At 45.1% G+C, this 144179-nt stretch overlaps 2 protein-coding genes across 2 annotated transcripts; one reads left to right on the forward strand and one right to left on the reverse strand.

Annotated features, from left to right (window-relative positions):
- Positions 1-587: 587 nt before the first annotated feature.
- LOC142784782 (glutamate receptor ionotropic, kainate 3-like) lies at positions 588-69615 on the reverse strand. Its single transcript, XM_075883282.1, has 4 exons — positions 69347-69615; positions 11290-11511; positions 3457-3668; positions 588-686 (listed from the first exon to the last, which is right to left on the reverse strand). Exons 1-4 carry the CDS (start codon positions 69495-69497, stop codon positions 588-590), a joined length of 684 nt encoding a protein of 227 aa, XP_075739397.1. The 5' UTR covers positions 69498-69615.
- A 12115-nt stretch (positions 69616-81730) lies between these two features.
- Positions 81731-82760, forward strand: LOC142784783 (uncharacterized). The gene is made up of 2 exons (XM_075883283.1): positions 81731-82072; positions 82161-82760. The coding sequence occupies exons 1-2, from the start codon at positions 81731-81733 to the stop codon at positions 82758-82760; spliced, it is 942 nt and encodes a 313-aa protein (XP_075739398.1).
- The last annotated feature ends 61419 nt before the right edge of the window (positions 82761-144179 follow it).

A 144179-nucleotide genomic window follows, 5' to 3' on the forward strand; every position in this document is an offset into this window, starting at 1 on the left:
GTCTGAACAGCTGCGTCGCGTGCAATGAAAGCTTTACAGTGCGTGCGCGGTGGGCACAGCAAGCGTAACGATGAAAAAAAAGATAAAGAAAGAGGAGAGAGCCACAGTGTGGGCTTGGCCTGGTATGGGTCGGCGCCAGCGCGGCGGAACTGCAGTGCTAGATAACGCCAGTGGCGATGCGCTCACGGATAGTTCGTAGCTTGCATGGTGCCATTTCTTTCCGTTGTGTGGTGACCAGCCTTTTTGAATTGCTATGCGGTGTCATGTGTTTGTGTTGGCAGCTTGACTGTGTTCACCACGCTTCAGCGGTGTCATATGTGTGTGTTGTGTTGGCAGCTAGACTGTAACCACCATCCTTCAGCCGTGTCACGTGTGTGTGCATTGTCTGCAGCCAGACTGTGTTCACCACGCTTCAGCGGTGTCGTGTGGGTGTGCTGTGTTGGCAGTTTGACTGGGTTCCCCACGCTGCAGTACGTGAACGATGCTTGGTGACGGCAACACAACACATTCCTTTCGTGATGTTTCTCAGGCCTCGAGCGGACCTGTCACCGCGACTACAAAATTAAGATGATGTGCACGCTGCATGCTCAGAAGTGCTGAGAACCCGAACGGTAAATAATGCTCTTGTTTTCAATGTCCTCGTCGTTGTTGTAACTCGGGTGCTTGCAGGTATTGTTCTTCACTCTCTGTTGCAAAAAAGAGAGATTTAAAAAGCAAAAAGAAAGAAAAGGACATTACGCGAACATAGCAACACTGGGCGGGACCCGATGCGCGTGTCAAGACTACTGCGAGGGCAGTACTTAATGCTTCATACGGCCACTCAATTGACACGCATGCGCACTTTCTCGAATATATTTTGTGCGATATGATTCCTTTCAGCAAACCACAATTGAAGCGAAGTTGTTTGTTGAAGTACTCAAGTGAAATACCTACTTTGTTGCGCCTACTTTGGTCACACGGCCTCTACACCGATTTTTCTTTTCATTTGACTCTCTATCAATAATTGATTGCCTTGTGTTCATTCTGTGTTGACTTGTGCTCGATATTACCGTGTTTCATGACCATGAGCCCGCGTTTCCCAGCGCTTACAGTTGATACAGAAATGAACTATTCTGGAAGTTCTTGCTCCGCCACGAACGATTTGTAGGAATCAATTGTTTTTGTAAGAAAAGAACCTATCATAAAACAATGATGAACAGTGTACGCTAGCCATCATACCTTGTTGTTTTACGCTGCGTTAGGAATTGGTGAAGAACATCAACTAGTGGACCTGAACAAATGTGCCTAGAATATAATGTACACGTGGCTATGTTATTACACACACGCATACCGTTCTTTGTATACTTATTCCGACAATGAACCATTGCGTGCGACGGCTTACGCACCTTTCGAGTTTGAATTCGCAGCTGCTGCTCAAAAGAAATCACATCTATAAAAAGCAGAGCAAATGCACGCTTCCCCAAATGCACGGGCTGCCCTGGGAAGTCTGCACTGGGTGAACATAAAGTTAAACAAGTTACCAGTGGTTATCCGGTCTACGTGCTGCGCGCCCGGCTCATGTTCATTTATCTTCCTTGATTTAAACTACACACACACACACACACACACACACACACACACATATATATATATATATATATATATATATATATATATATATATATATATATATATGTGTGTGTGTGCGTGTGTGTGTGTGTGTGTGTGTTTATATATACAATATTTTTATCCTCGGTTCTTTATTTGAATTAAAATCCCGGCTAAGCGCCGTGAAGTCTACATCGAAGGCCATTTAAAATAGGGCCGCAGTCTCTGGGCAACGAACTGATTCGAAACAGTCATAATTTGACTGGCTTTGCTGCTTGCAAGCGTGTGTTATAGCTAGCATATTGACCCGCTACGGTGATCTATAGGCTGAGGCAATCGGCTGCCGGTCTTCACGGGATTGAATTCCAACCACCACAGCCGCATTTTCAAGCGAGGCAAATATGCTTTAGGCTCATGTGCTTTGATTTAGGCGCACGTTTGTAACCTCTGGTAATCTAAATTTTGGGGGCCCTCTACTATCTATCAACATCATCATATCTAAGATATGATGGTGTTGGGCCGTTAAACCTCAACAATCGTTATTTTACCAGGATTTGACTAAGAATGTGCCTGACTTCTGAAACGTCCTGTGCAAGAAACATTTTTCTTTATTTGAAAATCGTGTGTGAAAGCGACATGTTTCAACCCTTCGTTATATTCATTAGCAACAGTGAGTGAAAATGAGCCTTCATAGATAAGCAATTCAGCTGCTCAGACGGAGTGTAATACCTATTTTTGTGACCGGCAGTGTCTCGTCGCACATGTTGACAGTCATTTATCCGGTTACATAAGGCCTAATCGTGGCGAATGCATGAGCGAGCCGATATATATAGTGAAACACAGAACTGCGTTTTCCCGATGAGAGACCGACGAACTATTACAACAAAGAAAATGAAGTATTCTGATTGCAAGCATACATTAGCTTGTTTCATTTAAAACAACGATGCCCTTTATTGTGGGCAATTTACGGTAAGCATATATGGCAGCATATTTGTTCACGGTGATCTGAAAGTGCTGAAATTTTTCGTGGAAACACGTAGGCAGGCTGCCGATGAGTATTCGCCAACAAAAAGAAAAGAAAATAAATTGGCCCCAATCAACACGTTACACTGTAAATGCCATCAAAAGACGATAGTCTTGCGTCTGGAGAGAGTGAACAAAACGTTTATTTGATGTTCTGCGCAAGAAAATCGGTGAAATGTATTCTGCAGGCACTGCGTTAGAGTGCCTCGAGCGTTTGGCGGAGGCGAACAAGCGCATCTAGGCACGCTGGGCACAAGTGCCATCTAGCAGTTATTTTCGAAAACGAAGGCGTGCGTGACCGCGGAGAAAGATGCGCTCCAGTCTCGGAGGTGATAAGGTGTAGAACTCAAAGCGACGGGCAGGTGCCACAACCGTGACGTCGTAGCAAAGCGTTGAAAACACCTTTCTGAGCATCGTGTTGCACTGTAAGCGCTGCGCGATAAACGCTACATTCCTTAGAGTTACTTGTGTATGCCTCTTCTAGTATAAAGGCAGAGATACAAAATGTCGAAGCGTTGTGGTGGCGCCTCAGGTATGCGCAATAATTGTTTTTAATTGACAATCGCGCAACTATGAACGCTAAACATTGAGCAATATTGGTGGGTGCTGCGGATGGGGTTGGCGGTTTGGTGCCGTTTAAAGTATCGTTAGATTGGACACACGGACAGACAGACAGACAGACAGACAGACAGACAGACAGACAGACAGACAGACAGACAGACAGATCAAAATTTTTCCGTCGAAGATCCCCAAGAAAGAATATCATCTTTAAAAATATGCGATGCTGCGCTCACCCTCTGGCTTTTCGTACACAATCGTGAAACGCTTCCAACGTTGAGCTTTCACCAAATCATGGAGTGCCCTGTCCAACTCGCTGTGAGGAGGAGCCATGCTAACAGACACCGACGTCATGTCGACGCCGGCATTGGGCTGAAATTCCCGAGACAAGAAGATATGTGGCACACGCTGTCCAGCGCAAGCGCTGCCGACCAGCGACGCCGCTTCTGGCTTCCGTGGTCCCAGCACTGCTACAACGCCTTTCTCCAGGAGACTGCACACTGCCCCGAGAAAACGAATAAACATAATTGGCAGCATGTAATTGTCGTATGAGACATTCCTAAACTCAGGTTAACATGTCGTACATTGGACTATAGAGATGTTGACGAGAGTCGTCTTACGAGATCGTTCCCCTAACCACACTGAGCTGGCATAAGACGGCTCCATGTGATTAAGCTTCGAACGATTGGCAGTTTAGCTGGCATTCACTTGAAGCGCAGCCTTGAAGAAATTGCCTCAATGCGAGTCGTTCGTCATTAGAGGGCGCGCCAAAACTAATCTACATCAAATTTCGCGTTAGCCCCCAAAAACCACGTTAATTCTTTCCCAAATATAGCGTCACATCCACTGTATTTCTTGTTCCACCGGAAGGGTTCACTCCTCAAACATATGGTGCTAAGACTTATTAGCAGCTATTGAGTCACCATTTGTATGGTCTTCTTTGGAAGCTTCTTTATCGGTAACATTCACCTTCTGTTTTGTTGTGTATTGCAATGTGTCAAAAATTTGAACATGACAATGTTCATGATTCATTCGAACGCAAGAATGAACAAATCACGACAATGTATGTATCTGTGTGTACATTACGGGAATCACTAATTCTACTGACACACTATGAGTAAACCTCTCTTCTCTACGAAGTCGTGGAGTGCTCAGAGAAGAAAAAAAATACTTTTTCCCCACTGAAATGAGGACCACACTATGAAAGTCTTTCATATAATTGGGCCACTTCTTTTTTTAATTTTTATAGACGTCATTGCCAAATATATTCCAGTTTCTATTGAAATATTTGCAGAAGATTGCATTCTTTATCAGGAAATACGTTGTGCAGACGACCAGGTTCTTTTAAACGCAGCGTTAAAAAAATATCTTCTTGGTGTGCAGTGTGGCAAATGAAGATTAATGAAAAGAAAACGGTAGCTATGACCGTTACGCGCAAGCTGCTTCCTTTGAAACACTTAGATTCCGTCAATGGTCAAAAACTATCGTTTGTTAAAACTTATAAATATTTAAGGGTTGTATTAAGTGCAGATTTTAGGTGGAATGAGCATGTTGCCTACATTGAAAAGAAAGCTTTACAGAAACTAGCATTTTTAAGACGTTCTTTGCGCAAATCTACCCCAAAATTAAAATCAATTGCGTATAAAACTTTTATCCGTCCAATCCTCGAGTATTCATCTGTGGTTTGGGACCCTCACAGCCAAGTAAATATTAAAACACTTGAAATGATTCTAAGAAAAGCAATTCGATTTGTATGTAATCGCTACAGCGCTCTGACGTCACCCAGTGAACTGTTAAAAAAAGCTGACTTGGATACATTGCAGGCAAGACGGCAACATAATCGATTGAGGTACATGTTTCTACTTTACCACGACAAGCTACGCATAGTCATGCACGCGTACATAAAAACGTTTCACCGCCGATCAACTCGTTCCAAGAATAAAAAAAAACTGAAGGAATATTCCTGTCAAACAAAAGCCTTTAAAAACACTTTTTTTCCGCGCGCTGTCACTAACTGGAATGCTCTTTCTGCGGATCTGGTGAACTGCGAAACTGTTCAGTCATTCATGGAAAAACCTAAACACCAGCAACCCACTTGACTTTGATCTTTTTTTGCGCTTCGCCCTCTATTTTTCCACTGCGCATCCTGAACATGCTTCATTTATGTTCTACTTTTATCAATTTTTCATATCAATGCGTTGTATTTTTGAAATGTTGCCGATTTTTGAACCATTATATAATATTTGTTTCTTAGTTCTGTATGAGCAGGTGTTTGTCGTCATAGTTTTTTTTGTACGTGTACGCGTAAACCACAACAATTGTGTAAGTACTGGCGTTTTACTTTGATGCACTAGTTCTTCATGGTGTAGTTCTACGTGACGTGTTTCTTTTCCTGTTGTATCTTCATATTTGTTTCCTTTCTTGTATCACCCACCCCTGCCTAAGGCCTCATATGTGAGGCTGGCAGAAATTCTGAAATAAATGGAAATAAATAAACCAGAAGCCAGGAATATTCTTTCAAAGTATAAAATATACCTTAATACGAGGCGCAAGAGGCTGCAAGATGTGCAACTTGTATTTGCTTAAAAATTTTTTTGCCTCAGCAAGTTGCTGCAAGATTTGGGAAGTTCATCAACACGAGACGGTACGAAAAAACAAAAGCAACGGGACTTTTTGCAGTAGTTCCTTCATCCCATCGTTTCTTCTGGTGAACTTCGCAGAAGCACAGTGGTAGTATTGATAGCCATCTAAACAAAATATCTCAGCACCGTCACGAATGACACGGCCATAATAAAGCTGCTTTGTGATGCCGCAGTAAATACTGTCGTAAATCTTTAGAAAATAACCGCTGAAGAGCGGCTATGGCAGCAAAATCAATAATACGATCATACGGCCTCCTGTTTCGCCAAACTTGCGAGACTCAACTGAGGAGCAATTGAAGTGCAGACACCCTTTTGTGGGGCAGGTCTCAATTACTGGGCCTAGCTCACACGTATCGCATTTGCAAGCGCCGACGTCAGCATTGGTCTTCAAAGTGCAATTTACTTGCCATAGACGTTGCCCCTTTTTATATTCTCTTCAATTTAACCACGTCTAGAGAACACCATGGCACTGGGGCCAGCTGTGTACACCGTAGAACCGTTTTATAGATTTAGCAGCGAAGATATGAAAGGTACTGCAAGAAAAACATTTATTAGAGCTGATGTAGAGGGCTTTCATAGGTTGCAGCAATCCACACTTTTTTTTACACGAAAAATTGTTTGCCAGGGTCCACCGTGACATATTTCCGTCACTAAAAACAGGGCCGGGAAACAAGCACACTATCCTATGGAAAAAAAGATTTGCCGATCTCACGTACAGTGGGAATCGATGATATGCGAAGCACGAATGAGGAATGTTGATATGGGACTTTAAAATCCGCACAACGCTTCGAGGCGGACGTAAACTATGCCATTCATAACTTTTATGCCATGATTATCATCTTTGCGCCTGGCATTTTTTTCTTGGTCCATTCGCGTCACATAATAATAATTTTGCATTATGTGAGGCTAGCGAAACAACTGCGAGCGCGCTAATAGTGTAGCTTGTAGCCATGCTTTCATTGATACGCATGTCGTTATTATCATGTTTGGGCATGTCATTTATTTTCATAGCCCATTCACGTCATGTATTGCAAAATTTAGTAATGGTTAAGCTAGCCAAACGGCCGCGAGCGCATGAATAGAGTTGTATGTAGTCATGCTTTTTAATGACACGCACGCGATGATTTTCATGTTTGCACCAGTCTTATTTCTTCGACATCCATTCAATTCCTGCAATACAAAATTTCGTGTATCTGAAACCAGCAAAAGGACCGCCAGCACATCATAAGCATGGCATGTAGTCATGTTCTTATATGACACGCATATCCTGAATATCATGTTTACACCAGTCATATACCTTCATCATCCATTTACGTCACGTAATACCGAATTTGGTGCATGCTAAATACTGAAACTATCACTAGCGCATCTTGAGCGTGACATGTAGTCATGTTCTTACATGACACGAATGTCATGTATATCATTTTTACACTAGTCATATTTATGTATCAATCATTCACATCACGTAATACCAAATTTGGTGTATGTGAAGCTATGGAAACAGCCACGAGCCCATCATGAGCGTAGTATCTAGTCATGCTCTTTCATGACACACATCACGATTATCATGCCTGCACCCGCTTTATACCTTCGACATCCATTCACTTCCCGCAATACCGAATTTGGAGTATGTTAAGCCAGCGAAAGGACCACGAGCGCATTATGAGCGAGGCATGTAGTCATGTTCTTACATGACACGCATGTCATGATTTCAACGTGAAGGCGTGTCATTTGTATTCGTCTTGGAGTCATGTCATACTATACCAGTTTTGCTACATATCATGTGAACAAAAGCACCGGAGGAGCAGCAAGACCATGACATGTAGATCATGACATTCATGATAAACATGTCCTGACGATTATGTTGTGACTAGCACTTATGCATTTTGTATCGTCATGTTATGCCATATCAATTTTGGTATATATCTCATTATCCAAACAGTCACGAGAGCTAAAAGTAGTATGCGGATAGATAGATAGATAGATAGATAGATAGATAGATAGATAGATAGATAGATACGGACAAACTCGCCGAATTTCGCTAAGAAATGCTTCGCATTTAAAACAAAATTTTGTCAATTTCTGTCGAACACATGACTTCGCGATCCATGACAATATATGCCTGGCACGCTATCCACTGGGCTACGGTAACAAACCTGTATTTTATGTTTCACATCCTCCTCTTGAAGTGCTCTTGGTCGCGGGCCCCGCCGCGGTGGTCTAGTGGCTAAGGAACTTGGCTGCAGACGTGCAACCTGCGGGAGCGAATCTCGTTGGCGGCTGCTGCAATATTGATGGAGGCGAAAACGCTGTGGGCCCGTGTGCTCAGATTTGGGTGCATAATTAGGAACCCCAGGTGGTCGAAATTTCCGAAGTCCTCCGCTACTGTGTCTGCCACAATCAGATGGTGGCTTTGGGGCGTTAAAACCTTCATATCAATCAATCAATCAATCAATTAACCAATCAATCAACTTTTAAATCTCTTCATTAAGGGGTGCTGTCGCCCTTTAGGAGCGATAACGTGAACTAGTTCATCATGTCCGGAGCTTCCTAGCTCATGCAACGTGTCTTATCTATGCGTCTTTCCCGTACGGCACATTTCTTAACGGGGAACAACTGCAATATTTTTCAATGCCTTAAGCAACCACGAGGTGGCGACCTTATACCAATCGTTGGCCTCGTTTTCACAAAACTGGTTGAGCATTTTTCCGTATTTTTTTCACACGAAAGGCGAAAGAATAATTGCAACAAATTGTAACGCCAAGCTCAAAACGGCAACTGGGTCGGAACTTCAAGTGTGCTCCTCTTCTTGGAGCTCCTTAAAGTGCTCCGAGACGCGAGACGTGAGTATGCAAAGAGGTGGTGTAGATGGCGCTGGCGACGCTAAACCGCAACATCGTGTCTCTAAATAATGCTCTTCATTAAATAAATGCGGGCGCTTTTCGTGTAGGCTATTTTAAGTGTCTGCTAGCTTCAAAGGGAAACCGAATGGAACGAGTGAACGAACGAACGATACGCTGCTAACCACGACTAAACCAACCCGCAGGCGACCTTGCGCTTAACGCCCTGTTTAAAAAACAGCATTTTCAGGTGGCACAGCCTGTTTAATCAGTATACCAATCTTTCGTTTTGCTCTGTTTCTAATGCCAGAGCGAAACTTTTTCACAAGTCGGCCCACGACAGCCTTTTTCAGTGTCCTTCGTTGTTACAAGATTCCTGATGCAGGGGCGTTCAGAACTACCACAAACCAACGCAAAAAAAAACACCAGCGATAATAAGCACTGATATAGTAGAAGCAAGTTATATGCTTCATTTCATCCCTGCACATTTTAGATAGGAAGTAGCTTAGGGTCGAGATCCATCCGGTGTGCTGCGTGACCACCCCACTTGCGCATGTGCGTCCCTCTCTCTTTCTCTGCTCTCCTACGTTTCTCCATCTTCCGCCTCACAATGCCGACGCATGGGAGCACCTGCTAACCAACGCTCACTGTCTTGTCTTCTCCTTTTGGCACTCTTCGCTGCGGCGATTATACGTCCTTGCGCCTGTGTGTCCCCTCCTCCCCCTCTCTATCCTCTCCTACGCGCCCCCTCTCTCGGGACGCAACGCCGACGCAGGCAGCGTCTACTAGCGAGTTCCTTGATCGAAAAAACTGACTGTTCGCGCTCCACAACAGTTCACGCATCACTCCGTATTTATAGGCACTGCATCTTGATCTCCAATGTACGGTGATAAATTTCTCGTGTGCTTTGCTAAACAATAAAAATTTGCAGCATGCGAGTTGGAAATAGCGGACAGCGGGTCTGTGTGACCAATCCGAGTCTTCTGTCTCTCATAGCACATTGTCAGCGATTGGAATATTTCAGTTGGAAACACTGGTTCATCAGTGCGTGTTTTACGCTTCCATAGGTTGCTCTCCTGCGCGACGCTTCAATGATCGTCCGCGTCAATGTCGCCACCAGTGTAATTCCACTGGTTCACATCTACTCATTGTTCTATTCAGTGGGAGATTGTGTAATCTTTTTTCTTTCATTTAACACCTGCCGGAAACAGCCCTTAGGCACTCGCACTGTCTCAGGTGTACGTCCTTCACTGCGCTGTTTTTTTTCCAGAGACCTAACAATGTTTGTAAACAGCGCTTTGCTCCAGCGACATACTGAGCAGCTTGTAACGTCGTGCTACAAATTCCTCAGAATGCCGCCAAGCTGCAAAGCTGGATCCGAGTTCAGAGGCAGCTTTGAAGCTACTGTGCCATGCAGTAGTCTCGTGATCATGGCGAGCATCGAGCTGGACGGACCTTACGCGTCCAGGCGTCACTACAAATGCCTCAATGTGTCGACGGTTCATACCACTGTTTACGAACATGGAATAGGTTTATATGAGGTCCCACTTGAATCTCTAAAAAGGAAGTCACAGAATCAGCCCGGTGCTCAGTAATCAATATGAAGGGGAAAGTGTGTCGATAAAGCAGGGGCGGTATTTTGTAAGCGTTCTGCCGCGGGTGGTATAAAACAGAGGGATGAAAGGGAGACACACGGAATTGGTTGAAGCCATCCTGATGGTCAGGGCTTGAGAATAGCCACAGAAAGCGCATAGAACGGGTCGAGGCCCCGTTTTATCGCTAGTACGGAGAAGAAACGGTCTCTTGGATTACGCCAATTCTATTGAAACGTATAAGCTCCAACGCAGATAATCAGTTTAGCTCTGTTTTGAGCCTGGCTAACTCCAATCTCGTGCTACCCATGTTGAAAAACACCGAACCAAATTGTGACATCAACGTGCGCACAAAACATCACAACAAGTAAATTCTTAAGGCCATCCCGCTCTGTAATCTCAAACTTTGAAAGAAATGCCTGTCAATATATATGTAGAACTGTATAATTTGTATATATCTTCATGCATTGAAAGCGTTTCTGCATTCTTTCGGCTCGCCTGTTGGCTGTTTGCGCTCACGTCATTTTGTTTGATCTCTCTCACTTTCTTCCTAAAACGCTTACAAAACAGTACCCCGGGGAGGTGGTCTTTTGCTGCCCTGAGAAGTGTAAACAAAGGATTCCTTACGTCGTGGTCGCCCTATAGGCTCTGATAGTGCGATGTTGCTTAAAGGGACACTAAAGTCAAATAACAATTTATGTCAGAGGGAAATCTCAATGCATGACAACAACTAAAATGACAATATTGTCAACAACAATGCCCTACTTACTAAGAAATTAGGTAAATTTAACAGTGCATAAATGGACGCACACAATCGATGCATCACGTGGCGTGCAGACATGAAGTGTGCGTACAAAGCTAATATTTATTCCGTCTTAGTGAAATGTATCTGCACGTAGACAACGTATATGCGACTGTGCTTTCACTTCTTTCATCGCTCTTGGTTCATTCGACACGCCTCTTTTGAGATTGCAATGTATGTTAAGAGTAGTGGCAGGCTGTTTAGCCTGTTATTGCAGTAAACTTAGTGATGCTACGGGCATTCACCTTTCTTTGCCGATTGGAAGGTGTCTTCCGGATCAAGTCTCTCAATGGCCAGGCTGAGGTGTGGTGCTCTGCTAGAAGAGTCAGCCAACTCGTGTGCGCCTGTGTTACCAGTCATTGAAGTTGACTTCTCTCCATCGTCGCTGGCGTTCAGGTTGACTCGGTCGAGCATTTGCCACAGGAGCTTCTCTTCTTCAGATGAGCCGGCGTGGTCGTACACGACACCTGTGCACAAAACAATCATAATGATTGTTGAGGCTTTGCGTTCAAAGATCACATTGTCATTATCAGGAACGCCGTGGTGAAGGAACTCTATGAATTCTGTCCATCTTGAATGTTTTACCATGCATATACATTGAAGTAAAAAGACCTCTACCACTCCGCTCTCAATCTAAACGTGGTTGCCATAACTGGCGTTTTATACCCCAACCTTTGCGTCAGCATTCGAACACCATAAACACAAGACCACCGAGGTGGATGTGAACTGATTGACATTGAAGTTCTTTTCACCGGAAAAAAAGAGGGAAGGAGGCCACAAATAGTTGGTTTAACAACAAATAATGCACATGATTCGCTTGGAATAAAAACTCGACTGCGTAAGCTGCTTCATAAAGTAGGCCATCGCATCTAATATATTAACAGCGCAGTGCAAAACTCATAAAAGGAAACGATTTTTTTTATTTGCATCATGTATTCTCCCGAGCCTTAGTAATTTTAATGAAAGCAGAAACGTTATTGCAATGGAAATATGCCAGTTGATTCTTACAATATATAGATAGAAATTAAAGGCAGGTTTTCGTCTTATTTGAGGTGTAAGGATAAATTGGTACATCTATTACGCGTAATAAATTCCAGTGTCTGCAACTCCTGGAGCGGTTTTTTAATAATGAAAACGGAAGTGACTTATATCAGCGCTCGCAAATTTCTTTAAAGTTCAGCTATTTCTTTGCTAATGTTGGACTCCTATCTGCGCACAGATGAACTACCTATTCTTTGCAATAATTTAAACTTTCAGTTATATATTTGCGAGCTAGTTGTGTGCTTCCCAGTGAATTTTTACGATGTGTCTCTTCTGTTTTTGTTGTATATACGTTCGAATTGAAGTAAATTATACTGCATGTGTATGTGTCGATATTGAGGTAATTCAGCCAATGACCTCGGAAAAGCCGTTACTTGTGTTAGCTGAACGGCCGTCATGCATTTCACTGCGTTGTACAAAGCTCGAGGCAGGCCACGCTGATTAATCGTAAATGTCCTCATGTAGTGGATAAAGCACATGCGTAAACAAGCAGTTGTGTGTTGATTCCGTCGTTTCGTCAAGGGGGCTTGTGCTCCTCAATGTTGCTCAAGCCTTGAGAAAAAATGGCAACTGGTAGAAACGTCCACACGAGAACACAAGCCCTGTTTACGGATTTTTCAACTATCATTCTTCATTCAAGTGAGAAACGTGGCAGACTGTATAATTAGCTACTAGTATTGCGCGAACTGGAATAAAAATTCAATCAACAAGCTTCAGTGGGTTACGGCTTCAATGCCCCAACCATAGTTGAAAAAGCAAAAAAAAACATATCTTTCAGAATTTCGCCGCAAAATTAGAATATGAATGCATATAAAACAGACGACACATGAATAAACATACCAGAAAGTCGTGTCCCATCGGTGAAAATATAGCAAAATATCCACAAGAAGACAGTGTTGTTCACGCCTCAAAATGAAGCGATGCAAAAGCGAGAGCAATTGACACCTTAAAAACTTTATCGTCATCTCTTTTACTGAAAAAGTGCATTTGACTACCGAAATACGAAGCTCCAAGTCAAAATGTTATAGGTGACTAAAGAGAACACGTTATGGCTGCTTTTTTCACGTCTCAAAAGGCCTGAATCATGGAAATGTTTCCATTAGAGGTATGCCCAAGAATGTGTTCTTTGAATGAGATTTTCATCAATACAGACGTTGAGAGATTATGGCATATTTAAACATTATCTTTTTTTTTTCGCGCCACAAGATTTTCTTTTTGTTTATGCGTTCAAGGAGCTCAAAAAAAGGTCATTCATTATAAAACGCACGCTTTCTAGGACAGTGTTTCAGTAAACTTTATTTATGTGTTGTTTCTTCGAGTGGCTTGCTAACGGGAAATATTTTTATGCCTACTTTGCGCTTATTTTACTCACTGTACAGTTTACTCTGTGTACGTGATCACATGGTCAGACTTTTCGAAATATGTTTCGCCCCTACCGGGATGCCCACGTTGGTCAAGGAGGGGCAGAACGGCTTCGCATAAGGGTCCACATTTCGCCTCCATTGAAATTTATGCCAAAACTACCATCTAGTGTAAGCATAAAAGGGATCTCCCCAAAAATGTTGAAAATAGACTTTCCCAGGCAGTGAACCGGCAAATGTAGTGACAATTTATTCTATCGACGTACCAATGTAAGACATTCTCCATCGGCTTGAATGTTTACATGCCTCAGAGAGCATCGAGGTGTGGGTAGTATATCCGTTTCTCAGTTATATTTCAACACTGGAAACAAGGAGTATTTACTACTTGTTTCCAGGACATTTGACGGCTGCCCAGTCTTCGCTTTAGCTTTCGGACACTCAGCCTAGCGGCAACAGATGCTGCAGACAGCTTGCTAGAGCAAATACACCGCCTTGCCTCAACTCGTTCTAGGAAAGCACACAGGGTAATATTGAAGTATGACAGCCATCGTCGTGTCTCACGTGTTTCGCTTGAAAGGAGTCAGAAAAAAAATGAACCCATCCGCTCGGATTTCGGACTGTCATTCGTTTGTTATGGCGTGCGTATTATGATTTACAATATGGTACTTTATTCAGTTTATTTTTCGTTTCAGTGTATCACTCAGGAAGCATTGGATAAATTTAGAACACGCTTCCTCCAAAAATACAGCAAATCACCACCAGCTGTCTACACGTAGACAAAAGAATACAGTCAATCGTGCATGTTTATGTTTCAACATTGCATCTTTTTTCTGAAAGCACCGTGAGTCAGAAAATTTGAGGTGCGTGGATTTATTATTAGTATCTATAGTAGGTCAACGTTAGTCATATCTCATTGAAAGTATGTTTTTGTTTGTTCCAGCTTCAAGCTATAAACGTGGCATGATCGAGTTTGTTGCTCTGTAGGCGATGAAAAAAGATTTTTTGTGTTTTTCTCCATAAAGAAGCATTCATCAAATAAAATTAGTTTAAAAAATGGTGTTCCCGATACCCCTTAAAATAAAATCGCTGTGTAAGTATTTAGAGATTAATTCGTTTTCAGCAAGAATAGCCTATACAATAGTTAGTCCTTTGAACAGAAAATCAAATATTGGAGAACGCCGCTGAAGTATTCATCGGTTAAAAAAATCTAGTTTCGCATTTAAAGCACAGAAGGCGGAGAAAAAACACCAGGATGCTTTTATAAGTCCAAAAGCAATTTTTCTCTTCTTTCACTTATCGGGATTTTGTCAGTATTATTTTTCCTGACTTCAGTATGTGATATCTTTTTTTTAAACCTTTCAGTTTTTATTCGACATATCTCTACATTTCGTATCTAATACGTGACTGTCTCTCCTTTGAATGTGGCCCTCTACATTGACCAATTAGTGTAATTCTTCCACCAAATTTCTTAGACATTTTACGAAACAGACATAGAGGGGTGTCCGTACGAGTCTGTTTCGTTGGTTTCAAGAAAGTTCGCTGCAAGTAGTTGATCATGGAGTACTGACTAGCTCGAACACCCACTTTGTTGGACTCTACAAAGAAAATGTTCAACTACCTAAAAACAACATTATTCTTTACCTATAATTTGTTTTACTGACATTACGGCATGCTAAACTTCAGTGTAGGCGAAAACTTGAGCGTAAATCTTCCCTATGGCTATTTTTGAATAAGAAAAGACTAGTCAATACAGTCAAGACAAAGAGACAATAGTTAAGACAAATATTAAAAAGTAGCCAGGCTACTTCTTTTCATTGGGTGAAGATGCGATACCGCGTACAAGTACCAATATCAGTGGTAGTGCAATTCTGAAATATCCCCAAATAGATATTTTGTAGCAATATTTCTCATAGTAAATAGTCGGCGCTCGGCTGCTGACCGGAACGTCGTGAGTTCTATGTTGGCCGCAAGTCTCGCGTTTTGATGGAAGTGGAATGATAGAGGACCGCATGCTCTGCGGTGTAGTGGACGTTAAAGAACACCAGATGGTCCAAATTTTCATATCCCTCCACTACGGCGTCTTTCAAATTGATATCATGGTTCTGGGGCGTGATTATACTACGTAATATTGTTGTGGGTCTCGTTTATGCCATGATTTTGCAGCTTCATTAGCCCTGAGTCCCCCCCCCCCCTCTTTTTCGTACATTCACATTTGAACTATAACTTTCGAATTATAAAATGGAGTTTGAAGTTTACAGCAGCGCAGCATGTTTTTAGTAGCTTGCAAAGATATGAAAACATGCACCTTTTGTGCCACAAAAATGTATAATGGTGTTTTACACCATTACACATTAGACATTCATCAAACACCTTAAAGGTGTTAAAATGAAATACCACTGCTACTTAACTAAAATAGAAAAAAGTAAAGTGTTTTAGAGAGAAAATAAAAAAACATGTGTAAGAAAAATAAAGACAGCAAAATAACCAAGTTCAGCTTAAGGTAAACTAGCCGCAACTAAAAGCAAAAGAAGCATATATTCTCGTGAGTGGCAGAAACGAATTGAGGATTCAAAACGTGATGACTGCATTGATATTAGATTGGTGCACTACTAGCCACTCTGAGGCAAAAAAATGGAAATAATAAAAAGACCGCGCTAATAACTTTGCACTCGTTGCCCTGGGCTGCCGGCATGAAATAAAGTAGCGATATCGTTGATCATCTCTCCCCCCCTTCCTCATTTCTTTGTCTATGCCTGGTGCTTCTCATTAGCTACGGTGTCGTTAAGGCACAGGAAATAGAGCGAAGAAAGTACAAAATATTGGCATTGGCATGAAAAACTACCAGGCCTGCGCAAAACGCGCAGGTTTATCAGTATATGCAAATGAACGTTTTTACTCTCCCAAGTATTGCCGTAATCCCTCATCAAGCAGGCTTAAGTGACGTATCAGTGATGCCAGCTCAAGATCAACGCCTATTTGTTTTTATTAGACAAGCGGTTGCGTGTTTGCTTTTCAGGGCTGAATAATAATGTCCTGTGATGACAATGTTCTAGTTATGGACAGACAAAATTATTTGTGGGTTTTGCATTTTTACAGGCACAAACCCTTCAACCTCATAAACGTAAAAAAAGCAAAGAGAGGGCTGTAATAATCCCTGCTTTAGGGTTTTCTACCTCGGCAAGAGCAAAGCAGCGTTAAAATTCACTTCTAAGCTGAAAACAGTAGAATTTTCTGTTCTTAAATCAGGAAACACCTGAGACTTCTGCGCATAGCCATGGGGGTTATTACCGTTAGCTTCAAATCATCAAGATGACGTCTTTGCACGTGTGGGATGTTGTTACAAGTCTTCGTGCTATCCCGATAAAAAGGTTGTGCAGAGGGACACCATAGATATACTGTGTTCTGTTTCAATCCGAAGCACATACTGTTGTTCTGAGGAATTCTGACTATCCGTGAGAAGACACAGTATGTATGTATGTATGTATGTATGTATGTATGTATGTATGTATGTATGTATGTATGTATGTATGTATGTATGTATGTATGTATGTATGTATGTGTATGTGTGTATGTATGTATGTATGTATGTATGTACATTCTTTATGACTTATATATCATAATGAACAGAAGTTTGTTTCACAGGCACAATAGGAACGAGTAAATGTTCAATTGTGGCAACATCAGAAAGTCGACAAAGTTGCATTTTTGAGATTATGTCTGGGCAGCGCGAAACCAGTGGCATTGATTCTGCAGATAAGGTGGCTCGCACATAACATGAAGAAATCCATGCCATCCCAATTCCATTTTTTAAGGACAGACGTTTCCTGTCATTTTCGATGGCTGGACGTCGCGTCTGCCTAACGCAGTTGAACACGCCACCCGTAAGATGACAAGACTGCATTCACTGCAACTCCAGCCTCCTTCTTGACTGCGTCGAGGAAATTCTTCTCCTCTTTCTTGAATTTGGTTATCGCTTTCTCTCACGAAGGCAGACTGTGCGGCGTGTGAAGTCTGTGGTGCTGCAGGAAATATCAACCATCTACTATGTAATAACCTTGAATAGAACATGATAGGCATCCCCTAGCCAGCAGGGTGTTCCCGCTACCTCACACCAAGCTGATTAAAGATGAAACCTCAGCATTTCGGAGACTTGAATGTAACACGTACACGCAAGATATCTAGCAAAATTGAACCTACCCGACTCTTCACGGATACAAGAGCCCGACGTACGACGTGCGATACGCACAGGCACACGAGGGCTCACGACGCCTCGAACATGGCGATCGCTATGCCGTAACGCCCACACACAGTGCCTCCTCTCCAAAACGTGGGAGGCCAAGATTTCTAATGGAGTCCTCTACAGGCTTTTAAATACCACTCGTCACCAGAAAAGTGAATACGCCCAGAGGATTCCTGTAATGAGGGACCCTCTCAGCTAGGGTGGCCCAGAACTCACGAGCTCGGAAGACTGTTTCGAGATATTAAACCTATATTTTAATAATTCATTTTCGCGTCTTTGAAATGCTCAGTCTCTAAGCAGTTGACTCTTTTGCCCACGGACACACCGAAAACAACTCAAACTTGTACGCATTTCAAGGGTCATGTTTCATTGCTGTCCTAGAGTTCCATCACAAAATCTTAAATAGTCTGTGGAAGTCCCAGCGAAGAGGCATTCGTTTGTTACTTGGTGGTATTCAGCAACAATCTACTGTGTGATGTAATAGGTGGTTGTGTTAATGTTGCTTGATATATCTGCCCTTTTCATTTAATGGAATTTCAGTCATAAACTCAATTAACTGCACTCTGAGCTTACCACATTTTGTCATTTTGTGTCCCGTGTACTCAGATTTGTGCGCACGTTAAACAACCGCAAGCTGTCTAAATTTCCGGAGTCCTCCACTACGGCGTCTCTCATAATCATGTGGTGGTTTTGGGACCTTAAACACAACATATCAATCAATCAATCAATCATATTTTGTGTGTACTGCAGACTGAATTGAACGATACGCAATACGACGCATCTCGCAAGGACTGTTTGTTGTCGAGTTTTTCTTGATTGGGGAACCGAGAACAAGCAAGCAGTACTTTACTGGCCAGCCTTTCTTTTCTTTGCTCTGGTAATCTTCGTTGTGCACCGTAAACATAACGGCCAATAAATACATGACAAAACACTTGTCTTTAACAGAACTGTTCTCAAAAAACATCAATCATGAACTGTCATTTACGCATGGGCACTTGACATCTTTTACGAGAAGAAAACTCTGACGTCGTAGTTTGTGAACACTCAAACAAAGCATCACAACGCATGAAAAACCATGAGCGTGCCATAAATTTTTACTCTACAAGGCAACTAAATAAAGTTCAGTTGAATTGAACTGGCGCCTAGACTTTTGCGCAGCACCTTGTTTTTGGTTCGATACCACACCCCTTATACCCAGTGCTGTACTTACGACGCTTTGCAATGTTTATAGATGCTAGAAAAGTTGAATGCATCCTGTATATTTCTTTAGTGTTTCTTTTCTTGGAATGCAAGTATTCTGTATAGGATGTCACTTTCAGTCCTCCTCAGTGACGCGAAATGTGGCAGACAGATATTTTATTTGCAGTTCTCGTTTCTCTTGAATGCGATGTTTTCTAAACACTGTTACGAAACGTTCGCTAAGGCCATACGGTGGGTACACCATCACCTTGAAATTGAAATGGATTTACCTTTAAGTGCAAGTTGCGGCCATAAAACACCTTTATTATTTCTAAAGTTCAGCAAGCTCTATAATTTCGCGGGTGTCTCAGGCTCTTAGAATTCCACGTTCTGCGCGCCTGCGCCTTGGTTCAGCCTCTCCAAATCTTGTTTTCCCAGCGCAGCAACGCCATAAAAAAAACAAGCGGAAGAAATCTGGTCGCTTCAGCTTAACAGCCAGCCTGCATTTTTAGTCCATAATGGAGTATCGTAGCAGCTGTTGTAGACATCGCGAAAACGCGGAAGCGTTTCATCGACCGTGTAAGACCCAGTACCGTGTCTGCGTAACAACACTGGTTCAGAACGAGAAAGCACTCGAACGATGCGCCATAGCGCCTTTTTTTGCACTCAGGAATAAACTTTCTATTCTGCAAGCTCTTCATGCACTTTCCATATTCTGAACTGCATACCTGTTGTGTAGGTGTCATGAATGAAATATGTAATCGCAGGAACGCAGACCGGCTGGAATTAGAGTGGATCGTGTCGAAATGTGTGCATTGAAAATAATGCCTTAGAACCTTAGTAGCGTTACTATTTGAGCTATTTGATGCATTAATATAGCAGCAAAACTTTATAACTTTATGGCAGAAACAGCGGGTGTACACGGGAACATATTTAACATCATTTTGCAATTGTATCTATTGTTACACGCTAAAAGCCTTGAAACAGTGAAATATTGTTCGCATTAAGAAAGCATATGCTTCCAGGTTCAGACCAGCAAAAGATCACGCACGCGAATACTTTTTTTCGGCGTACGCTGTAGCATACCAGGCTATGAATATTGCAGTACTTACTGACGTATCTATAAAGTTGCACAGCGAGCAGGTGTGATTTTTGTGTTGTTATTTACTATGATTATGATGTATGCATCTGAGGACAAACTATACCTGTACGTGAAAGCTACTTTGCCTTTGGCCGTTATCATGATCACTCTTTTCATCAAAACTACTTTTTTTTCAAGTGTAAGTGTGTGGCATTGTTCAAGGGTAATGGACTTTGAAATGGGGATCATTTTCATTCTATAAAACGCACGGCACACAGAGACTATGACAGCACTACTGGAAAACAATTTTCAAAGAAACAAACTCCGTGGACGTGATATGAGTTGTCTCCATACAAACATTTGCACACTTTTTACATCCTCAATTATATACTGTAAATAACGCATCACCTAATGTGTCAGGTTGCATGCGCCAGTTCAGTAAGCATACTTAATCTGTATTGGAAACAGTGATCAGCAAGCTATACTTTTGCTGAATCTGATGCAATTTCTGAACTGTTTTTAATTAGTACTGCTGCTGATCTTAGAGCACGTTTTAATATTACGGAAATAAGACTCTCGACGTACAGCTCCTCCCATTTTCGTGGCATTGACGTTCTTGGTGAAGATTGATTACCCGGAATTTCCAAAGGAAGTGAACTCCCTGTTCGCATAAAAGCTACATATGGTCAATACTGACTCGTATATACTTACGTTGAGCTAAGTCTTAGGCCAAGTAACAATTCGAATAATAATAAGAGAAGATGGTGAGCACTTGAAACAGATATTTTTACGTATTTGATGCTGCTCAGGAGAGCTTTTTCATTTTTTCTGTTTTTCTGCAGCAGTTGTAGGCTTAGTACGGGCTCGATAAAAATGATTGTTTAAATGCATGCCACGCACCAACCACTTTTTCTTGATAGAAGCAAGGCAAAACTTAGGTATCGTCCACTTGCTCCCTTTTTCTAAAATACGCTTATGAGTCTTGACAAATGCTGCATAACGTTTGCGCGCCTTCGATATGTTGCTGACAGCTGTCCATTTATCCTAATTTGTGAGGTTATTCAGCATTTAAAGCAAGGCGCACTCCACTGCTGTCAAAGCAGCCATTCCTTGAATAACAACATGAACCGACTCAATCGGCTGCAGTATAAGAGTGTTTGGGCAATGCGCCACAGGTCTGAATTACGTGCTTATAGGATATAGTCTGCAAATGACACTAACAATGCGAGGCATATGCAAAAAAATTACTAGCTAGACGGAAAGCAATGGCGGGTTTTCTGTAAAAACCTTAACCACAGAAAACCACTGCAAAGAGCACAGAGTATTTTTCTCAGCTCAAGGCCCCACCGACCCAACTTAATCCCGTCAGCTCAGTTGCTCTAACCTGTGAAAGCAATGACTTCGTCGTGGCGGTGGCGCTCCGCTGTCACGTAAGTACAGTAGTGCCACGGCCAATTGTGCTTCGTGCAGCACAAGAGGTTTCAGCGACGATGAAATCACTGAAGCGAACGAGCCATTTCTGATCGAGGAGCAACTTGATGCTGTGTAGTTGGTAAACAAGGCGTCAGCTCTTAGTCCTGACTTGTTTTTTATCTCGAAGGTGAAGGTATATATATATATATATATATATATATATATATATATATATATTGTGTGTGTGTGTGTTTGTGTGTGTGCTGAACACTACAATTTCATTTGACATGACTCACATGAAAAATAAACATGAAAATACTTAACGGCAAGAGCGCTAGTGTGACGTTACCTGTGCCGCACTCACAAAAAAAACCTCACTTCTGTGTGGTCGCAAATGATTGATCGATTTGTGGGGTTTAACGTCCCAAAACCACCATATGATTATGAAAGACGCCGTAGTGGAGGGCTCCGGAAATTTCGACCACCTGGAGTTCTTTAACGTGCACCCAAATCTGAGCACAAGGGCCTACAACATTTCCGCCTTCATCAGAAATGCAGCCGCCGCAGCCGGGAATCAATCCCGCGACCTGCGGGTCAGCAGCCGAGTACCTCAGTCACTAGACCACCGCGGCGGGGCGTGGTCGCAAATCACTAGCCTTCAATAAAAGGTAAATAATGAGTGAGATTGCTTAATCATGAGCATCAAGTACTCAACAAATCAGAGAGTTGGCTTCTCAGCTTTTTTGCTGTTTAAAAATGAAATTTAACTAACCAACCTAAATCTTCCTTTTGTTAGTACTTCGTGTTCAGAATAAAAGAACCTATCTCACTTATTATTTAACTCGTATTGAAGGTCAGCGATCTACGACACACACAAACAAAGTTTTTCCTTGCATGTGGCAGGTAGCCATACTGAAACACGCAACACTTAACTACACCCCAGCACGGTTAAAATTGACAAATTCTGATACAGGCGCCCTTTCTACCATTTCCTTTGCACTAAATACAACAAAATACCAATAAAAAGGCCCAACATGGATATCTATCACTTCTCTTTCATTTATTTTCTCAGCCGTTTAACTACACTGGCAGCAGAGAAGGATAAAAATGAGCGACAGGATTTTGCTTTCACCAATGTTGCTTTACAACCTGCATGTGAAGTTTTGTAGTAAGAAACGTAGGACAGATAATAAAGCAAGTTAATTCGTTAGTTCTGACACTTTTGTTTAGCACATTTTCATTTATTATAAAACCTTAGAAAACAAATTATTCCGCTTCGCTGCACCGCTCCCCTTTCAAGCATTCCCAAGCAGGAGAGGCCTACTCAGAGAACCGGCGACACGTTCGTTCACTTAGCGCGCTGAATTGATAGGCGCCTGCTGCCACGCCTAAATAGGGCACACCGCTAGCCCTGTGTAAGGCGCCTAGAGGGATTTCTCAGTCTCCAGACTGTGTACTACGTCTGAGAACTTTGTACCACGATTAACGAGCGCTGCTTCTATGTACCCTCAGTGGCGTCTGGTCTATTAGCTGGCGCTAATGACTTGGTCAACGAGCCTGGGAAATACGGTTTTGGCCAGTGGTGACATTTCGCAGCACTATATAACGCCATCAAACAAAAATGGGGCATATTAGAATGCCTCCGAAATGTTTGTCTTTTTCTTTGAAGACCCGCCGCTCGCTTCTTGAAGGCCAAAAACGTATTTTGAGGAACTACGTGCTGTGGCGAAAACCACATGAATTGAGCAACTTGAAAAACTGTGTGACCGTGTCGTACTGCGCGTCGAAAGCGTAGAAAGAAAAAAAACTTATACTGCGAGCCATGAAACGAAACCTCTGTTAAGGCAAGAACTTCCGGGTTAGCTGGACGCGGGCATCATCAGACCATCCACATCGTCGCTTGCTTCAACGATTACGATCTTGACTGAATAAGATCAATCACTTCACTTATGCGTGGATCGCAGACTCACCAACCGGCAGACCGACCAGTTCCCATTTCAGATGCAAAAAATAGACGAGACAATCGATGAAACAGGCGGATGCGACTAGTCCTCTAGAATAGATTTGTGTAAAGGATACCGGCAAGTACGCTTGATGGAATACACGAAGAAGTTCACGGTTTTTGTAACACCATTTGACGTGTGCGAACACAACCGACTTCCGTTCGGATGGAAGAACTGCAGTACATTGTTTTAGGAAATGATGAACAGTGTACCCGGAGACTTTATTGGAAAGTTTTGCAATTTGTACGTTGACAATACCCTAGTGCATTCGAGGACTAGAGGCGACCATGTACCTCACATTTCAGCAGTGTTGCAAGCATTCAGTAATGCAAGACTAAAAATCAATGCGAAGAAAAGTGAGTTCTTTAGTCACACGGTAGTATTTCCTGGCAGGCGCCAAACAGAGAGCAGATGACGAAACTAAATGTACCAAAGAAGAATGCGTGCAGCAAATCAGGTCTGTTGCGAAGCCTCGCGACGTCCGTTCACTTTGTGTGTTATAGGACTCGCAGGGCGCATCCGAGGATTTGTAAAAGACAAGGCCAAGAAGACCGATTGCCTCGTAACCTTGACATCAAAAGGTGTTCCGTTCTTGCGGACGAATTGATGTGAAATTATCTTCGTAAAGCTAATTACCACCACTTCGTGCAACCCTGAATTCACATTTCCAGATTTTACTTAACCAATCAAACTCTAAATCGACGCTTCCCACTGGGGCTGTTTTTTAACCGAAGAAGTGACAGGGAGGATGTGACTCGACAACTACAATTGATCAGACATTTTTAATATACGTTTACCTAAATCCAAATATTTATTACATCACAAAGAAAGAAGCCCTATCAGTTGTTAACGCCTTGAGTTATTTCAGAGCATACTTGAACGGGAGATGTTTTATTTATTATGTTCACCGAGAGCCCAGCCTTCACCTATCGGCGGCTTCTCGTGCAGCCAAGGGGGAGAATTGCGTGCTCGATAAGCGAATTTCAACAGTACACGTTCGATGTAACTCATCGTCCGGAACAAAGTCACCGAAATGCCGATGCAATGTCCAGAATACACATTCCCTAAGACACTGCAGAGGAGCACGTAAACTTGGCAAGGCTCTGGGAAGGAACTAGAAAATTTATATTTAGAAACGGAGAAGTACATGTAGCTGAGACCGAAGTGAGAACCATTCTGAGGCTCTGCTATAATAACCCAAATTCTGGAGGGCACGATGAATTTCGAAGAACCTACAGGAAGCAAACTGCAAGGTTCACGCGGACGAACATAAAGGCGGGTATTACATTAAAACATTCCACGAATGCCAGGTCTTCAAAGCCAAGTTTTGGCCAAGAGGAAATGAAATGATAACGCCGAAGTACTCTGAGCTACCTCTTGAGGTACTGCATCTCGACTTTGCCGAAATGAACAAGGTGAGGGCATGAAGAAAACGCAAGCGTTTCTGCTAGTCGTCAATGAGTGCACGCGCCATGTTGCTGCTAAGGCAGGCATAGAAGATACGAATGCAGTGATTTCATTCCTGAAACGGGAAATCTTCACAGACGTTATATGGGAGCCGATAGATGGAAACAACGACAAACAGAAGTCCCTCTATCGAAACGTCGTCCAGCTAGTCTGAGGTAGTTCCACTGTTAACGCTAATTATATCAAAGACGGTAAAGAAATTCTTCCTGAGAACACACCAGCCTTCCCAAGTCTTAAGCTTCGACAATGGGCAGAAAAGAAAGAGGCATAAAATTATGCTTTCCAGCCCACCATCACCCTGAAGCCTTATTCCCGGCTTTCAGAAAATGAAGTTGGCAGCCACCTGATATAGAGCAGAGTTTAGTTGACAATATTAACTTCAAGAAACAACATATGGTGGCACAGTAGAACCAACAATATAGCCATACAATGGATAGAAATTTTGATAAGCATCATCGATCAGAGATCCCCGCTGTGCAGCCTGGAAGCATGGTCCTCGTGCGAAAAGGACCCCACTCTAAGTCTCATGTTACTGGTCCCTACTTCTGCAAGACAACCACAAAGTGACAATGTGTACTGAAGTCGGCATATTACCAAGGACCTCGAGGAGAGGTCGAAAAGGCATTTCTATCAAACATATTGTTTCAAGAATACATCACACTGAAGAAGCAAGACAGACAGCGAGAAAGACAACGTGATCCTGGTATGCGGGGACGCTCTCGTTTGCCATTTCGGCTTACGCTTGGCGTCGTGCAAATATACTTCAACTATAACCTCGTTTCTCTGTGTGCCCTCCCGTAACATTTTGGCGGAAGCGCTGGGTAGCAAAGCATGACGGACCTTCGCAGCGGACGCCAAGTGGCCGCTTCTAACATTACTACTGCAGGAATGATGCGCCAACAGCCATGCCTAACGCATCAACGGCGCCCACCTCACCTGTGGTCATTGTGACTACTTCACCCCGTGATCCTGGCAACTTTTCAGACACTGACGGCGAAGACGTCGACACTTGGCTTCAATTCTACGAGCTCGTGAGTGATAATCCTTGTTGGGACCCATCCATGATGCTGGCAAACCTTATGTTTTACTTGAGATGTACGGCCAAGGCGTGGTTCAACAAGAGCGTGGAAGAGCTCACCAGCTGGGACGTGTGTAAGACGAAGTTGCGTGAGTTGTTCGGCCAATCTGCCGGGTGCAAGCAGGCCGCTAAGAAAGAACTTAGCACCCGTCTCCAGATATCCACGGAGTCTTACCTGGCCTATATTCAAGATGTCTTGACCCTTTGCCGTAAGGTTGATACCACTATGACCGACGCCGACTAGGTTGTGCACGTACTCAAGGGCATCGCTGATGATGCCTTTAGCCTCCTTGTATTTAAAGGCTGTTGACAGTCCAAGACGTCGTTTGGAAATGCCGACGCTTTCACGAGGCTAGAAGTCATCGCAGCGCCCACAAGTTCACCCGTCTTGGTGATTCTGTGTCGACTACCGACATCTAAACCGGATCACTAAAAAAAGCCTTCTACCCGCTACCGAGCATCCACGACTCCCTGAATTGCCTACATGGCGCTAAGTATTTTGCTTTCATCGACCTTTTATCAGGGTACTCTCAAATTGCTGTTGACGACATGGACCACGCGAAGACTGGATTTGTAACCCCTGATCGTCTTTGCCAGTTTAAGGTTATGCCGTTCGGATTATGCAATGCTCCAGCCACCTTCGAGCAAATGATGGACACTCTCTTGCGCGGGTTCAAGTGGTCAATTTGCCTGTTACCTCGATAAAGTCATTGTATTTTCTCCGACCTTTGAAACACACCTAGACCACCTTTCCTCCATCCTTTCTGTTTTTCATAATGCAGGACTGCAACTGAACTCAATGAAGTGCCACTTCCGACGACAGCAACTAACCATGTTGGGCCATCTTGTCGACTCCCCTGGCATACGCCCTGATCCTCATAAATTTTTAGCTGTGCAAAACTTCCCCGTCCCGACCAGCACTAAGGAAGTCCACAGCTATGTTGCAGGCGTTCCAAACAATGTGTTGCAAACAAGTTTGCGGAAGTGGCCCAACCTCTTACGGACTTGCTGAAGAAGAATGTTTCTTTTTTTGGGGGGCGCTGCGCAGGCTTTGGCGTTCCCTAATCTCATCGCCTTCCTCACAACACAACCTATTCTGGCCCATTTCGACATTTCTGCCCCAACAGAAGTCCACACTGATGTCAGCGGCCATGGAATCAGTACTGTTTTGATCTAGCATCAAAGCGACTGCATCCACATTATCGCATAGGCCAGCCGTCTGCTCTCTGCGGCCGAGCGGAACTACTCGATCACTGAACGGGATAGCTTTGCTCTAGTTTGGGTGGTTGGCTAATTTCGGCCCTATTTACATGCTCGTCGTTTCAGTGTCAAAACTGATCACCACGCCCTCTGCTGGCTCTCGTCGTTAAAGGAACCCACTGGGCGTCTTGGTCGCTGAGCACTACGGCTCCAAGTGTATGACTGCTGAGATTCTTATAAATCTGATCGTTTACACCATGACCCTGTCTGCTTATTCCGCCATCCACTGGACCCCTTGAGACTTTCGATGAAGCACCGCCATGTGTGCTCTCTCTCTATCTCTCTGCTTTGAGCAACATTTGTGATGAACAGCGCCGAGATTCCTTCTTGTGTGACATTATTGAGGAGCGAAACTCTCTGACGCCGCATCCGTTCACTCTACTGTTTCTGCCTAAAAAAGGCACCTTGTACCGCTACAGTGTAAACATAATTGAGAGCGAACCACTCCTTGTGGTGCCTTGCCACCTACGTTCGAGTGTTATCGTCCAGCTCCATGATGCCCCCGCCGCCCGTCACCTTGGTCTCAATCGGACTTACGACCGTGTTCAGCATCAATTTTACTAGCCCAGGCTTTATCGCTCCGTCCGCGGATACGTCGTCGCATGCGATCAGCGCCAACGTCGAAAAAAGCGCCTGTGAACCCTGCCTGACTCCTCCAGCCACTTGATCTTCCTTTTGGCCCCTTCTTTCGAGTTGGCCTTCACCTCTTAGGCCCTTCTCCTGAGTCTACGTCCGGAAACGAATGGATTCCTGTCGCTATGAATGATACAACCCGGTACGCCATCACACGGGCTTTGCCAACCAGCTGTGACAAACATGTTGCCGATTTCCTTCTTTACAATGTCATCCTTCATTGTGGTGCTTCATGCCAACTCCCCACAGATCGTGGGTGCCATTTTTTCTCCCGAGTTATTTACAACCTGCTTCAAACTTGCAAAACCAAACATAAATTTGCGACGACCTACCAGCAACAAACGAATAGGCTTACCGAACAATTCGACCGGACTTTAACTGATATGCTCTCCATGTACGTTCTCCTCTGACCACCTATAATCTGGGACGTTGCGTTGTCTGTTGTTACACTTTCATAGAACTCCTCACGCCACGATACCACTGGGTTTTCACCATTCTATCTCTTATTCGGCTGTGACCTAACTCTACTTTCGACACCATCTTTCTGGCAGCTGTTGATTCGCCGATTGAATACGCCCGTGACACTATCACCAGAGCGCTTAGCATCACAGGAGCAATAAAAGCAACGTTATGAAGCATATCATCGCGGCGTTTCCTTTTCCCCGCGTTCTCTTGTGTTGTTGTGGACCCCGACTCGACATCTTGGTCTCTCTGAGAAACTGCTTTCCCGCTACTCGGGCCTCTACCACGTCTTGCGCCAGGTGACTAACATTACCTACGAGATAGCCCCAATGAAGTCGTCATCTCCCTCCACTTCACTGTCTACAGACGTAGTTCATATCTCCCGCCCGAAGCTCTACCACTCCGCAACACCATAGAAAGCACCAAAATGGTGTTTCTGCACCCGGGGATCATGTTAGAAGACACGCTGAAGAGACAAGACAGCGAGAAAAACGACGTGAATCTGGGATGTAGGGCACGTTCTCGCTTTCCATCTCGGCTTGCGCTTGACGTCGTGCAAATATATTTTAACTATCACCTCGTTTCTCTGTGTACCCTCTCGGAACAATATTTCTCACAATACTTCTATACCATCTCCGGGGAAATGGAAAGAGCAGGCTGGGAGGTTTTAGTGATCCAAGAAAATTGGCTGGAAAAGGCGACAAACAAGAGGCTATAGTGTAAGAACAGGTAGAGGTGGATTTGTAGAATGTAAAAAAATGAATGGAAGACCGCAAACCGCTTTCTTTGGAACGTTATAAGAATGACAAAATTCGTGCGTAAAAAGGGGAAATAGAGATGACATAGCAGATATTGTGGTGATGTGGAAAAATAGGATAACATTGCCGGTACAACTTTAAATTAGCTTGCACAGGACTATAATAATTAGAAGTCATAGGACACAGGCTTTCCTTGTTGCAGGGCACAGCAAACAGGCTGATCATACTAATGAGAGAGTTAGTTTCATCTGATAATTACCTATAGGCTTCTGATGCCTTAATGGCTCTGTTCGCTTCGAAAGCCATCAATTTCTGCCTGGTACCCTTTATATCGAGGGAGATGGCCATTCAAGAAAAGAATAGTGCCTTCGATTACGAGCCACTCCCTCTTTCGCATTCGAATAAACACGTACTTGCTGGTTACAACGCAGCAGCTAGAAGATGAGGCCGGTTCTTTCTTTGCACAACGTACAAACGTAAGCGCGATAATGTGTGCAGGTAAACGGATTACACCTATGCCTAACCTTGGGCGTCTATTCCACGCCGCCCTGCCTATTTCCTCTTCTGAGACTTTCACGATTAACGACCGTGCTTTCCATCGGCACACAGCCCATTACTTATGCTCTGTTAGCTTCTACTAATGACACTGTCAAGATTGTTGTTCGAGGCTCCCCAGCAGAGACTGAAAATACCGAGGCTGTGTCCAGTCCCGGTGCTTTTATTAGGAGAGCAATTGCTTTTCCTCTACGCTGCGGCTCATTTCCTGCGCGAGCTTTTGTATGTTTTACAGACGACAATAGTTGAAACGCGCGACTATATCATTAAATATACAGTGCAATACAATATAATATAGACGGTTCTGTAGAGGAACCAAAATGAAAATACACAAGCCTTGAAACAGAGAAACTGGGCTGTTCGAAAAACTAATTTTATTCCTTCTAGGCAGGCTCGTAGCCAGAATTTTTTTTAAGTGGGGTGCATTTATTAAAGGTTGTGAGAGCTCTCCATATCCATAGTGTGATATTGATAAAACAACCGCTTCCAGCCTTCCCCCCCCCTTTGGCCGAAGTCAAGCTCCTAGGTTGTTTAGAGGGATCAACTGGGAGCAGAAAGATTTTTTTTAGGTTGCACCTAGATCGTTGCAAAAAATTGGCTGGTCGAAGCTAGTTGTTTCAACATTGATTCTCGACTAGAAGTCCAAGGTAAGCCGCCCACAGTCTCGGACACCTGCCGGGCTCCGAAACTCGACGGACAGAATCTCACTCCTAAGGTAAGCATTCGCACCTCTCATAGATCTACGGGCAGGTCGTCGTTGAGATCATGCCTTCCATCTCTTTGGGTTCTCTTGCATCCGCCGTTGCCTTTACCCGTTCCCTAGCTTAGGACCAACAGCTATTTGCTCCATTTTCAGTGGAGCAGTCGTGAGTATTGGGAACGGGTTCTTTACTGTAGCACATACTGGTTGTTGATGATCGTACCTTTCTGGTAGGTTGAAGAAATTCCTTTACCGCTTACCCGTTTCTTGGGCCGACTGTAATCTTTTTTATCTCAACGCGAGAGCGTTAAAGAGCTCATTTTGCGGAAACATTGGCGTCCGCGTCGGCGTTGGCATTAGACGTCAATGGTTGAGAATGAAAAATCATTGTCCTGTCTATGACTGAGGAATCTAGAAAGGTGCCAATAAATTGGAAAAAAAGAAAGACACTTCCGGGTCCGAGTGAGGATCAAACCAAGGCTATTGCTAATTGCTAACTTAGTGGCCACTTTCAGGAACAGGAGAAAGCAGTATGGGTGCTGACATTGAGCGAATCATTTTCATCGGTACATACAAACAGTTGTAATCATCGTCATTGTTTGTCAGGTGGCTTGTCTCAGTTGGGCCTCAAGCGGCTGCACTAAGATATGACATTGATACTGTCGTGTAGGAAGTTGTCTCATTAATATTATAATTCTCAATCTAAGCTTGTTTGAGTCTACTGCAGGATCACAATACCCACACAATGGCACAAATGTGCCCTATCCAGGGCGAGCAGTTTTTATTTTATACCTAAAAACGTCTTAATTTTGTCACACTATCAAACTCTCTTCCTCTTTTGGCTTCGCTTACCGTCCAGTGGTAACCACACTTTTGGTGTTACTGTCCACTGGTTACCATATCTCGTACTGTCCACCGGCTACGTAATTCTTGACCACCCCAAATGCACTTTTTTGCCTTGATGTAACTAGGCTACCTCCAATCTCTAATTTTTCCCTGACCCACTCAGCCACCTCTGCTGGCTTCATGTACTGCTATCATTTTTTGTTCCATCACTCACTGCCCCGTACTGAAGTTTTTGTCTTTGATTTTTTTTGCTTTAGTGTTCCAGGCCCAAATTTGGGAGATGACGGCACGCAGTGATTGCATGAATTTTACCCTAATGACATTGGCTGACTCTTTCACATTATTTGGGAGCAGCTGCCGAATGCGCTAGCCTATTTTTTTTCCTTAATAACTATTTAGTTCTTGGTTAGTCTCTCCTGTTGTATACTTGTCGAAGATACGCATATATATGTTTCTACTCCAATTAATTGTTTCTAACTGCGCACATTTATTTTTGCCTGTGCTAATAAACCCTATTTTTGCCTTCATCTTATTCAATTGTAGGACTGCTTTATTATTCTCTCGGTTTATTTCCTGAATCGTAGAGTGTGTGATATATATTTTTGACACTTATTGGTTTGGCTGAGTGCCGCCATTGCAGGTGCTGAAAGCGCTCCAGTCATTTCAGGTTCTACAGTACACAATACAATGAACCCCTGCGGATGACAAGGAAGGAAATGCGCCCTTGGTGGTAATACGTTAGGCAACATTTAACGCAGAGAAACAGGACAAGAAAGGATGGAGACAAATATGCCCGTTTTATACCAACCGAAGCACCATACCTAACGTAGGGATGTTCACACGCTACGCCCACTTGTCATGCGTAGTCAAGTACATTCTTTGTCATTCTCATTTAGAAGAGATGCACAGAGAAAGGGATTTTTTATGAGCATGATCTGAGGCGACGTAGATCTTCAAAGTACTGCTCGTTCAATAATACCAATCTGTTGTTTGACGTTGCGAAACCATATATATATATATATATATATATATATATATATATATATATATATAGGTAAGGGGTATGGTACAACGGGAGCGTTGTCAACAAGGATAAATATACTTATTTCCCAACAGTTTCGGGAGGGGTCCTCCCTTCATCAGGGGATGAGTATAACTCATCCCCTGATAAAGGGAGGTCCCCTCCTGAAACTATATATATATATATATATATATATATATATATATATATATATATATATCAAACACGCACCGCCGCAAGCTGCCCCTCCTACTTACATACACGGACATCAGCGGGAACCCCCGCTCTTCGCTGGTCTTCGGGGAGAAGACGTAGAAGACTGGCTTGATGACTACGCGACCGCGTAAGTGCCGCTAATAGGTGGGACGAGGCTGCCAAACTGCGTTACGTGTCTTTTTATCTGGTCGGAGTCGCGAAGACGTGGTATTTCAACCACGTCGTTCACTTACCCGACTGGGCTTACCCGACTGGCCAGCAGCCGCTGCGACACGTCTTTGAGACACCAGACATTCGATCCGCCGTCGCGAAGAGGACACTCGTTACTCGCCGACAACATCCCGGTGAATCGTATCTTCATACATTGAGGATGTCCTCGCACTCTGCCGGCGTGTCAATCAATCCATGGCGGAACCGGACAAAGTGCGCCACATATTGAAAGGTATTGGGCCTGTTGCTTTTAATGCCCTCGCTGTGCAAAACCCAGCTACCATCGCTGATGTCGTGACGACATGCCAGCACCTTGATGCGCTGGACTTCGTTCGCCTTCAACCAGACATCGGCGACCACCACTCCACGTCAGATGGCCATCTGCGTGACCTCATCCGGGACAGTATACGTGAAGAATTGCGGTTCATGGGCTTCACACCTCCTTTACCGCGACCTACACAGCCTTCGGTTATGCCCTTACGTGACATCATCAGGGAGGAACTTACGTCCCTGACTGGCTCTGCGCCCGTACAGCCACCTGCTTCTCACCCTATATCCACGTACCCTCAAGTTGCTGCCGTGCCTCCCAGCGACGCCCACGCGACATTGCCACGTCCATCCTACGCGTCAGTTGCTGCCACTCCCCAGGTGAACTACCATTCCGTGCCCCCTGACCCTTCGGCTCACCTGACCGCGCTATCTCCAGGTGCCCAGAATGCCCTCTATTCCCAACCATGGCGCTCGTCTCGCCCTGTATGCTACTACTGTGGCTTTCGCGGCCACATATCTCGTTTCTGCCGAAAGCGCCAGCAAGATGAGCGTCGGAATAATGTGCGTGAACAGGATTTGTACACCGGGGCGTCTTATCAAGGTCAGCGTTATTCGTCTCCCCGCACCGGTCTCCATCTCCTCCTGCATCGACTGCACCACGAAACAGCCGAAACACGAGACGCCGCTCGCCTTCACCCTTCCGCCGTTCCACTTCTCCACTTCGGCCCGCCTCATTCACCTCTGATTTTCATTCGGAAAACTAAGCGATGCAGTTTGTGGAGGAAAATTGCCCGCAGCTTCCCTCGGGGGAACACTGAGGAGGATGCGGAGCATATAATTGGTTAACGGGGTGTTAAAGTGCGACTTACTTGGGTCGATGGCTAAATTGGTTAACGTGGTTGTGAAATGGGGTGTTAAATTGCGACTGACTTGGGTCGATGGCTAAATTGGTTAACGTGGTTGTAGGAGGGGGTGTTAAATGAGTGAACACGTACACACGTATGCGAAAGGGCGGCGCTGGTCGAAGGGACGTCGATCATTGTGTTTGTGGATTCGTTGGAATTCATTTCACCGCGACCTTGGACGTCGACGCGCCGTACAAACCAACCGACGAGCGGCAACTGAGCGAGCGAGCGCCGACCTTGAGTATATATACAGCACGACGGCGCATGCACTGTCAGCTGTTGAATGTTCTCGAAGCGCGACACCACATGCGCGTCCACTGAAGAATCAGGAGAATTGTAGATGTCGAACGCGGTGTGTAGAGGAGGAAGGGTGCACAGATGGTGGAGGAGTGAAGCGCGCGCGGTGTGTAGAGGAGGAAGGGATGCACAGATGGTGGAAGAGTGGGCGACGGCGCGACGGCGCATGCGCGCGCGTCAGCTGTCGAATGTTCGAGAAGCGGTGTGGACGGCGCGGACGGCGCGGACGGCGCGGACGGCGCACTACAAGGCGCGAGTATAAGATGCTCCGCATCTAAAACTGCATTCGAAATTAGAACTGAAATTTCTCCGTTAGGCCCGTGTAACATGGTTTCTGTGGAAGTGGAAGGAGTGCGAGTCGATGCTTTGGTGGAGACAGGTGCGACATTGTCTGTGATACGTGCTGATTTGTGTGAACATTCAAGGAAAGTAATGACGCCTTATGATGACCCCACGTTAGTTGCTGCCCATGCGAACGTCATTCGCCCTTCCGCGTTTTGTACTGTGCGTGTTTTCATCGACGGCATCCGCCATCATATCCAGTTTGCTGTCCTGTCCCGCTGCTCTCACCAACTAATTTTAGGGTGGGATTTTTTATCATCTGCTTCCGCTGCGATTTGTTGTGGACAATGCGTCGTTCACCTCGCTGACACCGACTACATGCTTGACGACGACAATCTCAAGCCACTTCGTCTGGTCACTGCGAAAGACATCGAACTGCTTCCACTACAAGAACAAATTGTCAGCATTACGTCCAATGACATCTATCACGGTAATGTATTGGTCTCACCGTCTCCACTTTGCGTTATAAAAGGTATAGTTTTTCCGTCCGGTGTCGTTCGTTTTTTCAATGGCTCTGCATTTGTCACCGCTGTCAACTCTACACTGGAGAAGATCTTACTGCCACAGGGCACTACTGTGGCCCGTGTTGCCGACTACGAGCCTGTTTTTGTCACGCCACTTCAGGCCATCGCATCCAAAGAACCTTCCCTCGGTGAGCATGTTTCTTCCTCCGCCTTTACCACCGCTATCAGCAGCGAATTGACATATTCACAGAGGCAGCAGCTGCTCGCACTGTTACAGAAACATGCAAATTCTTTCGATTTTTGATCGTATAAGCTGGGCCGCACTAATACTACAGCACATCGAATTCAAACTGTTGGGACATCTATCGTACACCGCCGACCCTACCACGTGTCTCTAGCTGAAAGAAAAATTATATAAGAAAACGTTGCGGACGTGCTTAAACGGGAAATCATCGTCCCTCATCTATTCCTCGGTCATCTCCTATTGTTTTGGTCCGCAAAAAGGATGGCTCTTTGCGTTTTTACGTGGACTACCGGGTGCTCAGTAAGATCACACGCAAAGACGTGTACCCCATGCCACACATTGACGACGCCCTTGATTCCAACAAGGCGCGGAATTCTTTTCAAGCATAGACTTGCGTTCTGGGTACTGGCAGATCCCCATTCATGAAAATGATAAGGAGAAAACCGCATTCGAAACCCCCGACGGGCTATATGAATTCAACGTGATGCCTTTCAGGCTCTGCAACGCACCCGCGACTTTTGAGCGCATGATAGATACCGTGCTGCGTGGCCTGAAATGGAAAAGTTGCCTTTGCTACCTGGACGACATTATTATCTTTTCGTTAACGTTTCCTGAGCACCTAGAACGATTGCATCAAGTTTTGGCGTGCCTTGCCGGCGCCGGGCTTCAAATAAATACTAAAAAATACTCTTTCGCTGGCAAATCTATCGAGGTCTTAGAACACGTCGTTAGCAAAGATGGCATCCAGTCCGACCCTGAAAAGATTTCTGCAGTCCTTCACTTTCCGCGCCCAGAAAAACCAAAGGAGCTTCGCAGTTTCCTTGGCCTCGCCTCCTATTTTCGCCGGTTTATCCAGAACTTCCCTTCTATTGCTGCTCCATTACACCAACTACCTGCTTCCAACGTCCCCTTTCTGTGGTCTCAAGAATGTCAAACGGCATTCGACCTGTTGAAGCGGGAACTCACGTCTGAACCTCTGCTCTGCCACTTTGACAAAGCGGCACTGACTATCCTCCATACCGACGCTAGCGGCCTGGTATAGGAGTCGTTCTTCTACAACGCGACAAGTCTTCCCTACAGAAAGTTGTTGCATATGCCAGTCGCGTAATCACCCCTGCCGAAAAGAACTACACTAAAACTGAGCAAGATTGTTTGGCTGTGGTTTGGTCGGTACAGAAGTTCCGTCCCTATCTTCACGGCCGCCCCTTTACAATCGTTACGGACCACCTTGCCTTATGCTGGCTTTCTACACTGAAGAACTTGTCCGAACGCTTGGGTCGGTGGATACTACGCTTGCAGGAGTACGACTTTGACATAACTTACAAGTCAGGTAGAAAACATCAAGACGCCGACGCTTTATCTCGTTGCGCGCTTCCAACTACCCATATCAGCGGTGGTGAGAACTCAACCGCCACATCTACGAAAGTTCATACGCTCGCATCAATAAGGCAACCCTCTTCGGACAACGAGCCAACATTTATCTCCCACCAGCGGTCCTTTTCATACTGCAGACGCATGATGGACCACCTTTCGGGAGTTTCTCATTCACCCAACGCGCGACTCCATCGTCAACTCCTGCACTTTAACCTGGACAATGGTGTTCTTTACCGCCACGTCTATCACCCTGACGGTCAGCGCTGGGTTCTTGTACTGCCACGCTCTCTTCGACTTCAGGTGCTCGAAGCCTTCCACGACGACTTGACTGCTGGTCATCTTGGTTTAAAAAAAAACTCTTGACCGTATTCGATGTCGTTATTACTGGCCTGGCCTTTCTTCTAGTGTAGCGTGGTACGTCGGCTCCTGCTACCCATGCCAGCGTCGTAAACTCCCCACATCGGCACCTGCTGGACCTCTACAGCCACTTCCGTGCCCTTCAATGCCGATCGAGGTTGTAGGCGTTGACCTTTACGGGCCTCTCCCCATCACATCTGCTGGCAAACGATCGATAGTGACTGCCGTGGACCACCTGACACGCTACGCTGAGACTTCCTCTGTTATTACCGGCTCAGCTGTGGAAGTTGCAGACTTTATTCTTCACGCAATAATACTGCGTCATGGGGCTCCTAGTGTACTGCTTAGTGACCGCGGCAAAGTGTTCCTGTCACAAATGGTAAATGTAGTACTGCGCGCTTCTGGAACTACTCATAAGACAGCTTCAAGCTATTACCCTCAGACAAATGGTCTCACAGAAAGATTTCACCGAACCCTTGCTGACATGGTAGCCGTTTACGTCCAACCCGACCACAAAAACTGGGATACTCTTTTATCATTCCTGACATTCGCTTGCAACACCGCCGTTCAGCGAACAACTTGCTAGTCACCGTTTTACCTCGTGTACGGACGCACCCCGACTACCTTTCTCGACGTCTCCTTCTTTAACAGCCATGGGAATTCGCGTCAGTCTTCTAGCGAAGATTACATTTCCAGCCTCGTCCAGTCTCGCCATCAGGCTCGCATCAATACTGAAGCGAGACAGCACGAGCGGAAGATCATCTATGATGAATCCCACCGCGTTGTGTCTTTCCAACCTTGTGACGAGGTGCTGCTTTTGACACCTATTCGCACTCCTGGTCTTTGTGACAAATTCCAACCACGCTTCATCGGGCCATACATTGTTTAAGAACAGACTTCGCCAGTAAATTATCGTGTCACACCACTCGTCGCCCCAACAGACCATCGCTACCGCAGCACCGAGATCGTCAACATTTGTCGCATGAAACCTTTCACGCGACGTTCCCCGTCACTTTGATTTACGGTGGCTAGGGTGTCCGCTTCCAAGGGGGGGAATTAGTGTGGGCATTTGCTACTTACATCGTCATCATCCCTGCATGATCTTTTCACTGATATAGGCCATCTTGATGGTCTTTCTGATCATGACATAATCACGGGAAACTTAATATGTTCACTCAACGAAAGAAGAGTTACGAAAGAAGAATATAACGAATAGAACGAAAGAAGCATATAAGGTGTTACAACCGTGCCAACTTTGATGAAATTAGTGCTAAATTGTCCACTTTCACTGGAGAGTTTTTAGATACCCATTTGTCGCGTTCAATGGAAGATAACTGGAACCTTTTTAAAAATGCTCTTTCAAACTTAATTGATCAATATATACCAGTCATTACCATAAAAACAAGCAACGTCGCTCCGTGGTTCAATAATCAACTGCGTCGACTTAATAATAAAAAAAGCGACTGTTCAGAGTAGCGGACAAAAACAGATTATCAGATTCATGGTGTCGTTATAAAGCATGTGACAAGTTATACCAACGCCTTTTAAAAACTACTCGTCGTCGTTTCTTCAGCCATGATTTGTCATCAGTGCTAAAAAATAACCCTAGGCGCTTTTGGCGCACGATAAATCCTAGTAACCAACCTGATGTAAATCTCGTTAATACTGATGGAAGCCCTGTTCCAGAATCCGAATGCGCTCAGTTATTAAATGATACATTCTTATCAGTCTTTACTCTTGAGGATACTACTTCATGCCCTAACATAGATGTAGTTGCCGGTATTAATATGTCGGAAATAATAATTGACGAAGCCGGTATCCTATCTTTACTCGAAAAGTTGAAAACTTCGTCTGCATCCGATCATAATGGCTTCAATAACAAAATACTGAAAAATATTTCCTCAGGTATCTATCGCTTTTTGGCAGCAATCTTTTCTCTATCGTTATCATCAGGCACCATTCCTCACGACTGGCGAATAGCAAAAGTAGTGCCGCTATTTAAATCTGGGGATCGCTCATCCCCGCTTAATTACAGACCCATATCTTTAACTAGCACCATATGTAAACTTTTGGAACACATTATACACTCCCAGGTAATCTCCTATTTAGAGGAACACAATATCATCTTTAAATACCAGCATGGTTTTCGCAAGGGCTATTCATGCGAAACTCAACTCGCGGGATTTACCCATGACTTGCACTCATCATTGGACGCCGGCATTCAAACTGACGCTATATTTCTTGATTTTTCAAAAGCATTTGATCGTGTCCCTCACCATCGGCTCTTACTAAAACTTAGGCAGCTTAATATTCACCCACTTGTTCTCGCCTGGCTACAAGCCTTTCTTTCCAGTAGAAAACAATTCACGTCTGTCAATAACTTTAACTCTCCTTTTGTTGAAGTCTCATCTGGAGTTCCCCAAGGAAGTGTGATTGGTCCCTTGCTTTTCCTTATTTACATTAACGACTTACCCTCCTCAGTCAATTCTAAAGTTAGGCTTTTCGCTGACGATTGTGTCATTTACCATACCATTTCATCTGAAACTGATCGACAATCTCTACAATCTGATCTTGTCTCTTTAACTTCGTGGTGCACAGCATGGCAAATGACACTAAATCCTTCAAAGACTAAGCTAATGTGTTTTACTAAAAAAGCGTCCCGTATTCCAACGTCTTACTTACTAAATAATACTTCAGTGGAGCTTACGACTTCTTATAAATACCTTGGGGTTAACATTCAGTCTGACCTGTCATGGCATCACCACATTAACGTCACCCTTGCTTCAGCAAATCGCTCACTCGGGTTCCTTAAACGTAATTTGAAACACACCCCCTCGCACTTGCGTAAACTGGCTTATATCATCCTAATCCGTCCTAAAATAGAATATGCCTCAGCCATTTGGGATCCCGATCAAGACTACATTATTGAAAACATCGAAGCCCTGCAGAACCGTGCTGTACGTTTTATTTTTTCTGATTATTCATGTCACACCAGCGTCACTTCATTGAAACTTCGTGCCGAACTGGAACTCTTATCACGTCGCCGTAAAATTGCTCGCTTATCACTACTTCATAAGCTCTACCATCACACATCACTTCACGAGGATTTCTTTAGGCCACCCCCTGCCATCTTTCCGCGCCGCGATCATCCCTTTAAAATCGAACGCTTCCCTTGTCGCACTTTTGCGACAAGCTAGATCCTTCATACCGCGCATGCTAGATCCTTCATACCGCGCACAATAACCGAGTGGAATGACTTACCTTCAAACATTGCAACCGTCACCGATATCACTGAATTTCAGAACCTACTAAACAAGAGTGCAAGCGTGTGAACTTTTTGCGGCATTCCCCCCTCTTTTTTCTTTTTTCTGCAAACCGTGTTTTTTGTAGAAACTGCGTATATTCATGGTTCGTGTTATTTATTGCTGTGTTTGCCTAATTCAGTTATTCACACGTGTTTTTGGTGATGTTGCCATTCCTTTATGCTTAATGGCGCATATGTTTGTAGTAAGCTAGATTGCGTTTTATTGTACTCTTGTGACTCTATTTCCTTCTTTGTGTAGTTCAATTTTAATATCTATTTTTTAGTTTTATTATTGTTTGACTCATATTATTTCTTCTGAATATTTAAGATTATGCGGTAAGAATATTGACCTTATATTTATTCTAATGTATTTAGTAGCTGTATGGTGTTTAGTTTGCGTGTTTTCTGGATCTAATATTCATTTCATGTACCTGTGTGTGTTATAGCCCCCCCCCCTATGTAATACCCTCCTGTGAGAGGGCCCTTAGGGGTATTCTGAATAAATAAAATAAATCACAATTACCATCATCAGCTTGTCTCTTTGTCCTCATTGCCACTCTCGGTCATCATCATCGCCATCGTCTGTGTACTGGCTCTGCCCGTTCGTTTTGCGAGGTCTTTCCTCAAATAAACGCTGTCGCAGCCAAGACTACCAAGACTTCATAATATATATATATATATATATATATATATATATATATATATATACATATACATATATATATATATGTGTGTGTGTGTGTGTGTGTGTGTGTGTGTGTGTGTGTGTGTGTGTGTGTGAGTGTGTGTGACGCTATGATGAAATCGGAGACGTGGCCTGGCTCATACGCCATGTTTATTCTATAAGCACTTCTTCTTCCTCAGCTTCTACCAACCAGCGCTACCTTCTTACGTCACATGATTCCCCCTCCCCCCGAGAGAATGCGCGAGCTAAAATCTAGAAAGCATGAACTAATGAAGTCTTATAATAAAAAACTAATGCCAGAAAATGCAGTTGTTTCATGCCACTCGGCGGTTCCATGCACTTGCACCAAATGTTCACAGGAAAGGCAGTCCGGTGATATCTAGGAGACCAAGGTCTAGGTGGGCGAGGTTGGCTGTTGCGTTCTGGAGAGCATAATCATGCCTTCAGCGATAAAAATGATGATGGCACAACCTGGTTAGTATTGAGGAACGAACAAGATTGGGAGTCCTTGTAGCGTTGGAAGGTCGGATGTCTCATGCGTTGGATTCTGAGTCGTGGCTGTGACAGACGCTTTGCTTCTAAAATGCGTGCTTCTTGACTGATTGTGACGGCGTGATGCCTGCGGGCTGGCAGTATGCAAGAAGTGATTCCGAATCTTTCTTGGCATTTTTCGTGGTGTTGCGGTCTCTGTAACTTCAGGCGCAGGGGGCGTCTCTGGCGACTTTCCGCTGTGCAAGAAAATTTGACGTCTTGGAATTCTTTTTGGGTTAGAGATCTTATTTTCCGCTGTTCTTCAATTGGTGAGTGTGCTTCCGTTGAATTTCGCGTTCGTCGATGCCTTCATTGCAGTATATTTTGTTGTCGCATGAGGTTGCGCGCTTGGCTATGCTTGTTTTGCTGATACTGCTCAGGCGATGGCTGTAGTGGCAAGCTTTCCGGAATGGGACATTCATTTACTTTGAGGTTTGACGCGTTCAGTAGACAGCTGATGCATGGTGAACAGGTTTCTTGCTTATCGGGCATGGTTGGTGGTGCGCCATCATTGCTAGCCTGCTCTTCAGAGGCTTCTGTGATGTGGTTGACTACGGACGCTTCTGAAAGACAAGTGTGTACGAGGTTTGATGTATGATTTGCTTCTGAATTGGTTCGATTCTTGGATTGGTGACCACTGCATGATGATACCACATGTGACGTCGCATCACCAGGTTGAAAATGCAAATTTTAGCCGGTCTGCGGTGCCGTGGAAATGAACTCTTGCGACAAAAGACATTCAGAGTTGACAGATAGTTCATCAGGGGCTTCATCTTCGCGGCTCACTATGAGTGGTTCTTGCGCCTGGTAGCATGCGACGTTCGATGCGTCTGAGCCTTCTGTGTTTGGAGTTTCTGGTGGCTGCACACTGGACGGCAACATTGCAACATGGGTAGTTCGGTAAGGTTTGAGTAGTGCATGACCCTCTCTCTGTGCAACTAACGATGCGAGCTGTTCTGGCGCATAAATCTGGGTGGTAAGTCCAGAGCTTCGCGTAGCATCGTCAGAGCTTCTCAGCTCTATGCCGACCATTGTGAGCGTGCTAGATGTGAGATGGACATTTTGAGTCACGAAAGAGCCAAGCGATCGAAAACCAGGAGGCGGGTCAAGTCTGCGAGATGGGGAGTGAGCTGCTCCAATGCGTGAAGACTGATTTTCACTCTTTGAGTCATCCTGGCGTTGTTTGGTATTTTCTCTATGTGTCAGCTGGTCTACCATGAACAAGGTGTCCTTATGACACGAATAGCGACCGTTAGGAGCCTTTGAAGAGCTGCGTCGTATAAAACCAGGTGGTGGACCATATATGCGAGACGAAGCATGAAAGGTATCAGTAGGGTGAGCGACGTCTCGTGTCGTGCGTTGGTGCCACGACTTTGAAAATGCTGACTTTCGTGAAGAGAAACCTGGCGGAACGCCACGTTTCTTGAGAAATAAGCGTGGACTGTGACGGCCGAGTGTGGTTGTATGCAGATGGTCGGTAATGACGAAGTCTTCGTCATAGTCATTAAAACGGGTAATCATCTCGTCTTTGATTTTTTGCCATGACTCATCGTTCGCGAATATGTGAATTAGGTAAAATTTGAATGCCTCACCGGTGACGTAGTCGCTGAAGTTTGTAACCATCTCCCGTTCCGACCAAGATGCAGCGGTAGCGTGGAGTTCGAACAGGTTGAACCAGTCTTGTACAGGTCCGTCGTCCGCTGATCCGGTGTACTTGGGGATGTCGAGGTCAGCTGATGGTTCTGTCATGGTGCTGGTCGTTGTCCTCCTAGGCGATGATTCGGTAGTCAATGTACGGTCAGGGCGTCTTCTGGGGAACTGCGTCGATGATGAGTGACTGATGAAGGGGCAGGCAGGTCTCCACCCTGCCGACTGGTGTGACGCTATGAAGACAGAGATCACCTCTTCTGTGGTCGATATTCAGTTGAGGCGTACTGCCTGTGGCTTCGTGAGTGATGTGAGGTTGATGAGCGGTGGCCAGGTCTTCATCCTGTCGATTCGTGTGACGCTATGATGAATCTGAGACGTGGCCTGGCTCATACGCCATGTTTATTCTATAAGCACTTCTTCTTGCTCAGCGCTACCAGCCATCGCTACCTTCTTACGTCACATATATATACAGTTTGTAGAAAGGGAGGCAGGTTAATTGGAAAACAAATATCTCGTTTGCTATCATGCACTAGACTAGAGAATGGGAGACAGAAAAGTAAAGAAAACGAACTGAGCGAAAAAGGAAGGGAAGCGGAAACCACGATATTAATATAAAAGATGCCGTACTGTACCACTCCCGAAATTTTGACTATCGCGTGTTCTTTATCGTGGTTTCACACTACGCAAAACACGGGCCTCTACAATTTCACCTCGATTGAATGCGACCACCACCACTGGGGTAAAACCTGTGACCTTTGTGTCAGCACCAGAGCAGCGCCCCCCACGGTTACACCGAGGCGGACAGCGGGTGCACGCTCACAAAATACAATTCTTCACCCGACAGGAACAATGATTGCAGGCTTGCCTAATCGCTACCAAACGTTGCTATTTTGCCGGTTTCTTGAGGTATTCTGGTTAGTTTAACACCGAAAGCTGTTATGAGATCACAACTCGGGTCATGCGCAGTCGTCCGCCACCGGCGCCGTTGCCGGTGTCAATAACAAAAAAAACGTAGCACAAAAAAACACTGTGTGGCTCGAACCCGGGTCCTCAGCGTGCCAGGCCAGTATTCTTCCACTGAGTTACGCTGGTTTTTTTTCTTTATTGTCTTGCATATCAAGACTGTTCACATTTGACATATTGACATATTTGTCAAAATGGAAGTGCGTCACAAAATACACCTACAGAATTCATTAGGGTACCGTCAGCTCTTAGCTGACTATTGATCAATACTTGGGCATTCGTAACAATCGCTCATGGAGCCCCATCCAGTCTGGTTCATCCTCTTGGCCCTTCAGCACTTCAAGAGAATGGCATACAGATTCGCAAAAATATTGGCACACAGATATAGCGCTTCTCCATGCGCGTTTTCAAAGGCACATCGGGTTTTTCATATAGTGTGCAGGCGCAGAAGCATGATTAGATCATAAGGTACACCTGCCTCGTTTTTAACCGAAAGAAAACGGATGTCGTGTGGACTTAATGCTGATCCTTTTTTCAACGTTCTTTGCAATATGTCCCTCAAAAATACCCCGCTCTAACAGTCTATAAACACGTGTTTAATGGATTTCTGTTTATAACACGAGTGACAATTTGTATTCCATGGAACGAATATTCCCTTATCGTGCAACCACGTTTTAACTGGTAAGGTTTCACACGTTTTTTAAACATGTTTCAAAACATCCAGTCCTGGGCCTGCACAATATAGCTGACGGTACAATGGTACAGGCAGTAAAACATCGACAAGGTTTTATACAATTTTTTGCGTGGTACTTTAGCCAGATACTCTAACGAAACTCTCACGAAAAAAAGTGCAAACACAAAACAATTTCCTTTAAATACCCTTGTATTGGTCCTTGCGTATTTGATGACAATACGAGAAATCCCGGCAGCACTCTAGATAACCTCAGTTGTGTAACAGTTCTCAAAAAGGGGTCATACACATTACGCAGAAAAAAAAACGATTGACAAGTTGGCTTATGTACAAATGAACTAATCCGTTCTCTAACTTTTCTGAAGAGATTTCTGCGGCTTGATCTTTTCCAGACAGAGCTCCAAATGAAAACTGCAAATGGTCTGTGTATTTTCTGTACACTTATTCTACTGCAGTGCAAAACCTGCATTACGTACCACCGCTTGCTCACAAGAAACAAGTTGCACGTTGAGGCCCGTGCGAATATCGAAATAACCCAGCCTCTCCGTTTTTCGACATCATTGCGCAATGCCTGTGTTTGTTTTTTTCCAGTACAGTTCGCTGCCATGATAAAACTCCAGCGGCACCCCTAAATACTTTACTGGTGTTTCCTGCCATTCAATGTTTAGAAATATTCTTCGCGTGACGTCCCATTCCCCATGCCAGAAGCTAAGGCACTTATTCAAGTTCACGGCGCTACCACTCACCTGACAAAAAGGTTTCACGGTATTTACAGCATGCACAATACTGTCATAATTTGTACAGAAAACTACAGTGTCGTCTGCATATGCAAGGAGGCTAACCGAAGCTTTATGCAATTTAAAGCAGCCTATTGCAGCGTTATTATTTACTTTTAAACAGAAAGGTTCAATAAAAATGGCAAAAATCAGGGGCGATAGTGGGCACCCCTGTCTCACTGACCGCAGCACAGGTATACGCTCACCCGCAGTTTTATTTATTACCAATCTGGTCGTGCATCCAGTGTAAGCCGTGCGCACTCTGTCGCTAATCAAACTCCCTATATGTGTACGTTAATGTGCTCAAGTAATGAAAGGAGCAAGTCGTGCGGCACGTGATCAAATGCCTTTTCGAGGTCAATTTGAAGCATGGCAACATTAGGATGCATAGCGTCACAACTTTCTAGGATTGATCGTGCTATGTTTATGTTGGTTATTATTTTTCTTCCCTTTATGCCACAAGCTTTGTGGGACCCAACTAGTTTTGTCATAACTGTCTGGAGTCTTCTGGCCAATATTTTCATCAAGGTTTTATAGTCAACAATAGTTAGGCTTATTGGTCTATATGAAGTCACACTTCTTAACTTCGCGGGGTCTTCTGTTTTAGGTATTAAGACCGTGTGGGCTGACAAGAACGATGGTGGAAGTTGTTTACAATTAAAAGCCTCGTTAAATACCTCCCTCAAAAAAGGTGAAATTACATGTTTGAATTCCTTGTATACTGCAGCACTCGGGCCATTAGGTCCTGGATACTTACCACTGTCCCACTAGTCAATTGCTTTTTTAACTTCTCGCTCTGTTATAGCCAATTCTAAAATTTCCTTCCTTTCTTCATCAATCCTTCGCATTATTGAAATGAAATCACTAATAAAACGATCTGCATGTACATTGGTTGGTGTGAATAACTCTTTGTAATATTCAAAAAACGCACCGGATATTGCTTCTTTCGTAGGCACCTTGTTCCTTTATATTCTATTTCTCTTATTTCACTTTTACAGGCATGTCGCTTCTCAGCTCCAAGAGCTCGTTTTGTTGGCATCTCTCCCGCTAGCAAGTTTTCTGCTCGAGCTAGAATCAATGCTCCACGATAACTTTCTTGGTTTATCAACTCTAGCTTTTGTTCAGTTCTGTTTATCTCCTCTGAAGATGTTCCAGCCTGAGTATATTCTTCCGCTACTAACTATGGCAAGTTTTCCCGCAAGCGCACTTCAAGTTCTTTTTCAGCATTTCTCAGAGTACTGGCTCTCTCAAGAGCTTTCAGTTTAATAGTCTGTTTAAATAGTTCCCATTTATGTCCTCAGGATTCAAGTGTTGTATTTGCTAAGTCCTCTATGCCATCTGGAAAAATGCTATTAAACTCTTCCTTCTTTAATAGCTTTACATTAAATTTCCAGAGGTCTCAAGAGAAATGTTCGTTATTCCTTTTATGTTTACCTACTGAGAATGAAACCTAACAATGATCACTAAACGTAACTGGTGTAACCTTGTAATCATGGCACGAAGGAATGATTACAGAAGACACATATACTCTGTCAAGTCTAGGATTGCTTGAAGGCTGAAAGTGGGTAAACGTAACTCCTTTTCCACTGCAAAGTCAATCACCCACGTCCTCTAGCTAAGCCTTCACCACCATATCGATTAGAACGGCATAGCTTGAATCTCTGTATGGCCTGAAACTTGATTTATATATACTCGAACAACGCAGTTGAAATGCCCGACCAAAATTAGCTTACGTTCACATTTCAAATACACATCAAGTTTTCAAAAAAAACTCCTTTCTATCTTGAATTACAGTGGGTGCGCACACAGATTGCTCTTCATTTTTTTCTTGGTAAGGATAAATCACATATAATAAAACGACCCACCTCGCAGGTAGTTACAGACTGCACTTTCGCATTAAGGCTCCGCTGAACTAACAAGAGGCACCCTGCAGATGTACCCACCACGTGGCAAACGCACACATCGAACAGTCTCGTGAAAGGCAGTACCATTCGCTCAGCGTGCTTTTCACTCTCTACTTTAGTTTCCTGTACAGTGACGATATCTAGATCTTGTTCTATAATCAGGCGGTAAAGCTGGTTTGCTGCCGTTTGGCAGAAAGCCGACGTACATTTAGCATCACCAATCTAATCGTCGCCATCGTGATGAGAAAAAGCCTAGCGAACGATGATTACCTTAGGAACACCTATCCCACTGTCCGGCCGACGCTCAAGGCGTCGTCCCATCGCCGCCGCATGAAAACGACGACAAACGCAGGCGGCTAGCAACCCGAGACTTTTTGGAGCCAGCCACTCACCACTTACCTTGATCTTCCTGGGTCGCACGCTGCTGGGACGCCACGTTTCCCTCATTCAGGCGTCGCATTACTGGCGTAGTTTCGACTATATCCATGTCCGAAGTAGCGTCGGGGCTGATGACGAATTCAGGCTTGTGTTGGGTTTTCGTCCGAGTCAAACGCCGTTGCGTTGGAGTGTGCATAGCCGTATTGTCATCTGTGTCTTGCTTAGGTGTCTCTCTCTCGCTGGTCGCCACTGCATGAGACGCCTCCACCGCTGACTCCGACGCCGCGACCCTCTCTGCTTCCTCTTCATCCATCAACAATTCATTGTGGTCGGCATTTTTTGGTCGACTTGCTACACTGGCGTAAGAACGAGTACAGTCCGCCTGCTCATGCCCAAAAGCGCGTCAACCAGCGCACCTGGGCACCCTGCAGTTGCGACGAATGTGTCCAGTGTTCCGGTAATGCAGGCACAACAGCGCTCTTCCTGGCACGACCACCACAGCCGTGCCGCTTCCGAGACGCATCTAGTGGGGTATGTGGTCCGTAGTAACGCCTTCCTTAAGTGATAGCTGAACGAATCTTATGATTGACTACACTCTTTCGAAGTCTTCGTCTCTCCGCTTGTCACTGATGACTTCTTTCACTTCACCGTACTCCCGGAAAGCACGCCGCACAGTCTCTGCGTTGAAGTCAAAGGCTACCCTTTGCAATTCAGATGCACCTCTCGCCTCTATGGGGCGACGACGTCGCAGGGCCGGTCTTTCACGGAGGGCAGGCCAGCGTCCAGAAAGAAGTGTCTTCTTAGCCTCATCTGTCGTCAAGTTAAGAAGCCAGACATGTGACATCTGATACGCTTCTATGCCGCTCACCTCTTGAATGATGCCTAGTTCCTTGAGCGGCTTTCGGCAGTCATTATTCCCGTACGGACGTGCTGCGATGTCTTATTGCAGAACCAACGTGCGTCTGAGTCCTTCTCCTGAGGGCAGTGGTGACATAATTAAACGGTAGTCCTTAGGAAGTGATGTGCACGAGACACCACGGCCAGCGTCGGCCGCTGTCACAGCTCTTGACAAACCTGCCATCCTGCGTCCGCACGTGTCGGTGACCAGAAGCAGAAGGGCACTGAGCTACGCTTGTGCTTGTGACTTGTTGGTAAATTTGCCTTAGGCAGACTTTATGTCGGGAAAGCAATCGCGTTAATACGACTTATAAAGCATTTCAAAACAGCGAGAGAACAACCAGTCGTCGCACAACGCGAACAGTGTAACGAGTTGACTGTTCAATGCTCCAACCCATTACAAAAGCTTGTTCTCGTTCCCCTACTAACTGCGGTGCATAACCACAAATTTATAATTGTCGTCAGCTGCTGCATGAACAATTCGCACAAATATCCTTGCAAGTGTTTTTGCGGATACTGCACTTTTCAGAAGAATAACGAAAAATAGCATACCGAATGCCAGCCTACTACCCAGAAGTTTGTTAATAATGCCCTAGTGGGTATCAAGCAATTGTGCTTGCAGCAGTTATCTAATGAGTGTTTTCAAAAGGCTCCTGAAAGCCATTCTTTTAGCTTTCGCTGTGACGATGCTGCGCCTTCCACTCAGACCTGGCGTTTCTTTAAGGTTGGTCAATTCTCACAAAACTCGGGCTCACCAACAAAGTTTGCAGAGCACCACGAGTCACAAATCGTTATTGTTGCCTGCAATGTTGCAGTGCTCTCATTACCAGTCTGTCAGCGGCACTCGAGTTCGCACAGCTGAATTCTCCGGCAGCGTCTCATTCTCCGGCAGCGCCTCCTTCTCTGGCAGCGCCTCCGTGCTTGCTCGGGAAACGCTCGTAGACTCCGAGCCCTGAGCGCGTCCACTCGACGCGGTTGCCCATTGGTTCAACGAACACATAAAAAAACGAAATATCGAGCCGAGATTCGAGCCGGGACCGCAGAGCAACGCATCGCAGAGCGAGCCGAGACGCAAGTAGCGTCGGACGTAGCCGATCGAGCTCCTGCACCGAGTCCAGTTTCCTTATACATGTAACCGCTGCCGATTCACCTGTAATTTAGCACAATACAGTTTTTCTTAGAATTTGAACCTTGCCTTGACTACATTCATTCGCACATCGCTGACATGGCGCAGCCGACAGGATGTGAATCAACCGAGCTGCATGCGGAGGAGGAAACGACGCCTTGAGAAGGAGCGACGCCGCGCCGTACATCGTCTCGGAACTCCTAAACGACCATCGTCGAAAGCGTGTTCACGACCCTCGACCACAGCACGAAGGCCAATGCAACGAAAAAGCAACTTGTCTACGAGCTGAGAGCACGAGGTCTACGGTGCTGCGGACGAAAGGACGAGCTCATCGCAAGAATCATCCGCGACAACATCACTCGCCAAGCCCTAGAGCCGACGGACTCGTCAAAAAAGTACCAGGCTGCCTACGACGACGAAAGGCAGGCGCACCTGGAGACACTGTCCGCCGACAACGCGAGGCTTTGCGCTGAACTGAGCAGCCTGCGAGCCCAGTTTAACCGTGCGACCACGAGTGAACGTGAGACATTGCACGAAGCCCATCAGAACGCTTCACTGCCAACGGAAAGGGTGGCGACTTCAACCCTCGGGCTGAACCATTCCGTCCCTGCTGACATAACGATGTCCTCGGGTTCGACGCGGCCACCGTCACTGAACGACGGCATCAACCAAGACGCGGCACGCCCCGCCACGCCGACCGTTCCAACGCACGAGGGAGAACCTTCCATGGCCCAGATCCTCGCCGCGCTCGTGAACACACAAGCCCTGCTCGCCAACACGCTGTCGAGAAGTCCACCGACGACGAGCCCGATCCAGATTCATTCCACAAGCGACATGTCATCCTCAATCCCCTCGTTCGATGGGACGCCGCAACAAAGTGCTCACGAATGGATTACGCAAGTGGAGAGAATCGCAGCGCTCGCCCACTGGACGCCATCGCTGACGTTGGTGACAGCAGCAAGCCGCTTGACGGGATCTGCCAAAGATTGGCACAGCGCCTACGGCTCACAGTATGACACCCGGGAGCAATGGAAGGAAGCGCTCATTCTCCGATTCAAACGAAAGCTGACAATGCAGGAGTTCCTCGAACTGCAGACGAAGCGACGCCTTCAGAGCCACGAGACCATCGTCGAGTACATGTACTCGAAAACGCCATTCCGAACAAGGCGCCGTACCGTTTAGCAGAGGAAGAACGCATTTCTCTCATTCTCAGCGGCATCGAGGACGACACATGGGCCAACCCACTCGCAGCGCAGCTGTATGGCACAGTAACCGAACTCATTGACAGAGCGGCTTTGCTCGACGCGAGGCGTCGCACGACCATGTGTGCTGAGAACGACAAGAAACCGTCATCGTCTACAGCGAGCCGTGGTCAGGGTTCGAACCAGCGGGTGCCAGCCAGCAGCTTTGCCAACTTGCCGAAGGCCAACCCGCGCGGCAATTTATCGGGAGCTCCACACCCGCGGCCCATCTCTGCTCGTTCGTGCTTCAACTGCGGCGACATCGGTCACCTGTCCCATGATTGTAGAAAGCCGAAAACGCCAGCAACGATCAGAGCGGACGAGAAACGAGCGAAGAGGGACAATAGCAGCCACGAAACAGGGAGTACGTCACCTAGGCAAGCGAACTGTTTTTTGCATTCGACGGGCGGCACATTACCAATAGTGTCCGGTGCTGCTAACAACTGACCCGTCCGCGTGTGCATTGACAGTGGCGCCAACTTATCCATCATGAGTGCCAATGCCTTGACGGACGACAATCCCACACACGCATGGTTATCACGCGAGAACATTGAAGTTCTCAACCGCAGCATATGCCCAACTCTCGCTGGAACGCTTGATGTGACACTTGGCACCACGAATGTGCGATTTGAAGACGTCGTGGTAAAGGAACTGCCCAGCGGCATCGACCTGATTCTGGGATCAGACTGGCGACGAGTCGCGAACGTCAACGTAACGTTTCACACGTCAAACGATGTGATAATCGTTCCATTCGAGCCCTCCGGAAAATTTTCATCGTCCGAAGTGCCACCCCCGAAACAAGGCACCAAACACCGCACCGAGGAAACGCTTATAGCGACGTTTTGCCGGCAATCGGACGAGAGTGTTTCTAAAGACGAAGGATACGTGCGCCTCAACAAGAAATGTCCCGCACCCGACGAAGACTTCACGAGTCTAGTCGAAGACGCCACACGGAAGATAACGAAGGATGCCACCGAGGCAGAGAGGGAACAACTTCACGCAATTCTGTTAAGGCATCACCAAGCGTTCACTTCCAAAGGTGACACTTTGGGCGTGTGTCCCCACACCCAGCACAGCATCAAACTCAGAGACAATATACCAGTATCATCGAGGCCGTACAGGTGCTCACCGGCTGATCGCAAGTTCATCCGAGAACAGGTGAATGACTACCTCTCCAAGGGCATCATAAGGCCAAGCGAAAGTGAGTACGGTGCTCCAACGATAGTCTTCGACCAACCGCACCACCCGACGACTCCAAGAAGAATGGTACACGACTATCGCAACCTCAACAAGAAAACCATCAACCGTTCTTATCCAATGCCCGTCATGGAAGACGTTATTGACGATGTCATGCGCGACGCATCGGCTTACTTCACTGTGTTGGACGTGAAGACGGCATTTCTGACTATACGAATGAAGCCGGACGACGTACACAAGACCGCATTCGTCACTCCAGACGGAAATACGAATACCTTCGAATGGCCTTTGGGTTTTTCAAGGCCCCTCAGACCATGCAAAGGGTCTTGCGTCGCACGTTCGATGGCTTACCTAGGACAGCTACGTACAAAGACGATGTCGGGCAGGGAGCCACAACAGTGAGGGAGGCTTTGGATTTGCTGAACGAAGCATTCAGGAGAGTCGTGATCAACGGCTTGAAGATGGATCTCCGGAAATTCCAGTTGATTCAAGACAAAGTATCTTTCCTGGGTTACGTGATCTTCGCCGAAGGACGAACACTGGACGAATTCAGAGTTGCCGCTGTCAAGAAGTTCGAGCCACATCGCAACGCAAAGAAGCTGTACTCCTTCCTGCAGTTCGCTGACCACTACCGAAAGTTCATACCGGAGTTTGCAAAGGTCACGCACAAGCTACGGCACCTTCTGGCGAAGGACGTTCCTTTCGTATGGACTGACGCTCATGAAGCAACCATCAACGCCATAAAACACGCCTTGAATAACCCGCCGATTTTGGCGACCTTCCGCCCAGACTGCCCGACTAACGCTCACGTCGACGCTTCGCAAACCGGGCTGGGTGCGGTGCTTTCTCAAACTCAAGACGGAAAGGAGCGAATCATAGAGTACGCAAGCAGATCACTAAACGAGCAAGATCGTGGTCTACACTCTAATATGCTCGAGTGCATGGCGCTCCACTGGGCGATCGCTGAGAAGTTTTCGGTCTACCTGAGAGGAGGCCCTCGTTTTACAGTGTTCACGGACAACTTCAGCTTGTCATACCTCGTCCAGAAGGGAGCCAGCAACCGCAGATTTGCGAGGTGGTTGCTCGACTTAGCAGAGTACACCTTCGACGTCAAGCACAAGCCAGGATGTCAGAACTCCGCTGCTGACGCACTCTCGAGGCAGTCGGAATCTGCAGAGGCTTTCGACCAGGGCGTTTCGACCCTAGACCTCCACTGCTACGCAGTAGTGGTCGGCCAACACAGTCGCCTACGCGAGTTTCAGGAGAGGGATACTGACTGCAAAAGATTTCGGGAGGAGGCCAAGCACAAATCTTCAGACTACGAGATCAAAAACGACATACTGGTGAAGAAATCTCTCGAGGGAGGACGGGTCCGTCGGAGGGTGATCATTCCCGCTGCCCTCCGAAGCAGTGTGATGATCGTTTTCCACGACAACAATGGCCACCTAGGCGTCGAGAAGACAAGAGACCTGATCCAGCGAAAGTACTGGTGGCCATCGATGAGAAAAGACATACGCGAGTATGTCGACTCCTACCACACGTGCCACACTATACGCGAGTATGTCGACAAGACATACGCGAGTATGTCGACTCCTGCCACACGTGCCAGACTGAAACGCAACACGGTTTCAGAAAAGGGTTGTCCTGCGATACTCAACTAATTGAATTTAGTCATGATATAGCTGCCTCAATCGACAAAGGATGCCAAGTGGACTGTGTATTTTTAGATTTTCAAAAAGCCTTTGATTCTGTATCACACAATTTATTATTACTTAAACTGTCTGCTCTAAATATCCCTCCCTCTTTGTTGAAGTGGCTTGAAGCGTATCTTGTTGGTAGAAAACAGCGGGTTGTTCTCGAGGGAGTGAATTCTTCTGAAGTCGATGTCTTATCAGGGGTCCCCCAGGGATCTGTTCTGGGACCCCTTCTTTTTTTGATATTTATAAATGATATAACCCAACAAGTATCCAGCCGCATGCGCATGTATGCAGATGACTGCTGCATATATCGTGACGTCACGTCTGCTCAAGATTCTGCTCAACTACAAAGTGATCTAAATGCTGTGTTATCATGGTGCACCACATGGAACATGACACTTAACTTTTCAAAATGTAATACCGTTCGCTTCACAAACAAAAAGAACATTCTAAATACGAATTACTTTCTTGGAGACAATCGTTTGGAAGTTGTGTCTAAATATAAGTACCTAGGTGTTTTCTTTACGAGCAACCTATCCTGGAACGACCACATTGAATACGTCGGTGCTAAAGCGAGCCGTGTATTGAACTTCCTGAAGCGTAACCTTAAACAGGCCCCACCTAAACTAAAGGAAACGCTCTATCTTTCTAACGTTCGCTCAATTTTAGAGTACGGTTGTGTGGCTTGGGATCCAGACACTAAAATATGTACTAATGCGTTAGAAAGGGTTCAGAAACGAGCAGCGCGTTTTGTGTCTGGTAACTATGATTTCACTAACCGCTCTTCGTGCATTCGTAAACAGTTGGGTTGGCCTCTCCTGCAGGACAGGCGCAAATTCTTAAGATTAAATCTATTTCATAATATTTATATTGGTAGCACTGGTTTAAATAAAGACGTGTACATTAAAGATCCCACTTATGTATCCTCTCGCCTAGATCACTCCCGCAAAGTTCGCGAATACCGATGTCGCATAAATACTTACAAAAACTCCTTCTTCCCGAAAACCACACACGAATGGAACAACCTACCAGAATTCATTGTATCCACCCCGCCACCCACATTTCAAAATGCTCTGTCACAATTTTTGTTGAAATGAAAGTTGCCAATTTCTGTCTGCATTTCTGTTTGTGTTTTACTTTTCCTTGATTGCCTCATGTTCCCGAGAATGTGTACACACTGTATAAGCTGAGCATGCTTACTTGTTTTGTTATCGGTATTCATACCCTGTATCAATTTCAAATTTTTTGTCTCCTCCCCCCTACTGTAATGCCCAAATTGGGCGCTGTAGGTACTCGAATAAATAAAAATAAATAAATAAACGCCCGCACGACACGGAATGAAGGTTGCCTCATCCCACGCGATATTCCTACTGAGACAAACGCGGTGATATCCCTGAATCACATGGGTCCACTAAACAAGAAGGGAGATCACATCCTCGTGTGTATCGACCACGCCACGAGATACAAGGACACCGTGACCGTACCGAGCACTTCATCGACGCACTACCTTGACTTCATGACAAACCGGTGGATTCCACGATTTGGAGTTCCCAGCGTCATTATTACGGACCAAGCCAAGGAATTCGTGAACAAGAAAACCAACCGATTCCGTCACAGACTGGGAATTTCTCATCAGAATTCCCCACCGTACTGGCCACAATCAAACGGACTGATTGAGCGAATGGTAGGAACATTGAAACAGGTGCTACGCAAAATGCTAAACAACAAGGACAAATGGCAGAAGGAACTACCCCAAGCGACGCTAGCACTCTACGCCACGAAGCATCGTCACAGTGGCCACAGCCCATTTCGACTCATGCAGGGCTACGACCCAAACCTGCCAGGAGAGGTCAACCTCGCCTCAGTCGAGGGAGACATCGACGACTCTCATCACATCGACGACTCTCAGACATCACAAGACTTGGCAAAGGGACGTGCGGAGACAAGAGAGAGGCTACTGCAGAGTCAGCGCAAAACAGCGGTCCGATACGACAAGAAACGGCGAACTCCGTGGTTCATAACGGGGGACCTCGTCCTGCTTGAGTTGAGCGCTCGAGGCACATTAGGCTCTTGCTATGAAGGTCCGTTCGAGATAACGGCCCTTGTCGGCGGAAACAGGTTCGAGATCCAAAGAGTAGCCCACACACCGGGCATGATCAACCAAAAAATCCTCAACGTGGAGCAGTTTCGTAGATATAATGAGCCGCTCCTAGAAGTTACGGAACCATCGCTATCTAACGACACGCACGCCTGAGGACAGGCGCAATTTTCGGGAGGGCCGTGTCAGTGGCACTCGAGTTCGCACAGCTGAATTCTCCGGAAGCGTCTCATTCTCCGGCAGCGCCTCCTTCTCCGGCAGCGTCTCCGTGCTTGCTCGGGAAACGCTGCACTGCGTTGACGTGGACTCCGAGCCCTGAGCGCGTCCACTCGACGCGGTTGCCCATTGGTTCAACGAACATTAAAAAAAAACAAAAGAACGAGCCGAGATTCGAGCCGGTACCGCAGAGCAACGCATCGCAGAGCGAGCCGAGACGCGAGTAGCGTCGGACGTAGCCGATCGAGCTCCTGCACCGAGTCCAGTTTCCTTATACATGTAACCGCTGCTGATTCACCTGTAACTTAGCACAATACAGTTTTTATTAGAATTTGAACCTTGCCTTGACTACATTCATTCGGACATCGCTGACAAGTCGACAGCGCACCACCTGAGCAATTCATTGTATTTCTCTAGAAATTTGAAGCTGATACACCTGTCTACAGTTCAGGAACTAGGCTCCATGCCTTATCTTGCAAGCAGGCGTCTTCTGAAGGGCTTCACTGCTGAGTCTCGAAATTTAATTAGGCTCGAATAAGCGGAGAAGCCTACCTACACATTAGCACGTGACACGACTCGATTTGTGTTATGAGAGATTTTGTCTATCTACGGCACCACGGCTGTCCTGTTTCGTCCAGGATCAACATTGGAACTATGACCTTGATGAGCGTACCTTTTGTGCAATTGCTTGCGCATGTTTTTTTAAAATAAGAATGACGAAAGATGGTACTTTTCTGCGCATTTCATTTGGGTGCAGCGTGTGAGCGTATATTTGTGATTCGGGCGAAATAAACAGTTTTGCGGAAAGTTAGCGCACTTGCTAGGTTCTCTGTTTTCGTCGTTCGTTGTTCTGTTTATCTGCACAAATTTTGGCCTGTGGCAGTTGCCTAACTGGTATCAAAATGTATGCGAGCCCTATGCCAACTCTGCATGGAGACATTTTCGCAGCTAGAGTAAACACACACACACACACACACACACACACACACGCGCGCGCGCGCGTACTGAGTGTGTATATGCTGTATAGCCTGCACTCGAAAACGGGAAATGAACTAAATAGCTTTCCATGGTTGTACCCTTTTCAGCGATTTAATTAGGTTATTACATCTTTTAAGACTATATCCTTTAAACGAACTGTGTGCTACGATCTGCGCTCAAACGTGCGCAATTTTTATAGCCAATTTTCGCTGAAGCGTGAAATATTTTTTGGTGGGATCATTAGCAGTTTTTATGAAAGTTGTGTTCATGTTGTTATCTATTCAGCTCATTTAAACAACGATCACTCTCTGCATGAACAAATGAAGTATAATGATGCAGTCGCACTGCACTGCACGACGCTCTCTTATTTCAATAAGTAAATAACTCAGTTTGAGAGAAATTTGGAAGGTTCTCTGAATTACACCGCGTGGAACGCACAAATGTATTTCAAAAATTGTTAATGAAGATGTACGTGCTCACTCGCGTGACGTAAAAGATGGCGGCACGCAGGGGAAGTGTACTGAAGTAAAAGTTAGGAATACTATTTTTTTTCTTGCAGAGTGGAGGCATATACCATGATGTTTTCATTCGATCGTTGTTCGAAAGTTGAAAGTAGACAGCAACGTGAAAAGCGCGAGGCATGACAAGACGGTGCAATGACAGAAAGCGTGATATATGAGGGATGGCGCACCGAGTGGCGTCGCTAAAAAATCGCGGTGACGTGTGGCCTCTCGCGTCGGAAAGAGAGAGTTCGTACTCTGTGCAACATTTTCTTCAGGCACTCCATTTTCAGCTTTCTTTGTTGACGCACCGTTCCGGCGAGACTATAGCCTCCTTTCTATACAGAATATGGCGAAAAACATAGTTATTTTTTTAGTGTGCCACATTCACCGACGTATACCGAAAACATCGCTGTCGTCAGAGATATATCCATTCTTCATTTTTAATGAAATATATGCGCAAAAAAATCCAAGTCATCTCTACGAAGTAAGTGTTGATGAGTGGGGCGAAGCTCCAATGCTTATCTGTAAAATCGTGAAACATTCGCCCCACACATCTTTTAAAGACGTGGTACGTTGTAATAGGGTGACTGTATGTATACAATCTTTATTATTTAAACATCACTGAATATATATACAGAAGAGGAGTATATAAGAGGAAATGGTGGTGTGTTTATTATTGAGCCACAAGCGATCGCATATCTTGCAAATGTGGCAGAGTGAGTGGTCTCGGAAGTCGCGCTTTAAGCACGCTTCGGCGCCTCCAGACTGGTAACGACCCCTTCAGGCGCTTGGCTGCTGCATGCCGCGCACGTTCCGCTTCGATGTTCACTTGTCGCCGCTTTCCTCTGTCATCGTCCTCGCGAGCTCTTAGTTCGGGTCCGCTTGCCGCAGCTTATGTGGCGCCTCTGCTTCACTGGCTCTCAGGGCCACGTGGACTCGCGGATTCATCCTCTTGGCTTGGGTCTTCCGGGATCTCTCCGCAGCGTCTTGGTGGCGAGGAGGCGTCTCTACTGCCTTGGAAACCCGAGATGCTCATTCGTCTCTGGGTGATGAATAGCTAACGCGTACTCCGTGTGTGCAGTGGAGTGTGTGGAGCCGGGGAGCGTGAGTTTGCGCCGCACCGCATAGTGAAAGGAAAGCAAAGAAGAGGCCCTTGCAATGTGAGCTACACAGCTCAATGTGTGGTGGAAGTCATGTGCTTTTCCAGGGGAGCTGTGGAATTAGTGGGGCACGCCACCGTCTGGTGTCGTCTGCAGCACCATGCGTATGACCACGCTGTTGATAGTCGCTGGAGTACTGAATGTGCATTTTTGTGCAGCTATTGCACTTCAAGGTTGATGCAATGTGTGAGAAGCCTACATTGAGCTTTGGTCTTCACGGTTGCGAGTTTAAACTAATCGCTTGAGGTCGAAAGCGGTTTTTAACACAGCTCAAGACCACCTCTTCGAAACTGGTTAGAACCACAGTCTTCTTTTATTTCGGAACTGTGCTGTTGCCTGCCTCAACGAAGGAAGCGTAGGATTCCTAGACGAGAATGGTAGCGTCTACCACTCCTAACACAAGAGGTGGTGGTGAGTCATTCTTGTGTATGACAATCAAAACTATCAGAAAAGCAGCATTGGTAGCCCACTGTTCTCTACCCATGGCTAGAGGAGCTTAGCTCACGAAATTCAATGCATGCTGTCTCAAACGTTGTCATGTTTCAAGAAGTAACGTGGTTAATGACTACTTTGTCCACAAACATCTCAAAATCAGAACACACCATGACAAGCACAAGTTCTGGGGACTCGCTCGCTGGATTTCGCGCCGACCGGTTGTGCGACCGGTGGCGTAGGGCGAGCCAGTCGGCCAGAGCGCAGCTATTGCCGACTGGCGTGCCCTACGCCATCTCCTGACGCCGACAAGTGTTCTCGCTGAGTGGTGCCTCATCCTCGGACTCCTGTGACCGTGCCCATCTTTCTTATTTTCTCCTTGCTTCTGAGTGTCGCTCTCCCTGCACGACGCTCTCTCCTTCCTCCTATCTTAATATCTATACCTTTTAATCCCATCCTTTTAATTCTTCCTTACCCCCTTTCCCTGTGACCAACTGTTGAAAGTTCGTACATGATGCAGACACTTACGGGGCTCACTTTTATCTTCTTTTCTCTCTTTTAAGAATCACTTACACAAGGGTTGTGTGTTCCTTTACTCTGCGTTTGCGATATTTGCGGCCAAATAATGGCATCAAGCAAGTGCCAACGAGGCCAACAATCAGTCTAGTAACGTGGTGTTGCATCGTTTCTGGCTTGGCTTACTAGTTCTACATCAACTACGAGGTGCATTTGCTCCGTAGTGAGAAGCATGACTTTGTAATTCCACCTCATGAAGTATCAAATTTATGCCTCTACAGTGGAACAAGCAAAATTGCCTGTTGTGTTTTACAGCAGAAAAATTTTACCTTTCAGTTCACGCAGCGAAGGTTTTTCACCGCAGAAGTTCTGGCATCATCTCATCCTATGGACCAATGTAACGTAAATAAAAACGGTATAGCAATCAACTGTAAGGAAAAAATTGAGGGTAACTAGTTTATGTGCACTTTGTGATAGCTTAACATTGTTGAAACCATATTGAGCTTCCATTTCCGAAAATTTTCGTCCGCACACTGGTGCACTTAACAAAAATTTTCGACAATGAACACAAATCACGTGCTTCAACTCGCCGCCATTTCTTCACAACGATGACTTTTTTTCTGACCTCATCTTTAATGTGGCGCCATATTTCAAATGCGAATGTGTAATTGGATTCCTGCTTGCTTCGTATGCTACAACTATGGTTTCGTGGCATTCTACAAACGCACCTCATCGTCTATAACGCGGTTTCAATACTTGATCTACGCTTTGATTTCAAAAACAACTCTACCATCCGGGTGCGATTTCATGTAAACAATGAACCCTGAGTTGGGGATCGTTTCAGCGTGAAAACAGGCCTCAAGTCGTCATGCGAGCCGAAGTTCTTGTGCACTTCATACAGTTTCGTCCTCAAATGAGCTCGCTGTGAGAACGCGGTGCTTGTCTTCAATCGGGGTCAAAGAGAATACACGCGGTTGCATTGAGCCACGGACTGGCGCGTCTTCTTTATACTAAGCGACCACATTGATTAACGAGGGCTCTTTCGGTGCCCCTGTCGCATTCTCTGCCGCTACAGAAAGTGCCGCAAATGACTTGGTGAGAGCAGAATGCTGGAGACTTGTTTTCGGCAGGGCGGCGTACACTGTGGCGCTATCAGACTCCGGTTTTAAATAAAGGCGGTTGCAAAGAGCCTCCCTGCGTGTGGTGTTCATTAGCCGCGCCGAGACAGTTTACATCAGAAGAAAACTAAAGTTTGTTTGTTTCCGCAGAAAGGAGAGGGAGAATTCCTCGAAGTTGCCGAAGCTCAAAGGCTAAGGGTATTAAACCGCTTCGAAGAGATAGCAGTAGAAAAAAACAATCTGCGTGCTTGAGTTGTTGAGTCAGGTCATTACAGGTTGAAGGCTAAGCTTTTATTCCTTGAATTAGAACATCTGAGTCTAGAATATAATAACTGAGAAGGCAGCATATATTGTCGTCCTGAGAGTTCGTTTAGCAATGACGTATACTGAGCGCTGCCATTGGTACGTAAGTGTACTCTTTCTTAATCGATAACAACGATGCGATGGTATACTTACCAAAACTACCTACAAATGCAGTGATAGATATTTAATTCATGCACATGTGAGAAAGCGTGGTACCATATTATCCGACATGTTGAGTTGAGCGTTATTCACTGTATAGCGCCTTGGGTAACTCTGAAATAGCTGGAAAATCTGCACGTGTTCATGGCGATTTGAGAAGTACCATATATTATTACATACTGTCCTCTACCTTAAGTATAGAAATAAAACATTTCACAATAAAAATCAGGCTCTCTGGTGACTTCAGTTGTGGCAACTATAAATATTTTTGTCTCGAGCACAGGTCTAAACAACTTGTGTGGCCGTAACAAGACCTTGATTAACGGCCTCGCAATGGCGAAGACGAAATATGTACTTCAAAGGCCACAGAGTGCAATATTGTGGCGAATGATGATGATGCCTTTGGCTTCGTATTTCAGCAGTAGTGCTTGTCTTCGTTAGCTCAAACCTATTTTTCGTGGGAAAAAGGAACTCCACACAACAAACAATAAAAATGGAAATTAACTATGGATTGCTATATATAAAGCAGCATGAGCCAAAATCCTCTTGACTTGAAGGGGACATGACCCATGACATTTAATATAATGAAACTTTAAATTATATGGAATTAGTTTGATGAACAAGAAAATTAAGTGGTGACAATATTTTCATCCTCATGTAGAGTTCGCAGCAGCTTGCATACTGTCCTTATTTACACAAGAACTAGTTTCGTTTGTGATTCTAAAAATATTACAAAAATGAATATATATATATATATATATATATATATATATATATATATATATATATATATATATATATATATATATATCTTGAAGGGAAGGCACGACAGGTCCGGGTATTTTCTATATTGAAATAACTTGCAGATAGCACATAAGAAAAGGATAGTATTTACTAACGTTTCGGCCGTGGCACGGCCTTCGTCAGAGTAACTCGTCAGAGTAACTTGTTACTCTGACGAAGGCCGTGCCACGGCCGAAACGTTAGTAAATACTATCCTTTTCTTATGTGCTATCTGCAAGATATATATATATATATATATATATATATATATATATATATATATATATATATATATATATATATATAAGAGAAAGAAGTGTATACCTAAGGGCTCGTTTTTCCGCGTTTTAACACAGTATTAATGAGATCTAACAGACAGTAATGCCAAGGAATGTACAGGGTAAGTTATTAGAACCAATGGAATGTAAATAAGGAGACAGAAAAGTGGATGAAAAAATAACCAGCCGTGAGCAGGAATCGAACTTACGGTTGTATAAGAGGGACAATTAATCAGCTGCCCGCTCAAAATAAGTTCACGTGCTTCGTGACGCCAAATATGCGCATAAAATCCAAATATGCGCATAATCCTTTCTACTATCAAATGTCAGAAGCATAATCAATAAGCGAGACACATTATCGGCTGTCATTGACTCGTGCTGCGCTGACGTCGTGGCGCTCACCGAAACACGGCTGTCCCCCGATGTAGCCAGTAGTGAACTATTTGACGGCGACAAAAAGTACACCATCTATCGCTGTAATCGTAGTAGCGGTAAAGGGGGAGGTGTATTTATAGCGGTAGCTGATAACCTAGAGTCACACATGATACCGGTGAATTCTTTTTTAGAAATTGTTTGTGCAAATGTCCCTTTACGCCATCAGAGTGCTCTTTTTTGTGTGTGCTATAAGCCGCCCAACGCGGCACCTGACTTTTGTAGCGAATTGCATGACGTGTTGAATTCACTAGTTGTACAATTTCCGCATTCTCATCTGTTCCTTTTGGGAGACTTTAACTTTCCTAAAATTGATTGGTCAAGTACGAGTCCTAGTATCACAGAGGTGACAGCGGAGAATAAATCATTTGTTAATTTATGTTTAGATTTCAATCTGACTCAAATGGTCACCGAACCAACAAGAACAGCCGTTACGTCTGCTAATGTACTGGATTTAATCCTGACTACGACACCAAACTTACTGAACTCACTGACTTGTTTTCCTTGTGTTAGTGACCACTGCTGCCTGCAATTCACTTTAAATATTGACATTTCACCCCGAACTAAGGTTACGAAGACCATAAGAAACTACAAAAAGGGGGACTATGCCGCAATAAATGCGGAACTTGAACAGTTTATTGATATGCCTGGTTTTTTTGACCGATCAGTCGAGCAGAATGGGTGTCGTTTTAGGGACAAAATTTCTTTATTGATCGACAGGCATGGGCCGCTTCAAGTTATATCAAAAAAGCAGCGATCGCCATGGTTCACAGTAAACCTGAAAAGGCTTCTTAATAGAAAAAAAAAACGCCTCTTCCGCTCTGCTAAGCTCGACAGCAGTGTTTTTCGTTGGAAGGCTTATCGCGAAGCTCTTTCCGCGTATCGCTTTTCCATGTAGAATGCCAGGCGTGACTATTTCAACACTACACTTCCCTTGTTGTTGTCTGCTACCCCGTCGAAATTTTGGAAAACTGTCAACCCAATAAAACGAACCATCGTATCACTTATTTATTCCAATGGCCGCGCGATGCGCAACGAAGAATGCTGTTCTGTTCTTAACAACGTCTTTTCGCAATGTTTTTCAGATTCATGTGCAGTTTCAGTGCCGCAGGTATATCACAGCGTGTGTTTTTCCAATGGACTATATAACTACTGAATTTGAAGGAATTATTAACTTAATCCGGCGACGTAAGCTGTCTTCTGCCTGCGGCACTGATGAGATAAACGCGAAATTTCTGAAGAACACTGAAGTATACTGTTCCATTGTATTGTCGCACATTTTTAAGCAGTCTCTCTAGTGTGCCACTTTGCCAACTGACTGGAAGGTGGGGAAGGTTATTCCCGTCTTTAAATCCGGAAACCAACACTCTCCCCTGAACTAACGACCAATTTCTTTAACAAGTATACCGTGTAAGATGCTTGAGCATATAATCTAGTCTAATCTCATGGCATTTCTTGAAACTAACGTATTCTTCAGCAAGTTCCAACACGGATTTCGTAAGCATCATTCGTGCGAAACTCAGCTTCTATGTTTTACACATAACGTCATCTCAGCACTAGATAACAAAATACTAGTAGACTGCATTTTTTTAGATTTCGCGAAAGCCCTTGATAAAGTGTCACACCAATTACTACTACTTAAGCTTAGCGTACTGAATATCGACCCTAACACTCTGAAATGGATTGAATGCTTTCTTACTAATCGCACTCAGTATGTTACCGCTAATAATTGTTCCTCAAATCCCTGTGCAGTTAGATCTGGCGTACCGCAAGGTTCCGTTTTAGGTCCTTTACTCTTTTTAGTCTACATCAATGATCTAGCAAGTAACATTAAGTCATCCATAGAACTGTTTGCTGACGACTGCGATTTGTACCGCAGAATAACTAACGAAGACGACAACGTTCTTCTTCAAGGTGATCTTAATCGCGTCTCTGACTGGTGCAATACGTGGCTAATGAACCTTAACGTTACTAAGTGTAAAAGCATGACAATCACACGTTCTTCTATCACTCCGAAGCTTTTCAACTACACATTAAATGGAACTAGACTAGAGCAGGTTAGTAGCTACAAATACCTTGGAGTTCACATAACAAATGATCTATCGTGGCATTCTCACATTACCTACATTATCAACAACGCTAACCGGTCTCTTGGTTACCTCCGCAGAAACTTTCGCCAAGCACCAACACACCTTAAATTGCAGCTTTACCAAACAATAGTCCGACCAAAACTCGAGTACGCGTCTCAATCAACATTAATTTAAGCCTTAGAAGCTGTCCAAAACCGATCAGCCCGCTTCATTCATAACAACTATGCTCGTACTGCCAGTGTGACCTTAATGAAATCTACTCTGGAACTCCCAGATCTGGTCACGAGAAGAACAATTTTCCGTCTGTCGCTCTTTCATAAAATTTTCTTTCATAATCAAGTACTTAAAGAGGAATCAATCTCAGGACCTGCATACATCTCATCCCGTGTTGACCATCAGAATAAAGTAGCCATTCCTTTCTGCCACACCAACCACTTTTCGCAGTCTTTTCTTCCGAAGACAAGCAGGGACTGGAACCGCCTTCCCCCCTCCATTGCTGCCACTAAGGATCAAGGGCTGTGCAAATCCGCAGTGTCGAAACACTATATGGCGTAACTGCACACTGTTTTCCGTTTTTTATCTTGTTTTTTTTTCCTGTTTTAACTATTATTTGTTGTATTTTCTTCACTGTTGTTATTATTTTTTGCCACATTCATATTGTACCCACCCCCTCTGTAACACCCTCTGGGTCTTGAGGGTATACTAATATATAAAATAAATAAAGAGTGTTTTCACACTCCTCGTTTGCCTTATAGATGGCGCTGACTGTCACTCCTACTTCTAAATTCACATATAAATCCAAAAAAGTGGATGGAGGGAAGGCCGCTGTGGTAGCTCAGTGGTTAGAGAATCGAACGCGTTATTCGAAGGTCGTAGTTTCGATTCCTGCTCACGGCTGGTTATTTTTTCATCCACTTTTCTTTCTTCTTATTTACATTCCATTGGTTCTAACAACTTCCCCTGTACATTCCTTGGCATTACTGTCTGTTAGATCTCATTTATATATACACACACACATATATATATATATATATATATATATATATATATATATATATATATATATATATAAACAACTGATGGCATGCATCAGATGGCTGCACCGAGTCAATAAAACAATTTACTTATTTTATATATCTGCCTGTTTATCCTACACTTCTTTATACGCGCGAGTTTATATCGGAAGGATAGGGCTGGGACGCTGACAGTGCTCGGTTAGAATGCTACAACGCTTGCGATGCGTATGCGCACTGCAGTTGACTGGCGGAAATCTTTGCAATGAAACATAAAGCAATAGATCAACGTATAAGTTTTCTCATACGAAAAAAAATCTGTTTCGAGGACATAAGGAAGCCCGTCACAGTGAAGAACATTAAGCTAAAACGACTTAGTTTTGGCAAGGAATTGCTGGCGGTGTACTTTTCTGCTTGTGAGCTGCCGCAAATAGCTGGAATCTCGAGGACGCTCTCGAAAAAGTGGCACTTCCGGAAGCCTCTTTATACATACGGCGCATTAGGCGTCTGTTTAGATATATATTTTGTTCTTCTACTGTCGCATATTTCTGGTAGGGCATGACACGCAAACAATATTTTCTCTCATCCCCGCTTGCACCGAATAATGCCAGTCACAAGTGTCGAACGTGGAGCTCGATAGATTTATGAAACAAGTGGTGGCGACAGGAAACATTTCATCAAAACAGGCCTTCCTATGTATCATACCGGAAGTGCGGCCTTGGTTTCGCAATACATCGTTACAAATGATTCTTTAAGCACAGAGAGCTCTGTGCTGATCACAATAAAGTTGAAGAAGTGGATGCTTGCACTTTTGTAAGTAACAAGTTCCACACAATGAGGCTTTTGCTCTTGCACACAGACAAACAACGCCCGTGGCTGCTGCAAATCATTATCATGAATAATACTGATTTCTTATACGGCCCCAGTAAGCCCTTATATGGAAGGACTAAATCCACATGTATGGGCATTATTCTCACAAGTCCCAGCCCTGGTAAGTCAATACGTGACACCTAGACCTTGTTCAGTAAGTGGCTGCATTTAGCTACTTTTCAAATGAGAAGCATTTTTCAGTGAACTTCGGCGACTTTGAGCGTATCTATCTATCTATCTATCTATCTATCTATCTATCTATCTATCTATCTATCTATCTATCTATCTATCTATCTATCTATCTATCTATCTAGCTAGCTAGCTAGCTAGCTAGCTATCTGTCTATCTATCTATCTCTCTATCTAGGTCTTATTTTTTGGTGCTCTTGTGGTCACCCCCTTAACTTGGCGTGAGCCTATATTAGCATGGGATGGTAAGATGGTTTGACGAATATGACGCGGCTGGTCAAAACAAGAATAATGTCACAATCGCGTCACGTGCATCGTCAAACACTTCCCGCTAGGCAGTGGCACATACCCAGGGGTAGGTATGTGCCACTGATACGCGGGTATGTGCCATAGATGATTTATACTTGGTATCTACCCAGGAACGAAGAGAACACACATGGGCAATGTTAAAGCGCAAGAGTTCGGAAATACCCGACATCGGTAGAGTGCACACGACGAATGCAAAGAATAAATGTCAGGGTCCCAGCTGCAATTAATCCCAAGCAATCTGCGTAGTAATGAAGCATTTTACCACATAGCTGTGCGAGGTCTCGCAAATACATTTGAAATAGACGCTGATCTTCATGAAACGTCAATAGTGGTTTCAGTGCTGCCTACCCAAGTTTATGAACATTATATATGTACTCCTTTAATACAGCCGTCACGTCGGGTTAATGTGAAGTGTGGTTAGTTGTCATGCGCTGATGTTCATTTATGTATCTACGTCCAGGGCTATAGTATCCTTGGGAGCGTAGGTGCCTCATGTCAGCTTCTGGTGTTGCTAATGTTCCAGTTGGCATCGTTGCGCAAGTGCAAACAACTGGTCACATAAAAATCTGCAACTCTTCAACATATACCTGTGCTTGCAACATATGTACATATATTTAGCGTCATTTCATGACGTGTCGCTCAATGGTAACTTTCCTACACTGTCACCTTCTCTCCGCATGCTTCGCATAACGTCGATTCTCAGGTACGTGGGATACGCCGAATTTTATTCTGGCGGTAAGTTTTATTACTAAGTACACAAGCAAACCTTGTGATAGTGTGCAGCTTGCCTCTTAATTGTGTAAAGCACTTTATTTATTGTGTAAGTCTGCTTAATTTAACTCTTTTTTAGTTGGTGAAATGCTGGCGGACAGCACCACTGATTCACAGTTCATGTTTAATCTTCATATTTTACAGACGACAGCCCATGTCACAAAGTGGATACTAAAGTACGGTTCACAAAGAGAGTATTTTGATATTTAGCAGGGCAAAAGCTTTTTTTCGTTATCTGCTGTATGCCACTACTCTTACTGTACTGCATTATAAAGGGGTCATCAGAGAGCTCATTTCACTTCACGGAGTCAAACTTCATGGCGTGGTTCTCTCATCGCACACCGCAGAAAGGCAGGCATTTTAGATTTTGTGTGTAATCATTTGTCTCAGTGTGACTACAAGTGTACATCAAGCAATACGAAACATTTAGTTTGAACGTTTACACGTGAACTGACTTTTTTCTTTCTGAACTTGTGATAGGACACTTGTGTGCATATAACTTGTTTGAACCCTCATGTTTGTCACAGCCTGTGTTCTACTGTATTGAATTTGGTGCCGTATTTTTTACTACATATTCTGTCTTTTAAGCGAGAAGGAGTGCCACTATAATAGCACCATTTCAATATCGAAAGAAAGTACTTAGGTAAAGTCATAAAAGACAATCGCTTCGAAGCACCTTGTTGTCACTCATTAGCCACTGAGAATTCTGCCATTCAGTCTGTCTATATATAATTGTCGCATGGCGGAAAAGTTCAAATGCTTGAAAGATATGTTCTGCAGGTTCTACAGCTGCGAATATTACAAGCTAACGCTCATCATCTCACGCAAATAGTGCATTGGTAGCATTGTTTTCTTCCCGCGTCAGGGCACTGCCTCTATTGATGGCTATTCTGAACTGACATTATCTTAGGGTATCTAAAATTGTGTGATCACATTTTTTGTATACTAGCTAGCAGCCAAGCGTAATAAATTGGTATATTTATTCTTCACTACTTCACATCAATTGTACCATTTATAGATTTTTGTTACATAAAGACCCCCCCATACCTTCCCCACTTCATCAATTTGATATTCTTTACTGAACTTCACCATCGGTTCGATGCATTTGTGCTGTTGTATATTTATGACTAATCACCTAGTCCCTCCAATAAGCAGAGAGTCGATAGTGACTCCGCTAACAACTTTTACTACATCCTGTCACCAGCAGAAAAAGGAAAATGACAAAAACATTACCAAAAAAAATGGAGAACGCAAAGCAATTAACTCACCGATTCGGATGACATCGGGTAGCGCAGCGCTCGTGTAGCTTCCTTTTGGGAGTGTGGTAGCTAAGGCTGCGATGAAAAATGTCAGGCGCTGCCACCGCCGCTCACTCGGGGCCACTAACCGTCCCACGTGGCGTCGATGAAGCCGAGCCATGCGTCCGCCGCCGTGTCCCGCGTATCAGCGTGAAGGACAGGTCCTTAGAAGTATCGTGCAGGTCTTCATCACCACCCACAGCTTAGCGCACTTTGATACACAACGATGAAAGACGTGACTCGAATATCGTGAGCGAGCTTAGCATGTGTGAGAAAAGCGCTGCTAAAATGATTTTCGTTCGCTGTACCGTAGTCGAGATGCTGTGCCTGAACTTCCCAGATTGAAGAGAAATATCGGCGAGAACAAAGGACCTACCACTGCACAAAGGCAGGCGTTCTGGATTAAAATCCTTCCCAAAGGTAAGCGTTCACGTTTTCAACAGTTGCCTCCTGTAGGACTGAAAAGAAAGACACTTCTCATTTTTTTTTGGTTACCGTGTGCTGAAAGATTAACGAATTCGAGTGTTGATCTCTATCCTAACAACCATGTCTTTAATGTAGAAAATGTAGTCTGCTCCAAAAAAGATTTGCTCAGTTATTATCTTATTTTCAAAATTGAAGAATGTACACATAAAGCTTATAATTCTTCGAAATACCAAGAAATTTGTGACTTTTCGGCTCCCTTTTTTATGTTTTGCAAATTCATTTTTCCTACCAGCACGTCATCTTTTTTCTCTTGAAAGCAGAAGTATATTAAGAAAGAATCCCTGCAAGTTTCACTGACGGTGTTCTTCGAACATATCGCAGTTCCACTTGCTCTAAAGATGCTAGAAACTCCAAAATCAAAGTTGCCCTAAATGAAGGGAAAACATGACACAGATACAGCGTAACATACGAATGTCCCTAGTCACCTTTGCCTATTGTGGCTTCCTGTCATGCTTTCTTCAGTAAATCAAATTATGCTTTCTTTCCTAACGCTTTAGGCGAAACCTATAAATTGCGATCAGTTAATCTTACAGAGATGTACCACCGCTAAATTTTGCACCACTGTACCATGCATTCACGAGCAAAAACGTTCCACTTCTTGTCACCACTGGTTACTGTTACACCACGTGTCCCCAATCAAACGAAGTCAAGCTGTCGCAAGCTTCCTGAATTCACGTTGTTGCTGAGCGTCCTTGCAGAATGCCTTCTGACGGAGTAATGTTGTTCGGGATAGATTGACGATCCGATATGCTTGGTATCGAGAGCGAATCCATTTGGAAGAGACAGTGATCACGTAGCCCAACCACTCCTGTTATTGCTCCAGCCTTAATACCTGGCGACGACTGAACGACGTTTTCCCGACTTCCCACGCTCCCTTGTTTGCGCACCAACGACGTCCCGCGAATGCAGCCGCACGCCGACTAAGCGCTCCGCATCTGGTCGTTGCAGAGTGGGGTGTCGCGAGCACGCCTTTTTTCGGGAAGAGTGAGGGATGGAAGGAGAGGTGTGGAGAAGAAGAGGGAAGAGAGGTCTGCGAGTGCCACTTCGGGAGAAACCGATCTCGAAAGAGATAGGGATATGGATGGAAAGACGGAGCGACAAGCAGGAAAGGTCGCGGAATACCTTAATACGAAAAAAAAGAGCCAACAAAGGGCAATGCTAGCTATGGCATCGCTTCGCTCGCACGCGTTTGCGCGTCGCGCTTGTGCGTGGTGCTTTCCGTGCCGCCACCTACAGAGTTCGCCGAAAACCTTCATGTCAGATGGTGCGAAACCCGCGGATTTCAAATCACCCCTCTAGCTCACCATCATCTGTAAGCTTCGTGGAGGGATAGCTATCATTCAAAGGCAGCTTACGTGGCCGCCATTATCTCCACACCCTTTGTATCTGCAAAACTGTACTGGTGCCAGTCTGAGAGCCCAGTGTTCATCGCAATACTCATTTATGCGTCATCTCATCAATTTTGCAAGAAACTGCACGTGAGCGTGTGTTTGTGCATAAGCGTGCACAAACGCTAAGTGGAGGTGGCCGCCCTCCTTTGTCCTCTAAAAAGGGGACGGGAGAGCCCTGTCATGAACCGAATTCTCACGCTTGTATGTATGTGGGCACGTGTGCGCGTGTGTGCGTGTGTCTGAGCGCGCACGTGTCTGCTGGTGCATGTGTGAGCGTGTGTGTGAGTGCATGTGCGCGTGTGTTACTTCGATAGTAGTAATAAATTGTTTGTACCAAGATGAATTGATGAAAAATTGGGGGACCCTTAAGCTTCGCCTTTAAGAGTTGAACGCGATAGTGAAATCCAACCCCTAGTGCGACTTTCAACCACTGAGTGCATACTTATTATTTTTGTACACACACACATACACACACGCGCGCGCACACACACGCACACGCGCACACACACACGCACACACACACATACACACGCACACGCACGCACACACAAGCACGCACACACGCACGCATGCACACAGCATGCGCACGCAAGCGCAACTTATCTATCGTATTGCAGTGACTGTGCAGTGGCCACTTCCCTCTGCTAGGACGGCGCTCTGCAGTAGTGGAGACATGTTTTTCACATTGTCTTACATGTGGCACACAGACACACACACGCGCGCGTGCGCGTGAATGGTACATACAGGTTTTTGATCTGAAACAAGAATCACAGGGCCTCCAAGATACACACCACGCGCTCGCCATTTCGGAGGCCATAAGGAGTCTCACAAAGCCTGATAGAGAGCAGCACATTATCTAGGCTTTGCTGTTTCCTTAACCAACACCTCTGAAAAGGCATATGTTTTCCGCTAGATGGACATAAATGTTCATTTTTTTTACTGTTTCAAAGTTATTGTGTGTTTTTAGTGGTGTGGCGATAGCTGCACTATGCTAGCGTTTTTGAACGTAGTTTGATAGCCTCCCGAATGCGCCTACAAATCGCCAAACGGGCTCGTTTTCGTCGTGACACCTGTCAATTGAAATGCAGCAAGGAGACTCTATCCATCCACTACATGGCATTATGTAGTGTTTTTTTTTTCCTTAGGCAGCTGCAAGTAACAGTATGGCTTTGTGGTAGGACACCTGCTTGCCACGTGAATGGCCCGGATTTCACCATCAATGAGACCGAAAATTTTATTCTTTATTCTATTTGCCTGTTTCTTAATTTTTCGCTCACAACCAACGTAGCTGGCGCCGACCGCGGAATTTCTGTGACACCAGCTCTCTAACGCTATCGCGTTAAAAAGCAATGGGGTATTTAACTTGCTGCGCCAAAGTGGGGCAACCCACCATGCTTGAACAAGCTTTCATCATCACCTGCGTCCCAAAACAACGTGTTGAAATGAAACTACACGACCCATTTTACGTTCTTTGCGAAGGAAAAAAGTTATTGTAGCAATATTTACAGAATCAACCATATCATACTGAAAAAGCACACAGGTATGAGCATGTTAGAGGTGGGCTGGTAATGAATATGGGTTATATAACGTGAAATATTGCGTCTTCCTAGACACATATCTCAGTTGTTTGAAAAATACTGGAAACTCTGATATGATATAGCAAAACACTCATTACCTCGAAAAACTAATTACTCAAAAATAATGTACTACCAAGGCACATTTTCTCGTGACGTTCTACGGGACATTAGAATAGCTGCACTTTCTGAAAGATTTTTAAAAAATAGACACTGAGAGATTGTGATGTTTTCAGCCGATAGCTTCAAAGAACTCGTTGCGCATAACTGAAAGAGGCAGCGTCAGTGTCGGCGCCATTGGTTCTGAGTGCAAAATCCCCGCCTTGTGCGGGCCCGAAGAATCGCGAAAGAGGCAAATAAAAGAAAATAATATAATATCTAGGGTTCAAGTGAGATTCAAACCCTTGCCGTCTACGCGGCAAGCAGGTGTTCTGCCATATAGCCGCGTTATTGCTCGAAACTGCTTCCCAAGAAAAGCCCTACATTCGTGTAATATAGTAGAAAGAGACACTTCACACTTCATATATTACCGCATGATGTGTTGCGAGGTAAATGTATACAAGAACACCAGGCATCTAAACGTGTGAGTTGCGCAACGGTAGAGTGTATTAAAAGCCCACACATTACAAGGCATTCAGACACAATAAATCAACATCAAGTGTGAAAGCATCAAACAAAGTGAGCAGTTGCATAGGTTCGCATGTTGCCTTACGGAGGCATAGTTTACCCTTCGGTGGTTGTTAAAAGAAACTTTTAAGGACCCTTTGTATATATCAAAGCGTGCGGACATTTGACTGATTAAGCTGTGGCACTGAAACAGCTGTGGTTGTGGAACTGTTTATATGCGTCGCTGTGCTAACATGTGGTTGCTGAGAGATTGTGTGGCGGAGAGGCCACAGCTGACACCATTCCCGAGTACGAATGGACGGACACGTGTGTGAGACATCAAAGCCTTAAAATTATGGTACTTGCAGTAGAAATTCTGGAATACCATTGAACGACTACTGCTACGCGCACCGAAACTCGTTTATTTTCGGCATGGTTGGGGCATGCGCAGAGAACCGAAGCGCGTTCCGCTCTTGAAGGCAAAGCTCAAGCGTCCTCCAAGTTTTCTATCGAGCAGTTAGCGTTCGTAAAGGCATGACGCCTTATACTAAATAGCTTCTTCTGAAATCGAGCCACTTGTATAACATTTAGCTCATTCATCCCGTCGAAAGAATCACGCACTGCACGTCATGATGACTCGGTCTGTTCTTCTACAACGTTATACGTGCGCTGCATAAAATAACCTTTCTGTTGAACAAAAAATCACGCATGTTTCAGGTAGTTGGTTAAGCTAGCAGTGTTTTGCTAAGAGGGCATTGTGAAAGTGTTTTTCACTCAGCTGTTTTGTTTAGTGACCTAAATGTGCGCTGGACAAAATACATTTAGGTAGAATCAAAATTCAGATCAAGAATGGAAGCCCCCAGAAAAATAATTGAAAACAATAAACTCAGTAGCGTACTTAGAAATCCCTCAGCACTGCAGTGTACATCCTAAGTACAGGCTAGAAGTCGATTTACCTGTGACGGCTGCACGTGCCGAGTTGTTGCGGAAAGTAAATGTCAATAGGCGGATTTCAAAAGAATTCTTCCTTTTAAATTGGAGACTACAGGCGGCCAAATGGTCCACAGCTCTTGCTTATCAACGGTGATTACGGAGGGCCCTTTGCTAAATGAGCACTACACCTGCCAACGAACGTCAGGTGTGAAGGTATGCCAGTATAGGTGTCATTATCACGCATGAAAGGACCACAAAACTATAATGAACTCTTGAAAAGAAGCACATCGAAACGTAGCTCAGGCCTTGCCCAACCAGTGGCTCTCGGTACACAGGCTGTTGAAAGACTATCCCATTTAGACCAATATAGGAAAGGCGCCGCTATATAACTGGCTTCAATGGCACGACGCCTCCGGTAGAAGTGCTCTGCAAATATCGACTCCAATATCTGTGCCCACGCTTACATCTAATTTCTTTTTCGAGAAAAAGGGAGGATCAAAAGGGTGTAGGATTTCTGATAAACTTGAAGCTTTTGTGCGGGAACAGGGATATAGAAGTACCCGCACCGGGAGATCGGGTCGAAGCGACGATGTTTGCCAACTGTGTAATCAATATCAATTGAATGACTCCGTCATTTATTAAACCGGCGAAAAGCGCCGGCATCGCCTTTGATATAAACGAGTGGAAAGGTTCTTTATACCGGCTTTACACTTTTTGATCGAATACCAGTGTCGCAGCTTTTAAGAGCGTTACACGTGTCCGGCAGCATTAAAGTATGTCAAAATTATGACGAACAACGTGATGGCAACTCTGAGTAAAACTTTGAAAGTTAGTAAGAACACTAGTTATCGAGAGGTGGAGAGATAAGAGTGGCTATGTTACGTGAAGCCTGTTAGAAATTGCTGCGTGTGAGGTCTAGGTGGCCGTTTTTGTCAAGAGCTTCTGCGTTATCTGAAAATTTTCTCATTTATTCGATTGTTTGTTTCATCACTGCCTTTAATTGCTTTGTCACTCCTTATTTGCTAAAAGAACTGTGAAAAGATATCGTGGAATTAAAAAAACACCTGAATAGTATTTTGCTTTTTTGATCACACACACACAGGCACAGACACACAAACACACACGAACACGCACGTTCTCACACACGCTCGCACACAGGCTCAAACACACACACACACAAACACACGCACGCACGCACGCACATACACACATCCCCACGACAAGTGCTCACACACAGTGACACACATGTGCGCACAAACACACACTCACAGACTCAAACATATACACTGACAAACATGCGCCCACACACGCACAAACGTACACACACTTCAGTCAAGTACTTGGCTTCAAACGCGGCGTGTTTGGTTTAACATTTGAGAATAAAACCAGGCTGCCTCTATAATTTTTTAAAGTAACAAAAAGCCCTGATAAAATTTACGCCGCACCTATTTTTGCGGGAGAGGTGTCTTTTACGGAGGGTCCACTTCCATCGTTCTGTTCAGTCTGGATTAGTTGTAACTTTAGAAAATCCACAAAGATCTTATAATAACATAAAAAATAAGATACACTGTGTTAGAACCGCTACGAATAGTCCATATGGCGTGAGAGGATCATGATAAGCGCAAAAAAAAACAAACTGTCGCACTTGGCATTAGCATGACATTCGGCAAGCATTCTCAAATCATGAACGGTAATCTACCGATAAACCTCCAGAGGACGGTGTATAACAGCATGAGAGAGGCCTTCGCCCTGCAGTGGGCGTAGTCAGGCATACGATGATGTCATGCTGTGGTAGTTCTATGTGTCTATACTACTTACAATTTAAATAGCAATGATTGATTTTGCAAACAAGTTTTCTTCAATGGGTCATCTGTCATGTTTGCTTCACGTTGAGGATAATTGATTGATATGTGGGGTTTAACGTCCCAAAACCACTATATGATTATGAGGGACGCCGTAGTGGAGGGCTCCGGAAATTTAGACCACCTGGGGTTCTTTAACGTGCACCCAAATCTGAGCACACGGGCCTACAACATTTCCGCCTCCATCGGAAATGCAGCCGCCGCAGCCGGGATTCGAACCCGCGCCCTGCGGGTCAGCAGCCGAGTACCTTAGCCACTAGACCACCGCGGCGGGGCCACGTTGAGGATATTACATGTATAGCCGCCTCACCGCACTTTACTATGTGTGCGGACGACGCGAACGCCTATTTTACACCAAATCAGTCTGAAATACCGGAAAAAATTGTAAATGAGTATGTGACTTCATTCTTAAACTAGCTGAAGCAGAGCAGGGTAGAGTTAAATTCCTTAGGGTATGTTTTAGTCAAGAATTAACGTGAGATATCCTTGTTAATCGTATAGATAGGCGACTTACAGAAATGTTAGAATGGCTGTGAAGAACTGGTTTCATCATTCCTGACTAATAAAAGAACATTTTCTGGCATGCCCTATTCTCTTCGAGGCTTTGTTACGGTATACTATTATGGAGTACAACAACAAAAAATATATAACCTGTTATGCTACAAAGCATAACATTTCGCTGATATTAAAATTACTCGGGCAAAATAGACAACGTGCGCGCTTCAGTGTTGTTTCATAAACATGAAATGTTAACGGCAAACCAATTATAATACTTAAACTATTTCATAGGGTATACAAAAACAAGTGGCATAAACAAACAGAAAATGACTATAACTATCCTGCTAAACAAAACTTACAGCGTTTAAAAAAAACAGCACAAATTATAGAAAACAAACACTGCACTGCAAGTCAACGCTATTAGTTAACGAGTTCCAGAATGCCTTGCAGTTTGACGTCAGTGTAGGGACATTTCCAAAACAACTCAAATAAACTTGAATCAAGAAAGAAATAACTGATTATGACTTACCCATATTGTCTAAAAAGAGGAGGTAGAAATTAATTGGGCTTTGTTATTTTCCCAAGTGTTGGGAAAGCGTGTGGTTTCATTGCGGTATACGATGCATCTAGTCTTCTTCGTGTGTTGTTTTACTTTTCTCCTTTTTTGTGTGTATCACTTGTGTATATGCACTATGTTAAGTCTATTATGTGTTGCTTGTTTCTGATTGCTGTATTTTTTGTTTGCGCGCCTGTGGCACATGTCATGTCAGTTTTGTTGCTTTTTTTACCTACAAAAATATTGTATCTGTGATGAACTACAGGTGCAGAGACCTTTTATAGGTGTATTAAACACTTTTTGCATCTGAATCACTTTTATTGCATTGCAAGAAATCAAATAAACTGATTACTACTACTAGTATAGTAGTACTAAAAAAAGCCTCCCCTTTAAAACCACCTGAACATCTTGCCACCTTTTGGCAATATGATAGTTTACAGAAAGGTCCAGTTCACAGAAATATCCCTCAAAGTTGCACGGGGTGTTTCAAGCACTACTTTGTTTTTGTTATGAACAAAACATCTGCTTACTAGTAAACATTCGTTTTCCTTCTCACTATAAACTTTTCCGTACTCCTGAATGTGTTTCAGAGCAAGCTTGCGATCGCTGGCCGAATTCAGTGAATTGCTGATGTAGTTACCACACTTTTTAAAAGAATCAAAGTGACCGTGCTGAATGCGGCGTTCACTTTTCAATTCCTTTTAATGCACGCCCTCAACGATAGTGCGTGGGATTGAAGAGAGTATTAAGCGTCAAACATTCCGCATTTTGAAACTTCTTTCCCCTTCAATACCGAGGGCCGCGTGGACAAGATTGTTAGGTTACCGTATGCCGTAGTGTTTTAATTTTTAATTGTTACGTAGTTTCTGGCTCAAACTTTCTCGGGCTTGTGCTGCAGATCACAGCTGTGACTTACTGAACGTCAACGGTGAACAAGATTGCAAGTTACTGGAATGCTGCAACTGTTCTATAGCTTCCACAACAGGCAAACTTTTGAATTATTTTTCTGGTTTGTAAAAACACTGTACTAGTCTAGCTTAACGCAGCACAAGTGCTCCGCAGAGGTGCTCATATTCACCTAAATAAAGCTTGTGTCTCCACCTTGTAATCTAATGCTCAAGGCATGTTTTACAACATATGTCTCAGTGAAAGAAGGAACGCATAAAGAGGCATGGCTATGACGCCGCTGAATTCTTCATCGTAGTGTCTCGCGTCGAGAAAACATTGCGTGAATAATATTGCGCTTCCCTTTCCTACATTAGAGTGCGCTGCTATGGCTTGAAGGAATGAGAGTAATAATGGTTTGAGTAGTACATTCACAAGGCTGATAGAGTAGTACATTCACCCACCGTGTTTCGTCAAAGAGATTGCACATGTCAAGTAAAAAGATACTTGTGTGCACCCATAATACAAATGCATATGTTCTGATGGCTGTCTTCGTTCTCTTCAGAGTAACGGCAAGAGACAGCAATGGTGCGTGCGAAATCCCACTTTGACAGATATGCACCATCGTTCATCTTGTGCCTCGAGAGAGATGAATGGCTTTGTAAACGTGTAGTTTTTTGCAAAATGTACATTTAGTGCCTAAAGCTGTTCGTTAACGGGGAAAGAAAGATGGCCTGTTCTGTGAAAGAAAATCTACAAAAATATCCGTGTTCCACCAGCATACTGGTGTAGGTTCAGTGATAAAGCGTGTACGGCGCACTCTAAAACAGTATAAAGCCTCTTGATCGACTACTTCCTGAGCTTCTTGATATGCGCAAGACGTTATCAAGGGAATTGAGTTCACTAAAACAGCGGCAAACAAAAAGGAATTTTTCGGAACCTCTCGCAAAAATTCCTAGGTGGTTCACACTAATCTAACAGCACAAAAATATTTATTAAAGGCATGTCAATGAACTGTCTTACGCAAAAGGCCTAAGGTGATTTTACATTATAATTATTGTATAAAAACAGTGGCTTTCTCACGCAATATACTCGAAGCCACATCCGGTGCTGGAATGTAGACATTCTAGAGACTTTAAGACAGGTCGCAGGGTCATAATGTGCCTTGATCCCGTCAACGTTAATGGCATTCAGTTGCGACGACAGAAGTTGGAAGGTGGCTTAGCAGGTTTTACCACGTAATTAACAGGAGATTTTTTAGGAAACACCTGATTGTCACGGGTCCCGTAAATTAGGAGGGCGATCGCCGGGCGAATTCCACGGACCAAAATACCGGCCCCCTGAAATGCACCACGAAAGCGAGGACAATTTAGAAGTGGTCCTGTTTGCCGCGCCAGCGGACGCCGGCTGTGGCCCAAAAAACAAGTCATAGCTGAGAGTTGATAAACAAATCAAAAATATATTCCCAATTTTGGCAGATCAAAACGATACACAAGTGAGCACATTCGACCAAAGTTGAATACAATATGTCACCAATCAAACAATGTACTACACAGTACAATCAGCCACACTTGAAACAACGGACACAGACAACAAAACGCACTACGATGCAGTCGCATGCATCGAACAACTAAGACACTTAAAGACTAAAGAGTTGGAAAACTTATTCAGTCCAAAGTTCTTGGAACAAAAGTCGGAATGATACTCTTCCGAGAATCACTCACTCAAAGTCCAGCGTTCTTGTCGTTTCGCTGCCCCCGAAGCTTCTCTTCCAGGAAACCTCGCATCTTCAATTGGCCACTCTCCAAGCTTCAAACTTCTTCGCCGGAAACACGTCGGCTTCCCTCACGCAGCTGTTGCCACGCGTCTTCGCTCGCTGGCGGTAGACACACACTCTTGCCTGTAGCCGAGTCTTCACCCCTCAGGTGGAAATCCTCTTCTTCTCCTCCTTTGTCACGGAAGACAAAAGGCTTCGCCAACAAGGCGGAACACCCTGCGCTCTCTGGCGTGATATTCCTTCTCCTGCTTTGTCACTGAGGACAAAACCTTCACCGACAGACGCGGCGGAATGACCCCACGCACACTGGCGCTAACTTCCTTCTTCTCCTGATCTCCCATCTCTGGAGCTCGGTTAAATACCTTTCACGCGAGATTCCAGAAAGTTCTCATCATTTCGTCAGCGCGATACGCAGCGAAGGCTGGGGAAAGCGCGAGACGGTACGAGGGCTGTCCGCGACAGATGACGCAACCCTGCATCACCACGCCCCTTTCCATCGACAACTTTCTAGGGCTTTCTCGGCCAGCGATGTGAGGAGGTTCGCCGGCGAACCTACGCTTCCGAGGGGAGAGGGACGCGCACCCGGGGAGTCTTTGGATGCTTGTTTTCTTTTTTTTCATCGTTGACCTCCAGGCGTCTCTCCGGAGCTTCGTCACGAGAATTTGGCGGCGCGCCTTTTTTGAGCGCTCAGTTTGTGACACTTATAGGGCCCGTAGTATTTTAGAAGAAGCTTAGTCAAAAAGCCTGAAGCAGAAACGGGCGAGATCTAAAGCTGCGCGAGGAAAACGATGGTGAAGGAGTCAGGGAAGGGTTCTTACGAATGACGCAGTATTGGACGATGCTTTTGAGTAGGCGTCACCCACTTGTTTGAATTTATTGGCATGTTAAGTGACCACCGACCCGACGTTAGTAGTCGCCAGGGTTCTCACGGTATTCGCAAGAGCCCTATGAATGGCGCCGGGAACCTGCTGCCCTAGAGCCAAAAGAACAATGAACTTTCTGGAATGGCATTAGATACAGCATTGTATGTGTAGGTGACTAACGAAACTAAAAGATATCAGTATTAGTGCTTTCATGCTACATGGATGAATATGTTAACAAGAGTTCGATAATCTGCTTCCGTTAAGTCACAGCTCATAGGTTGAAAAGTGTTAATAACACGGTGAATAAATTAGCATAAGGTATACGTGACCCCGAATACTAAGTGTGTCAAGTTGTGCACCGCGGCAAAAACGAAAGCCCGTATAGTATTAACGAAGCAATACTTCAAAAAAACCTAATAAGGAGCTTATTTCTGTTGAGAAAGAAATATGGTTGCACAGGCTGAGTTACACTGTCCAGCAACGACCTTCTTGGTTGTTTATTTTACATTCGTTAGAGCATGTGGTGGCAGCCAAGCGAAGCCAAGGGCGTTCAGCCAAGCCGCCAGGCAGCACCACCCTCCGCTGCTCTCCGGAACCCGAATAAAATCAGTTGACGTTTGGGATTCACGCCAGGCGGTTGTCTCCTTCTACCGCGCGTACACGCGTTCCAACAGTGGTGACCCGGATGAGGCTTACCACCTTTGTCAAGCGATCGACGCCATGAAAGACCCCCCCCCCCTTGACGCACCAGCGATCTCCGCTGCGCCGACATCAGGCTACCGTCGTTTTGAACAGCGGACCCGCACCTGTGGTTCCTGCAGGTGGAGTCCCAATTCCTTGCTCATCGTATTGCCGCTGAGCTAACAAAATACCACCACGTGGTCGCTAGCCTCCCACCAGCAATAGCGAGCGAAATACGCAATATGCTGGTCGCTCCCTATGCAGAAAACGCGTACACCACGCCCAAACAGCTGCTCAGCAGCCGCCTCATGCCGTCGGAGCCTCAGCGATTGCAGCAGCTAGTGCACGACACCGAGCTCGGGGATCGGACGCCCAGCCAATTGTTGGGCCACATAAACCAGCTGTTGCACACGGCCAGCGCAACCACCACCGATGCCGACAGCAGACTGCTTCGCGAGCAGTTCCTACAGCGACTTCCGGTCAACGTGCGCATGGTCCTCACCTCGGCTGCCAACAAACGCTTGTCTCAACTCGCCGAGCTCGCGGACTTGGTGCTGGCGGTCGCTCCGCCGTCCGTCGCGATGGTACAGCCACACATCGCCGGCTGCGCGCCCACGACCGCACTGCATGACATCTGGGAGCAGATATCCCACCTCGCCGACACCGTCGCAGCAATGCAGGCCTGCAGCAATCTCGAGGAGCGCCTACGTCCAGCAGTGCAACAAAGAACCTCCTGGTATCACAGGAGGCGTGGCAACACTGCTCGCAAATGCATCCCTCCTTGCGACTATGCGGCAAACGGGAGCGGCCGGCACTGAGGACGACAAGTGCCCCAGAGGCCTCGAACGTCGTCTAATAGTGTTTTTTTTCACCGACCGCGACAGTGGCCTTCGATTCCCCGTGGACACCGGCACTGAGGTGAGCGTGGTGCTGTTTGGGTCCACCTATCGCCATGTTCCCAGTGTGACCCCCTTTCAGGTGGTCAACAACACAACCATCACCACGTACGGACATCGTTTGCTGCCACTCGATTTAGACCGGTGGATTTTATTCGTGGCAGCAGTGAAGGTCGCCATCTTGGGTGCGGACTTTTTTCGGCATGTTGGCCTTTTCATCGGCGTGCACAACCACCGCCTTCACGATCCCATGTCGCAGGCAACTATGCAAGGCGATCCTTCGAAACACCCTCCGCTGAGCTCCATTCTGCTAGGGCCGTCCGGTGCAAAACGTTTTACTCGCATTCTGCGGGAGTTTCCCGAGTTGACGAGGTAGCCACCAGGCAGCACCGCGGTGAAGCACGAGGTACGCCACTAAAACGCCCCCAGTGGCCCACCCGTGCACGCGCGGCCTCACCGTTTGCCTCCAGAGCAGTTGAAGGTCGCACAAGAGTTTGAAACACATGCTGGAGCTAGGGATTATCAGACCCTCGTCGAGCGCCTTGGCATCTCCACTTCATATGGCGCCAAAGTCAACGCCGGGAGACTGGCGACCATGCGGGGACTACAGGGCGCTGAACCAGGTAACGACTCCAGACCACACATATACGATGTCACTACGAGGCTTCACGGTGCCACTATCTTCTCGAAGATCGACCTGGTGCGGGCATACCATGAGATTCCCGTTGCCCCGGAGGACGTCCCGAAGACCGCCATCGCAAAGTCTTTCGGACTTTTTGAATTCCTCCGAATACCATTCGGATTCCGAAACACAGGTCAGACATTCCAGCGGTTCATGGACGGTGTTATACGCGGACTCAACTTCTACCACGCCTATTTTTACGTCTTGTTAGTCGCCAGTAGCACTCCGGAAGAGCACGTGAATCACCTGCGCCTCGTCTTCCAGCCCTCAGTGGAGCATGGCGTGGTCATGAATATGGCTAAATGTGAGCTTGGCGTGCAACAGCTTTCGTTTCTTGGACACGTCATCTCAACCTCAGGAGTTATTCCTCAACCCAAGGTTGAAGCCATGCAAGGACTTCTGCAGCCGACCGCCAAGCGCCAGCTTCAGGAATTTCTGGGTTTGGTAAACACTATTTACTGAGGCATGCAAATATTGAGATTTCAATAGCTTGAAAGAGTAAATAAAACGCGAATGCTATAAAACTCGCACGCATATACTGAACTGGTAGCGCGGCCTGATAGAGCCAGGGGAAAACAGCGCGCCACTACGTTCGTGTTACTTTTCATACTCCCGCATCAGTGAAAGCCGTCAAGAAGCCCGACTGCAAATCAACTTTCATGAAAACACGAATTTGCAAGCTTCCTATTACGCGTGGTCGTTCAGCGCCAGCATCCTGTTATTGACTCGCGCAGCGCCATCATGCGGCATCAGCGAGCGGAGGCGGAGCGCATGCTCGATGGCCGGAAGAGAGCGTTCGCCCGGGCACTGCAAAAAAAAAATAGAAGACGCTGGTCTAAACTATGCACGCTACAAAATATTAAGTGCGTGGAAGGCAGTGTTTATACGAATACAGTACTTCATAAGTGTTGGAAAAAACATTTTTGCGGCACATTATTTAGCGTTGTACAATCATAGTCTGTTGATGCTACCGAAAGATGGTATATTTTGAACAAGGAGGTATTACCTGCCAAGGTTGTTTCAGGCCGATTCAAAAATCTAGGTAGAGCCAGTGAACCGCAAGTACCTGTCGCTTACACATTGACAGAATAGGAAGAAGTCCGCCACTCTTTGTGCAGTGGCCAAGGGTTACTCCAATGCGGCAGATGTTTTTTTAGGGGCGAAGCTCCTTAGGGCGTGGGCTGTGCGTCCCCTGTATGTAGCCACCTCTAGTTTAGTTCTTGCAGTGTTCACTAGATGGCGGTACCATCTCCTGTATGTAGCCACCTCTCGTTTAGTTCTTGTAGTGTTTACAAGATGGTGGTACTTGTAGGTGATGATGAAAAGATGCAAGATGTTATAAACTAGAAAGCGGTACTTGTAGTTGATGAAAGACGCGAGATCTTATAAAATAGGAATGATGTCACATATGGCGCGTGTCATTGGTTGAAGGCAATCGTTCGATTTAGTGCGGCGACGTACGCTAGGGGGAGCGATGTAATAAAATCGAGTGGGCAAAACGTACAGAGGATTCATGGTTTAACTCCGGAGCTTTGCCCACTCATCATCATTCACTTCGTGGATATGGCGGAAATTTTTTTTTCATTTCATGACGATTGCATTGGTCTCATAGCCTCCCCGAAAAAAAGTCTGCACCTAACACAGTTTCAGACTACTACAATTCACCAAGAAATAAAGTCAAGTGATGACGTGAACGTCTGTTGTCCCTCTAGGTGACGTAATCCTGACGCAACGAACAAAGCGTTGGGACTGCTGCACGGCTGCCCCACTGCTGATAATCTCATTGGCTTTAAACAATTTGAACCCGAAGGTCGGCGAAAACACCCACTGGCAAGAAGGGAGAGCTGGTACAAGTTTTTATCGGGAAATAATACTATACAGATGTCTCTACTTGCCCTTGGCGAGACATGTATGGCGAGACATGTGTATTTTTGCCCTTGGCGAGACATTTTGCTTTTCTTTAGGACGATAAGCTTTAGCAACCTATACAGCTGCTTACCATCACCACCATTGCTCACGACTTCATGGCCCTTAAATGCCATTGTAAATAATGAGTCGTTGTTATCGTTACATCCACTTTCATGGTGCTCTTCGGCCTAGCATGGCCCTTGCGCCACTAAAATTCACGTACTATCATCATCGTTCTCCCTTGCAAAAGAGTTTTCACGGGATTTGTGTCATCGTAAATATGCGTGGATACAGCGATGGCATGAGGCTCGATTCCATATTTTGACTCGGGATAATAACGAGAAAATAAGGTAGTTAAAATGCACTACCTATTTCTGCACTGCAGCCTCATGTCAAAAAGGTTGGACACGAAGTAATTGCAAGATTTAAAGCGCAAATCTGCACACACACCAGAGATGCACACAAGCTATAAATTATTCGACGTAGCTATGGTAGGAGACTTGCCTATAAAAATATTAAAAGAGAAAGGCGGATAACATCAAGTCCATCAACATCGTCTTTTGTCCAAGAGCAGAAAATTGAAAACACTGGAAACTTTTGATGAAAAGAAATTGAAGGTTTGTGTCGCTTACAAAAAATGCAAAAAAATATTACCTTATAGTAGCAGCCTATGAATACAGGCATACTATTGAATGTACCGATGATTTCAAACAGGTGGACAAGTTATTTGTCCGATAAATTATGCGTCAAAAGGCTACGATGAACTACGAAATTTTCAATCCTTATTAACGCCTACACCAACTTCAACGCGGGTTGGGGATGACGCGTTTGCCTTCTTCTTTGCAATATGAATTTTCACGAGCAGTGTGTCGCAGTAAAAACGCATGGATACAGCAATGACACAAGGATAGATGCCATACAATGACTCAGGATAATATTGGAAAAATAATAGGGCAGCTAAACTGTACTGTGCATTTCTAAGCATTGCGACCTTACGTCAAAAGTTTTGCGATTAAGTGATTGCAAAATTTATTGCGAAAACAGGCACCCGCACCAGAGACACACACATGCGGTGAACTATTCGATAAAGCTATGATAGAAAACCTGTTTATAATAAATATTAGAAGAGCAAGACGATTAACACCGAGTTCATCGACGTCGTCTTTTGTTCAAGTAAAGAAAATCGACCACACTGAAAAATTTTGATTTATATGAATTGAAGGTTCGTGTAGCATCTAAAAAATGCAAAAAAAATATTGATATTACCTTGTGGTAGCAGCCTCTAAAACAAAGCATATAATTGCATGTACTGACGCTTTCAATAACGTAGGCTGCATTTAATGATAGGCTGACAAATCAATTAACCAGAAATAAACATTCACCATAACCATAGCAACACACGTTGGTGTAGGTGAAAAGAGTTGGAAGCTGCTATCTTTTAGTTCAGGTTTGTAGCTGCTTAGACTTCTGTGTGGTTACCTCAGATGGAATATTTCGCATCACCACTTCTCGTCGACATTTATATTCCTCACCATGAATTCAAGTTTAAAACGCAAAGTGTTTTCTTTTTCGTGCTTATGAAACAATGGCGCTGTTGTACCCTCACCTGGTGACGTACCCTCACCTGGCTCAAGAATATTCATCATTCTTAGAAGTCATTGCTGCATGACAAGACACCGGGTCTCGGCCGATATTGCTGTACTCTCCAGAAGATATGCACACAGTCACGGCATTCTCGAAGCAGACACAGATTCCTTTAACTCTGTTGAGTAGGTTGTCTCTCTTCAGGATCCATTGTGAATTTTTTCATTCACTATGGGAGTGAGGAAGAGCGTTGTAGATCTGCGCCTGGAACTTGGCTGCTTTATTTAATCCAGCAAAGGCTAGCGTTTGTGACATCAGCTTCAAGTGTACCTTTGAAGGTACTTAAAAATGTCAACTTTGTACGTGACAAAACAGCACTTATGAAGTGGTTCATTTGGTCAAGTTCGCACAGTGAAACTCTACAAACATGTAACCAAGAGCTCTTTACGCAGAAGTGTTACACAGAAGAACGCGAATGTTCCTATAGGTCACTACAATAGATGTACAGAGAGACAGACCGTCTTGTCATCAGCGGCCTTCTCGATTAGCACAGTTGTGGAAGGTTTCTTTCCTAGAGATGAGCAGTACACTGCATTAGTATTCCTTTTCAGATGGGCCATGAGAGATATGTTTTGTAATTCAAAGTCTGTTGCTCTTTTAGATGCGTACAGGTCTTTAACCAACACCGTGAGAATGGTGGACGGGTCGTGGATGGAAGTGATAGAAAAGAGAATGGACATGGTACTTCTTCCAGTTGCCGCAGACACCTCTCTTCTGACCTTCATGTTTGTGCATGGTCAGTATCCGCCTTCGCACATGTGCTTCTTCAGTCAAGTGGCAAGTGTAGTGAAGCTTACATTTCTCAACTCCTGGATTTCCCTCTTGTATTTCATCATTCTCTTTAGCTTTCTTGGAGGCCTTGTCACTGTCTGTTGCTTCATAAAGAGCATTATTGAGCCAGGGAAAAGCCACAGATTTGACGTTGTCTATCTCATCATCTGCCTTCTCTGCTTCGTACTTGGAAGTTGTCCCCTAGGATCTTTCACCACTAACAGATCTTGACGTAATCTCGCAGTCACATCTTGAATAATTGGCATGCTGGCCTTAGATCATTACGTGCAGACTGCGATAACGACGACTCAGAATGTACCCAGCGTTTCGGCATCAATGTCATCAAGCGAGGAATCGATAAACGCTGTTCGTACTAAAGCACTCTCTTTCTGTTTTAGTGACTAGTTGGTGATGATGGTTGTGTTTTCAAAGCTTAAAGAGAAGTCACGAGCTTTTGAGATGATAAGAGGCGTTTTGGATAACGTAGGTGGTTCTGTCACTATACGAAGCGACACTACGTTGTGTTATGAGGACGTGCACTGAGGAGAGATGGTGCCCTTTACCACCTATCACGAGGAGGAGATATCGGCTGCTGCACAATGGGACCTAGTTCCGGTCAACGAGCTGTTCATGATACACCGAGTGTCTGCAATGCACGCCCTGAATCCGAAAAGGTCCGTTTTGTCACCCCAATGGCTTTTAATCATATTTTAGTTGCTTGAAATTTCTATGTAAAATTACTACATCAATTTGAAGCACGCTCATATGCAAGGCTTCAGAAGCACTTTCATACGGACCGAACTGAGCCGTCAGGTATTTAACATTCCGCCTCTATTGTAATGACTCGTGGAAAATATTTTTACATCAGGAAGTACTGCGCAATAGGGGTTACAATGGTATACGCAACGCTAAAGCAGTGGTAAATTATTCACATTAAAAATTTGTATTTGTAGAATCGTTTTATGTAAAGCGCCAGCTTGTTGTTAAATACCCAGCATATCGGATGGTGGGGCGATTTGGCGCTGTGGTAAAATTAAAGTTTGTATACAGTTTCATGAAGTCTGTCTGAATCGCACTATAACTTATTCCCCTGTTTTGCAATAGAAGGACATCTAATTAACATTTATTATTTGGGAAAGCTTGTGTTCCTTAGTGAAGGTTTTTCTTAGGAACTAGCTTAAGGCATTGATTTTTTATAGCACGTATTCTGAAAGCTTTGATTGTTTCTTTGAGGATGAAAACCCACTTGGGCGCTTCAATGCTGACAAGATATTTTGCTGTAATTATTCATAACCAAGGTGAATAATTGGCATTTGTCTATTTGTGTGAGAAAAAAATCACATAGAGGCATATAATGAAACGATGGCGAACGCGTTTCTAGTTTTCTAGCGCCAATAAATGCCTCATAAAATAAGTGTATTTGCAGCAGTGCCTCTGATAGCGTTCATTGACGGGTTTGTTAGACAATGCTTTCCTATTTTATGTATGAATCAGCAGAACTTTGTGCTCATGCCTTTAAATAGGTGTTACCTATTGTCTTAGCACTTATGACGAAGAAGCATGTTAACACCGCCCATTGGGAGGTAGATATGAGAGATTCATGCCTGTTTTTTTTTTTTTCGTGTCAAGCCTGACCTTGCATACTTTTTTCGAACGTTTATCATGCCCTGCGACTGCAGAAAACGGGGGGTCTGATTTCTGTAATAAATCGACGCCAACGCACACTTGACTTTTACAAACCTTGCCTAGTATAAACAGTTGAAGTGGGCCATCAGACCGTTATAACTGGCATCACAAGAATTTTTGGCGCCCACCGCGCAACACCCTGCACAGCTTCCGTCTCTTCAAAGGTTGGCCCTGTCTCTGTAAAGACCCCTTTCACTTTAGTGTGACACCGATTTTCATATAAGAATATCAGCCTCGTTTTTTGGAGATCTTTTCAAATCAAGTGATGTTTTCACCCTTACTATTTATTCGCCACTGCAAGTCACCTGCCTTATGCCATCAACGTGATGTATGATGCCTGCGTTACCGAACTGCATGAAATCTACTTCGTTCTATGTTTGTCCGTTTCGGCTTTCTGTGCCATGGAAAACAGGAAATTCTCACTGCACAAGACTCCCACAAAAAATGAAGAAGGCAACCGGCAGTGAAGGTGTGGCGGATATCTGAGGCCTACCAGTGCACACTAGAGAATACTAGTGAATGGCAAAGCCAACTGCGGCTACGAGAAGACCGCAGAGCGATGAAATGTCTGTACTCAAAAGTCGCCGTACCCGTTTCATGTCTGTCACTGTCTGCGCTTTAATGCAGAACCTCCCTGCGCTGATAATCAACGTGGAAAAATCCTTGCATCACTTACGTATAGCTTGTATAACAGGTGCCAAGATGCCACCGGGGAACAACCTCCCTGCTCCACTTACCAAGTTCTAGAAAGAACATTGAAGTAATTAATTAGTCTTCGAAGCGCTCAGTTTTGCTGGGTCACGTCTGGCGCGCCTTAAAATGGCGGTTTGACCATATTTTTTACGTAACTGCGATGCTGAAGTGAAGAAATATATTGTATTGTGTGTCAGCTAAAAATTCGCTTGGTCTCGGCGGAACACACAACAGAATCACAGACAAAGCTGGAAGAATGGCAATTCTAAAGCACGTTTTAGACTTCTGTAGGCAGCTTGCAAGTACACGTGTAATATTCCCTACGCTCTAAATCAACGCAAGTTTCATGAAGTGCGGATGCCCCCAATATGTAATAGTAATAATAATAATAATAATACAAAAAACAACCGAAAATAAAATGTCTTTGGTTTCGAGTTCTTAAACCATGGAATTGTTATGAGAGACGTCGCAGTAGAGGGCTCCCAAAGTTTCTAGCACCTAGTGTTCTTCATAGTGCGCTGATATCGCACAGTATCGAGTCTCCCCCATTTTGTCGAAATACGATCGTCGTGGCCGGGATCGAACACTCGACCTTCGGGTCATTCACCGAGCACCTTACTCACTGTTTCATGGAAGCGGACTAGGTCGCTTTTTGTTATTCCATGGAGAGCCACAGAATAACACATCCACAAGGCACTTTTAGCTTCTGATGCGGCTGATGGCGATCAAGACTAGCGATTGAGGCGTTTGTAACCGGTTGGAGGCATTCGGCTACCAACTCAAATTGGGATTTGTACTGTGTGACTTCTGCATGTTACATTACTTTACTACCATGCACGTTATCAAACGTATGCTAACGTGATTCTTTGTCTGGCATAAGGCCTGCACGGGGTATTTGAAACATGACACCAGTATAGGCACCATGCCTACAATGTCATGGCTGAGGTGACGCTTTGACCGACATAATGGCTGTATGATAACAAATAAACTGGTTTGCCGTAACTTCATGGCCCCTTTGAAGCCATGCGGAAGTATGCTAGAAACACGTAACATTGTTGTTTATTGAAATGAGTGAGCGTAAGCGCTTGTGACCAATTCAGGTGGGCGATAAGCATGCCGGAAAAACGTTTCACACAACACGCCGAATTTTCTAGTTTTCCCCCCACTCAGCGTTTCCGCTATTACGTTTTCTCGCTGCGTTTCCGCTTTGCTAGGATTGCTGCTTCCACCATAACGTTTAAAGTTTCATTACCGCCAGCCGCAAGCTCTCGGGCTGCTGGCACTGCGCTTTAGGTTTTGTAGCACTACACTGTACTTTTTTTCGGCCCCTGGCATTGACTTCGCCCCAGGAATATATATATTTTTTTCTGAATGAACGACAACGCTTGGTGGTAGGTGAGTTTCTGTTGGGGCTCTCGTTTAAAATCACGTAAAGAATTTGCGTTTCATAGAGTACTTAGTGACCAAAAAGTTGGGAATTACATGAACGTAAAATAATCGTCTTATGAGGCTGCACATAGCTTCTAATGTACAGCCTCCAGCACTACTTAGAAATCAGTTCCTAAAAATAAACACGGCATTCTAATCATTGGAGCAGTTTGAAAACAAAATCTTGTAAAAGTTCTTTGGTCGAGCAAGTTTTTTTCCCTTTTGTATACTACACAATTGTACGTACTTTGAACTCCCCTTTTAAGCTCTATTTCTCAATTCCGGCAAAACTATTTGCAGAATATGGCGAGTTCTTCAACATTGAGCCATTTTTGACGAAAACTCATTATGCAATCACTCCATTTACATTATGGGACGTACCGGAGTATCTTTCACTGCCTCCATTTTGGGGGCGAAGTGCCCTAAGCTGTGGGTTGTGCGTCCGCGATGTATGTAGCAGTAGTAGTAGTCATCGTCGTAGTAGTAGTAGGTAGCCACCTCCACGGCCAGACTAAAGGAGTGGCACAAGCGCACCCTTTTCAATTGAGGAGGAAACTCACGCATACTATTCATCATAGAGGGATGTTTGTTTCTGATGAAACAACTTACAGAGACGAGTATCGATGACTTAATCTCCAATAAAATTTGCCTTGAAATTGATGCCTATTTTAAAAAGAAGTGTTAGAGAAGGACGCGCTTTGAGCACTATCTGGCCAGAAAAGGTTGACACGTTAAACTTGCTGGGCGTAAGCTCCTTGCTTTTAGCAAGGATTAGCGAGGGTTGAGCCGCATCGCCATGAATCAGCGGCGGTGAAAGGCGGGAACTAGACACGAAGCGCAGGCCGTAAGACAGTGTGCGAATGCCACTTCTCTAATCCGGCCGTGCCACCTTTCGTTTAGTCCTTGGATTGTCCGCTCAATGGCGGTACGCATGTGTGATGAATACATGATGAAAAGACACGAGATGGCGGTACTTGGAGTGTTCACTACATGGACGGACGGGTGGACAGACGCACGGACAGACACACGGATGAATGGACGGACGGATGGACGCACAGACTAATGCAGGGACGGATGCATGGACGCACGGATAAATGGAAGCACGGACGGACTTACGGGTGCTTCGGCCCATTCTTCTTTATGCACTCCATGGATATGCTTTTGTTGTTTGATGAGGCACAATGCTCGCGATGTGAAACTGGGCGCTGTCCTTTGAGTGAATCTTGAATTGTGTGCGTGATGTATTCCTATAACTCTCTAAAAACTAAGACAAAAAGAATATCTCTGTAGCATTAGTCCAGACAAATGGCGTTCCATGGCTTTCATCTCAGCGGGAAATGATTTCCGCATACCGGGTGACCGTATATAGGCAGTATAGGTATGGATGCTGTGCGCAATGAGCCTCTCCACGCCCGATCATTGACAGCCCGGATGCATTAGGGCTAATGAGTCAGAAGCAGTGCCCAGTAATCACCTCCACTGTGCAATGATTTTCATGGTGATCGGTCTAAGCTCCTGTGTAAGGGGAAATCACTAGCGAAATTTATCAAACGACGATGAGAGGTTATAGATCTTTTGAGGCTCATCTACAGTTGCATGCAGTACGTTATATTGCATGAACGCTGTTGGGTTTGTTGAACGCCGGCATTTCCTTCATTTCAAACGTTGTCAGGCAGAGCACCTTCTTGTTTACCAAAGCTGTGTCTAAATCGTTCTTGAAAGCTTTTGCTAATTTAACACATGTTGTATATACTTTTGGGTAATTTGGCATACATCGATTGTATGTTTCGGTACACAATGCTTATGATTTTTAGAATGAGCGCATTTTACACGGCTTTTACAGTACACCAATCTGTAGTTATTTCTGCATGAAAGGATGCTGCCACTTAAAAAAAGAGCCAAATTGACTACGTTGCAAACAATACCTTGCTGTTTATTCAGGCCCTGGAACAAAAGCACATGAAGCTACTTATGTCCAATTGCCGACGTATTCTCAGGACTGCTCTGGAGCAGGTGGCGAAATCAGTTTCCTCTACTAGCTAAAGCAAAAGAAAATATTTCTGAATGAATGTGTTAAATCACCAGGCCAGCACAATTTCGCTAAAAACTTTATAATGCCAGTTGAGAATGTTGTATAAGGTTCATTATGAATGATGCGCTCATTCGTTGCAATTACCGCGTGAGTGTCCACCAAAATAGTTTTTCTAGGTAAACGGAAAGACCACTTCCAAGTGTTGTGTTTACTACAAGTGAATCTTATTCGCATACATTTTTTGTTGCTATAGTTCCCGTGAAGCAAGTACTTTAATATTTGATGAAATCAGTAAAACAAACAAAATGGCATACATACGTTTATGATGCAAGAAAAATGAAAACAATACCTAGGTGAGAGCTAATGTAGCTCACAAATGTGAAACAAGAGTACCACTGTATGAACGTAAATGTGGCCGCGTGTTGACGCGAATATGCGGTATGATGTGGTCGTTTTCATGTGTTGTTGAAAACTGCCAATGCGTAACCTCTTTGAGAGTCCCAATATGCTTCTCTATAATATACCCACAAACTTTTGTTTATTATGTATTATCCTGCACAGACTGAACGAACAATACTTGTTGTGACAGTCAAGTTCGGCAGGAACACCCTTTACCGGTCTAGCCATCATCACGACCTAGCTCCGTGTTATTGCTCCAAGTCGGTGCCGATGTAATCTCAGAGTCAAGTGCAACGCGGCAACTAGAAGCATGAATCGTAATCCTCGCGTGATTTTGCAACATCTAAACGTTAGTGCATAAAATCTGATGTATATGAAATTGAGATTATCAATGCCTTAGCCTTATGAACGTTGTAGTGGAATACATGCAGGGATTTTTCGGCATTTATAACAAAAGTCGATATTTGACGATAAATCTATGAGGGGTGTCTTAGTAAACTGTATTTGCAACTTTCCAAAAAAGTAACTAGAGCGCAAACACACGACGCCTTCTCACACGCATGCAACCAGACACCCACATACCCAACCACCACACACCTAAAACACTAGTGTGTTGTGTAAGGAAATAGATAAGAAATGCTCCTTTTTTACAATACTTTGTGGTTGCCTCCCATGAAACAGATGTCACTGATTCTCGTGATTTTTCCTGGAGACGTCTGTAGTGGTGGAACACGACGGCGATTTCTCGTGGCAAGGATTGAAGCATAATGTCGTAGTGCACTGCTGAAAAATTTCTCATGGTGTTGTTTAAAACGCTGAGGTAGCGTACCTTCAGTTGGACTGTACCGTAAAGCTTGCTCAACTCCTTTGTATCTGATGAAGAATTTACTGGCTGCAGTTCACGAAGTGCTTAGAAATGCTGCTGTGCAATACTGCTCTTGTTACAGAGACTCTGCTTCAGCAACGAGGCGGCACTCTCATAACAAGCTTACGTCTTTGGTGACACGGCCATCACCACTGCGACTTCATCTACCAGGTAGTTGCGGAGGTAACAAACTTTTTTCGTCTTCCTCAGAATTTGGTTGGTGCGGCAGCTCCGTTGAACTGCTTCTAGAAATATATCCAATGATATAACCCCCACGAAATGGCTTGATAGTGAGCCTTGGGAGACGAGGTCCAAACCTCTGGGACGCTTCTGTTCTTGGGGTAGGAGACATATTGATCGCCGTCCAAGTAGAGGTCCACCGCGCATTCCATAAGCTGAGCTCTTCAATACGACACCACTGGCACGTCAGAACCTGAAGTACCTGATGGTCATTGTGCCCCGCAGACTCGTACTCTCTCTCAAGTTAGTCCACCGGAATCACGTTCTCGATTGCGGATTTGATCTTCCAACTCGTCACTGCTTGCGACGAGCTTGTCTATGACCTTGCTGAATACCATTCGTGCGCTGCTGTCACTCCACGAGAGCGTTGTTGCCTCTTTCGTGACTCTCGTTAACTGCATTTGTTTAGCAGTGCATTTAGCTGTCTGGCCGTTCTCGTATTCTAATGAGCACGGCTTACATGCTCGTAAGGTTGCCGGTTCCGCTCGTTGCTTCCGGGGTTTAGACATCATTTGCCGTGGAATGACGGCGTTCGATGCAACAGCAAAATTACAAAAATTGTATTTAATAGTTACAATAGAGCTGAGAACAGTACATGATGATGCCAGTAGTACACGCACTTCATGGCGCCCGCTAAAGAGACAGCAGCCCACGATGAATTCTTCGTCGTCGTCTGCTGATACCCGGCATAGCGATACTTTGTTCCTAGTGTGTACTTGAATCACCTATTGTACGAAACCTTTTGGAACTTTTTATGGACCCACTACGTGGCCTGAAGGGTTCAGTCGTGTGTGTTGGCTTTTTATAGAAGGTGACTGGTTTTGAACTATGACGCCATGATAACTCCATGTTCTGATGCCCGGTGGAAAGGTACGCTTGTCCCACGCATTATTACAGTAGTATTATACGTTGTATCGTGAAACATGTACGTGCACAAGACGGGTGTGTTAGTAAGGCATAAAAGTTAGTGACTGCATTTCCAAGCAAACGAACTTATTTTCACTGTATTCACACACAGAGGCGTGGCTGTGTGTTAGGAAACCCGCATGCCACGCAAACGACCTAGGTTTGATTTTCACTCGGACTCGCAATTTATATATATTTTATTTGCATCTTTCTTGATATTTAGTGATGCAATGATGGTGATTTTCCACTCACAACCACTTACGCTGCAATCCTGTGAAACAAGCTCTTCAATGCTATAGCGTTTAAATACATTCAGTGCGACAAGCATGCCGAGCAAACGCGGCAAAATATAAATTAATTGCAAACAAGTCAATGTCGTCTTCTAGTGCTTCACACTGTTGGGGCTTGTCATTTATCTATCTATGTTCGCAACATGCTGGATGAAATTCATGTAGGAAAAAAGGCTACAAAACGTAGGAGAAATCAGGCATTGTACAGGGCATGAAAATCAAGGATGATAAATGACAGTAATGACATTTACGTGGCCCTGCGCAAGCAGGAATTACGTTCTGCTTTCGAAAGTGCCATACGCGACATGTTCACTCGCAGCACTCACGCTTATGGACGTCCTATAAGAACCCAATCTGAGAGAATATGCAAGGTACTTAAAACTGATTGAATGGAAGCCGGCAGCCGAGCCTTTGACCCGGTAGGGATAAATCTGCTCTGATATACTCTGGCTTGACAATGCTCAAAAGTCACTTATGAAGAGCTTGATGCTTTTCACAGGGCTGCTCTAGAATTACTTTATAGGAATTTAGCATCGCAAGAAAGGTGGCCTGAAATTATGAGACAAATAGCAAAACGGTTGCGTTCATGTAAACGAATAAACAAATGTGACATCATAGGTTTTAAGTTTAGGGGCATTTTCATTATCTTGATGATGCAGACCATGGCGGAAATGATGTGGATTTACCAGTGCAATTGTTCATTAACCAGAAGTATGGGGTGGAAGCTGCGCGCAGTCCTAAATGAGAAAACGTCACTAATCTTCTATTATCAAACAAAATTATTTTTGCTTACTACTCTTTTGTTACCGGCCATATTTGTTGACAAGAGTGCATCTTATTTCATACGTTTAATAGCACTCGTTCTTAGAGAAAGGACAAAAGAAGGATTTCGCCTTTTGTCCGGAGAAGCAAGGGGAGGCCAAGATGGCGTTAGACTGTACTTTTGTCGTCATCTGTCTAAGGCTGAGGTAAACTACTGTTCTTGGAATATTGCATCGTGTTTAGAGGGAAGGGAACAACGCGAACTGCAGCTTGTCACAAGTAAACACCGCGAAGTTTCTATTCTATTGTAATGGCATGGACAACAAATTGTGCAAACTTATTTTAGTGTCAAGCACATACCCGTTAGCGTGCGCCCTACGAACATTCCATGCTTTCGATGACAAAAAAAGAATGATTATCCTTCGACTGTGTCTTGGGCATTTCAGCCTGTCTCACACAAAAGAATTTGTGATGAAACTTTTATTCATTTATTTGGAGAGTATTGGTCAGCTCTACAAAGTTTATGTGCACCTTGAAGGTACACACAGTGTTGGACTTCATCAGCGCGCGTGCTGTCTGAGAGCCGGAAAACTCAGTTTATTTTGTTATCTCTAATTTACGTTTTATTTGTTTATTTTTTTCTGTCTCTTCCTGTCTCCGCACAGTAGCAAGTCCGTGATGTGTAAACGCAGGTTAAATTATCTGTCTTTTTTTAAAAATTGGCAGATTTCACTTATAGGTGGAATGAATTATATACCAAGCACGAAAAAGGAAGATCTATATATCCCTTTAAAATCAGCACAATGTTACGAGGTTTCGCCGTAGTAGACAGTAAACACAAGTAGATATGATATGCGCGCTTACATATTGAGACAAGATGCGGGTATATTGTTTATAGTAGCGTAATGCCAGCACCAATGACATTTCGAATACCAGCACCAGCAGTGATGGGCATGTAAATTACGCCGTACATGACTTCCATGTCATATTTATCATGTCACGAACACAAATCCGCCGGACATTTCTACGTAATACATAATACAATACACCAAATTAGTTATATGTGAAGCCAGAGAAACGGCCGTGACCGCACTATGATGTTAGCATGTAGTCAGGCTTACATGACGCGCAAATATAGATCATACTACTCGGACGAGTCATTTGCCTTCGTCGTCATTCATGTCCCGTAATACCAAATTTGGTATATAATAAGCTAGTGAAATGGACGTGAGCGCGCTATGAGCGTATAGCATGTAGTGATGTTTTACATCACGCGCTATGATGTTATCATGTTTGAACATGTCACTGACCTTTGTCGTCCATTCACCTCACGTAATACCAAATTTGGTATTTATCAGGCTAGCGAAACAGCCTCGAGCGCATCATGAGCGTATCATCTAGTGATGCTTTACATGATACGCATGTCATGATTGTCTTGTTTGGGCGTGTCATTCACCTTTCTTGTCTACTCACGTCACGTAGTACCAAATTTGGTATATGTGAAACTAGCGAAATGGCTGTGAACGCATCATGAGCGTGGCATGTAGTCATGTGTTACATGACGCGAATGTCATGTATGTCATGTTTGCACCAGTCATACACGTTCGTCGTCCCTTCACGTCACGTGATACTAATATTGGTGTAGGTGAAGTTTGCGGAACGGCCGCGAAACCATCATGAGTGTGTCATGTAGTCATATCCTCATATGACATGAATTTCACGATTATCTTCTTCGCACCAGTCATGTACCACCGTCATCCATTCACGTCCCGTAATACCAAATTTGGTATAAGCTAGCGAAACGACCGCGAGCGCACCGTGAGCATGGCGTGTAGTCATGACTTCTATGACATGCATGTCATGACTTGAACGTTGTGGCCTGGCACTTATCTTCGCCTTGCAGTCACTTCATGCCATACCAGTTTTGCAATATATCATGTGAATGAAACCAACGCAAGAGCAGCAAGATCATGAAATGTTAGTTTTGATATCCATGGTATACAAGTCTTCATTTTCAGGTTATGACTAGTCAGGCTGAACTGTGAAAGTGCCTCAGACAGGCTGACTGACGTTTAGATAAGGGGATCTATTTTTCTGAAAGGCGCCATGACATTCTTGGCGTGTTAGTTTTAAAGGGGTTAGTAGTGACGTCATTTCTAGGTGGTGGCGCGTGTCCCGGTTGATAATCACTGGCGATTACCAACCGGGACACAATAGAATGATAGATAGATAGATAGATAGATAGATAGATAGATAGATAGATAGATAACGGTAAAACTGGCCGAAGTTCGCTATGAATGGCTTCGCATTTAAGAGTTTTCTCTATCGCTCTTTATAAAAACGGACTGAGTGTCGTGTACAAATGAATACTCAGAGAAGATATCTCCTCCCACTAAAATTCAGAGTGAGAGCTTCATTAATGAAGGAGAGAACATGCCGGTTGCAGGCATGTGCACATTTGAATCAAACTGTGTCTGGACCGAGGCATTCGAGACCTCGAGAAAAAAGTAATAAAGCTTGGTTTTCGAAATGCAAATTACAAAAGTAACAGAATAAAACCTTCTACCTCCGCACTCATTTGGCTGCAAAAGGTGGTTCTGTCATGAGTGGGTGACAATGTGGAGATATTTATCCTACCATAAGGGCTCCTTTCACTACTTTTGCAATTGTGAATGCATTCACGGCAGATTTGTGCATGGGTTATAGAGGCACATTGGGCCGCATATTTCGATTTGCTTAAAACGTTCATGTCGCTGCGCCTTGTCGGTCTGTTAGAACGAATGACTTGTCTTCAATTCCCAACATGGCTCAGTGAGCAGTGGGGCGGCAGGCGCACCGTATTGTTTCCAGTTAAGACCGCTTCTAACATATTGCACTGCGCACCACCACGTTTCCATGGCGGTGTGTAAACTGGTTCTTGCAGTATGGTATCTTATCCTTTAGAGAGCTATGCACAGGGCACCTGCATTACAATGGCGTCCTTTTTTTCAATGAAAACAAATTTATATACCAGAACTGATCTCAGCATTAAGTACTAACAGCTCTATAGCTTCCGTGTTTCTGCAGCGCATTCGATAAGACACATAGCGTCCTGTACACTACGACCATTCCCTTCATGCCCGTTAGTTTACTGAATTTAGAATGTCAAAAAAACAAACAAATTTGCTAGTGTTTCAAATCTGTATCATGAAGGTTGTGGACAAAAGAAGGGTAATATATCAAATGCTTGTTTCATCCTAAGACACAACCTAATGACCCATACAGAGAATGAAGCTGAGTGAGGCGTCAGTAGTAACATTTGTAGTATTTAACTACAGTGCGAAGTGACACAAGAGAAAAAAAATTAAATTCTCAAAAAAGCATATTCCTTTCTATAGTGACCACGTGGCCTGAAACATTCCCATAATGTGACATATAGTTTACCTTTGAGGTAAAGCGCTTCGCTTTCCCCTCCATTTTATCAGGAATATTACTACGCTAAGTCTTAGTGTGTAAACCATTAAGGTGACCGACATATCATGGCATAGCACGCAAGCAGGCCAAAAGCCCACTGGTTGACATTTGACCCACTGGGGAAGCGGAGCGCTTTCCTATGAATATGGAACTCGCCTGTTCGCTTGACAAGCTGGAAAGTTAGGATAAGTGCATATAAGAGCCCTTAGGTCATTGCGCGGCCTTAAAGTTCCAGTGTCTGCTTTCGTCCATCAGGGCAAACCGGAGCAATGAGGCGCAATAATTTTTTCATTTCATGTCCTCTCAGTTATGTGAGCTCAGTGGCCTTTCGGCTCTATATGAGCCGACTGATGTTAAGGCTAGACGCAGTGCTTCTACGTGAAACTGTGATGCACAAATTGAGTGCGAATATTTGGACGAAAGTAATCGGAGCCGTACAAATACACATGCATCGGAAATCGCGTCGTGGCAGTATTTTACGTAGCCGCATGCATGGTGCGCTTCAACTGGTAAACCAAAGAAAACAACATCGCTTAGAAGGGAAGTCATCCCGAATAAAGTATTCTTAGAAAAACACATCTTCATTACTTTGTGTGTGTGTGCACAAATCGGAGGAAGAGGATTACCAAAAAAATTATATCAAACATGTGCTTGAGTTGTGATGCGATAAAAGTCGACATTTATACCCTTTGCTGTCTACCAGCGGATATAAGCAGCGCGGGACCGCCACCAACAAGACTATTTTGCAAGAGCAAGACAATCTGCAAAGTACACAGACTCTACTTACAGCGAACAAAGTACAAGAGCGTGTATACTGAAGTACACACGATCTATCCATGGTAATAAATTATTCGTTTTTTTTTCTTTTTTTTCATAATTCTTGCCTTGTGATCTCAAGTGGCAGAGTAGTCTGCTTCACATCCTGAGTCGCAGTCATAAATGGTTCCTTCTACCTTTTCTCTTCTTTATTGTTTGATACCTATAGTGCAATGTTAAGGTCATCAGGTTGAAGCCTGCTTAACACCGCTTAACAAATCATTTCGTCTTGTTTCTGTTTCACAACACTATAAACGCCGCTTGGGGAATGCCTCACGCACCTAGTTTGTGAATATGCGTAGGAATTCTAGTTTTCATCATTACGTGTAATTATGAACTGATGGCAAACTTCTGACGAATCTCGCATCATCCCGCTAAAGCCGAACGTTTGAAACTCCATCGCCGCTTAATTTTGCTTTATTTCGATAGCCAGGAATATCACTCTGACTTTAGGCTACAGCTTTGCATTAGGTGACAAAAAATATCTACATTGTTTTAAATTCGGGGACAAATGAAAATGATTCATGTCAACTTCTGCACAAAAAACACTCAAAATTGCTTTGTGATGCTGCAATGACAACTTTTAACTTCTGTGTGGTGAACAGCAGCAAAACACGCTGAGCTTAAATAAATTAGCGCTGCATGCTTTTAAAAAAGTCATCGAAACATTTTTTCCTGCTTTCTTAGAATTATTACATCATTTTCTACGCAGTCGTCTAGGATTTGGCGAATATAAAGAGTATTAATATCACTGTTTTTTGTGAAAAATTTTTCCTGTACCACGAGTTGTAAGTGATGACATTTTAGACTGCAGAGATAAAGAAATTGCTAAAAGCCCGATGATTCAGTGTGCTTGAAAATTTGTGGTGTCCCTAGCGATAGCACGATCTGCCATGGCTGCTGGTGGACCGAACAAATAAGCAAGAAACGCAAGAAGCCATTGAGAGCAATCTCATTCGACCAAACAATATTTATCGAAGGCCAACAGACATAGCTCTTTGAATTCTAGTTCATGCAAGTACGTAGGCAGCTGGCTGAGTTCGATATCGATAACTGCTAGGTCGCACAAGCACGGCTGCAAGTAATGCTCGTGCTTCATCTTTGTCAATGATTGTGGCGCATGAAGTTCCCAGAGATAGTACGCTAGATTTCTTTACACACCGAAACTTATTTTCGGAGCTATAGCATTTAGTGCTTTATAAGAAAAAGCGCCTAGAGGAACTTTTGCGGCTGCTTACCGAATGCACTTTTGGAGTAGCATTACCAATTTCGCTCGTTATGAAATGAAGACAGACAATAAACGACGAAGACAACATTTATTTCTAGAATATCTTTGGTAATCTAGTTTTCTGTCAAGCCATAGTAGAAGACACCACAGCAATTCACCTAGCCCGGCATATTAGTATAGTTAATTATACGCGAGTATCCTTGCCGTTTTATGATGAATACAAAACGGTGCTTCAGACAGTGAACATTCAGGAAAATGTTATTCACGTGGGGTTTACTTACACCTTAGTTGGGGGATAAAACACATGGAGGATGTGCGCATGCTTTTTGTAAAAAATAAAGATGCATTCGGCACTGCTATAAGGGCAACTACTTGAAAGCGCGCCAATGCCAGCTGGTTTACAAATGTTCAAGATTCTTGTTTGCAAGGAAGCTCCAAGTTTCACTACTTTCTGTATGCACCACGGCTAACACAGTGCGTTATATTTTTCACGGAACTCTACCACCTCACCACCTCTACCTGTTTTCTTCAATTTTACAATTTTATATACTTAGTAATGCGTCCGCTGTGGTTCGAAATCAAAAGCTCGCCTGTAGGCTACCTCGGCCAGTGTAGCTTTCCCAAATTCAATTGAATTACAACGCAATTTTTTGGTTCATTTGAAAGCAACCATAGCCTAAACATCTTTATAAGTACGCTGCATGGATATCCGTCCTGTTACACTTTGACGAAAACAAGAAGAAATGTGAGTCAGGGTATCGTGAAGTGCATCGTGAAGCGTACTTCAGCCTGGTTCAGTGGAGTGCCTCGTTATTTTTTTGTCACGTGTTGACCGCGAGGCCAGCCACAAAGTCATACTAACAAGCTTCTTATGTAGTTTTATTAGCACATAACTAACCGAATGCAGAGCCCGAGGGGGCAAGATTTTAACAATAAAACTCGTTAAAGTTTGCTCCTGAACGCGTTGAAGTTCAGTCGAAAAGGAGTACGGCTGTGTGCGTGAAGTGAGATGGCTTGAATGTATGAAATTCACGTGACCATTGTTAAACTGTGAAACCACTACGCAGAACCAAAGCAGAGTTATTATTGATTGACATAAATATCTAAGTATTATTATTATCCTCAACAAGAACTACTATCAAAGTATAACAGAATTATATCTACCACAAAAATACTTTGTTGTATCCGAAAATTTAATATAAGCAATCAGTAGTAACATTGCAGTTATGGTAAAGCTAATGAAATTTGTTATGACCGATAATTTGTAATATTGTAATTTATTATATTGAGGTTTGTGTGAATTGCCGAATTTTTTTAACTGCTGCAACACGCGTGATGCCGCTCTGTGTTTCTTGATCAATCGAATACCCATATTCACCTAAATGTGAAAGACATAACACAAGGAATATCATCTCCAGTGAAACAATGCTACAAACGAAGCGCTCGTCATAAACCAACTATTAGATTTTTTTCTGCCAGTTTGTACCAAGACATTTGTTAATTTCGGTTGAACATCACTTCACAAAGCTTGAAATGAGATGGAAGTGTTGTGTCTGTCGGCATATACTGTTACTTTTCCTACGTTACGACTATGTCGTATTTAATATTGTACACTTTGTCATCTTTCATATCGTACACTTTCTCTCTCGGATTTTTGGCCTTCTAGGGTAAAGAAAATGATTATGTAACCACGACATTCGCGTCCGTTCAAAGCTATCACTGCTGTTTTGTTTTGTGTGGGCAAGGTTCAATGATCGGTGTACGTTAGGCACCTGGCCGATCAATTAAAAATGAGAGGTGAGAGTAATGATTTACAGAATGCTGCATTACGAAGTGCGCTAGTTTGTAACACGCACGCGCACGCACGCACGCACGCACAAACTCACACACGTGCGCGCACGTACGCACGCGCACATACGCTCAGTCGCACACACACGCGAGTGCAATTCTGCGCTAGTGTGCTCTTATTATTCTGTAGGCAGCACCAACGTAGCCGGGACAACAAGAAAGTCATAAAAAATTTGTGCAGAGCTACGGCTTATTACCAAGCGTTAACTAATTTTCCCTAAACGTGCATAATCATCTTATTTAAGTAGTGACATATTTTCACGTGTTTATCAATATTTGTCGGCGTTTTCTAAAAATGAACCTCAGGATATGCTTCTCTGTTGCTTGGAATAAACTCGACAGATCGGTATCTGAATGTGATAGTTGTCACAATAATTTTTACTGCACGTACCAACCAACTTCCATGGTTTTCATGTTTCTTATTCATGTTTGGCTCCAAACAACCACTGAACATTTTATTTGGCGCAGATCAATGATGTAATCGTGTTTCAAGTGTGCATAAAAATTTCGGTGTCAGGACGCAGGCTTTCGAAATTGGTCGTGTTTCGTGCAGCTTCTTGAACAATGAAGTTTGACTCAACTCTGAATGCTGTTATGTTACAATGTAAGGCTGACGAAAACAGTTTGAAGGCATTGCTATCTGTCATCCATTATTTTTACATCGCTCGTAACGTAACAAGACTCATTAAGCATCAGATACGGCATTCTTGAGAATAATAGTCACGTCGCACAATAAAAAAGCTGGCGGTTAGACCAAGGTATTTGACTTGTACGAAGACCTTATTCTTGCTATGGGATTTCACAAATGAGGTTCTCATCGAGCACGATTTTCGTATTTTACGGAGCCAAAATACAGGCAGTTGATTGACCAATCTCTGTATTATGAATTTTTCAGTGTAAGCAAATTATTATTACAACTCAAGTTTCGAAACATTGCCGTGGCGCAGCTGAAATTATTACGCCCAATCTACAATTGTTTTTCCCAGAGTTTTTAACAAGGCTACAAAATAGGTGGCACGTTATATTCACGTTTAAGAGCAGCAGCGTAAACTATCCAGACCCAGTACTGCTGTACATTTTGCAAATGTTGAACGCCACCCACGTGAACAGGATCTTCGCAGTCAAGTAAAAAAGAATCGGTGCTTCGAGAAGAAGGATAGCACGTAACTCCGACAAATAGCTTGATCGAATTTTGAAAGAAGAGATCAGAGCTTCTGAGGGTAACTGAAGCTACACTGGGACAAGCCCCGTATAAGTCGTTATTTAAAGTGTATACTTACATGGTGTCGGGGCTACCGTGGTCAGTTATTAAAAGTGTCACTTTCTGAGTGTTTGCAGAGCGATATTTTAATGCAGAATAGCTCATTTGTTTCATTATCAAAGCTACGGCTGTTCGAATGGAGTTCAATTAAAGCGCACGCCAACCAATAATCACTTCCCAATTATTATCTTTTCCGCAAGGTCAAGTGGAAGCAAACAGAGTGTGAAATTACTCAGGTTTGTGTTCCAAATGAGAACTCGGTGCTTGCACACAATGAGGCTTTGCAAATGGGAGTCCTCTACTTGCAGATTAGCAAGACAAAGAACGTGTTCATTAGCACAAAGGCTTCATGAGAGATGGCAATAACAAAGGAGGCGTGACCAACTTGCGGTAGATGGTAAGGACACACAATGGCAGATATTGTACTCCCGGATGAGTGGTGATAGTGCTTCTTTGGTATGCTTCAGGAAAGTTAACACGTAACGCCATAATTTGTACTGCGCAATAATCTGACAGTGTAATTACTAGCTCATCTCGAGTAGAGCAACTACGACTTCTCACGTGCTGTTCTCATTACTTTACCAAGTCAACCCGGAGTGTGGAGCGCTCAACGACTGCGAGAGACCTGGTGTAGTGGTCTTGTATTACAGATCAATAAATACTGATATAGGCGTCCGTGTCTATAGCAGACTTTTCTTATGTAAAATTTATGACAAGTAACCTCGGTAAACACCTGCAAAGGGGCATCACACCCCACAGATTATTAGGCAGCTAAGCAGAAACGTCCCCCTCACCAAGTCTGTCACAATATTTTATTACACCCACTTAATTTCTAGCACAGTTAGTGCTAATATCTGTCGGAAAACTATTTATTGGTTTTTGCAGTCCTTTTGTCCCAATTTTCATTTTCAGTGGTGATGGTATTTGCTCAATTTGTTTGGAGCTTACCATAAGCTTTGGCAGTGCCCTTCGTTACGGCGCCTAAGTCAGCTCACAGAAGAAGATTGGGATTCTGCCTTACGAAGTTCAGAGTTGCTACTGCAACTACGGGATGTCCAGAGAGCCCACGATGTGGCAGTGAAGCTAGGCCTCCCCGTTTCTACGTGGGAGCGGCCCGCGATGTTGCTCTAAAGGAGTAGCGTTTTTCAGGACCCAACAAAGTTCGTTGTCGGTCTGTCTGTCGATACCAGGAGTTCTTGCACCTGTAAGAAGGAGGAATTTGGGTTTCACTGAGTATTATACAGATTTCCCGTAACATGTACTGTGATGCACTGGGACATAGATACGTTAGAAAGCAGTCTTTGCAACACAGACAAACACCAGGAAATTCAAAGCGGTACAGTGTATAAGCAAAACTGTGCACTATGAACACGACAGGGATAAAGAGCTCGTTAACCCGCAATTTCAGTTTCGGCGTTGGTGACGTTGTCGTTGATTGTGTGAGAAAAATCATCTTGTGCGTGACCAAAAAATCGAGAAATATGCAATTAAAATAAATAATAAAAAATCTGACCACGCCTTTTTATTCCCAAGAACGAATGGATTGATGGATGGATGGATGGATGGATGGATGGATGGATGGATGGATGGATGGATGGATGGATGGATGGATGGATGGATGGATGGATGGATGGATGGATGGATGGATGGATGAATGGACGGACGGACGAATGGACGGATGGATGGATGGATGGATGGATGGATGGATGGATGGATGGATGGATGGATGGATGGATATAAGACTGGGCGGTGGCTCATGCCACTTAGCCATAAAATTGAGTACTATCAGCGCGGTTTTAAAGATTAAGTTTCACTCGCGCCTTGATTCTAGCCACTAATCAGTTGGCCTCCTTCCGTGTATTTCTACCCGTTTAAAGTCTATTTCGCCCTCACTGTTCCTAAACCCCACTGCTTCGAAAAATTCCGCGCCATTATATTGGACTACAAGGGAGGGCGCTTTACAGAACATTATCAAACGTTCAGCCGTTTTCTCACCCTCTTCATACGCACTACATACCGTGTCTGCGCCTTTGTATTTGGCTCGGTACTTCTTGGTCCGCAACACTCCTGTTCTGGCTTCGAACAGCAGAGAACCACCCCGAAAATCATCGTAGATATTTTATTTTGAAAGTGACTGCTTGAAAGTTTGGTAGGTCGGCAGTGATGATTTCGTAAGTATTCCGATCTTCCACATGTCCCTCTCAGTTTCCTTCAGGATGGATGGATGGATGGATGAACATGGCCCTACCCTTTAGATCGGGCGGTGGCTAGCACCACCAAGCCGTAACACCTAATGAACCAAAAACTATATTTTTTTTCCTTTTAAAAAGTGAGGTTGAGGATTCGTACTTTGCAGTGAAGGGTTTAATTTTCACTCGTGCCTTGACTTTAGCCACCAGTCAGATAACCTCCTTCTAGTTAATTCTACCCGCCTAAAGTCTATTTTGCCCACCCTGTCCCTAAACCCAACTGCTTTGAAAAACTCTGCGCCATCATTCTGAACTATAGGGCGAAGCCCTTTACAGAACATTATCAAGTATTCGCCAGTTTCTTCTTCCTCTCCACACGCACTGCATACCGTGTCTACCACTTCGTATTTGGCCCGATATGTCTTGGTTCGTAATACTCCCGTCCTGGCCTCAAACAGTAGAGAACTACCTCGAGTAATATCATAGATTCTTTCCTTGGCAATTTCCTGCTTAAAAATACTATATACCTCTAGTGCAGACTTGATCATGCCAATTCTCCACATATCGGTCTCAGCTTCTTTCACCTTCTTCTTAACAATAATTCTTTTTAGTTTGGCCCCTGCTGTTTTCCAAGTATTTACCAGCCAGTTTTCTGGTTCGCTTCCTCCATTTTGTATCGACATTCTTCATGTACAAGTAGCTGAATTCCTTCCTAGCCCAACGGTCCTCCCCCATTTCTCTCAATTGCTTCTCAAATTTTATCTTGCTGCAACTTCTCTGTCCTCAAATGATGTCCATCCCATATCACCTTGTACTCCCTGATTTGGTGTATTCCCGTGAGCTCCTAAGGCAAGCCTACCTATTCCACGTTGCTTAATTTCTAATCTTGCATGAACTTCTGCTCGCATGCCCAAGACTGCTTTGCCGAACGTCAGACCAGAAACCATGACCCCTTTCCATATTCCTCTGACAACATCATACCTATTGTAATTCCACAGTGCCCTGTTTTTCATTACCGCGGCATTCCTGTTACCTTTAGTCGTCACGTATACACACAACGCCATCTACTGAGCAAGCCATAAACTAGTGGTGGCTACATACCACATACGGGGCAGGGTACGACCCAAAGCCTAAGGAGCTTCGCCCATAAAAATCTACGTCTGAGTAAAAATCGAACCCGGTCGTTTCGTTGGAAGGCGGGTCTTCCACCACAATGCCACGCGTCTTCTCGAGAATACAGTGAAAATCACTTCCTGTGCTAGAAAATGCAGTAAAACTAACTTGCATGCCTTACAAACGCACGTGTCCTGTATAAATGCTTCACAATGCAACATGTAATATCGCAGTTATGATGCCTGGCACGCTTGTAACACGCATCACATCTCGGGACATATTAGTGTCATGACTTGGTGGTTTAAAGTGATTCACCTACTTCAAAAGGCACAAAAGTTACTGCGCCTTTTCTCTTGACATCACGTAGTTGGTGCATGAGAATCTCGGAAAGATTCCAAGCGCAACCGTAGTTTAAGGCATGATATACCCTTACAGAGAGGAATAAAATAAAACTTTATTGTTACCCCTAAAAAGAACGCAGCCGTATGCGAAAGTTTTACTGACACAAGCCATTTATTAACTCAGTACGCACTAGAGACTGAATATCGCTCTCGCATTCAACTCTTGAAGGCCTAGTATAAGGTCCCCCCCTTTTTTAATTCAAAAGTTTTATGATTATTTTATTCAGCAATGCTTCACAAGCTTAACAAGCCATTTCACGCTTGCACTGCATGCTCTTAACGTCGGCGATCAGCATGAAACTATTTTAGAAGTTATAGCGGCATTTGGCCACCCTTGCTTTTTGCTCCACTACAGCCCACCTGTTCTTATGTTGATAATTATTGCACTTTAAAATTTGGAAAACGCTGCTTTATACAAACACAGAAAAGCCGAGAAGCACGTTTTGAGACTGAATCTTTGTAATAATTATCACCATGATCCTGATTACGCCCAATACAGGACAAATACCTCTCGCACGTTTCGTCAATCAGCTTGCTCCTGTGATTGCTGCTGCCACAATATACTCGCACAGTTGTGAATGTCATAAGCTCTCCTAACTTTCCGTTTCACCCCCGTGCGTGTGCCTTGCATTTGCATATCAAGTATTTTTATTGGCCAACGGCAATCTTGCTTCCGAGCTACGTGCTCTGCCTAGGTAATTATGAATATGACTTCGCATGAATAGCGCTCACTTACAAGAACCGGGTGGCATGATGCTTAAACTGAAGGTCTGTACAACCAAAACCAAGCCGGAGATATGTTTCAAAATAAAACAATAAATAAATGAAAATGGTCTCTCAGCAAGCGGTTAACACTGAGCTACGCCGGTGGTTACTTTTCAACTTTTGAATGCGAAACATTCCTTAACGAACTTCGGGGACTTTGAGCGTATCTATCTATCTATCTATCTATCTATCTATCTATCTATCTATCTATCTATCTATCTATCTATCTATCTATCTATCTAGCCGCCTACGACTTCTAGCTCTCCTGGCCGCTTTGATAATGGTATCGATACCAAACTTGGTGCGACATAACATGACTGTAAGAAGAACATGTTTGACTAGTCATAACATGAAAATCATGACATGTTTGTCATGGATGTCACGATTTGCATTTCATAATCCTGCATCTCTTGCAGCGGTATCGCTCACATTTCATGTTGTGAAACTGGTATGGTATGATATGATTGCATGGCAAACACAAGCGACAGACCTAACATGAAAATTATGACATGCGTGTCATATAACAACATGACTACATGCCACGCTCATGATGCGCTAACAGCCGTATTGCTAGTGTCACATATACCAAATATGGTATTACGGGACGTGAAAGGATGACGAAGGTATTTTGCTGGTGCGAACATAATAATAATGAGATGCGTGCCATGTAACAACATGACTACATGCCACGCTCATGATGCGGTGGCGGCCGTTTCGTTAGCTTCACTTATACCAAATTTGGTATTGCGAGACGTAAATGGTTGAAAAAGGTATGATACTGATGCAAACATGATAAACATGAGATGCGTGTCACGTAACAACATGGCTACATGCTGCACTCACGAAGCACTCGTGGCCATTTCGCAAGGTTCAAATGTACCGAATTTGGTATTACGCGACGTGAACGGACGACATAGGTATATGGACATCCAAATGTGATAATCACGACATGCGTGCCATGTAACAACATGACTACATGCCACACTCATGATGCGCTCGCGGCCGTTTCGCTAGCTTCACATATGTTAGATTTGGTATTACGTGACGCCAATGGATGACGAAGGTATGTGACGGTATGGTGCAAACATGATCATCATGAGATGTGTGTGATGTGAGAACATGACTACATGCCACAGTCAAGGCGTCAATACATATTGACCTGAAGTGGTGCGCGTGCTCGCCGGCGTTCAATTCATGGCGTCTCACCGGCGTTGCCACTCCAGGCGCCGTTCCTGATATACCCGCAGGCGCGCGCCACGCTGCGTTGCTTTGGCGCATGCGCGTTTCAGCGAGTCCGGCGTCTCTCCATCAAGAAAAGAGGGAGACGCAGTGGTGCCTGGGTAACGGAGGTGGTGAAAACATTTAATAACCATTAAATGGTTACAGAGAGGTGATTGGGTTGGGGCCTTATTGGCCTCCTACCCTCACAACACTAGGTGGAACCCCCATTCCGGGGCTCCATTGGCAAGCAACGCCGCCCGCGCCCGTTGAACCAGAGCCTCTTGGGCCTTCAGGTCTTGACAGCCGAGCAGGGCCACCTCCCAGTCCTCTCTCGTGGGATTGGGGTTGGGGGGGATAGATGGATTAGACTGGCACGCCCAGACGATGTGAAAGGTGTCAGCCACCTCACCACAGAACTGGCACGTGCCATCAAAGGATGAATTGAAATGTTTTAGCACCGCCGGGCACAGTACAGTATTGGTAAACAGTTTTAAAAGGAGGCGCTCGTCAGCGCGATGCAGTCCCTTACAAGGGTCTGGATAGCGCCGGTGCTCCTCCTTGTAGTAATTGGTAATATCTTTGAATGAAAGGGCCGAATTGTCTGATTGCGAGTAGGCTTCCAAAGACAGGGAGATAGCCCGGGAAGAGAGTGCGCGGGCGGCCTGATCGGCCTGTTCGTTACCCCTGAGTCCTTGGTGACCGGGTGCCCAAACCAGATTTCGCGGAGTTGGATTAACGTATCGGCAGCTAGGTTCCAGTATGCGCTGAGCAAGCGGTGAAGCCCACCCTAGCTGATAGTTCCGACAGGCCCCTCGTGAGTCGGTGATGATATGTTTAGAAGAGGGATAGGTGAGAGCCAGAGCGATGGCAATCTCCTCCGCGTGTGTTGCGCTGTAGGCTTTGAAAGTGAGCCCGTTTACGGTGTTTGCGTTGTGTATGACTGCGGCAGTATACCACCCCCCATGGTGCGGGCCGGCAACGTCCACGTAGCACACGTGTTCCTCTTGACCAAAGTGTCGCTGCAACGCTTCCGCGCGCGCCTGGCGGCGACCACTGTGGTTTTCTTTGGACATGTTGCGGGGAAGGGCTCGGACCCGGAGGGCGCGTCTCCAAGGTTCTGGCACTCTCACCCTTTCCTCAATATAGTAATCGTGTTTGATGTGTATTCGGTCCAAGAGGCGGCGACCGGAATGGGTCTGTGCAAGGCGCGTGTGTTGGTTAACGAGGTGGGCTTCTCGAAGTTCCCGGTAGGTATTCACCACGCCTAGGGCCAGAAGTCTGTGGTTGGACGTGGTGATAGGGAGGTCGAGAGCCCGCTTGATAACTTTACGGTGGATGACCTCGAGTTGATCATCCTTGTGTTTGCGTAGGTGCAAGTAGGGAGTCGAGTAGAGTATTCTACTCGTTACGAAAGCATGGGCAAGACGCATTGCATCCCTGCTTCGTAATCCGCCCCGCTTGTTGGAGGCCCGGCGGACCATACGGCCCACCTGGTCTCCCACCGTGCGAAGTTTGGCTATTGTGGTGTCGGCCTTGCGTTGGTGGTGTATGAAGAGGCCAAGGACGCGGATCTCCTTGGCCTCACGGATCGGTCCCGAGGGAAGACTGATATGGAGCTGAGTTGTGTCCTGAGGGGAGGGACGTACGTGCACTAATTCGGACTTAGCCGGGGCACACTGGAGTCCGCAGTGGGTTTCGTAGTCGTCGACTACAGTCGCTGCTGCTTGCAGGCATGACTCCATGTAACCCAGGTTACCTTGCGTGGCCCAGATCGTGATATCATCCGCGTAAAGAGCGTGATGTATCCCTGGTAAAGAAGCCAATTTGGGGGGAAGATGAATCATGGCTATATTAAATAGGATGGGAGAGAGGACCGCGCCTTGAGGAGTTCCCCTCGAGCCGATGACGTAAGGCCCATGTTCCTCATCTTGTATGCGTATGTAGACTTGACGGTCTGTAAGAAACTGTCTAACATAATTGAATGTTTTATAACCACAGTTGGTCTGACTGAGGTGGTCAAGTATTACCTCAAGCTTCACGTTGTCGAATGTCCCTTTAAGATCCAAGGCCAGGACTACCTTGTCATTGTGGGGGCATTCAACAGGATCTAATATGTCATGGTGGAGCTGTAGAAGTATATCCTGGGCTGACTTCTGAGGGCGGAATCCAAACATGGTGTCCGCAAAAGTGTGCTGTGTTTCTAGCCTGGGTAACGCATCGGCTCGAAATGCAGCATGTCGCATTTCGCGTCGGTTGCCGTCGGGCCGCACCGATGGACGCTGGTCGCGCCCGTCGCGTCTAGCGTGAGGCTACAAACTGCTCGCGTTTGCTAACGTAGCATCGCTGTGCCCAGCGTGCGTGCGCGTCAACGCAACATTGGAGTATATTGGGTGCTTTATGATGTGCACGCTGGCGTTTTGCTATCTCCCTATATACCAATTATGGGGTTAATTGACGTCAAAAGATGACGAAAGTAAATGACTGGTGCAAACATGATAATCCTTACACGCACGTGATGTAATAACATGACAATCTACCACGCTCACAGCGTGCTCGAAGCCGTTTCGCTAGCTCCGCGTATAGTAACTTTGGTATCACGTGACTTGAATAGATGACGAAGGTAACTGACCCATCCAAACATGATAATCATGACACGGAAGACATATGCGGCATCATTTACCTCCACCTCGATTGATTTGTGGGGTTTAACGTCCCTAAACCACCATATGAATATGAGAGACGCCGCAGTGGAGGGCTCCGGAAATTTTGATCACCTGGGGTTCTTTAACGTGCACCCAAATCTGAGCACACGGGCCTACTACATTTCCGCCTCCATCGGAAATGCAGCTGCCGCAGCCGGGATTTGAACCCGCGACCTTCGGGTCAGCAGCCGAGTACCTTAGCCACTAGACCACCGTGGTGGGGCTACCTTCACCTCGTAACCTTGCTGATTTTAAAGTGACATATCAACATTTCTAAGTCGTGCTTCGCATATCATCGATTCCCACTGTACGTGGGATCTGCCAATTCTTGAATTCTTCTTCATAGGATGACGCTTCGCTTATCCTATTAGTCCATTCACGAGTCATGGATGTTAAATAAAGTCCTAGAATCCTGTTCTAGAATTTACTGATTGCCGCAGGGTTGAAAGACCCTGGCTTTTGTGAGCACGCGCACATACGGTCTATGTAAAGCTTCTTAATTTCCACCACGGCGAGCCATTTCATCCCCTGCCTGGTCTTGGTGTTGGCTGGTTCTAATATATCGCGATTGTGTTTACGTACTTTACTTTCCCCATGGTTCGATAAGTCGAATCGCGTAGGACCGCAATCACCCTACCCTTTCGTCCTTGCTATACGGCGTGGTACTGAGTCTATTCTGAGCCTATTGATGAAAGTTTTGACAGAGCCAACACCAGGCCGTGAAGCATATTTTAGTTCCGCAAGTTCTTATAATGCACTGAAGGGATTAGTTTGTTCTTTTTGCTCAGATTTTGTGTAAAGCTTGCAAGCGACGAAGGGGACTTATTCGTGCATGGTGGTCAAGAACGTGTCGATGAGTCAGTGAAGCTTCCAGCCATTGGCACCACATTAAAAATCGCTCTTTTTTGCTTTTTTTGCTGAGCTTAATATTTGTAGGGACTAGACCCGGCGCGGTGGTCTAGTGTCTATGGAACTCGGCTGCTGACCCGCAGTTTGCGAGATAGAATTCCGGCTGCGGCGGCTGTATTTTCAATGGAGGCGGAAATGCTTTAGGCCCTTGTGCTCGAATTCGGGTGCGTGTTGAAGAACAATATAGTTGTCGAAACCTTCCGGTGGCCTCCACTACGGCGTCCCTCATAATAGTATGGGAAATATAAGACGTTAAGCCCCGCACATCAATCAAGATCAAACATTACTTGCACGCACTATCACTACGCGACATTCACGTGCAGCCCTCTCTTATTCTTACACAAGCATAGCTCGAGAAAACGCTCAAATGTACGATCAAAAAATGGCAGCCTGTCGAACACGCATATTGCGGGCTTTCTTTCTTTCTTTCTTTCTTTCTTTCTTTCTTTCTTTCTTTCTTTCTTTCTTTCTTTATTTCTTCCTTTCTTTTATTTCTTTCTTTCTTTCTGTCTTTCTTTCTTTCTTTCTTTTTTCTTTCTTTCTTTTCTTTCTTTCGTTCTGTCTTTCTTTCTGTCTTTTTTTCTGTCTTTCTTTTTTTCCACATGACGTGTGGTAGTACGCTCCATATTAGCCTATGAATTCGGAAGTATAATGATGAATAACTGTTCATGAGAATGCTTGAGCAACACTTGAAGTTAGGTTAATAAGAAAGAAAATAAGGCGTAGGAAAATAGCGAGGATGTCCCGCCTTCTCGCTATGGATGTGGGAGGGAAGGTTATATATGAGAATTCTATGACGGCACGCTGGAAACCCGTGACTTCAAGCGCCCAGACGCTATCAATAATGCGTCAAGACAGGCGCCTCTGATCTCCTTTCTTCGAGCCAGAGAAAGTCGATGGCGTTCCTAGCCGTTAGCGCGTCTAAAGGCGAAATAAATAAAGTGCCACGTGGTCGTATTTTGGCTGACTGCGATGTTTCCGGCATTCTACGCATCCACGAAGAAATAACATGCATTAGCACTTCACATGGCAGGGGCGCTGCGCCTTTAACATGCTACCGTATGTTCACCCATTTTGGCGCCGTATCAGAACTGATAAAAAATACGGCTCACTTCAACGCTAATTTGTGAGAAAGGTGCGTGGCAGGTGCCTAAATTCCATCCGATTGATTGATTGATATGTGGGGTTTAACGTCCCAAAACCACTCTATGATTATGAGAGACGCCGTAGTGGAGTGCTCCGGAAATTTAGACCACCTGGGGTTCTTTAACATGCACCCAAATCTGAGCACACGGGCCTACAACATTTCCGCCTCCATCGGAAATGCAGCCGCCGCAGCCGGGATTCGAACCCGCGCCCTGCGGGTCAGCAGCCGAGTGCCTTAGCCACTAGACCACCGCGGCGGGGCCTAAATTCCATCCGAGCATCTTTCTTTGGTTGTTTCTTAATCTTCAAACTTTGAAGCACAGTGATTGTTTGTTTGGCGCGAACTCTCAAGTTGAATCAATTTTAATTATGCCACGTCACTTTGTTGTCTCGTTTTCTCTCTATTTTTTCCTTTTGAGGAAGGCACTGACTGTGGCACGTCACTTTGTTGTCTCGTTTTCTTTCTTTTTTTTCATTTTTCGGAAGGCACTGACTGACAAGAAGCGACTTTCATGCATTTTCTTTATATTGCTGTACGTGCTTTATTGCTATTTACCTTGTAATATTATGTTCACTACTTTTGTAGTTTGTATTCCTTGCTTGCCAGTTCTAGTTCATAAACTTTTTAATTAGCTATAAACTTGTCGTTTGTCGGACTCCGTAAACACATAAAATAAAATCTTGGCAGATCCCACGTACAGTGGGAATCCACTATACGCGAAGCATGAATGAGGAAGGTTGATATGTCACTTTAAAATTACCACTACGTTACGAGGTGGAGATAAATTACACCGTACATGACTCCCGTGTCGTGATTATTATGTTTGGATGTGTTCTTTATCATCGTCATCTGTTCATGTCACGTGATGCCAAATCTAGTATATATGGAGCTAGCTAAATGGCCGCGTGCAAGCTATGAACGTGGTATGTTGTCATGTTCGTACATTACACGTGTGTCGTGCTTATCATGTTTACACCAGTCATGTGCCTTCGTCATCCATTGACGTCAAGTAACACCAAATTTGGTATATGTTGAGTTAGCGAAATGGCCGCAAGTGCATCACAAAGGGCCCCAAATGCTGCAACGTAACGTTGACGCGCGCGCATGCTGGAAACAGCGTTAGCGAAACTCGATCACTCTATAGTCTGACGCTAGGCGGGACCAGCACGCCCAGCGTCCGTCGGCGCGGCCCGAAGGCAACTGGTGCGAAAGGCGACATGCTGCCTTTCGCGCCAATGCGTTGCACTGCGTCTGCCTCTTTTCGTGACAGAGGGACGCCGGACGCGCTGAAACGCGCATGCGTCAAAGCAACGCAGCGCCACACGCACCTGCGAGCGGCGCCCAGCGTAACAACGCCGGCTTGACGCAACGAAAAGAATGCCGCCCCACACGCGCGCCGGGTCACGTCGAAGTGTATTAGCGCCTTGACAGTGGCATGTAGTCATGTTCTCGCATGACACGCATCTCAATATGATTATGCTTGTACCAGTCAACTACCTTTCGCCATTCATTTACTTCACGTAATACCTAATTTGACGTATGAGAAGCTAGCGAAACGGCCGCGAGCTCATCATCAGTGTGGCATGTATTCATGTAGTTACATGGATCGCATGTCGTGATCATTGTGTTTGGATGTGCTATCTACCTATGTCGTCCATTCGCGTACGTATTATCAAATTTAGTACATCTGAAGGTAGCGAAACGGCCGCAAGCACATCATGAGCGTAGCATGTAGTCATGAATTTAGATGACCCGCATCTCATGTGTATCGTGTTTGCACCAGTCGTATGCCTCCGTCATACCTTCACATACCGTAATACCTAATTGAGTATATGTGACGCTAGCGAAGTGCCCACGAGCGCATCATGATTGTATCATGTAGTCATGAGGTTACATCACATGCATGTCATGATTTTCAGGTTAGGGTCTGTCGCTTTTGTTCGCCATGCAATCATATCATACCATACCAGTTTTGCAACATGTCATGTGAACAAAACCACCGCAAGAACAGCAAGACTATGAAATATATATCATGACATTCATGACATACTTGCCCTGATTTTCATGTTATGACTAGTCAAATATGCTTGTCGTACAGTTATGGTATGCCGTACCAAGTTTGGTATTGATATCCTTATCCAAACGGCCAGGAGAGCTAAATGTACAAGACGAATAGATAGATAGATAGATAGACAGATAGATAGATAGATAGATAGATACGCTCAAAGTCACCGAAGTTCGCTAAGAAATGATTCGCATTTAGAACTACATGGTGAAGTTTAAGAGTCAGGATCACGATGTGATTATGATTATGAAATTATGTTAGACTTCAAAGCGACACTGAACAGCTTGTCCTGCTGACGTGCAGCTTCATATTGTTACGAGTAACTTGTTTAATGATCTATTTACAGCGCACAGAACTCGACGAGCAAGATGGCGCCAGACCAGCATCCAACGAAAACTGACTTCGTCCTCCTCTTTCATGCAGCCGTGTTTAGCGGCTGTTTTGTATCATAACCCCCGGCGGTAGAAGCACCGTCCCGGTGCTAAATTTACGCAGATGATGTCGAAGGGGGGTAATAGGGCTTTAGCCGAGCCACGTGAACGGTGTCGCTCGGAGCTGACGATGACTTTGTTGGATCGGTTGGAACAATCTCGTACGTGACGTCTGTCACTTGGCAAACGATACGGAATGGTCCAGTGTAAGGCAACAACAGTTTTTCAGACAACCCCACACGCCGAGTAGGTGGCCAGAGGAGCAAGAGAGAACCCGGAGAAAAGTGCACGTTCCTATGGTGAGAATTGTAGAGCTGTTGTTGGCGCGCCTGTGAAGCCTGTAGACGGTTACGGGCGACTTGGCGTGCGTTGTCGGCGCGGGCAATGGCTTCCCCAGTATATTCAGTGGCCGCAGGTAGTAACGTGTCTAAAGGTAAATTTGGGTCCCGGCCATATAGTAGAGAGAAGGACGATTATCCGGCAGTGTTGTGACGAGATGACTTGTAGGCGAACGTCACATATGGCAAATGAATGTCCCAATCTTGGTGGTCTGGCGCAACGTATTTTGCAAGCATATCGGTTAGGGTCCTGTTAAGGCGCTCCGTGAGACCATTTGACTGGGGATGGTACGAAGTAGTAAATTTGTGCTTGGTATGGCAACACCTCAGGATTTCATGAACGGCAGCTGATAAGAACGTGCGGCCACTGTCGGTGAGAAGTTGACGGGGAGCACCGTGCACTCATATTATGTCGTACAGCAGAAAGTCCGCAACGTCGGCAGCGCAGCTCGTCGGGAGTGCTCGTGTGATTGCGTACCGCGTCGCGTAGTCCGTGGTAACCGCAATCCATTTATTTCCGGCTGTGGAGAGTGGAAAACGGCCCAACAGGTCGAGACCAACTCGAAAGAAAGGCTCGTTGGGAACGTCGATCGGCTGATGGTAGCCGGCTGGGAGGGCAGACGGCGTTTTGCGACGCTGACAGGGCTCACAAGCGGCGACATAGCGTCGAACAGAGCGGGCAACTCCAGGCCAGAAAATCCGACGTCGTACCCGATCGTACGTGCGAGAAACGCCCAAATGGCCCGTCATGGGAGCGTCATGAAGTTGCTGCAGGACAGTGGAACGCAGGTGCAGTGGGATGACAGAAAGTAAGTCTGATGCGAAGGAGTCAAGGTTTCGGCGATATAGGATTCCGTCTTTCACCAAAAACATTCGTAGGGACGGATCCCGAGGCGTTGACTCTAGTTTGTAAATCATGGCTCGTAAAGAAGCATCCCGACGTTGCTCTTCGCCAATGTTTAACAGCTGCGACACGGAAAAAAACGTCCGTGATAGCGTCGGTACCGTTTGCTTCATCAACAGGGTAGCGAGATAAAGAATCCGCATCCTGATGTAATCGCCCTGTTTTGTACATTACAGAGAACGTCTACTCTTGAAGGCGTAGAGCCCAACGAGCGAGACGTCCCGTGGGGTCCTTCAGGGAGGCTAGCCAGCAGAGCGCGTAATGACCCGTGACAACACGGAATGAGCGCCCGTACAGGTATGGACGAAACTTGGCGACTCCCCATACAAGGGCGAGGCACTCGTGCTCTGTGATGGAATAGTTGCGCTTGGCTGGAGATAGCAGTCGACTTGCGTAGGCTATAACACGTTCGTGTCCGCGTTGTTGCTGCAATACAGCTCCTATGCCGTGTCCACTGGCGTCCGTGTGAACCTCGGTTGGGGCTAGGATCAAAGTGAGCCAAGATTGGTGGCGTTGTAAGCAGTGTCGTAAGTTCCGAAAACGATGACGCTTGCTCATGGCCCCAGGTAAACGTGGCGTCTTTCTTCAAGAGGTCTGTGAGTGGGCGTGCAATGGCTGCAAAGTCCTTAACAAAGCGTCTTAAATATGAGCACAACCCCACAAAACTGCGGTCATCCTTTGTGGTCTTCGGAACGGGAAAGTTCGTGACTGCGCGAATTTTCTCTGGGCCTGGACGCACGCCTTAAGCATCGGCAAGGTGACCGAGCACGGAAATTGGATGCGAGCGAAGCGGCACTTGGAGGCGTTAAGCTGGAGTGTGGCTCGACGAAAAACGTCCAAAATAGTTGACAAACGATCAAGATGCGAGTCGAATGTGGGCGAAAAGACAATAACATCGTCAAGGTAACACAAGCAGGTGGACCATTTCAACCCTTGGAGCAATGAGTCCATCATTCTTTCAAACGTGGCTGGTGCATTGCAGAGTCCAAAGGGCATCACCTTAAACTGATAAAGACCATCAGGAGTGATGAATGCGGTCTTCTCGTGGTCCATCTCGTCGACGGCTATCTGCGAATACCCTGACCGGAGGTTAATAGTTGAAAAACAAGTGGCACCGTATAGGCAGTCGAGGGCGTCGTCAATGCTAGGTAAACGATAAACGTCTTTTTTGGTAATTTTGTTAAGGTGACGGTAATCGACACAAAAGCGCCATGTTCCATCTTTCTTTTTAACAAGGACGACTGGACAAGCCCAGGGGCTGCATGAAGGCTCGATAATGTTTTTCGCAAGCATTTTGCCGACTTCATGTTGTATTATTGCACGCTCCGACGCAGACACACGGTAGGGGCGTCGGTGAAGGCAGTGAGCATGGCCAGTAGTTAGCAGTGAGCATGGCCAGTAGTTATGCGATGGGTGACAATGGTCGTTTGGCCTAAAGAGTTGCTGGCAAAGTGGAAAACGCTGCGATAGCCCTCAAGAATGTGGCAAAGCGCTGCAGCTTGCTCAGATGTGAAGTTCGATGACACCAATCGCTCGATGTCGGCGCCCCAAGAACTTGACGGAGTGGAACCACTGACTGTGCTGCAGCAATCGTCAACTCTGAAGGGCTCGACATGGTCATCTTGGAGAGCAGTAATTTTGGCCAGGGAGATACCCTGTGGCAGAACTTGAGTCGTGAGTGAAAAGTTGACCAGTGGAAGGAAGGTGCGGTTTCTCTTAATCGTCAGAATCATATGCGGCACAGCAACCCCGTGCGTAAGCATCACTGCAGGAATCGGGGCCACCATGTAATCAGCATCAGGTACTGGCGGCGTGGAAGATCAGTCGACATGTGTGACAGAGTTAGGAGGGAGGCGCGTGAAATCAATGCAGCAGAGGCTGGTTTGCGGTGGGCTAGGCGGGTCGGAAAAGAGGGTAGATCGAGATGGAGAGAGCCAGCTGAACAGTTTACGAGGGCAGAGTGCGTGGCTAGAAAATCCATACCGAGAATGAGTTCATGAGGGCAATGTTCGATAACGGCGAAAAGAACGACAGTGCTTCTCTCCCCAATAGACACTCGCGCAGAACACATGCCAAGATTTGTGGCAGTTCTTCCATCGGCGACTCGTACAGTTCGGTTGAGGGCGGGCGTGACAACTTTTCTAAGTCGGCGGCGAAGGTTAGCACTTATAATGGACACATGCACGCCAGTATCTATCAATGCACTGACACGAACATTGTCGACAGTAACGTCCAAAAGGTTCTGGTTCGTTGTTAACGTTAATCGAGAATTTCTTACGAAGGTCGTCAACGCAGCTCCACCTACAGAAGCTGCACGGCCTAGTTTTTCGGTCGGAGATGCTGCGAATAGGTCGGGGAGGCAGAACGGCGTTGTGTGGGCGACCGGGACTGACGACGAGCGGGGGACGGTGACTGGTCGTAGCGAGGTCTGCTCAGAGGTGGTGTAGGAGCGGAAAATGTGGTCAGCGTTGATGGAGAAAGTGATGAGGACAATTGGCGAGCAGAAGTGGTGTGATAATGAGGTCATTATGGGACGGTGGAGCCCAGCGGCTGCGGCAGTGACGTGCGATATGACCAACGCGTCGATAGTTGAAACATATGGGCCTGTCATCAAGGGTACGCCATTCGGATGGATTGCGCTGTATGCGAGGAGCAGAAGGGGGACGAAAAGAAGGCGCAGCAGAGTATACGGCAGGAACAAGATGTAGGCCGACATTCGATAGCTCTTGACGGACGACGGCTTGTATCAAAGAAATCGTGGTCGGGGAAGGCGCAGGCGTCGGTAGTGGCGTGGCTACCGGTTGTGCTGCCTCGACCTCTCGACGAATGATGCGTGTGAGGTTGTCACATAGAGGGGCCTGGTGGAAGGCGTCGTCACACGAAGAAGTGGCCGCTGTGTTCGGAAGGCGCACGATGTTTTGGGCTACACGGCGGGCTTTAGCTTGTTCGAGACGTCAGCATTCTTTGAGGATGGTGTTGATGCTCGAGACGTTGTTAAAAACCAGCAGGTTGAAAACATTGTCGGCAATGCCTTTCAAGACGGGGTTAACCTTTTCGTCTTCCGGCATGGACTGGTCGGCCTTGGAACAAAGGGCCAAAACGCCAAGAATGTAGGGGACGTACGATTCGGTAGAAGACTGGGCCCGTGTGGCAAAAGTCTTCTTCGCAGCGAGCTGACGACCAGATGAATCGCCAAACAGGTCACGTATCTTTTCTTTGAAGAGATCCCAGCTCGTTATGTCATCTTCGTGGCTTTCAGACCATGTTCGGGGAGTGCTGTCCAGGTAGAAAAGCACGTTGGCGAGCATGAGTGTGGGATCCCAGCGGTGAGTTGCACTGACGCGCTCGTACCGCTTCGGCCAAGTGTCGAGATCGATCGTACCATCACCGGAGAAAGTGCCGGGATCCCGGAGGGACGGGAATGTGACGTAGGTGGTGGCTTTGACTGATGAGGACGGCGTAGAGGAAGTACCAGCAGTCGAAGCAGTCGAAAGGTCGCCGATGGTGCAACCGCTGCGCGCCTCCATCGAGGTACGGGGGTCGTCCACCTCGCCCAATAATGTTACGAGTAACTTGTTTAATGATTTGTTTACAGCGCACAGAAGTCACGAGCAAGATGGCGCCAGACCAGCATCCAACGAATACTGACTTCGTCCTCCTCTTTCATGCAGCCGTGTTTAGCGGCGGTTTTGTATCAATATGAACTGAAACTTTTTATAGAGTTCTGCGTGTAATTGGAATAATGAATCATGCCTTTCAGAAGGCTCCAACCAAAAATTAGGTTATTAGCCTTCGGAACGATACGAGCGCGCGACGAGAGCAGACGCGCGTCGCATCGGCTCCCACTGTTTTCGCGAGGATCGGTGAAACCCTGCTTCAAATTTTATCAAGATTGACCCTATGTTTTTTGTAACATCATTCTGCACCAGACGACACCTCTCTCATCCAGGGAGGCCAATTTCGGGGTATTTTATGTCCACTTGTGTACGTAACCTCGTGGATGCTACGCTCGCCCGACCGAGCGTTGCACCAAACGCTGACTGCGTGTAAACTTCTCCGCGGCCGCAGCCACAGATGGCGGCCGCTGCTCTCCGTGGATATGATCCCACGACGTTGGCGTAGAAAGAGATTTACCCCAGTGCGCGAAAACTCCGCTCGACCAACGGATATCGTGGATGAGGGACTGTTCATCGTGGTGGCCCTCCGCAAGCGTCGTCAGCAATCTAAAGCTACGAAGGGCTCGGCTACCAATAAGGCCACGTCCGCGAACATTCCACCCGAGAAGGAGACATCCCGTGTATCGTGGCGGCCTACCGCTATGCCCCGCATTGCAGCAGAAGACTTCACCATCGTGCTGAAGCGTCGTGTCATAGTGGATCTCAAAGCTATTTTCAACCAAGTGAATTAAGCGCCAAGCTTACCTTGTACTTCAACGCAACCTATAGTGACTGTATCAGTGTGTGACCAATGTGAGAGCAAAATATCATTGTTGTCTCAACCGAAGACATCAACTCTGCAAACCTTCTCTCACAAGAATTCTCGCTCGAAACACTCACAGGGCTCCCTGCCAATGATCGGCCACGCCAAGATCAGTGGGGAAGTAGGCCGTGGCGTCATTACGCTGCACGAGCAGCAGACTTCCGCCTCCTTGAAAGCAAAGATCCATTGGCGTGGTGGAAGCATCGCTTTCGGCAGAAAGTTGGCAATACTTCGACGGCTCTTATAACTTTCTATGGCCACCGCGTGCCACGCTTCGTGCACTACAACAGCATCGTGACACCAGTACGCGAATACATTTAAACGCACCATTCCAGCCTGCTACCACTGTGGGATGGTGAGCCACCGGGTAGAGCTGTGTCCCCAGTCGGACGACCAATGCTGTGGTCATTGTGGTCAAGTTGTGGGTGCTTCTGAGGAGGAGATTGCACTGCATGAATGCAAGTCTTCGTGCCGTGTGTGCGGTGACGTACACCTCATCGGATCCCAGGCCTGCAAAGCAAGGTTTCGCCGCCTGCAGCAGCGTGCGGGACACATTGCAGTCGCGGCTCCTCGAAGCAGGGGTCAACGCCCAAGACATCTGGTGTCGTGCCAGACGGACGTCAGACGGGAGCAACCAACTAAGCCACGAAGAACCCGGCTACTGGAGGGACCAGTCAACAAGCACCACCTCCCCCTAAGACACCGTCACAGCAAACGTCATCCAAGACACCTGACCAGGGTGCCCCCGTGCTCCAAGCTGAGTACTTTCCACCTTTGACTGAAGCCGGCGCCCGTAAGCAGCCGAACAAGAAAACAGCTTTTCAGGTAGACAACGGAGTGAGGGCTGCCTCCTCCTCCTCTTGCTTTTCCTGCCCCGCCTCCTCCCCCAAATTCCTCGAGCTCAAACAAGAGCTTGCTGTGCTGCGGGCACAGAACGCGCAGCTTCAAGCCAAAATTGCTGCCTTGGAGACAGGTAGTCCACCAGTCCCCCCGTGTCACTCCCCACCAAAATTACCATTCCTGCTCGAGAGCCGATGGCCATATGCACCATTCCATCCGTCTCGGAGCCTTCTAACACTGAAAAGCGATTTCAGGCTATTGAAAGTACTATGACTGCTTTAAAGACACCACTCACAACCGTCAGCAAAAGCCTTGAAACTTTTTCCAATACTGTTACCCAACAAATGACGAGTAACAATATTACTTGGCTCCATGGCGTAAACCCTCGAAACCCAAGGGCTAATCCTCCAAAGGAAGTTAATCGTCCCTTTAAATTTTCACACGCAATCAGCCTCGCTGAAACCTCCGAAGATTCCGATCTCCCACTTGCACAGGGTGCGGAAATAGTAGCAGAGTCCCTCCTAGCCAACACAAGTTCTCAATAAGGCGACTAAACTGCTCCACGTCGCCACACCTAAAACCTCAGTTATTCTCTTTAATTCAACGGAACTGTAGCGGCTTCAGAGATAGAGCCATACGGGCCCACTTCCACCTCTATCTTGAAACATTTGAGCACCTTTGCGCCATCATTGCCCATCAAGAGCCCGGCAATGCCGTGCGCCCCTCAGGTTATAACACTTTTCAACGTGACCCATTCATCTGCCTTCTTGTAACTAAAACCTTTAACTATCCAAGAGGTCGACCTCGAAATTTCGATACTGTACTCGTAAACTATGTTTACTGTTCTTCTGCTGCGTAGGACCAACCCCCAGTGCACATCCTCAATAATAATTGCAAACCTAAACTCAAAAACCTCACAATCGCTGACTTCTTCGGCAGTGCACTGAAGCTCTACGGGCATGATTCCCTTTTAATAGTGGGTGACTTCAACGCCCCTGGCAAACTTTGGGGCTATCGCAAGGAAGAGGCGCGTAGAAGGTAACTTGCGCAGCTAACTTTCACGCTGGGCATACGACTCTTCTGACAGACCCCACGTAACCAACTAGTGTAGGTAGCTCTGTCAGCCAGGACACCTTCCCCGACCTAACACTCACGAAAAACGTCAGACACGCAGACTGGTTCAATATCGAGGGAACCCTCGGTAGGGACCACTGCATTCTCAACACTACATTTTCTACACGACCCTTACAACGTCCCGTCGCACAGGCTCACCTACCAAACTGGGAAGCCTTCCGGCAGCTCTTACCTGACTCTCCTATCATTGAGATCGGTTATTGCCAGTGGGCTCACTCTGTGCTCGAAACACTAATAAAACAAAAAACCAAAATAAAACTCACGAATACTCCCTCGGATGTAGATAACCATCTCCTCCATCTTTGGGAGGGCCGTTGCGGCCTCACAAATATATGGCGCCGACAAACTCACAACTGCAAACTCCGCATGCGGATACTGGATCTCACCCAGAAGGTGGCCGAGCACCCAGCCCAGCTCGCCTACTCAAATTGGGTAGATCACTGTAACACTGCCAACAGGCAAATGTCGAGTCGTAATACATAGAAAATCTTACGCAGTCTGATTGATCTCACTTAAACGTGAGGCGAAACGCAAAAACAACTGCACCGAGCCTTTCACGACTTCCACGGCTCCACAACACAACTAGCCCTCTCACTACGGGACCGATACCTTTGCACTTAGCAGGACACATGAGGCTCGGCGTATCGCTATGCAAGCAGAGAAAACTTGACCCTGGTTGCTCTTTTTCATTTACACGATCTTCGCACCACTCTAGCCAAAATGAAGGCAGGTATGGCTTCCCGACGAGACGAAATTGCCCTTAAAATCCTGGCAAATCTTCTCGATGCAGCGCACCAGTCCCTTCTCGGCTAATAATGCAAGCTGGTTCGGAAAAACATCCCTCCCACTACACTGGAAAACGTCTCTAGTAAGCTTTATTCCAAAGCCAGGAAAATGGATCAACACTGAGAATCTCAGACCTATTTCTCTTCTTGTGCAGGGAATCTAATGGAAACAATGATCAGGGATCGTGTCTCTCCCTTATCTGAACAGCTCCACATTTTCGCTGGTCCTATGTATTGCTTCAGGCCCAAGAAATCTTCGCAGGACATACTCGTACAACTAGTCCACGAAGTACTTAATCCTGTAAAACACCCCCACAATGACAAGATCATTCTAGCGCTTGACCTTCAGGAAGCCTTCGATAACGTCAAGCACGAAGCCATCTTAGCTCACTTAGGTGCCACCACTGCGGCGAGCACACCTTCGACTACCTCCGAAACTTTCTTACTGACAGAGCTGCGTATCTTTGTATCCAAAATCAGAAATACGGCCCCTATCCCCTGGGCAAGTGAGGCACACCAAAGGGCGCTGTGTTGTCGCCTCTGCTGTTCAACTTGGCTATGTTTCAGCTCCCGGTCCACTTGGCTGCTGTCGACGGGGTAAAGCATGTGCTTTATGCCGACGACATCACTCTGTGGGCCACAAAAGGATGCCTGGGTAGCATTCAGGGCAGCCTGACAACCGCAGCTCATATAGTAAATGAATACGTGACGTATTGCGGCCTCCAGTGTTCCCCACAGAAGTCTGAATTCGTGCACCCTCGGCCGTCCGTGAAGTGCACTTCGTCCATTAACCTTTCCCTGCATAGTGGACCTACTAATGAGGCACAGGAGATATTCGGGTCATTGGACTCCACATTCAGAAACACCACAGGGTCGAGAAAACACTTCACAAGCTGTCTAATTTTGGAGAACAGGTAAGCCGCATGGTCCGCCGAGTCTCCAACAAGCGGAGAAATCTCAAAAGCAAGGATGCGCTTCGTCTTACACATGCTTTTGTCACTGGTCGCATCTAGTATGCGACTCCGTATCTGCACTTACGGAAGCACGATGAAGGTTCCTTGGAAGTCATTCTTTGCAAAATTGTCAAGAAAGTTCCAGATTTCCTGATCACTACTTCCAATGCAAAAATTCTTGCCTTGGGAGTGGTAAACGCCTATTAGGAGCTCCGGGAGGCTCACCTAACAAATAAATACGCGCGCCTGGCGCAGACCCCGTTAGGCAGACGACTTCTAGATCACCTACACATTCGGCATGAATTCCGCACAGAGGAGCGGGTACGAGTGCCTGAACATTGGAAATGCGCAATTCATGTTATACCCCTCCCCATCAATATGTCACGTGAGTCGCACGCTGGTCGTTGAGAGGCGCGGGATCGTGCTCTCCGGTGCCAATTTAGCTCTAAACAAAACGTATTTTACACAGACACCGCTGGCCCTTACGGTGGGGGTTGGTATACGGCTGCCGTGGTGCACCAACACAGGCAGGTGGATGATCTGTCATTCCGCGCAACCACTAGTACCCATGCAGAAGAGGTGGCCATAGCTGTGGCTATATCACACGACAGATGTAAAATTTTATTATATGACTCCTAAGGAGCTTGCCCAAATTTTCAACTGGGATGGACCACACCCATAGCTGCCAAAACTCTTAAATCTTGCCCGCGAGTAGGTTACCCCATTCCGCATTCAGTAATCTGGACTCCTGGCCATCAGGGCCTCGAGGCAATGAGATGGCGCACGCTGCCGCCCGCGCACTCATTCCCCGGGCCACTGCCTCGCCCAACAATGACCCCTGTGTTCTAGAAAAGAACTTTCCTCTCCTAACTTATAGAAAGATAATTACCCATTACCGGGACTCCCACCGCCGTTTTTCTCCGCCCTGCAAACGACTCAGGAAGGCGGAGGAGAGAATTTTTCGCTGGCTATTTACCAATACTTTACTGTGGCCGGCAGTGCTTAAACACTTTGACTCTTCCTTTTCCGGCCTCCGCCAGTACTGTGCGGAGGTGGCTGACACCTGCCACATGGTATGGGCATGCCAGCGTAATCCTTCTTTACGTCCAAACCCAAATCCCACAAGAGAGACTGGGAGGCAGCCCTGCTCGGTTGCCAGGACCTTGCGGCCCAACAAGTCATGGTCCAGCTTGCCAGGACAGCGGCCACGACGAACGGGATCCTTGACTAGGCACTCCACCTAGTACTGCAGAGAGGCCGACCCACTAGAAGCTGGTCTCCCTGGCAACCACTGTTTTAATAAATGTTTACTACTTCTACTACTGCTACTACTATTACTATTAGCCTTCGGCAAAGCTTCTAAAGAAAGAAGGCATTACGTTCGCTTACAAGCCGGCCATTGCAATAACTTCCCTTCTGCAGTAAACTAAGGAGCGTTCACCGAGATTAACAGAGATATGGCGACAGGTAGCATATACAAGAACTCTAATCTCCGTGATGTATGGACGCCACCTGCCAATGATTCCAAGAAACAAAATGTTTTTAGAATGCAGAAACATGGTTAGGTGGCAGAATGATGTCGATTTAGTAAAAGTTCCTGAATGTCGGTGGGAAGCGCAGAAAACAACTACGTTTCCGCTCATAGAGTCGCGTCATAGGCGCCGCATAAGAAGTACTGCCGTCTTTGCAGAGACATACCTATTCATTTTATAAATATGAAAACACACTACATCTAACTTACGTTTTGATGTGTACTCAAAATTGCGTAATACTTGCATTTCGTCTGCCGATTGTCACACATATGAATGCAGAAAGCCGATGAAGATGGCTGGACGTTGACAAGATGCCTAAACTTTTGCCCGTTGACTGAACATTGTCAGTGACAGAAAATTTTAAATTATCGCGTTTAAGTATGGTCCACTGCAAGGCCTGCGAATGACCTGAATGTAACCCTTGTTAAATGCCATTGTGAGGAGCATGTCAATCAGTGATTGTTAGTGTACTCTGTAGAACTTGAGGAGTTGTCAAGTGAACCAACGCATGTAATCATGTAGCGCAAATAAAGTTCCTTTCAAAAGTATCCCCATAAAGGCTACCTTCTTTGAAATAGCTCTACAGCACGCGCCTGCCTCACCTAGTTCTGACACCATGTTCACCGTTTAAGCTCGACCCGAACAAAATCACAGCCTGGCTTCTCGGGAAACATGACCCTGTCACATTTCACTCTAGTTCGCCCATGGTATCCAAGAATAACTCCGCCGTACTGTTCAATGTCGTGGGGTGTGAACCGTAGCCCCCATTCTGTGTTTAATCAGCTCTTCTGGCTGTTACACCACTACCTCGGAATATGCATTTACCGTTATCGACCACTACGACAAATATTTCTTTCATCAGTGATCATGGGCACTTGTCGGAATCGCACCATCTCACGAAGCGCAAAAATTAGCGCGTCCTCTTTAATTGGTCTCTGGGTAGGTCACCTTTTTCCCCGCGCACTAATATAGACTCTTTGCCATTAAAGCCTCGCAGGCAACGAGCCGGTGCACGCTGCCACTCACGCACTCATTCCCTGAGTCACAGCCTCGCCCACCGTTGACCCCTGTGATTTATAGGAGAGCCACTTCTCTCCTGATCTTAAGAGAGAAAATTACTAATTATCGGGACTGCCGCCACCGCTTTCCTGCAGCCTGGAAAAGACTCAACAAGGTGCACGAGATATTTATTGTCCCTCTATTCATCAATACGCTACAGCTACCGGGAGGGCTTGGGCATTTCAACACTACTTTTTTCGGCATCTGACAGTACTGTGCGGAGGTGGCTGACACATGATATTGGCATGTCAGCTCGATCTTTCTTTGCCCCCAAACCCAATCCAACCTGAAAGGACTGGGTACGGCCCTGCTCAGCTTACAGGACCTACCTGTTTAAAAGCCATGGTCCGGTGTGCCAGAACAGTGGCCGCAACCAGTGGCGTGCCTGACTAGGCACTCCACCTTGTACTGGAAAGAAGCTGACCCACTATAGGGTCTGATTTTCCTTGCAACCTCTTTTTAATGAATCTTCATCACCGTCATCACGTTAAACAATGATATAGCTCCCAAACACGAATAGTATGGCACATACTCTCTTGTATGAATATACAATAAACATTCTACCACTTTTGTAAGGATTTGTTTTACTTTCGTGTTAAACAGTCTCCTAAGATGGAGAGATCAACCCTCTCTTAAGCATCAGTCTTGTTTATGCCACGGTCACCAAAGGTGAATTTTCGGATTTTGTGAGGTATTCAAGGGCTTCACCTTAAACTTGCGCTGATGGTAGGAGATGTACTCACACTGATCGTGCCAAATCAGAGTGCTTACTTTTGCGTTTGGTTACTGTCCATACAAAAAAGGAAAGAGACAAGAACAAGTAAACTGAAGTGTGAAAATATTCCAAAAGACTCGCGAACACTGTGTTGTATATTTTGCAAGTTCAAGACAATGCCGAGAAGCTTTCAAATAGCACACACACAATGGCGAGATCTCCGTCACTGCCAACGCGTCTCTTTCTTTTGAGCGCTGACTAAATAAAGTACTCGTCACATATAATAAATTAGCGTGACATATACCAAACTAAATACCGAACTAAATGACAAAATGAAGTAGCGTCACATATACCAAATTTAGTATTACAGTACGTGAATGAATGCAAAATGTATTTGACTGGTGCAAACATGATAATCATGAGATGCGTGTTGTGTAACAACATGACTACATGCCACACTTATAATGCGCTCGTGGACGTTTCGATAGCTTCACATATGTCAATATTGGTATTACGTGACGCCAATGAATGACAAAGGTATGTGACTGGTGCAAACAAGTTAATCATGAGATACGTGTCATGTGAGAACATGACCACATGCCACACTCAAGGCGCCTGTTTATTTCGACGTGACGCGGTGCGAGTGCCCGCCGGCGTTCATTTCGTCGCGTCACGCCGGCGTTGTCACGCCAGGCGCCTGATTGATTTGTGGGGTTTAACGTCCCAAAACCAACATATGATTATGATAGACGCCGTAGTGGAGGGCTCCGAAAATTTCGACCACCTGAGGTTCCTTAACGTGCGCCCAAATTTGAGCACACGGGCCTACAACATTTCCGCCTTCATCAGAAATGCAGCCGCCGCAGCTGGGAATTGAACCCGCGACCTGCGGGTCAGCAGCCGAGTACCTTAGCCACTAGACCACCGCGGCGGAGCTCACGCCAGGCGCCTGTCCTGCCAAATACTCACAGGCGCACGCTGCGCTGCATTGCTTTGACGCATGCGCGTTTCAATGCGCCCGGCGTCCCTTTGTCATGAAAAGATTGAGACGCAGCGTTGTCTGGGTAACGCATCGGCGTGAAATGCAGCATGTTGCATTTCGCGCCGATGATAATCCTGACTCGCATGTCATGTATAAACATGACAACATACCACGCTCACAGCGTGCTTGCGGCCGTTTCGCTAGCTCTATGTATCATAATTTTGGTGTCACGTGACGCAAATAGATGAGGAAGATAAGCGACACACCCAAACATAATAATTATGAAACGGAAATCATGTATGGCATCACTTACCTTCACTTCGTAACGATGTGCTGATTTTAAAGTGGCGTATACCATTTTTCATTCGTTCTTCGCATATAATCGATTCCCATTCTACGTGGGATTTGACAATTTTTTTACGGTAGCCTATATCGCGCTAGAAAGCTTTAACTTTTCGTTGCATCAGCATATCAACAGAGCAAAGTAGCTGGATGGAGCTTTTTCTAGCAGAACACCCGTCAAAGTTTATAGCTTCAGATGAACTTCTCTTTCACAAGTTCGAGAAGAAGTTACTTGAACCATGTGTGGCCTTGCTGAGGCTACAGCTGGAGAGAAAGTTGCTCTAAAGTGAATCTCATCAATACATAATCACTCAGAAGCAGAGCAGCGGTCAGTCTTTAAACGCGGACAGGCGTGACAGAAATCAGCTCTTATTTGAAAAGAACAAATAAAAAACAAAAAACCTGGCTTCAAGTTTTTTTTGCAAAATTCAAACAATGTATATCTCACTATCCAACCCCTTAGGACAAGACTGAAACAAAGGGACAGTGATGATCTGTTCGACTTTGAGGATATCTTTCTTTTTATGCAATCAGCCTACTTCAGAGAACGGATGAAGTTTTGCAGGTTTATTGAATGTTCGTCGGTGTTTTCTTGAGCATTTTTAATGTAAGAGATAATGTAACAGAGTAGCCAAACGCTTGGGTGCCTTTAAGATGGAAGTACTTTATTTATGTATATTTATATTAAGTATCTTATTCAGGCTATCCAATATTTCATGCTTGGACTTTGAGTGTTCTTACGCTCTCTAACTTATGTCTATACAACATAAGCGTCGCCAATCTATATATACATATATTATAAAGTCAGCGTTGAGCTACGCTTATCTTTACTTCTTTGTCTTTTTGGGAACTTTTTCGCACATACTCGTGCTTTAGTATACTACATCACACGAGTTCACACGACACTCCGTACTTCTGGAAGCTGTCGTTATTCACAGGTCTTGTGATAGGGGTATTTTTAGAATCAAACGTTGCTGGAGTCATGGGTGTAAAGGGGGGGGGTGCGGAATTTTTACATTCAAAGAGCTTCAGCCTTATTTGTGTGCGCATATATACAAAAGGGTAGGACCTCCTACTACCCCTCCATAATCCGCGCTACGCTCCAAATGCGTGCGTATTTCTTAAATCTTATCATATTATCGTAAAGCGACAGGCACTTGCCTCCTGAATCGTTCATGGCACTTTTGCTTCACCATACCACCCGTAAGAACTATGCAATTGATCTTTATCACGTAAAAAGTAAACGCTGCAAATCTAGAACCATGCAGTCGGTGAAACTACCGTCTTCACTGCTTCAAGGATACACAATCAGTTCGCTCAATTTCCGGAGGCCACACCCCACTGCCCGAGAAAGTTGTCGTGTTCGAACATCTCAAACTTCGGCTTTGATCACAACAAAACGTTTCCTACACCAGTGGTCATGTCGTCGGTGCCACTTTCAAAATGATTCGCGCTCGGATTGCAACATCCTACAGTTCTCGCTAAAGTAAGAAAAGGTCCTCCGCATGGCGTGGTCCTTTATCCTGGATACGAAAGGGCGTGTCATCTTCTCTGATTGTGAACGCTGGTTCTTGAAGGAGCAGGCGCTGTCAGGGTGACACCGACACTCAGAAGGCTGAGACAGTGGGCTGCATTTTATAGCCATTACGTGAATCTGCGCTGCTTCTCAGACCTCTTCAGAAACATTTATTGTCACAGATGTCAATAACATTTCAACAGAACATTTTCTTTTTATACATACAAGAACGACGATGACAAAACAGAGCTATCATACATTCTCTTTCATTGCTCCTATTGACTTGAAAATCTGAACATATATATTAATATTGCTCAGCTGCAACGCATATTGCTGCAAAGACAACAGTACTTGAGACAGGAATACAAATGGCCACGTTGACTAACGCACATCTTACAAGCCCCGCAAGAGTATTCAAGAACACTTGCACATCTTGCATTGTGACAAGGAGGAATACTGTTATCTGAAGAGAACCTGTTTTTTGTTGACGTACTTACCCTTTTGAAAAAGCACAAACGTTCCCAACTTTTTCCGAGTGTGGTTCGGTATTTTGTCATTTTATTTTCTCGACCTATGCGTCGCTGGAAATAGCATCACATCTTCTCTAGCTATTGTAAGTACCTAAACTTTAGGGCGTACAGAACCATCTAAGTTTTGCAAAATACTCTGGAGCACTAGGTTTTGTCCTCACGAATTTTCTTCTTTAATTTCTCAGGGATGAAATCAATGGATGGACGTGTCTCTTTATTTGCATAAAATATTCAAAGATGGATGGAGAAAAGCTTGTATTCATGCAGGCCGTAAGGGTATACTCCTCCTTGGGTGGAGCCTTTAGTTCAGGGTGCCATTGGCTCGCGCCACTCCACATTGCCGCTGGATTACCTTAGGTCGCCCTTGCGGCTCTGAGCTGGTCAGAGAAGTCTCTAGGAGGAATGTGACGGTGAAGGAGTGTGGCGGTGGCCCAGTGGTTATGAACATTCCCAGGTGCAGTGCTATACCGTGGGCTTCACTCCATAATAGGGCCGCATGAGGGACACTTTGTGCGGTTGAAGACATAAATGATGTAAAGGCAGGAGAATGAACTAGTGTGAAGCTGCCGCCGAGCAACAGCGTCCTCTCAGTTGAGTTAATTGTGCGGCAGCGGGAAATGCATACGGCTTTGTGGGTAGTACTGTAGTGTGTCAGTGACGTTTATTGGTTCGTTTGATGCATTAATCGCCAGTGTTGGACATCTGCGATGGCGCCCGGTTTCCCGGACATCTGCGATGGCGCCCGGTAGCTTAGTGGGCGCGATGGCGCCCGCTAAGCTACCACATTAGCGCATTCATTGCCTTAGAGAGGGGCATGTTCAGGTGTCCAAGTGATGCGCACCCTATGTGAAAAAGTGGGGTGTGCAGTTGTCAGAATACGGTGTGTGTTGAGTGCGACCAATCTATGCGCAATATTCCGAAAGGCAGTTTTTGAATCAGTAAACAATGTGATTTGTTCAAAGGTTAAATTTGAAAGGTTATTGGAGATGGAAGGCTTTTTTTGGTGTTGTAATAAGTCTGTTAAATATTCGAGAACAAATTATTTTATAGAAGTTCTCCAAAAACTTAAACTGAAGACTTAGCGGAATAGGTACATCATGCCATGCAAGTGTCTTTAGCACCAATATATTTAATATTGCACTCGCCAGTTTAATTAGTGCTTAATTTATTTCGTCTTGGTTCTAGGCACGTATGGAGGAAAATGCAATCTACCAATTTTCCGTCACTGCACTTGCATTGTGTTCACACATACAAAGATTGCGGTGTCACTCAAGTGTAGGTTCTCAAATGGAATATGATATAGTTGCTGTGCAAGTCACGAATGAACGTTCGAGAAACATCCGGGGCCATTTTGGAACAGTTTCCGCATATCCTTAAGTGATTAGAAAACGGAAAATTATATCATCACCGAAGCGATTGACGTATACCAGGTAAGAAGAGTTTCCTCGCGATTTGCAGACTTGAAAGCACTCACTGCTTCAATGTGAGAGAGGCTTGAGGGAATCTCATTGATGTGAGTGAACTCCCAGTCAGCTTTGCGAAAGAGTTCTGCCTCACGTAACTGTTTAAAGCAGTATCTTTTTCAATATTTACCTTCTGCGTCATTCGTCATTTACAGGCTATATAATTATAAAGATACACAGCAAATCACATTTATCGAAAGGAAATGCTAGCCGTACACACCAATTTTGGCCTGTCAAGATTTCCTTGCAATCTTTATCTTTTTTTCAGTTTGCCCTACGTCATCAGTGTGCTTTAGAAAAAACTGCTTAGGTGTGTTTTCTGAAAAAAAATTGAGTGATTTATATTACAAAAGATGGCATTCAACATTTTTACTATATATTTAGATTATTATTTACCAGAAAATTACATTACAGAAGCTGAACAAAACCAGCCAGAAACAATTATCACACAGAGCTGAAACAGCGAAGCTGATACCGCTCCTCAATCACGCAACGCCACTACTGTGTTTTCTTGTCATTCCTTCTCCTCCGCTTAGCTTTAACCACTATTGCACGAACACCACGTTTACCTCTGTGTCAGCGGGAACGGGCCTGCTGGTGCAGAGCCAACTGCGAATCCTTACTCTTTGTTGTAAAGCGTCACTTTCCCGATTCGTGTCGTGCCAACTGATTGGTTCAACCGTCTAGCTGCGTCCTCGTCACTTTTGGCATAGTGCAGTTTTCTTCTTGCTGCAGAGCTTCACTCTCGTGGCAGTGCGACGCCACATGACCAGCGCTACTTCACTGGACAGAGATTCATCCACTATGAATAGCTACGCTGTCAAAAGCATGTTTCGTTTATCATACCGTCAGATTAATATTGTCGTGCTCGCACTTGGTGACGTCGTGCTTTTTTACTGAAATATAAAATAACTGAATGAGTTTTTCTCACCATTATTTGGTGACGCCTCCCCCTTTTCTTGATTGTCACAAGTAAAGAATAGAAAAAAACAAAATAGCTTATATACACACATATATATATAGTCCTTCCTGCATAGGTGAGTGCAAAATATATAGGCAGAACAAACACGTAGTCACCCCGCTCACTTTTAACTATAGTCCGCTCAGTAGTGGTCACAAATTTTCGTTTATTCTAAGAAAAAGTGTTGCAGCACCTTCATTGCTTTGCCATTTGTTTCAGATGGCCATGGGCCTAGTATTTTTTCCAATACAAACGCCCGCTCGGGATTTAACGTATGGAGTTACTGTTCGAGTCACCTTTGGTGTGTGTCGTGTTTCGGACGTCATGTTGTTTGCCCAGCCCCTCAAGCTGCCCACGCAATGAATGAAATCTCTGAAGTTCTGCTATGAAAGATTATACCGCGGTTGTTACATAACGAAATGGGATTGGGATACTAAAACTGTATTGTATAACGTGAGTGATAGGTCGTGACACAAATAACAACAGATGCTTGTCACTTACTCAATTATAAACAGAAACACCCACGTTGACTACGACGGCATTAGCTACACGTGCATAGAAAAAAAAATGGAAAAATAAAGGTTGAAAAGATAAACAAAGACATAAATAAACAAATAAATAAAGAAACGGTGAAGGCTTGTACTAAGCCACCGAAGTGGTGAAATAGTGTAACCGGCTGATTCCGAAGACTAACCTGCTTGCTTGTTCCTTGTTTCTAGGCCTCAGCTAAGAGATGCAGATTGTTTCTAGGTTGCTTCTAGGTCATTTCTAAGCTTTTTTCTAGATGAGCCTAGGTTGTTTATACGTTGATTCTCGGCGCAAAGACGTTACAGTTATACCACGCACATTGCCTGGCACGAAACGGGCCCGTTGTCATTGGCGTTGGCCTTGCATACTTTCAAGCTCTTATCAGTACTGTAGTTGCCTTTCATATTTCTTAGTATTCTCTCATTGTACTTACTCAGGTTCTTTGGCTCACCACCGCCACTTCCTAAAATTTTTTAGGATTGTTTGTTTCGTTGTAGCCTGGGTACCATAATACATACCCACTCGGGGGGATAGGGCCAAGAAGACATATAGTGTTTTATGAATGATGAGTACGGTATATTGCGTTCCAACAAAAATATTGTGAAAGAAAGAAAACATTGCAAAAATTAACAGTTGAATTCCTTCCCTCTAGTGGAACGTGTGTGCAGTATGATTTCACTCGTTTCTGTGGCACTTACTCGTTTACGTATATGACAGCTTTCTGATAAGTCAGCAAAAAATTACTGTGAGACATAACTGTTTATTGGGCTAGGTGTTACCTTCCTACTATTTAGGGGACCAGGGCTGAGTAGGGGATTTACCCAATATTGGTGGCGCATAACCATTCGTGATGGGGATAAAACTTTGATCGGTTTGTGCATAGATTGATTAGCTCAACAGCTTCGCGGTTATTGAATAAACAAGTATATGTATTGTGCGTTGCCCAATAACTTGAAAAAAAAACCTTTTTTGGGTGTCCTTCAGCTTGATGACCCAGCCTCAGGTCTCAATATGTATTTGACTATGATTCAAAATCGTCTGTAAAACTTCGAGATTAATGCCTTTAAGACACCTAATCACAACAATGAGGTCTGACAATTTGGATTATTGGCCTCTATATATTGGGAAATCTTTTGTTCGAACTTGTTCTATAAAAAAGCTCCAAGCAGCGGACAGTATAGACTGAATAAAAAAGCAGTTCGGTAAGGCATTAGAAACGCTGTTCAGATTGTTTTAGCTCCTGAATATGAGAAGAGCAGAGCATTGTGCCCACGCACTTTGCGCACATTTTTTTTTCACCATTGCGTGCCACACCGATGGTGGGCTGAGCGTGGAGAAACTTGTATGTGTTAAGCGTGTTAATAATGGTCGGTTGCATGCTGCCTTCTTGGAGAGCTGGGAACTCAACAGCGAACATGCACAGCGCATATTAAATGCGAAGCATTTCTTGGCAGTACTTCGGTGACTTTGAGCGTATCTATCTATCTATCTATCTATCTATCTATCTATCTATCTATCTATCTATCTATCTATCTATCTATCTATCTATCTATCTATCTATCTATCTAGCCGCTTACGACTTTTAGATGCCCTGGCCGTTTGGAGAATGGTATCTATACCAAACTTTGTATGACATAACATGACTGTATACTAGTCATAACATAAAAATTATGATATAGATGTCATGAATGTCGTGATTTACATTTCATGGTCCTGCAGCTCTTGCGGTTGTTTCGTTCACATAGCATGTTATTAAACTGGTTTGGTATGACATGACTACATAACGAAGACAAGCGACTGACCCTAAAATGAAAATCTTGCCATGGGAGTCATGTAACAACATGAGTACATGTCACACTCATGATGTGCTCGTGGCCATTTCGCTAGCTTTGCATATGCCAAAATTTGGTATGACGGGACGTGAATGGATGATGAAGGTATGTGACAGGTGCAAACATGATAATCATGAAATGCGTTTCATATAACATGACTACATGCCACGCTCATTATACGCTCGCGGCCATTTCGCTAGCTTCACATGTTCCTAATTCGATATAACGGAACGTGAGTGGATGACGAAGCTATGTGACTGGTACAAACATGGTAATCATGAGATGCAGGTCATGTGAAACATGGCTACATGCTACGCTCATGATGCACTCGTGGCCGCTTCGCTAGCTTCACAAGTACCAAATTCGGCATTACGGGACGCGAACGGATGGCATAGGTAAATGACACGTCCAAACATGATGATCATAACATGCGTGTCATGCAACAACATGACTACGTCCCTCACTGGTGATGCATTCGTGGCCGATTCGCTAGCTTCACATATGCCAAATTTGTTATTACATCACATGTGTAGATGACGAAGGTATGTGACTTGTGGAAACATGATAATCATGAGATGCGCATTATGAAAGAACATGAATAAATGCCACATTCAAGGCGCCTATACACTTCGACGTGACCCGGTGCGCGTGCGCGCCGGCATTTGTTTCATTGCGTCACGACGGCAATGCCACGCCAGGCGCGATATCCCCTTAGTAGAGATCAGTGGGCCCACTGACCTCCATTGTGAATCTGCCTGGCATATACTGGCAGGCACCGCTGCGTTGCTTTGACGCATGCGTGTTTGAGCACACATGGCGTCCCTTCGTCACGTCAATTATATCACGTCAATTGCCACCGGGCTGTACCGACGGACGCTGGTCGCTCCAGTCACGTTTCGCTAGCGTGGCGTCGCAGCGCCCAGCTTGCGTGCGCGTCTACGTTGCGTCAGATTATATTGGGCCCTCCATGACGCACTCGCCGCCCTTTCGCTAGCTTCACATGTACCACATTTGGTATCACAAGAAGTGAATAGGCGACGAAGGTAAATGACACGTGCAATCCTGATAATCATAATATGCATTTCATGTAAAACGTGACTACATGCTACGCTCATAGCATTCTCGCAGCCGTTTCACTAGCTTCATATATACCAAAGTTGGTATCAGGTGACGTGAATAGATGACGAAGGTAAACGACACATCCAAACACGATAATCATGACATGTAAGCCATGTACGGCATAACTTACCTCCGTCTCATAACTTTGTACTGATTTTAAACTGACCTATCAACCTTCCTCATTCGTGCTTCACATATCATCGATTCCCACTGTACGTGGGTTCTGCAAATTTTTTGATTATTACACATTTAGTTGGCCACGTAATCAAGTAGAGGAGGTGACATTTAACACCCCGTCAAACGGGTTTGCAAACCTCGCCAGCTATCGCTAGTGTCTATCAACTCACTACATTCCCATTGTAGGGTTTATAAAACGAATATGAATAGCACCGGCAGTGAATAATCTTGTCGGCTGGAGAGTAAAGTCCTTTGTCCTGATTTTAAAGTGACCTATCCACCTTCCTCATTCGTGCTTCGCATATCATCGATTCCCACTGTACGTGGGTTCTGCAATTTTTTTTTATTAATATACATTTAGAAATAGAGTGACAATATAATTATTTCTTATTCTTGCGTACGTTAATTTACGGCAATTCGTTATGTCCGATTAACTGGCCGCTTTATCTTCTTCGTGCGTCCTGCCAAATATATTTAAACTTGGCTATTTGCAGTTGATTTCAATTTGTACCTCGAGAACTACTCAAATAATATTTGCAATTTAATAGAGTGCATAGCACATGGTTCTTTATTTAATCCGTGAATATTTTCCCGACCTGCGTTCTGTTTTTTCCGCGTTCCTGTAAAACATTTAATGCGAGTTTCCGCCTAATTCTTCTGTTTTTGGTTCTTTGTGCTGCAAAATAGCACAATACATTGGCCTCGCTTGAACTCTTCACGACTATTTTTAGCCTTAATGAATGAAAGAGCCTTTCATTTAGGAGGACATGTGCACTCAAGCTTCGTTGTCAAAAGTAGAATGCGATAGCGCTATCGGAGCCCATTTTGTTCTTGCGTACCAAGTGTCTCCTAGTGACGAAAGCCGTGCTTCTGGTATCGTGAAACAATAAATTACTTAGAGAGAAAAATAGTTTTTGTCTGTAAAGTCTTTTCAGTTTCTTACACCTTTTTTGTCTGTGTGAATAATAAAAGCACAGAATGGTGGTCGCTGACTCATTATCACGTGACCCGCATGGCGCTACCTTCACTTCCTCCACTTCGTCCTCGCGAAAGTGCTGCACCAACGCTCCTCAAGAAGGCGATATTGAAGGGGATTTAACGCATGGCACTTGCCTTTTGGTATCTTCAGGCGGCTGCATGAGGGACCGCTACATTTTTAAAATGTGTTTTTGTCTTCGTTGCAGTTTCAAATAACGAATTCCGGGTGATAAGTGTGTTACCAACCTATCATTCTGCTTCTACCTTTTTCACATAGACGCACAATTAAGAGAGAGTATTGAATTGTTGGTATGGGTCATGGTGATTCAGGAAGAAGAATACGATGACAACGGTCACAAGCACCGACTGGCGCACCAGGAAATGTGTTGTGGTACGTTTCGTTCGTTCTGAGAGCTTTTTTTTTTAAGCGCCTGTAAGCATATCGCGGTCATTGTTCGTTGCAGGTGAACCCTTCCACTTGGTCGCTGCTGTTATAGAAAGCTGACGAGACCGCTACGTTCTTCTGATACAGACGGCGGGGTACAAGGTAACATTTAGCGTCATCATTCCGTGAGGATGTAAAACTTGACACAGCGCTCTTGAATATCGGCACCAGGAGAACCTTCCAAAGACTACCAATTACAAATATATGTCATTAGGTGCCCTCGCACTAGCATTATTTTGCTGGCTGTCAAGGAACTTATGATCTGCTTGAACAGTTGAACTGCCAGGTGTACATGTTGTGGAAAGTTTTCAGAGTTATCAAAGACAATGAACGGCAAGCAGCTCACAGCCCCACAGTGTCGCTCATCTGACGTAAATTCAACGCAAGACGCATGATATTTGGAGGAGCTTCACTCTGTTGTAAGCACTATGTGGAATGACTTCTTCCCTGTCCTAGAGAGCTCCATCAAGAAAGATGTGACGCTACATGAAAAGGTGAAAGAAAGTAATGTCACGGATGAGCCAAGCATCACAGTCCCGGATAATCAGAAAAACTGAAACTTGGGAGATGCCTCCTGTGGGGTTTCCATCGTATATAAAAGTTTAGAACCATCTCTCACATATACTCTTAGCTCCAATGCAGCAGGCAGAATTGATGCGCCTTCAGACTTGGATGGCAGTTCAGCGACTTCCGAAAGCGAACAGACGTCCAGCATTTTAATAGACCACAATGTTCTCGGCTCGCACGAAAAACACGAAAGCGAAAAGTCTGTGCTGAATTCTCCCGGAAGGTTCAAGTGGTCAACACTCGATTCAGCAACCATGTCTCAACTACCAAAGGAAAAGCAGCGACTACCACCACGATCATCCACTACTGTTCCTTCAGACCCACGTAGCAGCGCTGCAAGCTCTGTTGCCAGTCCCATCAGCACCAAAGCGCTGAATCTTTTCCATCGACCTAATGACAACATATTCCAGGAAACTTCGGGGGAGCGTGTCCTCTGTCAGACCAAAGAACCCAACACATTTCAGCACAGTGCCGATAAATTCCAGAAGTCTGCGGAATGCAGAGGCCCTGAGAGTAGCTTACCAGAGGAAACGTTTCTTCACCTTGACTCGTGCGTCTATTCGGACGCAAGTCAAGCCCCGTTAGCAGGTACTCTGGAGGGAATACGGAATGTTATGCTTTTCCTCGAATCTTTCCCTAGAACGTCAAAGTATTCTAGCAAAGACCCGATGGGAAAAGCTGGCGAAACTCATGAAACGAAGCGAGCTGTGGCAGTTGCGTCGGAGCCGGCGAAAGATATGAAGGTCACTAACACTCAAAAAGCCGACTTGCATGAACACGCTAGAGATCATTCACATTCAAGTCCAAGTCAGCCTCAACGTGTGGTTCCTGTCGAACATCATGCAGAGGCACCAAGGCCTGGCAAAGCAGGAGCGACTGCACCGGCTCCAGCTCAAGTTGCGTATCCTCACCGAGTGCCCATAGCCGCCTCCAACCACGACGCCTCCGAAAGCGCTCCGAAGTCGGCGGGACAGCAATCTCTTGGCCAGCGTCTACTACAATGTCTAAAGTCTGCCGTAGCACCAGGACACAGGAAGCCTATAGTCGCAGTGATGACGATCTTTTTACTGGTGGTACTTGTGACTGTAACCTGGAACTTCGACTACATCCTTCCGTCGCCCACGTCCGATAGCAAAGACACTGCGGGGCCCTTCAAAGGCAGTACGAATGAGACTGAAGCTGATGAGGTCACAGTTGTTCCACTGGGGCGTTTGGGAATATTATGCACTGATAATTCGATAATAGACATTAATGAGGAGATATGAGCGATTCAAGTGATATTTACTGAAATCTCCATCTGTATTCATTGTGCTTAATTACGCATTGCTCATGCTTAGAACCACGAAGTATAAAACTCTTATTTACGTTTACGTTTTCGAACTTTCTCACTTTTATTCCTAAATACCATGTGTCAATATTTCCCTATTCAGCAACTGATATCGTAAGTTTCGCAATAAATTTCTTTATCGCAATGCGCTACACGTTTCTTTATGCGCTGTGCTTTATTGCCTGTTCCACTTATCATAAAAATTCTGCACCTGCCACCTTCCAAGACAATCGACGTTAGGCGAATTATGTGAATGAATTGCGAATGCGAATGAATGACGAATGTGAGATAATTGTTTTCTTCAGCGAAATGTAACGGAATGACGCTAGATATATGCACAAATCTCGCGCGAACACACGTGCATTGAACAGTCGCGTATAATTTATATAACCAGTTGTTTACTACAGTGGATGGCACTGAGCTACGCTATGACC

Source organism: Rhipicephalus microplus, unplaced genomic scaffold, assembly GCF_043290135.1.
Source record: "Rhipicephalus microplus isolate Deutch F79 unplaced genomic scaffold, USDA_Rmic scaffold_15, whole genome shotgun sequence".
In the NCBI taxonomy this organism is placed as follows: Eukaryota; Metazoa; Arthropoda; class Arachnida; order Ixodida; family Ixodidae; genus Rhipicephalus; species Rhipicephalus microplus.

Excerpts from the sequence above, each read along its gene's own strand:
- LOC142784782 (XM_075883282.1), bottom strand. The coding sequence starts at position 69,497 with ATGGCTCGGCTTCATCGACGCCACGTGGGACGGTTAGTGGCCCCGAGT. Across the intron at positions 11,512-69,346 it reads ACCCGATGTCATCCGAATCG|GTGTCGTGTACGACCACGCC; the intron begins GTGAGTTAATTG and ends TTTTGTGCACAG. Across the intron at positions 3,669-11,289 it reads CTTCCAATCGGCAAAGAAAG|TGTGCAGTCTCCTGGAGAAA; the intron begins GTGAATGCCCGT and ends TTCTCGGGGCAG.
- LOC142784783 (XM_075883283.1), top strand. The coding sequence starts at position 81,731 with ATGCTGGTCGCTCCCTATGCAGAAAACGCGTACACCACGCCCAAACAG. Across the intron at positions 82,073-82,160 it reads CTCCGCCGTCCGTCGCGATG|CAATGCAGGCCTGCAGCAAT; the intron begins GTACAGCCACAC and ends ACACCGTCGCAG.